The sequence below is a fragment of the Metopolophium dirhodum genome, chromosome 1 (genome assembly GCF_019925205.1).
Source record: "Metopolophium dirhodum isolate CAU chromosome 1, ASM1992520v1, whole genome shotgun sequence".
NCBI lineage: Eukaryota > Metazoa > Arthropoda > Insecta > Hemiptera > Aphididae > Metopolophium > Metopolophium dirhodum.
The window spans coordinates 9,733,435-9,877,613 of record NC_083560.1 but is presented as its reverse complement, the minus strand read 5'-3'; the positions used below and the strand labels follow the sequence as shown (position 1 = coordinate 9,877,613).

At 30.5% G+C, this 144,179-nt stretch overlaps 3 protein-coding genes across 3 annotated transcripts; 2 read left to right on the top strand and 1 right to left on the bottom strand.

Annotated features, from left to right (window-relative positions):
- The first annotated feature begins 56,794 nt into the window (after positions 1 to 56,794).
- On the top strand, positions 56,795 to 57,568 carry LOC132949307 (uncharacterized). The gene has a single exon (XM_061020166.1). It carries the CDS (start codon positions 56,795 to 56,797, stop codon positions 57,566 to 57,568), a length of 774 nt encoding a protein of 257 aa, XP_060876149.1.
- A 3,623-nt stretch (positions 57,569 to 61,191) lies between these two features.
- LOC132949233 (uncharacterized) lies at positions 61,192 to 61,947 on the top strand. Its single transcript, XM_061020049.1, has one exon. The coding sequence runs from the start codon at positions 61,192 to 61,194 to the stop codon at positions 61,945 to 61,947; it is 756 nt and encodes a 251-aa protein (XP_060876032.1).
- Positions 61,948 to 67,063: 5,116 nt separating this feature from the next.
- Positions 67,064 to 120,319, bottom strand: LOC132949155 (uncharacterized). Its single transcript, XM_061019953.1, has 3 exons — positions 120,196 to 120,319; positions 67,357 to 67,588; positions 67,064 to 67,262 (listed from the first exon to the last, which is right to left on the bottom strand). The coding sequence occupies exons 1-3, from the start codon at positions 120,317 to 120,319 to the stop codon at positions 67,064 to 67,066; spliced, it is 555 nt and encodes a 184-aa protein (XP_060875936.1).
- Between the last annotated feature and the right edge of the window lie 23,860 nt (positions 120,320 to 144,179).

The following is a 144,179-nucleotide window of genomic DNA, read 5'->3' as shown; positions in this document are numbered from 1 at the left end:
AGTCGTGTCGTGTTGTAGTGTTAGTAGGTATAGTGTTCGGCGTTCGCTAAATTAATGTATGGTATTTAAATTAAATTTATTAAAATGGAAGAGCAATATTTAAAAAATATAGAAATTGCATAAAAAAAAATTGTTAATAGTACATATTTAACTAAAATTAAATATTATGAATTAATATCTGAGGTAAAACAACTTAAACTGAAATCAAGAGGCCATAAACTTTTGAAAAAATATGACGTAATAACAGTATCTAATGTGGAAAAATTAATTGTTCCAGTGAGTGAAGGTAATGATTTTAAGTACGATGTTTTTAATGAAGAATTATTTAATATTATGATACTCATTTAACTATCGGTCATGGTGGACGAAACCGTATGGAATATGAACTTAATAAAAAAACATAATAATATTACGAGAGAATCGATTATGTTATATTTAAACGTATGTATTTCATGTCAAAAGAAAGGCATTACTGCAAAGAAAGGTCTTGTTGTAAAGCCAATAATCTCAAATGAATTGAATTCTAGATGTCAATTTGATCTTATAGATATGCAGGCACAACCTGACGGAAACTATAAATTTATTTTAGTGTATCAGGAGCATCTGACAAAATTTGTTTTGCTTCGCCCGTTAATGCATAAGCGTGCCGAAGAAGTAGCTTATGTACTTCTTGATATTTTTACAACATTTGGCGCACCAACGATTCTACAAAGCGACAATGTCCGAGAATTCGTGAATAATATAATAAATGAATTATGTAATATGTAATATGTGGGAAGATTTAAAAATTATACACGAAAAACCGAGACATTCGCAAAGTCAAAGGTCCGTCAAAAGGGCCAATCAAAATGTGGAAAATATACTTGCCACTTTGTTACAAGACAACAAAACCAAAAAATGGAGTGAAGGACTAAAATTTGTTCAATTCATAAAAAATCGATCCTTACATCATGGAATAAAATGCAGCCAATATGAAGCAATGTTTGGATGTAGTGCTAAAATTGGATTAAAGTCATCGCTACTTCCAATATCAATAATTAATAAATTGATAACCGAAGAAGATTTAGAGGCAGCTATTACGCCAATGAATACTTGAGATCATAGTGAATTTGATGAAGCATTGATTGAAGAAAGTGGTGAGTGGTAGTTGTGATTAGGTATAGGTAGGTACTATCTTATCAAAAATCCTAAAACTTATTAGATTTTGCTTTAAAATTATACACAATTTAGTACCTTTACAAAAAATACAATATTATAATATATTTGGCATAAATTAAATTTATGTTACCCACCTACCCAGCATTTTTTTTAGATTCTTTTGAATCATACATATTTCAACGAGTTAAGACTTAAGAACAATTGTGCAAAACACAATTTGCTAAAATCATTATTTTGAAAGTTATTTCCGTCAAATGTTGGTGAATTTACGTATTTTAACGAGTTAAAAATGATAGGGAAATGAGCTGTACTTACCTATATTTCTGTTTTACCGGACACCGTTTTTATTAAAATGTATATAGGTAAACATTTAAAAAAATGATGGTTTTGAAGTTTTATTTATTTAATGTCCGAGACCCAACATTCAAAGTGGAAGGATGTTATTGATTTTAATATTGTCCGAGCGAGTGACCACGCCGGGTGTGTATGAAAACACAATATACTTCAATTAACTAAAACTTTAAAAGTTCAAAACTAAGTCTGACCTCCAAATTCTGACTTCACCATCGTATTTTCACGCTTAACTATTATAGTGCCGTAGCCAGGATTTTTTTTCGTTTGGAGAAGCTCAAATATTTGCTAGGGCTATTACCGGATTTTCACAATATAGTAAGTTCGATACGACAATACCTATCTAAAACGGTTTTCTTTTTATTTTTAGTTTACTCATATAGATAAGAATTATAGGTATATACTACTATAAGTTACTTAGTATGTAATCTCGTAAAAATTTGAACATAAAATAAATATAAAATAAAACTGTCTATTATATTTTTTAGATTTTTTGGTTATAGAATAACCTACTAACGTTGTACCTTGTTTTAAATTTTCAATCCTTCGCTATAAAAATTTAATTTTTTTATAAACTTTTAACTACAAAACGCTATTTAAATGTTCAATGTGATAGGTAAATGTTGTCAAAAATCAAACTTTTAAATTTAATTGCATATAAAAAAAATTGTGCCAAAAACAAAAATTGATTTTGAGGTATTTACGTTTTTTCTTAATTTTACACCGTTCTTCCGGTGCTTTTGAAAAATACTTTGATGTTATTACTTTTGCACCACCCCCTCCACCACCCCACTCCAGAGCACTAACTAGATCACTTTCCTATCAGAAAATATGGTGTTGAAGAAAATCAGCAATCAACATTTTTACTGTCCTAAAAGGCGATGACAGACACAAATCAAAATTTAAAACACACACATCATTTTAAAAATAAAACATTAAACTCAGAATCTAAAATTAACAAATAAAAAAAAAAAAAGCAAATAATTAAACGATAATTGTCTATCATTAGGAACTAGTTGTACCTATTATATCACTGTTATTAAATTTATATAGCACTTCAGCTGTAATTTATAGAACTGAGTTTGGTAGTTAAGTACAGTGTTGTGCGTATGCATATAAACTTAGAATTGCAAACTTTGGATTGAAATAAATTCCAAAATAATGATTTCCACAAATTTATTATGCACCATTTTTCAAAACTCGTTGAAAAACGTATGTTTCAAAAAAAAAAAAATGCTTTGTAGTCATACATTTTGTTCAAAATATTAGGGGGGGAGGGATCTTCCACCCTCACGCACTCTTGTAAATATATTGGCGCACAGTCGTACAGATAATTTATGATTAATTTTTCTATTATGTAAAAAATTTAAATTCCACTGCCAAAATCCTCAAACAAAGTTTTACTGATATTAAAAAGAGGTAATGTTTGATAAAAAAAAAACTCAAAATATTTCTGTTAATAAAATGTAGGAACTAATTGATAACAACAAATAGTATTAAATACATTAAATTAAAATACATAAGAAAAAATATTTTTTGGGGAATATTTTAAATACTATTTTTTAACAGTTTATTAAACACTAGGTGGATATTCAAATAATTAGTGCTTGTATTAGTGCTCACTATAAAACACATAAAACATTTCATTTTATACATTTTATAGTTCCGCTCATAAGTGAATTTATGCCAAATATATTACAATATTGTATATTTTGTAAAGGTAATAAATTATGTAGAATTTTAAAGTAAAATCTAATAGGTTTCCGGATTTTTGATAAGTTAGTACCTACCTATATTCACAGCAACCACTCACCACGTTATAACATTTTATCAGACTATTGCCGAACAGCCCGAATAGTCCAACAAATTGTAAAAAGAAATGAAATTGAAAACATTTTAAACATTTAATTTATTACTTAAAATATATCATAATTTTTATTTTCATTCTATCTTAAAAATGTACCAAAAAATAAATTAATAATCTGTCGTAAATAATCTCACCAAATTTAAATATTTTAAAAGGATGAGAACCTTTAAAAGGATGGTATATAGTGTATAATATATAATATATATAATATAATAATATGTTAGTTTATACACCAGTCGAACAGTAAATATTACATTCTTACACTTTCTTTTATAAACCGCGTAAGTAGCTACCTTCATTATATTATGATACAAACAAAATAAATTTAATATTTTGAATAAATTCACTTTATAAGTTACATCTTATTACCCATCATTATTTTTTTTTTGAAACATATGTATTTCAACAAGTTAAGAACAATGGTGTAAAATATATTTCCGGAAATTATTATTTTGGAATTTAAATCATTTCGAAGTTGCGATATTAAGTTTACACGCAAACGCACAACACTGAACTTTACTGCCACGCTTATAGAGACATTTGATTTCTTTACGTATTTTCACAATTTAATAATGATAGCGAAATCACAATTTGCACATTCAGAGAGTCATATTATTTCTACAACAAATTAAACTAGGACATTAAAAAAAAAAATTAACACATTTTTGACTTACCAAAATATTATTTATTTGCACCTCGTAAACTGTATTATGACTATCTTGTTCTAAATCTATGATATTATATAGTTATAGTAGATTAATAACCCTTCATAATATATTTGTTATGTTAGGTTGTTAGGTTTGATCATAATATTTTTATTAAATTATTTTTGGGGAATATTTTAAATACTATTTTTTATCAGCTTATTAAATACAAGGTAGGTACTCAAATACTTTTTGATAGTATTTTTAATAAGCAAACAAATTGTATTAATGCTCACTGTAATACACATAAAACATTTCATTTTCATACATTGTGTAGTTCAATATTTTTTACAAATAATATATAGATGCTATAATTTTTTATTCCACAGATTATCGGTCGGTGTAAGAAAATATGATTACTGTTCGGCCTGTTCGACCTGTGTATAACATATTATGTAATATATTAAATACCAGCGGTTCTCATCCTTTTAATATTTGCGTACCACCTGCACTGTTTGAAAATTGTTATGTATCACTAAATTTAAGTAAATTCTATCACTAAACTTGAACAAATAACGTTTTTTTTTCGCTTACCAAAACAGTATACGTTATATTTTTACATGCGTTGAATTTTTATTTATTTGTAGTGTTGCGTGCTGCCCCTTCAGGAATTGACTATGTGGATGATTTGAAAATAATAGTAGTCAAATTAGATTCATAAATGCAGTGTTTTAACAGAATGAAATGTATAATATCGTCGTGGTAATAGGAGTAGTAGTAGTAGTAGTCGTCCTGTATATGGCTAGTGGCGTGAAGTCGCTTCTACGTTGCTGGTCTAGGTACATCTGTCTTTACTGTGTTCCCAGCCCTCCTATATATGATGTCGGTTCCTTTGATGGATCCTGCGCATGGACAGGGTGTCCTTGAGGTGGATGTAGCTGGTTCAATAAGTTGTTATTCTCGCAGCCGTCACCTCGTTATGATAACTTGTTGTTGGCCGCTCCCCTTGATTAGCTTGCTAAAATATAATGTGGTTTCTAACTATGAGGTTACGTCTAAGAGACCATAACAACTCAAGGAGAACTGTCTCTGCGAGTAGAATAATACATATACACTCATACATGAATCGATTACCTACATAATATATATTATATTAGTACGTAAAGCTATTCCTTTACAGTAGCTACGAAATTATGATATTATATTAGCATTTAATGCATACTAATAAAATTATATATGCACGATTATTATTTATACTATTAATAATATCAAATAAACCAAATAATACTTAGTCCATAATAATGCATTCAATTTAACAGGAGACTTACTTATAGTGCACCACCATATGATTAAAAATTATAGTAACGTGTATGAAAATGAAATATAATTATATACAATAACATTTTTTTCTGTCGTGTAGAATTTTATTTATTGTTGCTCGCTTTTGCGTTTATGCGTGTATATATGCGTGTGGTACATGTTTATACAACCATATACCTACATGGTAATCTCACTTGCGAAAACACTGTCTTCTCCTTAAGCCAAAATATACCTAGGTACCTACTCAACAACTACCGTTGCTTACCAAACAAATCGACCTCGTAGATATATCTATATGTATACTCAGACGGCGCAACAAATATAATGTAGTGTTCAGGGATAAATCCCACAAAAACACATGAATAAATTACTGTTCTTTTATTAGCACAAAAACATTTACAGGTTGTCGTAATTCACTTGTACAAAAACTAAAAAATAATTATAGCAACTAATACTACATCAATTCTATCTAAAATTCCGACTGCTTTTGTAGAAACACTAAAAATACTTTTCACATTTATGTGTTTATTAAACAATAAATTTAACATTGCCTGTTCGTACAGATTCCAATGAACGATTTTATTCGACATTGAAAAGTTTGACAAATTACTTACGTTAAATTGTAATAAATCTGTAGATTGTAGATAGTTTTGCTAGGTAAATTACGTAATTAGTGCGCACAGATATAATAGTAAAAAGTTGGGCATGTGGGTGTTCCTATGTATTTTTATATTTTTCAACTGCTATTATAACAATATATCAGGAGCCTTGCATTAAATTTTCACGCTTTTTTATTGATATTTATAGAAAAAAAACTAAAAAAATTGAAAACTGACAATGTCCGCAAACAGCTCAAAATAAGTCAAAATATTTGGAAATTGTTATGGTGTATAGTAAATGCTAATATAAACATTCAGTCAACATTTCATGTACCTACGGTAATTTATTCAAAACTTGCACCAATAACCAAAATTGATTTTGATCAAAAACAGATCTTGCGTAAAAGTTCCCGTTTTTCCTTGATTTTTCTTTTGTTTTTCACGGCACTTTTGAAAACTACTGGGAAAGTTTTACTTTTGACACCCCCAAAGTACCAATTAGATTCACTTTCCTATATGAAAAGTGTACTTTGCCAGGTGTGTATGAAAGTTCTCTATATTTCAATTAGTTATAACTTCAATACTAAGTCTGACCTCCGAATTCAGGCTTCACCATCGTATGTATTTTTATGGTTCACTACATAGGTACGGTAAAACAAGAATGTCATTAGTCATAACACTGATTACACTGTGTCTATAGAATATAATATTCTGATGACTATACTAAATACTAAATGAATATAATAAATACAAAATTTTAAAGTACAGTATTTAGTGGTAGCTGTGAATATACTAATATAGGTAGATATAGGTACTATTTTATCAAAAATCCTAAAACCTATTAGATTTTGCTTTAAAATTATACACAATTTAGTACCTTTACAAAATATACAATATTATAATATATTTGGCATAAATTCACTTTATGTTACCCATCTATCAAGAATTTTTTTTAGATTTTTTTGAATCATACATATTTCAACGAGTTAAGACTTAAGAACAATTGTGTAAAAAACAATTTGTTGAAATCATTATTTTGAAATTTATTTCCTTCAACAGTTGTCGAATTTGCATATTTTAACTAGTTAAGAATGATAGGGAAATGAGCAATAATTTATAACTGGATATGAGCTACCTAGTAATAAACTTTACTGTTAAAAGCAGTTATAATAGCAGTTGAAAAATATTAATAATACATTGCCAAATTTTTTTTTTATAAGCATTTAAAGTTCGAGTTTTGACAAAATATATCAAATTTAATAATGCAATAATTATTTTAGAGTTAAAAATTTATAAAATGTTCAAATTTTATAGCTAATGATTGAAAATTTAAGACAAGGTTACATTTTAAAAGGTTATATGTAAATTACTTTATTAAAGCTATTCCGCTATTAAAGCGACTCTAATTATTAATTTTTTTGTCCGCTTTTATCCGCTATTATATTTTCACTTTTATTGTGCACACGGTTTCATTATAGCACATTATTATCTGTTATTTTTGTGCTTGAAGTAGACAGATAAAGTCACCGGAACTGTAATAATTGAGTTTTTATAATGAGTACATAAAACTTTTTGAAGATTTTGAATTTAAGGTCATTTTTCCATTTAAAGATTTTTAGAATATTTTGAAGTTTTTCTAAATTTAAATTTTAAGTTGTATTTTTAAATTTACACTTGTTTTTATATGATTTTTATAATTAATATATGACCTTAACTCTAAAGCTATAGGTACAGAAATAAAATAGTTAATTTTCAGATTAAATAATTAGTCTAAATGATAATTTCTGTCTGTAAAACTTTTCTACAATCATATAAAAGTTTAAAATGTACATAAGAATTTATATCTTTGATATTTAAGATAAAAATAATTTAGTACACTAATTAGAATTGTTAGGGAAAATTTTAATTTTTAGAACATTAAAATCATCAATAATAATATATGATAATCAACCCAGAAAAATCCAATAGAGGGGCAACTGCCAAACAACTCCCCAAACAACGAAATCCATTCTCCAGTTTTGGAAATTTACTTCGTTAAATGAAAATCTAGCAAAAAAAACTTTTTTTATCTGTGAAAAATTAAATAATTTATAAAAAAAAATTTTAATTCCATGTTTAGTATCTACTTGATAATCCATTTTTAATGAGTTATCAACTAACTTTCTAGCTATCATAGTTAAGAAGAAAAGTTAAAAAATAAAAATTTTGGGACTGTTCACGCCGACGTTTTTATGGATTTAGGTAATTATACCGCTTGTGAGTGATATTTAATCTCTCTCATTAATATTTTATATTAAAACTAGCTAAATTACCCACCTACTCATCAATACTTATTTACATTTTTAGTATTTTCCTATATAACCCAAATTCTAGAAGTTTTCAAAATACAGACTTTTTTCATTTCAATTACCATACTTACTTGATAAAAAATCAGAAAAGTAAAAATATTATTTTACATTCCATTTTCATACATTTTATTATTCAATAATTTTTACAATAGTTTTATATCACAGAATAGTAGCGTAATTATGAATTTGTATAAGCTAGTGGATAGACATTTTTTTAAACACATAATACTAAAAACTAAATAAATATAATAAATACAAAATATTATAATTTAATTGGCTTTATATTACCCAGCTACCTAGCATTTTTTTTAGATTATTTTGAAACATTCATATTTCAACAAATCACGACTTAAGAACAATTTTACAAAACGCAATTTGCTAAAATCATTATTCTAAAGTTATTTCCTTAAGAAATTTGCCAATTTACGTATTTTAATGAGTTAAGAATTCATTCAAAGTGGAAGGATGTTATTGATTTTAATATTGTCCGATCGAGTAACCATGCAGGGTGTGTATGAAAACACAATATACTTCAACTAACTAAAACTTTAAAAGTTTAAAACTAAGTCTGACCTCCGAATTCTGACTTCACTGACGTATTTTCATGCTTAACTGTTATAGTGCCGTAGCCAGGATTTTTTTTCGGGGAGGGGGGCTCAAATATTTGCTAAGGCTACTACCGGAGGTTTACAATATAGTAAGTTCGATAAGAAAATACCTCTCCAAAACTTTATTCCTTTTATTTTTAGTTTAATCATATAGTTAAGAACCTATAGGTATAAACTACCATAAGTTACTTAGTATGTAATCCCGTAAAAATTTGAACATAAAATAACTATAAAATAAAACTGTCTATTATATTTTTAGATTTTTCGGTTATAAAATAACCTAATTACGTTGTAGCCTGTTTTAAATTTTCAATCTTTAGCTATAAAAATTTAACATTTTATAAACTTTTTGTTAAAAAATAATATTATTATTTTTAATCGTTACAAAAAAAAAAAAAAAGTTTAAAATGAGAAATTATTATATTATTAAATATGGTATAAAATAATTGAAATTGTGTATGTATGTACCAAGTACGAATTTATCGTAATTGGTCAAGGTTTTTGCGGTAGAAATGTATTTATATGTTTAAGGTTATAGAGTAATAGTTTATCTGCTTATTGCATATTAGCTTCAAGCTTACCTATATAACTCCCCTATTATATATAATATTAATATATTATTTTATTACCTTTAAATAGCTGGTGCCCGTGTCCCGTATTCGTATTCGTATTACCTATATTAGTTGTATCGCCCATTCATACAGTGGTTGAATACTATTATATAATCATTTTATTTTCCAATTCTCAGTTCTCAATTACTGTGCGTCTGTAACACTCTCTGTGCCGACTGCAAAGTAGGTAGGTACTATTACAGACTGTTACAGCCGCGAGCCGTTATTTTTATTTTTATGTACGTATACGTTATGCACAAATACGTTCGATTTTTATACAATTATCAAAATGTTCAGTATATTCAAATTAAAAAAATAAAGTACCTAGTGCTAAGAACGAAGATGACTTAAAAAATTATGGTGTATAATAAATTTTGGTTTTAGCGGACTTTTTGTAACAACTAAATTACAGTGAATCTTATAAGGATGATGTGGATTTATTTGGTATAAATGCGTGAAAATGTAATACAAGGCTCCTGATAAATTGTTAAAATAGGAGTTGAAAAATATTAAAAATACATAGGCACAATTTTTTTATATGTATTTATGGTTCAAATTTTAAGATAGTTTTTTCGCAAGTGTGAGTACCATGTAGGTAAATGGTTGTATAAACATATACCACACGTATATTTACACGTATAAATGCAAAAGTAGGCCACAATAAATTAAATTAAATTCGGTCAGTTCCCGACCATCCTAGTACCATAGTATCATAGTAGTATCATAGTACCACCCTTAACCAGCTGTTATCTATCATAGTTAAACGTAAGTCAATGTCAGTTTATATGTCGAGTGTTAGTTTAAAAAGTGTTAGTTGGAAACTGTACTAACAGGCAATGTTGAATTTATTGTAAGTATTTTTAGTGTTTCTACAAAAGCAGCTGGAATTTTAGATTGAATTGCTGCTACAATTATTTTTTAGTTTTTGTACAAGTAAATTACAACAACCTGTGAATGTTTTTGTACTAATAAAAGAACAATAATCTATTCGTGTGTTTTCGACGAGATCGATTTTTTTGGTAAACAACGGTAGTTATTGAGTTGGTACCTAGGTATATTTTGGCTTAAGGACAAGATAGTTTTTTCGCTAGTGTGAGTACCATGTAGGTAAATGGTTGTATAAACATATACCACACGTATATTTACGCGTATAAATGCAAAATCGAGCAACAATAAATACAATTCTACACGGCAGATAAATATATTATTATATTATATAATTATATTTCATTTTCATACATTTTTATATAATTTTTCATAATTAAGTGGTTCGCTATAAGTAAGTCTCCTTTTAAATTTAATGAATGATTATTGACATTAAATATTATTTGGTTTATTTGATATTAATAAGAATATAAATAATAATCGTGCATTTATAATATTTTATGAGTATATTTTATAATATTGCTTATTAAAAATACAATAAAAAAGTATTTGAGTACCTACCTAGTATTTAATAAACTAATAAAAAATAGTATTTAAAATATTCCCCAAAAAAAAATTTTATAAAAATATAATGAACAAACCTAAAAATTTAACCTAACCTAGCCTAACAAAATATATTATGAAGGTTAAGTAATCTACCATAACCATATAATCTCAAAAGATTTAGAACAAGATAGTCATAATACTATATAATAATATAATATAGTATTATAATATAATGAATGTAGGTACCTACACGGTTTATAAAAGAAAGTGTAATTTTCTTGTATACAAATGTTGTTGAAAAATACAATTGACATTAGCAGTCAACCTTGACACGTGTGTACAATTTAGTATCAATTTATACGAGTATACGACCCATCTTTACGGATGTAACACGACCTCGGTTGTGCATATATATAGATCCTTTGAAGTATGTAGTACTCATTTGTACAGACGCCGTCGTATAGTGCGTATACGGTGTGTGTCTACTGTCACAGTTAAATAGTCCAGTTGTACGTTATTATATATTATACTTATACATAATCATATTGTATTATTGTCGTGTTATTATTCATTTATACTAATACTGAAGTCATTAGTCTGTTCAGCGTCACTTTCAACAATAACATTGAATTCAAATTTAACTGAATTCAAATTAATAGTCACCCATTTGTTATCTATTGTAGAGCAGAGTGACATCCACATGTAATAACGTAGAAATAAGATAAATATAAATACGACTCTTGTCGAAAGTTATATTAAAATAGTAAAATTACGTTATTACCTTCCTCCAGGTGTTCGGAGTGCTCTCGAGATCGTGTATTCGAGAATTAGATCAAATACACCGTACGATATAATTGTATGGAAAGAAGCACATTATATGCCTTACCTGATTCGCAGTTGTTTGTAGATATTATTGTAGGAATTTTAGGTTTTAGATAAAACAAAGTAATACTTCAAATACACAAATTTAATTAAAGAACGCACTGATTATTGCTCGTATAAGGAGTCTAGTTGTCGCTCGTTGAAATCGGTTTTTTAGGACTTGAGAGGTTGTTACTCTGGTGGTTGGTGCTTATGCACTGGTTTAAGGGACGATGCGAGGATGCTGACCAGAGAGTGGTAGGCTGCTTTATCAAAAAGTTATCGTGACCCTAGGAACTAGATTATTCTTTGGCGTCAGCATAAAATAAAGTCACACACATCCTACGTAATACCTTTATAAGTGCGTGCCGATATCTTAATTGTCGTTGTTCATGGTTTTATTTGATGCGACCGATTTCTACAAACAACAGTCTGGTCGTTGTTTATTATTCTGTAAAACTTTAGTTTATAAATGACGAGCATTCTGAAAAAAGATTTGAATTCGTCGTCAAGTCTACTTGAAATCGATGTTCAAACAATTTTAATTTTTTGATTTTAGCTTCTCCAAAAATTGAAATACAAAAATGTTTAAATACTCTTTTTTAATATAACGTTTTCTGGAATTTAGGGGATAATATCAAAAATGTGAGAAAGTCGATTTCATGTAGACTTGACGATGAATTCAAATCATTTTACAGAATTCTTATCGATTCAATAGATCAATTGGTATGTTTGGCAAAAAACACATCTAAAATACTATGTCGCGCGTGTGTTAGACAAAAACAGAAAATCACGGTATTGCACACCCTTAAGTACTTATAATAAGTAATCCATAAAAATTTCAGGCGGGCAAGCATTTTATACATCAATGTGAGCAAAAGTCTTAGTTACCACATGCACACACAGCCAGAATAACTGTATATTTATTTAATTTTTTTTTCCATATGAGTTAGATTAAAATGATATAAATATTTAACTTTAAACAATTTACGATACATATTTTTTGACATGAAAACGAAATAGACTGAAATAGTGAAATATTATACAATTAAAAGCAAAATAAATAAACTTAACTTACTTCTTAAAATGAAAAATTAACTCGTTAAATTCACGTTAATTAAGAAAGAAATATTAGTAAGTTAACAGTTAAGTTAATGAAAAGCCAAAAGTAACTAATTAATTTAAAAAGTTAAAATAAAATAAACTTTTAACTTAACTTTAACTTTTTAACTCGTTAATGCCTTTCCTTGCTTAAACGGTCGGTGTAAGTCTCTGTGGCAGGGGTGAAATCAAGGGTGGGTGAGGGTGAATAGATCCCCCAGAACCTTTATAAAATTTGTGTACATGAAAATTAGTCTTTCTTTTATAAACCGTGTTATAAAATTAAAAGCAAAATAAATATTTTTAATAAATTCACTTTTTAACTTATTACACAGCATTACTTTTTTGAAAGTTTTTTGTTATGAAACTGTTTTTGTGCTAATAAAACAATTCTAATTTATTCTTGTGTGATTTAACCCTGAAACTATATTTATATTTGTTGTGCCGTCTGATTAAACATAGGTACAGACTTCATGCTTCAGACCAATAAAAAAAAATCAATTCTACACGGCAGAAAATAAATTATTACCAATTTATAAATATATTTAATTTTCATAAATTGTAATATAATTTTTCATCATTACATGGAAGGATCATTGGTGGAAAGAAAATACTCCTGATACTCGTATATTGTTATAATAGCAGTTAAAAAATATTAAAAATACATTGCCACAATTTTTTTATAAGCATTTAAGGTTCGAATTTTGACAAAATTTATCAAATTTAATAATGTAATAATTATTTTGTTGTTAAAAATGTGTAAAATGTTCCACTTTTATAGCTGAGGATTGGAAATTAAAGACAAGGTTCCATTTAAATAGGTTATATATAAATTACTTTATTCACAATAATATCATTAAATATACTTGGTAATATACTAATGTCATAAACTGACTCAACGGTTTCTTTTAGAATCATTTTTCTTATACAATAATATTATATCATTCAATTCAAATTTAACACCATCCATTACAGTGACCCACTTGTAACCTACTGTACAGCAGAGCGACATCCACTTACCTAAATTTTTTAATCTTGAAATTACTCATATTATTTGTATCTATTGAACTAATTATATTGTATTGTAAAGTAAACACGAATTAAAATTATTAAAACAATATTATAATCCGCATATTAATTTTTTGAGCGTTCCGGTTCGTAAGACTTTCCAGCACTGGTCGGCCTGTTGCCTCAGATAGTTTTATATTCTCGATCTTAAAACCTTATATCGTTTACTTTCGTTTAAGTTCACCAGCAACGTAGATACATACATTGTGTAAGAGGCCGCCCAGGTCTTCCGGGTCGACTTCTGCCTATAGCGTCACTACACCACATATCAAGACGTCAGAAGTGTTAAGTTAGTTTAAGTATTATCCCATATTTTTGTGAGCTCTGTGGTACTTTCACCAAACCGAGTCAACCACAGAGACCCCCTCCCCATAACTAACCTGCACCATCATCATTCCTTCGGTAGGTCTTTCCTATCCTCGCTGTTATCGTCGTCGTGCGTAGAATTTCCTACCAGTCAAGGATCTGGCTTTATGGTTGCCTATCTAGTGAAATATTAAGCGTTAGTGGTGACATAGTCAGAAACATAAATCATTCTGGGGCATCACCAAGTGTCCCTACGGGCATGGGCATAACTAGGATTGAATAGTTACAGTGGCTAGAGTCCTAAAAAATCAAAGTTTAAAATAACACGTGGGGGGGAGGGCAAAGCGTCCCACACCATCCTTATAAGATTCACGGTAATTTAGTTGTTACAAAAAATCTGCTAAAACCAACATTTATTATAAACCATAATTTTTTAGGTCATATTCGTTCTTAGCACTAGGTTTTTTATTCTTTTGATTTCAATATACTGAACATTTTGATAATTGTATAAAAATCGAATGTATTTATGTATAACGTATACGTACTCAAATATAAAAGTACTTCAAAAAGTTGTATTTCTATTATTTATCTTATTTATTTAGTATTTTGTATTATGTGTTTAAAAAATGCCTTTCTCCTCCCTTATTTAAATTCATAATTACGCCACTTTTTACCGTCCTAAAAGTTGATGACAGACACAGGTATAAATTTTTAAAAAAAACATAATTTTTAAAACAAAACATGAAACTCAGAATCTAAATTAACGAATAAATAAATAAATACTTAATAATTAAACAATAATTGTCTATCATTAATAACTATTTGTACCTGTTATATCAAAGTTATCAAATTTATATAGCGCTTGCAGCTGTAATTTATAGAACTGAGTTTGGTAGTTGAGAACAGTGTTGTGCATACGCATATAAACTTAGATTTGCAAACTTTAGATTGATATAAATTCCAAAATAATGATTTCCACTAATTTATTTTCCATCATTTTTCCAAACTCATTGAAATACGTATAGTGAATTTGTTCAAAATATTAAATTAATTTTGTTTGTAATTAAATATAATATAAACACTAGGTACTTACGTGGTTTTTTTTGTATGGTTTATAAAAAAAACTATACTTTTCTTGTATAAATTAATGTTATAAAGGCTCTGGGCGAGGGCATCTATCCACCCTAATACACTCTTAATTACGCCCCTGCTACAGATAAACGGTAGGTGAAAGAATGTAAGAGTACCTATGTAGTGAAGCATAAAAATACGATGGTGAAGTCAGACTTAGTTTTAACGTTTTAGCTCATTGAAATATATAGTATTTTCATACACACCAGGCATATAGTTTTTTTTAAATTATTGAATTATAAAATGTATGAAAATGAAATATATTCGTACAATGCCATAATTTATTTCGGTTAGTAAAATATAGTATATAGAAATTGATAAAAATAAATATTATTTAATACTTAAATTTGAAATACATTAAAAAAATTATTTTTTGAGAAATATTTTAAATACTAATTTTTAACAGTTTTTTAAATACTGGGTATACTGTATAATAATCAATACTTTTTAAAGGTATTTTTATACAATAACGTGTCACTGTTAATAAGCAAACACATTGTATTTGTTATCGGCCTATGTAGGGGATACCCGAAGGACCACTGAGCATTTGGTGATGCCCGAGAACGATTTATGTTTTTGACTATGGCCTATGTCACCACTAACGCCAAATATTGCACTGGATAAGCAACCATATGTGCCCTGGCCTGATGCTTGACTGATAGGCAATCCTACGCACGACCATGATTACAGCGAGGATGGGAAAGACATATAGAAGGAATGATGATGGTTCAGGCTAGTTATGGGGAGGGGTCTCTGTGGTCGACTCGGTTTGGTACAGTGACCACAGAGCTCACAAGAACATGGGATTATACTACACCACTGACGTCTTGAGATATAGTGGAGTGACGCTGTAGGCAAAAGTCTTCCAACCTGGGTGGCTTCTCACACAACGTATGTATGATAATAAAAGGACGTTGGCCGCAGAAAGTGACCAATATAAGGTTTTAAGAACGAGAATGTAAAACTATCTGAGGCAGCAGGCCGACAGATAATTTATATGACAAAAACTCAAAGAGAATAAAATATATGAAAAATACAATATGCATATCAGAGCTGCTACTGGAATCGACAAGTGTGACGATGGTGGGTCGTCTGGCACAAACAGGATTAGTGCTCACTGTAATACACATAGATAATATAATACATTTCATTTTAATACATTTTATAATTCAATAATTTTTACAAATAATATAGATACTATAATATTTTATTCCACAGATTAACAGTCGGTGTGGGAAAGTAATGTTACTGTTTGACTGGTGTAAAAAGGACAATGAGTATGAAATATGATGAACTTATAATAATACATAGTAAAACAGTAATAATTATAACAGATTATAATAATAATTGATAATTTAAGTAAATTGTAAATAATATTGAATGTTAATAATAATGCATTCCATTTTTTTTATATAGGTTAGTACTTGATTGCCTTAGTGTTTGAAACAACAGAAAATAGTTTAAATAGTAATTGTGAAACATGTTGAACCTCTGCAAGTACCTAAGTACTTAATCCTGTAAATATTAGTAACTACTACCTAGGTTCCTAACTTGTAATAATTTTAATTATTTTTATTGAAAACTGTCACAAATCAACCTATTTGACCATGCATTGTACAAATTATAGCAGCAAACTATCTTTCTCAGCATAACAATGCGTAAAAACTCGATTGTATACCTAAGTTTACTCAGACGGCACAACAAGCAAAAATAATGTTTTCAGGGGTAAATCACACACGAATAAATAATTGTTGTTTTATTAGTACAATAACACTCACATACAACTAAAGAAGTACAAGGCGACAACAAGTGATAAGGACATGAATAAAAATTGTCCACTCAAATATAACCCACGTCCACTTAATGATAAGAGAACCGAGACCAACCTGCGAACTCTGAAACAATTCCATTATATTCATAAAACACGTTCTCCTAGAATGCCCAATTCTAACTGAAGAAAGAATAATTATTCCATATATAACATAAAGATATTTTAAGTATAGAACAATTTAACTGTTTCATCATAGTCCTTAAAATAACCAATCTATACAATAGAATTTAAATAGTTACTTAAAATAATATGTTTTATTATAACTTAAACAGTAAAAAGAAATGAGATTGCAAACATTTTAAATGTTTAATTTATTACTTAAAATATATCATTATTTTCATTTTAATTCTGTCTCTAATCAGTCGTAAATAATCTCACCAAATTTAAATATATTAAAATAATGAGAACCACTGGTATATAGTATATATAATATAATATTATGTTAGTTTATACACCAGTCGAACAGTAAATATTACATTCTTACACAGACTGTTAATCTGTGGAAAAAAATTATATATTTTTAATAAACTATGAAAAATATTCTCAAAAAATAATTTTTCTTATGTATTTCAAATTTAAGTTTTAAATACTATTTATTTTCACGACTAGTAGTCACACTACCTAGATTTTAATAACTGTTATATTATGGGTTTTTTTTTACTATCAAAAATCCACCCCAATCCGCCTTTGAAAGCATGTATCAAATGCTATGTGTGCATTGTTTCTAAACTAAACGAACCCTAATCCTACATACTTACACCGACCGTTTATCTGTGGCACGGGTGAAATTAAGGGTGGGTGAGGGTGAATAGATCCCACCAGAACCTTTATAACATTTGTTGAGAGTAACGCTGGACGGACTAGCTAATGACTTCAGTATTAGTATAAATGAATAATAACACGACAATAATACAATATGATTATGTATAAGTATAATATATAATAACGTACAACTGGACTATTTAACTGTGACAGTAGACACACACCGTATACGCACTATACGACGGCGTCTGTACAAATGCGTACTACATACTTCAAAGGCTCTATATATATGCACAACCGAGGTCGTGTTACATCCGTAAAGATGGGTTGTATACTCGTATAAATTGATACTAAAATGTACACACGTGTCAAGGTTATGTCACATGTTATAAAATTGTCACAGACTATTGACGAATAGCCCGAATAGCCCAACAAATTGTAAAAATATATCTATGTATACTCAGACAACGCAACAAATAGAATGTAGGGTTTCATGGTTAAATCACACAATAACTCATGAATAAATTACTGTTCTTTTATTAGCACAAAATCATTGACAGGTTGTCGTAATTCACTTGTGCAAAAACTTAAAAATAATTAGAGCAACGAACACTAACATCAATTCTATCTAATGTTCCGACTGCTTTTGATCTTAATAAATCTGTAGATGGTAGATAGTTTTGCTAGGTTAATTAAAATCTAGAAGATTTTCGTTATTGTGATATATATTTCTTACAATTTAGTAATTTTAATGTAAAATGTAATTAATTTATAATGTTATTCAATATACAGTGGGATTTTTTTATTATGATTACTTTTCCTGATTCTTAGAATTTTTAATATTCAAATTTCTAATAGATAAAACTTCAAAACTCTGACCGATCGCCAAAGTCTGATACGGAGCGTCTGTTCGTGACGTCCCGTGTCGTAAATACCAAGACGTTGTGTATTGTTATGATTCGTTTATTATATAACCAATGAGTAATGTTTATAATGATTGGGGCAAGTTATCCCGGGCCGCGCGGCAGGCTTAAGGAAGCGGCCGCGGCGGGCGGGTTCGGGCCTGAAGAGGCGCGAGCAAAACAATAGTCGGGACTTGCCTATACGTTTCGTAGAAGTAATACAATAATAGGGGAGAGTAGAAACCGTCCGTGCACGGACTCGAGCAAGTCGTGTGGGTTCGGTTCTTCCTCGCGGCGAAACTCGAAATAGCTCGCCGTAGGGGGAAACGTGGTACTACTTGTCGGCTTGCTGAATAGTCGATTGGCCAAGTTACGTCGCGAAGTCGGTTCCCGGCGTGTCTTGGTATTCGTCCAACGGTGTGACTGGACTCGATTGAACGGGTGGACTGTCAGTAGTGGATCGCCGGAGTATAATTATATTATACGCTACCGTCGGTGGGTCAATCAGGTCCCGGTGTGGCGGCTATCCGTTGTCGTCGATCGCTGGATGTACACGGTAGGCTTGGCGTCGTCGGTCCGTGAAATGGCGCTTATTAGCCAGGTATGCCGGGTACTGTTGAGTCTCGGCGGTATCGGGCGATCACGTTAGATCGGTGCGTTCAGGGTGCGTCGTCGTGGACTGGTTAGGTCGGATCAGCTTCGCCGGTGTCGTTCAGGTCGGTGTTGCTGCTGCGTTGATAGTCTTCGGGTCTTCAGGTCTTCGGGTCTTCTATAGTGCTTGTTGACTTGTAGAAGATATGTTGAAGACTGGTGTGGTGGAATGATTTGACCTGCTTTGCTTGCTTTGCTTTGGGAGGGGTGGCTATGCCGTTTACTATTCCAGGCTTGTGCCTCTACTAGTGGATGGATTTTGGGGTTGATTGGTAGGTTCAGTTATGTTAGTCAGTCCAATTTAATGGGTATGGTTTGAGTAAACGTTTGGTGGTTGGAGGGGAGTGGGTTTTACCTAAGAGGCGGATATGATCGTATTCGGAAAAAGAGTTTTTGTAGAACATTGTTTTTGATTGAGAGCAAATGGAATTTTGAATAGATTTGAAGTTGGCTGATTTTAAAAGGGCCGAGTTTCTAACGATAGTGGGCATACCGGTTATCGTGCGTATGCCGATGTTTTGGACGGATTCAATACGTCTCCAATGGGATGGGCCGATAAAGGGTGCCCAGGAAGAGCCAGCATATGTAAGTATAGGGGTCACGTAGAGTTTAAGTATGTTAAGTTTTGTTTTCAGCGGAACGGGACTGGTACGGTTAAGTAAGGGGTAAAGCATACCACGGACGCGGGTAGCTTTTTTGGTTACGTCTTGAATGTGTTGGTTGAATGTAAGTTTACGTCCAATCGTGACGCCTAAGTATTTGGCCTGTTTTGACCAGTTAACGGGTTGGTTATCGATGGTTAGAGGTGGAATGTGGGTTGTATTAGAACGCCCGAAGAGGACGCCTACTGTTTTGGTCGGGTTTATTTTGATTCGCCACCTGTGGAACCAGTTGGACGCGAGGTTGAGTTGGTGTTGTAGTTGTATGGTTGCACGTTTGGGGTTTTTGTTACTAGTGAAGAACATCGTGTCGTCAGCGAAGAGTGAGAGGTTGGCTTTAGGAGTCGTTGGAATGTCGTTAATGTACGTCAAGTATAGCGTCGGTGAGAGACAGGAGCCCTGAGGGACTCCTGCGAGTACGTGTCTGGTAGTAGAGAAGGAGTGTTCGATTTTAGTGGTAAAAGTACGGTCGGTGAGAAAGGATTGGATGATTTTTACGATTTCTAACGAGATGTTGAGTTTGGAGAGTTTGTAGAGTAGGCCTTCGTGCCAGACGCGGTCGAAGGCTTTCTCCACGTCGAGGAAGACGGAAGCAGTGTTTAAGTCGTTGTTAAAGTTTTCGCTCAGTTGGTGGGTGAGTTTGGTCAGTTGTAGTGTGGTCGAGTGTTCGGGTCTGAAGGCGAACTGTTCGGGACGGATTTTGTTTTTGAGTTTGTCTTGTAGGTGGGTGAGGATGAGTCGTTCGTAAATTTTGGACAGGGAGGAGAGGAGGGCGATTGGTCTATAGTTTTCGGGTTGTTTATGGTCTTTGCCAGGTTTGGGAATGGAGATGATGACTGCTTTTTTCCAGGCAAGGGGAAAGTAGCAGATTCTGAAGGCGCTGTTGATGATCCGAGTAAGGGACAGTATAATGTTGTTTGGTAGGAATTTAAGAGCCGTGTTGGTGATGAGGTCGTCACCTGGGGCTTTCTTTTTGCGAAGGTTGCGAATTATGTCTTGTATCTGGCCGGGAGTGGTAAAGAGGTTAGATCGGGTGATGTCAAGGCCTTGTAGGTACTGGGAGTGAGCGGTTACGTCTGGTAAGTCGGGGCCGGGGTTTGTTTGAAATTGACGTTCGAGCGAGTCGGCTATCAGCTCTGCTCGTTCGTTGGCCGGAAAAACTAGGCCGTCGGGGCCGGTTAGTGGGTGAGATGCTGGACGTTTGTGTAAGAGACATTTGTTGAGTTTGTATATTGAACCGTCTTGGTGGTCTAGTGAGTTAAGAAAGATGTCCCATTGGTCAGTGTTGTGCGTTGCGAGTAAGGTACGTATGAGAGATATTTTGGCGTTTAGTTGTCGTTTAATTGTCGGGTCGCGGTTTATTTGCCATTCGCGGCGTATACGGTTTTTGTCTTGTATTTCCAGTTTAATGTAGTCTGGTACTACAGTGGACGGGTGTTTGCGTGTCGGTACGTATACGCTGGATTCAACCGCTTGTTGGACATGTTTTGTGAGGTTTTCGATTGCCAGGTCGATAGACTCACGGTCGTTGGTCGGTTGAGTGGTTGAGTTCGGTAAGTTCGCGAGAGTTGTCGTGTATTTTTTCCAGTTAATAAACCGATTCGTAACCGGTGGAGAAGAAGAGATCGGAGTGCAGAGTGTATCTAGAAGAATGGGGTTGTGGTCGGAAGATAGTTCGTTGAGGTTAGTGATTTGGGTTTGATAGGGTAGTCGTACGAGGGCGATGTCGAGTATGTCAGGTCTGTATCGTGTGCATGTCGGGAAATGTGTGGGAGAAGAGGGAGCAGTTACAGAGTAGTCCGATTGTTGTGCGTGGTCAAAGAGGACACGGCCGGCAGCGTTAGTCGTGTGGCTATACCACAGCGGATGTTTGGCGTTGAAGTCGCCTGCCGAAATTTGCCATTCGGCACTCTTTGTCAAAAGGTCGAGGTCGTTTGTCGTTAGTAGGGTTCCGGGTGGTTTGTATACGGCTGAAATAAGTACTTCGTGGCCGTTGAGTTGTACGAGGATGGAAGAGGTTTGGATAGTTGTGTTTAGGGTAACTGGTTGGTGAACGATACGTCGGTTGACGAGAACGGCCGTGCCTCCGTGGGCGGGCGAGCCCCGCACGGGCGGCAGGTCGTTCCTGTACGTAAAAAAGTTAGGAATGTGAAGTCTGGCCGAGGGTTTTAGGTGGGTTTCGTTAAGTAGGATTATGTCGGTTTTCAGTTTTAGTGCTAAAGAGCGCAGTTCGTCAAGTTTGTGGTTAATGCCGTTTGAGTTCCAAAATAGAATTTTTAAGTTATCCATTTTGGGGGGATAGTATGGTTAAGAATGATTGTATTGCTGTTTGTATCAGGGTTTTGGGGTCCTGGTTGTTAACTATGGCTGTTAAGAGGTTGGTCAGGAGGTTTAAAATGAGGGACAGGTTAATTTGTGGGGCTTCGGGACTGGTCGGTTTTGGTGGTGGTGGTGGTGGGGGCGCTTGGCCGGTGGTGGCTGCAGCGTACGAGCGGGTTTGGGGTTTTATTGTAGTTGTTGGTGGGGGCAGGGGTGGTGTAAAAGATTGAGTTGTCGGTGGCAGGGTTTGGGGTTTGGTTGTTGGTGGTGCGATTTTGGGTTTTATCGTCAAGAGATGTGGGCATCCGCGGAAATTAGCCGTATGAGGCCCGCCGCAATTGCAGCATGTCGGGGTTTGGTCGGGAGTTTTTTGGCATTCAGATGCCAAGTGATTTCCTGCGCACTTGACGCATCTGGGTGGGTGGCCACAGTTACGGGAACCGTGTCCAAAACGTTGGCACGAAAAACATTGTGCCGGGCCGGAAGGTTTAAGGGCTTCTACCGAAATCGTAAGATAAAATAGGGAGTTGAGAAGGAAGATATCCTTGGCGTTCGGGGTTGCCGCAATGTGTACGAGGCACATGGGCATCGGTTTTTCGGGAGTACCGAAACGGCGGATGTATTTTGTTTGGAAGTTTAGGGTTTCTAGTTCGGATTTTAGATCGTCAGTGGTGATGTCGATCGGTATGCCCTTTAGAACGACCTTAAGGGAACGATCTTCAGGGAGGCTGAAGGTATGGAATTCAGTTTTGCTGTCAACTAGGACTTTCTGAATTTGTCGGAAGTGGGTGGGGTCGGTAGTTTGGACGGTTATTTGTCCATTGGATGTGGTTTTGGCTGTAATTTCCGATGGAGTGAAGTTCGGAAGTTTGTAAATGGTTGGTGCGATTTTTCGCCAGGACGCAGAGTTTAAGATTAAGGGGGGTGGCCTGATTTGCTTGGGTTTGGCTGATGTCGGGGTTTGTTGTTCGGATGTTTTGGCTGGTGGAGGTTTCATAGTCGGGGCGGAGTGTTGGGCGGATTTGTTTGACTCGGTGTCGGAAGTGGAGCAGTTTGACGACATTGATATTGATGAGTCGGTCGACGGAGTTGGAGAGGGTGGGGAATCCCTCTGTGGACCTTTTAGGAAGGTGGACGGTGGGGATGGCGAGGCACGTGGACGTCCCTTCTTGGAACTCCCGGGTGTTTGCGCGGGGCCCTTCCGCTTGTTAGCTGTCTTGCCCATGGCAAGACCGTAACAAACTCAGGGTTTTAACACTGTAGCTCTGAAAAGAGCGATTTTCTGGTGGTGTGACGGGCGGTTTTAGGGGGGTTTGGTTTGGTCAGGGATGGGATTCTGCGGCAATGAGAGGGCGCGGCCCCTCGACAGATAAACGGTGGGAGGTGGATACCCGTCGCTTTCGCGACGGCTTACCTTGGGCGCTGGTGCCCTGTCGGAGTAGCGGTGAAAACGGCTGTTTTGAGTTGAAGGTTCGTGGTGTGAACCGTGGGCGCTGGAGCCCTGTTGAAGCAGTAAGAACGGCTGTTTTGTGATTTGACCGGTGAACTGTCCCGGTATATATACTATTTGTTTCCCTTTGTTGTCCTGTGATTGGTCGAGGATGGTTGCTTTGATAAGCAATAACCACACCTCGACCCGTTGGTGTTCGCTTTGTTAATGTGGTTCTTGCTTGTTATTTCCGTGAAATCTTCCTGTTGGTAAACTACTTATTCTAATATGTCGCGTCTATTACTTGTGTCGCATTATGTTGCCATACTGTTGTGTTTGGTGGTCCTGAAAGGACCATTTTAATACAGTGACGGTTTATCCCGTTACAAGTCTGACTTCACCATCGTTTTTAGAATGCTTACATATATAAGTTTTGATAAAAACGGTGTCCGGTAAAACAGAAATATAGGTAAGTACCGCTCATTTCCCTAAAATGTAATAAATAGTATTAAATACTTAAATTTAAAATACATAAGAAAAATTATTTATAATTTTCTTTATTCACAATAATATCATCGAATATACTTAGTAATATTATATGCTGATTAAGCAAGTCTTCGCTCAAAATCGTTTTACTTATACAATGATATTATAACATTGAATTCAAATTTAACAGCATTTGTTATAGTCATCCACTTGTAACCTAATGTATAGCAGAGTGACACCGACTTGTCCACCTTATGTTAGGTTAGGTTAGGATTTGTCCACAACGTTATGTGCAAGAATGTAAGATTACTACTCGAGTAGTGTGGAAACTATGCAAATAGCATTAAATGCATGCTTTCAGGGGTGGATTGGGGAATTATTTCGGCACGGTAAATATTGTTAATATTTAATAAAAACAAATAGTATTAAATACTTTAATTTAAAATACGTAAGATAAATTATGTTTTGGGAAACATTTTAAATATTATTTTTAATAAGCAATATTGTATAAGTACTCACTATAATACACATAAAACGTTTCATTTTCATACATTTTATAGTTCATTAATTTTTACAAAAAAATTTGCTATTGCTCATTTCCCTATCATTCTTAACTAGTTAAAATATGCAAATTCGTATTTGTTGAAGGAAATAAATTTCAAAATAATGATTTCAGAAAGTTGTTTTTTACACAATTGTTCTTAAGTCTTAACTCGTTGAAATATGTATGTATCAAAAAAATCTAAAAAAAATGATAGGTAGGTTAGTATTAGGGTATATTATAATACTGTATATTTTGTAAAGGTACCAAATTGTGTATAATTTTAAAGCAAAATCTAATAGTTATTAGGATTTTTGATAAAATAGTACCTACCTATATTCACAGCTACCACTAAATACTGTACTTTAAAATTTTATATTTATTATATTCATTTAGTATTTAGTATAGTTATCAAAATATTATCTATAGACACAGTGTAATCAGTATTATGACTAATAACATTCTTGTATTACCGTACCTATGTAGTGAAGCATAAAAATACATACGATGGTGAAGCCTGAATTTGGAAGTCAGACTTAGTATTGAAGTTATAACTAATTGAAATATAGAGAACTTTCATACACTCCTGGCAAAGTACACTTTTCTGATAGGAATGTGAATGTAATTGGTACTTTGGGGGTGTCAAAAGTAAAACTTTCCCAGTAGTTTTCAAAAGTGCCGTGAAAAACAAAAGAAAAATTAAGGAAAAACGGTTACTACGTTACCGATTATAAACGACGATGAACACAATAAGACGAGCAAAAGACAAGCAAAAGACGATGACGAGGACGAGCTTTAAAGCGATCCAAATTATTAATTTTGTATCCGCAAACTAAATGATTGTTTTTTTTGTATATGTATCAACTAATAAAGCGATCAAATTATATTGCCACTTTTATTATGCATACTATTGCTTTATAGCATATTATTATTTTTTATTGTTGTGCTTGAAGTACACAAATAAAGTTACTGGAATCGTAAGTCTTTACTTTATTTCTATTATTATTCTCGCCGTCAGACTTGGCGGCCGGTTAATGTCAACGTCGGTGCCATCAGTAGTTGCCGCGTAAGTCCACCAGCAACGTAGGTACCTACGTTGTGTGAGAGGCCGCCCGGGTCTTCCAGGTCGACTTCTGCCTATAGCGTGACTTCACCACATATCAAGACGTCAGTAGTGTTAAGTTAGCTTAAGTATAATCCCATGTTTTTGTGAGCTCTGTGGTCATTGCATCAAACCGATTCGACCACTGAAACCCCCTCCCCATAACTAGCCAGCACCATCAGAATTCCTTCGATATGTCTTTCCTATCCTCGCTGTTGTCTTCGTCGTGCGTATAATTGCCTGCCAGTCAAGGGGCGAGTCATCAGGCGAGGGCACATATGGTTCAGACACATAAGGTTCTGGGGAAATCTATCAAACCCTCACCCACCTTTAATTTCACCCCTGCCACAGATAAACGGTCGGAGTAAGTATGTAAAGTTACTGTTCGATTAGTGTAGAAACTAAGCACAAATAGCATTTGATGCATGCTTTCAAAGGTGGATTGGTGTGGATGTTTGATAATAAAAAAAAAACCTATAATTCAGTTATTAAAATCTATATACTTACTAATAGTGAAAATAAATAGTATTTAAAACTTAAATAGGAAAAACGTAAGAAAAATTATTTTTTGGAGAATATTGTTAATAGTTTATTAAATACTAGGCAGGTAATCAAATACTTTTTAAAAGTATGTTATACAACACTGTTAATAAGCAAACAAATTGTATAAGTGCTCTCGGTAATTCAAATAATACAGTTCATTTTCATATATTTTATAATTCAATAACTTTTACAAACAATATTATTTCATTTATTCCACAGATTAACAGTCAGTGTATGAAATGTTTACTGTTAGACTGGTGTATAAACTAACATATTATTATATTACATATAATATATATTATATACCTAACCTAACCAGTGGTTCTCATCCTTTTAATATATTTAAATTTGGTGAGATTATTAATTTATTTTTTGGTACATTTTTAAGACAGAATAAAAATAAAAATGATGATATATTTTAATTAATAAATTTAATTTTTAAAATGTTTGAAATTTCATTTATTTTTACAATTTGTTGGGCTATTCGGGCTATTCAGCAATAGTCTGAGACAATTTTATAACGCGTGGTTCATAGGTAGAGTACTAGAGTACTCTTGCCACAAATATTTTTTAGTTTTATGTGAGTGTTTTTGTATTAATAAAACAACAATAATTTATTCGTGTGTGTTTTAACACTGAAAACTATATTTTTATTTGTTGTGCCGTCTCGATGGGCATAGCTGTTTTCGACCAAAAACGAACCCTTCCCTTTTGGCCGAATCACTTTTTGACCAAAACAAAAAGTTTTGTAATATGATATGTAAAATAAATAAAATAATTGGTATATAATTTTTGTAAAATTGTGGCAATAAAAATTTTAAAAATTATTTTAAGTATAAGTTACATAAAATGTTGTAAAATAAAATATAAGAATACCTATATATTATTAACATTAGTTTTGTGTTAATATGTCACACTGTGCATAATATTTTATAAAAACAATAACATAATAATATACAATTTTTATCAATAATTATTAAGTCTAATAGTAATGTGTATAATATAATATTAAGAAAGATAGTGACTCTCTACAATACGTATAACGATCAGTCTTGCAGGTACATACTACATATTATACTGATATAACTATATATTATGGTAGTAACAATCACAGTCGACGATCACCGATCGTATATAATAAATCGTAATAATCGTAATAAAAAAAAAAATGTTAATATATGGATATTCTATTTTCCAAAAATTATATATCAATTATTTATTCTACAAATCATATTACAAAACTTTTTGTTTTGGTCGAAAAGTCAATCGGCCGAAAAGGGAAGGGTACGTTTTTGGTCGAAAACGGTCTCGCCCGTCTCGATAAACTTAGGTATACAGCCTTCAGGCTTGTAAACAAAAAAAAAAAACAAATCTACACGGCAGAAAAATATATTATTACCTATGTATAATTAATTATATTTCAATTTTCATTAATTTTAATATAATTTTTCATCATTACGCAGGAGGATCATTGGTGAAACACTAAGGAAATAACATTTATAAAAAAATTTTTACCTAGACACCTCCACATAAAATGTTAACACCCACCTATTCCTTACCATACACCAAGTATAGTTTTTATGTTGTCTATTCAACAAATTTTCATAAAATAAATATAGAATGACAAAGGTAATCCCTCACCTACTAAAATCACCTATGACAATTGTCATAGGTTAATAAATATTTTGGTGCCACTGCCGCCTGGTATATCACGGTTATCAAATTTATATAGCACTTGCAGCTGTAATTTATGGAACTGAGTTTTGTAGTTAAGTACAGTGTTGTGCGTATGCGTATAAACTTAGATTTGCAAACTTTGGATTAATATAAATTCCAAAATAATGATTTCCGCAAATTTATTTTGCACCATTTTTCTAAACTTGTTGAAATACCTATGTTTCAATAAAAAAAAAGTGGGTAGTTATAAAGTACATATGATTTATGATTAATATTTTTTAAATACTATTAAATAAATAATTTAAATTCCACTGCCAAAATCCTCAAACAATCCTTGACTGATATTAAGAAGAGGAAGTGTTTTATAAAAAAAAAAACCCATAATATGTCGGTTAATAAAATGTAGGAAATAATGGATAAAAACAAATAGTATTAAATACTTGAATTTAAAATACATAAGAAAAATTATTTTTTGGTGAATATTTTAAATATTATTTTTTAACAATTTATTAAATACTAGCATGGTACTCAAATACTTTTTGACAGTAATTTTAATAAGCAAACAAATTGTAAAAGTGCTCACAGCATTAATATTGCATATTTTGTAAAGGTACTAAATTGTGTACAATCTGAAAGCAAAATCTAATAGGTTTTGGGATTTTTGATAAGATAGTACCTACCCATATTCACAGCTACCATTATTCACTGTACTTTTAAATTTTGTATTTATTATATTTATTTAATTTATTTAGTATATAGTATTATGTGTTTAAAAAAATGTCTCTCCACTCCCTTATACAAATTCATAATTACGCCTACATTCTATGATATAAAACTATTATTCACAATATTGAATCACAAAATGTATTAAAATGAAATATATGAATAATATAAAACAAAAAAACCTAACTGACTAAAATAGGTATTAAAAAAAAAAAATATCATCAAAATATAATTTATTTACAGTGTAATCAGTATTATGACTAATGCCATTTTTGTTTTAACGTACCTATGTAGTGAAGTCAGAATTTGGAGGTCAGACTTAGTTTTAAAGTTTTAGCTAATTGCAATATATAGTATTTTCATACACACCTGGCAGTACATAGTTTTTTTTTAAATTATTTAATTATAAAATATACCATGATGAGCTAAGTCCACCCACGAGGGCCGTCCGGCAATGCTGATGCTGGTCTATGTCAGTCAACTACACTCATCTGTCGTAATATGATTAAATGCACGATCTTGTTAGGCATCGCGGGACCACTTTTTTTTTTTTTTTTGTTCCCCTCAACACGTGGTCCTGGCTGTAACGTGCCCGCACACCCAATCATCCCGGTAACCCTGTGAGGTTACACCATGAGTAATATGGTGTGTAGCCTCCAGTGGGCCGGGAAAAATGTGCCCAAAATCTGTTTAATTTTTAAAACCTATTTTGCGTAAAAATTCCCGTTTTTCCTTAATTTTTATGTTGTTTTTCCTGTCATTTTTGAAAACTATTAAGGATTTTGAATTTTGATCTCCTCAATGCACCAACAATATTCACTTTCCAATCGAACATGATACTGGAGTTAAAATAGAAGCATTATTTCAACTAATTATCGTGTATACAGACACAAAATAAAAAATAAAAAAGTTGGTAAGAGGATGTCGCTATATGCTGTACAGTAGGTTACAATTTTATTGTGACCCACTGTATAATGGACGGTGTTAAATTTAAATTACGATTTAAATTATATCATTGTTTAAGAAAAACGATCAGTCAGCCTATGATATTACCAAGTATGTTTGATGATATTATTGTGAATAAAGTAATTTAGTATAAGCCTTGCATTAAATTTTCACGCTTTTTTAACCAACAATTTTTATTAATATTTATAAAAAGAAAAACTAAAAAAATGGAAACTGAAAATTCCCGTAAATCGCTCAAAATAAGTCAAACTATTTGGAAATTATTATGGTGTATAGAAAATGCTTATATATATATTCAGTCAAAATTTAAAATTGTCAATGTCCGTAAACAGCTCTAAAAGAGTCAATTTATTTGGAAATTATTACGGTGTATAGAAAATGTATAATATTAATATTTAGTGAAATTTTCATTTAGCTACAGTCATTCGTATTACAACAAAAAAAGAAAACCGTTACTAGAGAAATCAAGTGAAAATCAAATGTTTTGAAAATATGAATTTCAAAAGGTCGTAAAAATGTAATTTGACTTTGAATTTAATTTGAATTTTTTTTGATAAGGGTATAAAAATTTGTGAGGAATATCGTAATACATTTTAAAATCTTAGATTAAACATACAAAGATGTAAATTCTGAAATAATTATTTCCGCAAATGTTTTTGTACCATTATTGTTATTAACTCATTGAAATACATATGTTTAAAAAAAATTGTTGACAATAATTTTTAAATTAAAAATTTTGAATTTTGACCTCCTCAATGCATCAACAATACTCACTTTCCAATCGAACAAGATACTGAAGTTGAATAGCAAAGCATTATTTCGACTACTTATCGTGTATGCAGACGTAATGATGAAAAATTGTATTACAATTTATGAAAATGAAATATAATTATATATAGGTAATAATACATTTTTCTGCCGTGTAGAATTGATATTTTTTTTATTGTTCTGAAGCCTGAAGCCTGTATACCTAAAATGTTAAAAATTTTATATTAATCTGAAAATGTGTATTTTATTGAATCTGAAATGTCATTCAGTGAAAATCGCATTTCAATATAAGGTCATAGAACTGAAATATTTAGTGGTACCTCTTAGCGCGAACGTACTGTATATTTGTAATTAAATATTAACAATGTGGTAATTACACTATAATTAGCTTTTAAAAACATATTTTGATCAATCAATTTCATCAGATTTTAAGGGGCGATTGTAATATCAGTCTGTGTTTTTTTTGGGTAAAAATGATTGACGGGTGCCTTAACTTAGCCCGAATATATATACATAATATGATATTTTTGAGAACCATTTGGCATTACCCAGTGGTTAGGTTAGGTTCGGTTAAAGCGATCACATTATATTGTCACTATTATACTGTGCACGGTTGCATTAAAGCAAAATATTATTATCTGTTATTATTGTGCTTGAAGTAGACAAATAAAGTCACCGGAATCGTAAGTCTTTACTTTATTTCTATTATTATTCTCGCCGTCAAACTTGGCGGCCAGTTAATGTGAACGTCAGTGCCATCAGTAGTTGCCGTGTAAGTCCGCGTAGGATACGTCGACTTATGCCTACAGCATCACTCCGCCACATCTCAAGACGTCAGTAGTGTTAAGTTACATTAAGTATTATCCCATGTTTTTGTGAGCTCTGTGGTCTTTGCATCAAACCGAGTCGACCACAGAGACCCCCTCTCCATAACTAGCCTGCACCATCTTCATTCCTTCGGTAGGTCTTTCCCTTCCTCCCTATTGTGCTTAGAATTGCCCACTTGTCAAGCATCAGGCGAGGGCACATATGGTTGCCTGTCCAGTACAATATTTGGCGTTAGTGGTGACATAGGCCATAGTCATAAACATAAATAGTTCTCGGGCTCCACCGAGTAGCCCTTCAGGTATCCCCTACTTAGGGCGATCTCAAATACAGTTTGATTGCTTATTAACAGTAACACGTTATTGTATAAAAATATTTTTAAAAAGTATATGAGTACCTTTGTTTTTATCAATTTGTTACTGTATACATTTTACTAACAAACATATATTATGGGCATTGTAAGCATATATTTCATTTTCATTTATTTTATAATTCAATAGTATTAAAATTTATATACTGCCAGATGTATATGAAAATACTATATATTTCAATTAGTTAAACTTTAAAATTAAGTCTGATTGCCAAATTCTGATTTCACCATCGTATTTTTATGCTCCACTACATAGGTACGTTAAAAGAAGAATATCTTTAGTCATAACACTGATTACACTGTAAATAAATAATATTTTGATGAAGTCAAAATTGTGTTTTTTTTTAACACCTAATATAGTTTAATGTTTCGTAGAAATAAGATGACTCGCCGAATGTGCAAATTGTGATCTCGCCATCATTATTAACTCGTTGATATACGTAAAAAAATAAAAAATAAAAATTCTCTACCAGTGTGGCAGTAAAGTACTGTGTTGAAAATATAAATTCCAAAATAATGATTTCTGAAAATGTTTTTGTACCATTCTTGTTATAAACTAATCTAAATAAAACCATAAGATCATAAAACTGAAATATTGAGTGGTACCTCTTAGCGTGAACACACTGTATATATGTAATTAAATATTAACAGTGTGCTCATAATCACACTATAATTAGCTTTTAAAAACATATTTTGATCAATCAATTTCATATGATTGTATGGGGCGATTGTAAAATCGGTCTCTGTTTTTTTTATATAAAAATTATTTAGTTGAAAACTCGGCCCGGGTTTTTTTCAAGTAAAAATGATTAAAGTGTTCCTATACTCGGCCTGAATAAAATATACATATGATATATTTGAGAACTATTCAGCATTACCCAGAGGACACCATGGGTGGGCTTTTTTCATTAACCACAAAAAATTAATTTCATTTTCGTATTATTATTCATAGTATGAAATTCGTTATATAAATGTAAAATTGTGTAAAAATATAAGTTATATGTTCAGTGTTAAAAATTTAAAGTAAAATATATTTGCAGATTAAATTATTTCGTGCTTAACTAGTATATTTTATTGGGCAACATTTTTGGGTCTAGTTTAAAACCGACCTTTTTTATTAGGTATGTTTAATTTCCGGGCCTAGTTTACGTTCTCTCGATAGTAAGCTATATTGTATTAAGGAGATCATTTTTTCTAGAATCCAAGGTTTTTTCAGAGGATTTTTATTTCGCGATTCGCCATCTGTATATTATAGTTCAGTGCATTTACTGTAAAACCATGTATAATAAATAATAATCATGCCAATATACCGACATAAATCATTTTGTTGTAATGTAGTCTGTACTCTATGGATAATGGAAAATAGAAATTAACTTTATGATTATGTGTATGGATCAAAATATACACTTTGGGGGGAGGTGGGGGAGCCCACCACGGTAACTCCCAGTTTATTTTTGAGAAATATTTTTGAATGTTATCATAATATTATTTTTCATAACAATTTTAAGTACCTACATTAAAATAATACGAATTATTCACAAATATCCTAAAAATTGCTCAAATATGCACTTTTCCTAGAATATGCAAAAATTTGCTAATTCAAACTTTGTATGAATCAAACATCGAATTAAAAAAATTCTAAGAATCATAATTTGAATAAATTAAATATAAAAGCAAAGGTGATCATTCTTAAAAAATCACACTGTATATTAAATAACTTTATAAATGAATTACATTTTATGTTAAAATTAATAAATTGTAATAAATATGTATCACAATAACGAAAATCTTCTAGATTTTAATTTACTTGCCAAAATTATCAACAATCTACAGATTTATTAAGATCTAGTACATCGGCTTCTTCTTTTTCAGTTGCAATAACCATTAAATCACATAACCAGCTGTTATTTCTCATAGTTAAACGTAAGTAATTCGTCACACTTTTCAATGTCGAAAAAAAGCGTTAATTGGAAACTATACTAACAGGCGATGTTAAATGAATTACAACAACCTGTGAATGTTTTTGTACTAATAAAAGAACAATAATTTATTTGTGTGTTTTTATATGATTTAACCCTGAACACTACATTATATTTGTTGCGCTGTCTGAGTATACATAGATACACCTATAAGATTTGTTTGGTATACAACGGTAGTTATTGAGATACCTAGGTATATTTTGGCTTAAGGATAAGAAAGTGTTTTCGCAAGTGTGTTAGTACCATGTAGGTAAATGGTTGTATAAACATATACCACACGTATATTTACAGGTATAAACGCAAAAGCGAGCAACAATAAATAAAATTCTACACGGCGGAAAAATATATTATTATATATAATTATAAATTATTTTCATTCATTTTAATATAATTGTTCATCATTTGATGGTATGCTATAAGTAAGTCTCCTTTTAAATTTAATGCATTATTATTGACATTAAATATTATTTAGATTATTTGATATTAATAAGAATATAAATAATGGTTGTTCATTTATAATGAAGTGTGATCCACCGTCGAATGACGTTAAACCGTAGGTATTGGTGTTAAATAAGTAACACGTAGATTACGTATACTAAGATTACCAATTTATTAAATTAGACACTTTTTGTAATAATGTATATAATGCTTTTATAAGCTGATATTAATACTAAATATTTCAATTAAACACAAAAGAATTAATGTATATATAATTAATGTAATGAATCTATATAAATACTGACACTGAGAGAGGTTCTGATTAAAACTATATGAGGCTCTGTAATAAACTATAAAAGATGCTCTGACCAGTAACACGGGTGTTACTCACTCTTTCGACCTTACCCGACTACCGTCCGCCGGGCGAGGCCCGCCGTAACAGTCCGTCCAGGCCTATAAGAATGTGCTGACCCAGCCCTTTCGGTCACGTAGACCATCGTGAGAACCGAATCGGTCACACACTCGTCTTACCCCGAGTCAACACATTTATTCCTATATATGTATTACATACATACATATATATACATACATACATACATACATACATACATACATACATACATATTACATACATACATACATACATACATACATACATACATACATACATACATACATACGCGTGCATGCATATACAACAATAATTTTACTAGCTGATCCCGCTGGCACTTCGTTGCCCGTTAAATGTACCAATTCTATAAGACTCAAACTTTGTTCAATTCGTTATTTAATATTCGGTGTATGGTGTATGGTATTCACGATTTATCCTAACTTTTCTGTTGCCCGGAATAAAAATTCTGATTCGCAGCAGCATTTTAACAGGTAGGCAATCTATCTGCGGTAGATCACGGACCCCGTGCTGTTTGTACGTAAGTGTATGATTTAACTCTAAAGTATAAAAATTGTACCAAGTTTGTCATTTTTACTTAATTCCACCCACGGAGGATTAATATAATCAATTAATACAAAAGCCTAACGCAACCGAACTAAAATCCGACGAATAAAATAAAAACAAATTTAACACTTTTTAAATTAGCCTATCTTCTTTCCAGAGGTCTAATCTACACACAACCATTCATTTTTATCTATACCAACAACTCTCAGCATGCCTACCCCCCCACTACTACTCCTGCTGGAAAAGCCTGAGTGCGTCGTCGATTATGGCAAGCGTTATAATAGAATCATAAATGATTCATGCCACCGTGTTATTTTAAAATCGAAATTAATAATATAATGTGTTATCGATAAAGTGTTGAGTATCCGACATCCGAGACATATCTATATATTATCTGCTCGTCGTTCGGTTTATTTTCGGTTCGGTATTAAGCAGGTCGGTGGCGCGGCGGTGACACGGAAGGGGAAATTTGGGCGGCCACGTCTAGCCACCGCGAACCTCACCCACCGATAAAATTAACTATTTTATGCTCTTTTTACCCTTTAAAACGCAAATTTTGAAAAGTCCTTTCATAGCGCGCCTATACACACGACTTCATGTTATTTTAATACATTTCAATTTTCAATATGTAGAAAAAACCGTTCATGAAGTATGTAGGTAAGTGTGCGTATACGAAGACGCGTTATTATTCAAAAATAATAAGTAAAACACCTGAAAATAAAAAAACGCTAAAGACGTATCACAACTTCACAGCATGTGCCGAATACTACAATAATAAGTAAAACAGTTCGCAAGCCGTGAGTATCATTATACAAATGAAATATAAACGCTACGCGTATGTTGGTCAGTGGTGCGAGCGTAGGACAGCATGCCATAGAGTACAGCATGCCTACCCCCACTTCTACTCCTGTTGGGAAAGCCTGTGTGCGTCGTCGATTATTACGGCAAGCGTTATAATAGAATCATAAATGACACGTAATGCCACCATGTTAATTTAAAATCGAAATTAATAATATTATAATGTGTTATCGATAAAGTTTTGAATATCCGAGACATATCTATATATCTGCTCGTCGGTCTATTGCTCTATCGTCTGCTCGTCGGCGGCGCGATGGTTGGCGGTGTCGGCGGCGGTGACATGAAAGGGGAAATTTGGGCGGCCACGTCTAGCCACCGCGCGTCGACGGCTGCCGCACCGCGAACCCCTCACCAACCGTTAAAAATTAACTATTTTATGCTCTTTTTACCCTTTAAAATGCGAATTTCGAAAAATCCTTTCTTAGTGCGCCTATACATAGTAATAAGTACATTTACTGAAAATTTCATATCCATAGCTTCAGCAGTTCCGGCTAGGCGATGATGAATCACCCAGGACAAGTCTTTTTATATATACAGATTAGTATATTTTATAATATTGCTCATTAAAAATACAATCAAAAAGTATTTGAGTACCTAGCTAGTATTTTATAAACTCATAAAAAATAGTATTTAAAATATTCCCCAAAAATAGTTTAATAAAAATATTATGATCAAAGCTAACCTAACCTAACCTAAAAAATATACTATACAGGTTGATTAATATACAATTAAATTTATTTTGTTTGTATCATACTATAATGGCGGTAGGTATTTACACGGTTTATAAAAGAAAGTCTAATTTTATTGTATACAAATGTTACAAAGGTTCTGGGGGGGATCTATTCACCCTCAACCACCCTTAATTTTACATTTTCACCCCTGCCACAGATAAACGGTCGGTTAGTATGTTAGTAAGGTTACCGTTCGATTAGTGTAGAAACTAAGCACAAATTTCATTTGATACATGCTTTCACTATGTAATATTAAGTTCATCATAAAGATAAACAGTCTTAGGTGTAAGATTATAATATTATTGTTCGGCTGGTGTAAAATCTAACATATTATATATTATATATTACACTATATACCAGCGATTTTAATCCTTTTAATATCTTTAAATTTAGTGACATTATTTACGACACATTATTTATTTATTTTTTGTTACATTTTTAAGACAAAATAAAAATAAAAATAATGATACTTTTTAAGTAATAAATTAAACGTTTAAAATGTTTGCAATCTCATTTCTTTTTACAATTTGTTGGGCTGTTCGGCCTATTCGGCAATATTCTGAAACAATTTTATAACATGTGGTTCATAGGTAGAGTATTCTTGCCACAAATATTTTTTAGTTTTTGAACAAGTGAAGTACGACAATCTGTGAGTCTTTTTGTACTTATAAATAATTATAAAATAAATAATTTATTCATGTATTTTTATTTGTTGTGCTGTCTGAGTAAACTTAGGTATACGAGTTAGATTTTTTTATTAAACAACAGTAGTTGTTTGGTACCTACCTAGTTATAATTTTGTCTTATGGACGATGCTACGAGACAGTGTTTTTGCAAGTGTGAGTACCATGTAGGTATATGGTTGTATAAACATATACCACACGCATATTTACATGAATAAATGCAAAAGCGAGCCACAATAAATTTAATTCAAATCGGTCAGTTCCCTACCGTACCAAAAACCTTATAGTACAATCCTACAGCTACAGGCCTCAGTGGCCGGGTTTAAGCCAATAAAAAAAACAATTCGACGCAGCTGAAAAATAAATATTATTACCTATATATAATTATATTTCATTTTCATAAATTTTAATATATGCTCACGTCAAGGCTCATTGATATGCAAAAAAAAACGTAATTTGTTCAAGTGGTACATGAACATTTTCAAACTGTGTAGGTGGTAAGCGAATATTAAAAGTATGAGAACCACTGGTATATTATATAGTATGTCTATTATACTTAGTATATAATATGTAAGTATTCACACCAGTCGAACAGTAACATTACATTCACACACCGAACATTAATCTGTGGAATAAAATTTTAGTATCTATATTATTTGTAAAAATTATTGAATTATAAAATGTATGCACATGAAATGTATTATATTATCTATGACGTGTATTACAGTGAGCACTAATACAATGTGTTTGCTTATCAACAGTGACACATAATTGTATAAAAATAATTTTAAAAAGTATTAGAGTACCTATTATACCTAGAATTAAATACACTGTTAAAAATTAGTATTTAAAATATTCCTCAAAAAATAATTTATTTGATGTTTTTTAAATTTAAGTATTAAATACAATTTTTTTTTTTAACAATTAGTACCTACATTTTACTAACCGCCATATATAATGGGCATTGGGAGCATGTATTTCATTTTCATACATTTTATAATTCAATGGTTTTAAAAAAATATATACTGCCAGGTGCAAAGTCGTCAACAGGAATTTGTCAAGGGTTGGGAAAAATATTTTCCTTTTTAAATTTTTTGTCTCACTATCCTATTAGTTATAAAGTATTTTTGTGACATTTTTCTTATATTCTATATGGAATGTAAAAATATTTATGAATTATACGTACATAGTTAGTTAAAACTTAATCTGACAGCATTAATTTAAATGAATTTTTATGTAATTTTACATACAATTTTTTGACGATTTTAAATTTAAGGTAATTTTTGCATTTAAAGATTTATAGAACATTTTGAATTTTTTTCTAATCATCATTATAAACTAGTTGAAATACGTAAAGAAATAAAAAATAAAAATTCTCTATAAGCGTAGCAGAATCTAAAGCTTAACTTAACAGAATTTTAAAGCAAATTCTAATAGGTTTTAGGATTTTTGATAAGATAGTACCTAAATATATTCACAGCTAACACTCATCACTGTAATTTCAAATTTTGTATTTATTATATTTATTATATTAATTTACTATTTAGTATTATCAGTTTAAAAAAATGTCTATCCTCCCCCTCATACAAATTCATAATTACGCCACTATTCTGTGATACTTAACTTTTGTAAAAGTTAGTGAATTATAAAATGTATGAAAATGGAATGTAAAATAATATTTTTTTAACAATTAATGAATAATGAAATGTATGAAATTGAAATTTATGAATAATATAATACAAGAAATTCTGACTGATTCAACCCAGCATAAGATATTATAGGTACCTATATAGCGACTCGAAATTTGGAACAAAAACATTTGCAAAAATCATTATTTGGGAATTTATATTTTACAACACAGAAATTTATTGCCACACTTGTAGAGAATTTTGATTTTTTATTTCTTTAAGTATATCAACGAGTTAATAATGATGGCGAGATCAAAATTTCCACATTCAGTGAGTCATCTTATTTCTACGAAACATTAAACTAGATTAGGTGTTAAAAAAACACAATTTTCACTTCATCAAAATATTATTTATTTACAGTGTAATCAGTATTATGACTAAAGACATTCTTGTTTTAACGTATCTTTGTAGTGGAGCATAAAAATACGATGGTGAAGTAAGAATTTGGCGATCAAACTTAATTTTAAAGTTTTAGCTAATTGAAATATATAGTATTTTCATACACACCTGGCAGTATATAATTTTTTTTAAACTATTGAATTATAAAATGTATGAAAATGAAATATATGCTTACAGTGCCCATAATATATGTCGGTTAGTAAAATGTATACAGTAATTTTTGATAAAAATAAAGGTACTCGTATATTTTTTAAGAATATTTTTATACAATAAGGTGTTAATGTTAATAAGCAATCACATTGTATTTGTTGTCGCCCTAAGTAGAGGATACCAGAAGGGCCATTCGGTGGAGCCCGAGAACGATTTATGTTTTTGAGTATGGGCTATATCACCATTAACGCCTAATATTGCTCTAGACAGGCATATATCCTTGCCTGATGCTTGACTGGTATGCGATTCTACGCACGGTGGTTGGGAAAGACCTACTGAAGGAATGATGATGGTGCACGCTCGTTATGGGGAGGCGGGGGTCTGTAAGGCCGACTCGGTTTGGTGCAAAGACCACAGAGCTCAAAAAAACATGGAATAATTCTTAAACTAACTTAACATTACTGACGTCCTGAGATGTGGCGGGTTGATGCTGTAGGCAGAAGTCGACGTAACCTACGTGGACTTACACGGCAACTACTGATGGCACCGACGTTGACATTAACCGGCCGCCCAGTTTGATGGCGAAAATAATAATAGAAATAAAGTAAAGACTTACGATTCCGGTGACTTTATTTGTCTACTTCAAGCACAATAATAACAGACAATAATATTTTGCTATAATGCAACAGTGTGCAGAGTAATAGTGACAAGGTGATCGCTTTAACCGAATCTAACCTAACCACTGAGTAATGCCAAATGATTCTCAAAAATATCATATTATGTATATTTTTATTCGGGCTAACCCGGACAGCATCTTGTTATGATAATATTAGTATAGCATTATAGTAACGTTATACTAATTTCATTCGTTATTACAATGTTATAATAATATTATTAATCATAAAATTGCTGTCTGGGAAGTTAAGGCACACGTCAATCATTTTTACCTAAAAAAAATACAGACCAATATGAAAATCGCCCCTTACAATCTCATGAAATCGATTGATTAAAATATGTTTTTAAAAGCGAAGTATAGTGTAATTACCACATTGTTAATATTTAATTACAAATATACAGTATGTTCACGGTAAGAGGTACCACTAAATATTCCAGTTCTATGACCTTATATTGAAATGGGGTTTCGCATTGAATGACAGATAGTACTTAAACACACATATTCAGATAAATTTCCAATTTTTAACTTTTTTTTTAAAATATGGTAACATACAATTTTTTTTACATATTCGAATAGAATTTTTTTTTTTTTAACAATTTATGTATAAAAAGTTTTTTTCTTGATACAAAATTGGCATATGAAATTTAATATTTACGAGTATTTTTTTCGACAAAATCTAAAATAAATTCAACTTAAGTTAACAATTGTTGAAACTTATTAATATCCAGTATTGTTAAATATCTGTTTGCTCACGGATATAATAGTAAAAAGGTGGGCAAGTGGGTATCACTTTGCTGTACAGTAGGTTACAAGTGTATAATGGATGGTATTTAATTTGAATGCAATGATTTAATATTATTGTCTAAGAAAAACGATTCTGAGAGAAAATGGTCAGTCAGCCTATGATATTACGAAGTATATTTATAGATATTATTGTCAGTAAAGTAATTTATATATTTACCTATTTACGTAGAACCTTGTTTTAAATGTTCAATCCTTAGCTATAAGAGTTGAGCAATTTATACATTTTTAATAACAAAATATTTATTAAATTTTAAAATTGATAAATTTTGTCAAAATTTGAACTTTAAATGCTTTAAAAAAAATTGTGCCTATGTATTTTTAATAATTTTCAACTGCTACTGTAACAATAAATCAGGAGCCTTGCAATACAATTTCACTTTTTTTTACACATCAAATAAAACGTTATTGATATATATATATGGAAAAAAAACTAAAAAAATTGTAAACTGACAATGTTCGTAAACAGCCCAAATTGAGTCAATATATATCCAAAATGTTATGGTGTATAGAAAATGCTGCAAAATTGTTTTTGGACAAGTGAAGTACGACAATCTGTGGTCTTTGTGTACTAATAAAAAAACATTGAAAACCACTGTGTGACGGGGAGTATAAGACCAATTCTCGGGGGTTATTACACCTTTAGCCATATGTCTCGAGAGCGGCTCCTTCACGCCTTTGTGACGCGGTCGCATCCCTCGGACGGGTTAAGTTCAGGGCGCCCTGGCGCCAGGCTGACGTTCCCCCGCCGGCTACTCTCATGCGAGGTGGAACGTTGGGTCTCGCTGATCCGCGTCGGCGAGCGCTGGATTCGACCCAGGCAAATAGCTCCCCTTCTACTAAGGCGCTACTCCCACAGTCTTCGCGAGGCCATCCACATAAGTCGCGAACGTGCGGCCGGCGAGCGCGAGCACGCGAGGTACCCGCGCGCGTCGGCCGGACGCACGCCACAAAGCTCACTGGGTACTGATACCGTTCGGGCGTAAGCTATGTCGGGTTCTCAGTAGGGCTCTCCCAGTGCCCGCGAAATGAGATTTAAGGATCCGTTATCCAGAGTACTCACAACGACTCTTTTCCCACTAGCATCAGCGTCGGGGCAGTTGTTTACGCTGCCGCGATGCGACCTTTTATGAGTGGTATGGTTTTCTTTTGCCGGGTGCCGTGTCCGTACCGAATGCTCGGGTTTAAGTGCTTGTCGAGTGGGTGTCCCCCAGCCGGACTTCCGCCTTGCACGTGTTCGTTTACGAGTTGGCTGGGCCCGTGAACTCTCGGCCGGAGTTGGGCGGGGGATGTGCCGGCATGTGGCTGGAGGTCCGCGGACAGGAAAGATTCGAGGTGCCTGCCCGCGGTTGCTTTGGTCCAGCTCTTCCGTCACATTCCCTCGCTTAATAGCCTCCGCCGGTGCGTCGCAACATTTTTCCACGCTACTTTCCGTAACGCTGATATGTCACTCGGGCGAGTGGGCCCCGTGCGGATAAGAGAGGTATCCCTCTTCCCTCTGGCCTCTGGTTACTGTGGTGCCAGAGGCCCCGCGTCGGAATCTTACTTTAACGCCGAGTCGCGTCTAACGGGCACGCCCTTCCTCAGAGCGGCTCAGTGTTGCGTGTGCAAACTGTTTCACCGCCTGGGACAGGACCTCGGATCTGGTCATGAACTCGGGCTCGCACGGCCAGTCCGCATCGGCCGCTCGCACCGCGAGCTCGAGTTTGTTTCTTTCCTGGTCAGCAAGTGGGCATTCATACAGCAGATGTTCGGCGGTCTGGTTCGGTGACCCGCATCCACAAACTGCATCGCCTCTCAGGTTAAACATGTGGAGTTTCGCATTAAAGTCCCCGTGTCCCATCATCAGTTGCGACGTGTAATAGTCCATGACGCACCAGGTGCGCTCCAACCGATGACGGATGCTTGGGAACCAGGCGTAAGTCCACCTTCCCTTGTCTATAGCGACCCATCGTTGCTGCCAGAGGTCAATGGTTTCGTTTGTATAGTATGACAGATTTCGGCTGGCCTCTACAGCCGTCATCGCGCCTTTCCTTACAAGGATCTTGTCCTTCTCAGCCCTGGCCATCTCTTTTAGCTTCAAGTCCAAGGGGGGTGTCCCCGCTAGTACTTGCAGCGTCACCGTCGACGTCGTGTTATAAGCACCTGTTATCGCCCGCAGCGGTAGTCTCTGGGTTGAGTTCGCCCTGCCCCGATGATGCGCCTGAGACATACAGTCCAAGGCCCAGATCGAGGCCGCGTAGCTCATTTGCGGTATGAAAACTGATTTGTAGATCTGAAGCGGCGCTCCAGATTTCAGTCCCAAGGTGGTCTTAGCGACTCCGTGCAGGCGACCGAACAGTGCCTTCGTGCTTTTCGATTTTTCCGTCAGGTGAGCGCTGAACTTACGGCCACTATCAAATGTTACGCCGAGGTATTTCGCCGTCTCGGTCGGCTTTATTCTTTCGTTGCCGAGACGGAGGACTAATAAAAAACAGTTATTAATTCGTTTGTTTTTATGTGATTTAACCCTGACATCTACATTTTTATTTGTTGTGCGGTCAGAGTAAACTGAGGTTAGGTTAGGTACAGACGAAAGTACGAGACAGTGCTTTCGCAAGTGTGAGTACCCTGTAGGTATATAGTTGTATAAACATAATATACAACACACATATTATTTACATGTATAAATGCAAAAGCGGCCAACAATAAATTAAATTAAATTCGGTCAGTTCCCTACCATCCTAGTACCATAGTATCATAGTTGTATCATAGTACCACCCTTCAGCTAATGGGCTCAGTTGCTGGGCTTAAGACCAATACAATTTAAAAATAAAAATATTCTACACGGCAGAAAAATATATTATTATCTATATATAATTATATTTCAGTTTCAAAAATTTAAATATAAATTTTCATCATTATACGCGGAAGGTTCATGATATGGCTCATTGAAAAGCAAAAAAAAACGTTATTTGTTCAAGTGTTACATGACAATGTTCAAACTGTGTAGGTGGTAAGCAAATATTAAAAGTATGAAAACCGCTGGTATATTATATAGTATAATATAATATGTTAGTTTTTACACCATTCGGACGGTAACATTACATTCTTGCACCGACCGTTAATCTGTGGAATAAAATTACAGTATCTATATTATTAGTAAAAATTATTGAACTATAAAATGTATTAAAATGAAATGTATTATAATATTATCTATGTGTATTACAGTGAGGACTAATACAATGTGTTTGCTTATTAACAGTGACACATTATTGTATAAAAATACTTTTAAAAAGTATTTGAGTACCTATTATACCTACAGTAAACCTAAATTTAATAAACTGTCAAAAATTAGTATTAAAAATATTCTTTAAAAAATAATTTTTTGATTTATTTTAAATTGAAGCATTAAATATTATTTATTTTTATCAATTAGTACCTACATTTTACTAACCGACATATATTATGTATTTATGTGCATTGTGAGCATATATTTCATTTTGATACATTTTATAATTCAATGGTTTTAAAAAAAATAATATGCTCTCAGGTGCAAGGGCGTCAGCAGGAATTTGTCAATGGGAGGGCAAAATATATTCCTTTTTACATTTTTTGTCTCACTATCTTACTAGTTATAAAGTATTATTGTGACATAATTTCTTTCATATAGACAAGGAATTTAAAAATATTTATGAATTATACGTACATAGTTAGTTAAAACTTAATCTTACAGCATTGATTTTAATTAAATTATCAAATACATTATTTTTAATAGATAAAATGATACCGTTGGTTTTTCAATTTTAGGTTTTTAGGTAATTTATAAAATTAAATATTTCTAGCCATTTAGTCATTGACTTAAAAAGTTGTAGCTATTGTAGGTATGTCATCTAAGAAGTCCGAAGACGCCACAATCCGCGAAGTAGTCGCCGGTCACAGGTGGGACGGGCCAGCACGGAACACTAGGAGCACAAAATCGGGAACAAACGCATACGTTTTTTCCGAAGGTCTCTTACGCGTAAACGTAGGCTCCCACACACCCGTCGTGATACCAAAAACCAAAGCACAACATGCAATTTGGAGGTGTCACGATCACGTCTTATCCAAACATCCGGGTTGGAAAGAGACGTACCGGGCGGTTCGACAACGGTACTATCGGAAAGGTCAAAAAAACGGCGTCAGGTTATATGTCGGCGCGTGCCACGTATGTGCGTGCACGAAACCACTAAACTCACGTCCAAACGACCCAATGCAACCAAGAACCCCCCGTGAACCATGGGAAGTTATCAGCGTCGATCTCATGGGCCCATACCCACGTTCTGGTAAGGGAAAATCGTACATACTGGTAGCAACCGACTGTTTTAGTAGGTGGACCGAGGCTTAACCCCTAGGAACAGCAACCTCTAAAACAAAAATCGAAACGTTAGAACGCGAGTTCTTTTCGCGTTTCGGTTACCCCCGCGTGTGTCTCAGTGATAACAGCCCACAGTTTGAGTCAAACGAAATGATGAACGCGCTAGAACGCTGGGGGGCAGAGGGATGGACGACCCCAGTCTATCACCCGAGGGCCAACCCAGTCGAACACCGTAATCAAGATTTAAAAAAAGTGTTACGCGCACAACTAGTCACGGGCAAACATAAATCTTGGGACACGAAACTACCCTCAATCCTATTTTCGATACGGAACAGGTGTAACGAACAGACATGCTACCCACCCGCGGTCCTTGTCCTCAGCAGAGAGTGCAAGAGACCCAGAGATTGGGCGCTGTCTAAAGCGGCGCCGGTACACATCGAAAAAACACAGGAAGAGAGAGTAGAGCGGGAGAAACGTATTTTAGGCAAAAAGGTAGTGATAAAACCAAGCACGAACACCGGCACACCGGTGAAGTTCGGCAATAGGCCAACGTTAAATAAACAATTGTCTGTAATAACAATCATTTACAGACAACATGACCGGCCAACAGCAGGAGAAGTGGCAGCAGGTTGCCGATCTTATCCAACGGTTGGGGCTGGTATCCGGTGGCCAGGATGAGCCGCGAACAGCCGCCCAGGTCGCGAGGATGACTACCCGCCAACTCCTGCAGGACCCAGTGCGGGCGGCCATCTACAACCGGGGCTGGGTGGACCGTACAACGGACATCCAGCGGAGGTTGCAGCCACAACGACCAACCCAACACCGATGGAGGTTGACAAACCGGCATCCAAGGACGGCAAGTCCGAGGAGCCGGGACAACCCACCAGCCATGAGTCGCCAGAATAATCGGAGGCCACGGTAGAAGTAACCAAGGCAGATTGGCTGGTGGCATTCGAGGGGATGCCGGAGTTGGACGAGAATCATTCTTTCTACACTCCGGTAGTGTCCCCAAAACACCCCCAATAACACTCACGAGCGTGGGCAAGTCTACCTCAAGCGAAAGCCAGAGGTAGTACAAGCCACCCCATCCTATAATGACACACAGACACCGGTACATGTGTAAACTCGCCAGTTGGAAAAAACCCCTGTTCGTTTCCACAGCCTTCCACACGCCGTGAGCACGTACCACGACCACAAAAACCTAACTATATTTTGTCATAGACAATTCGCCGTCCGTTGTTCTTTTTTGTTTGTTATATATATTTATGTATACGTGCATCCCGTACGGGATAGAATAAAAGCAAATCTTCACCATCTGAATTGTGTTTATTAAACGAACGAGTGCCATCCACACACACAACCAACGACCGGCTCACCGCGGATCACTCGCCACCACCGTCGTAGCCGCGTCAAATATAATTGGTTTTATATTACCTAGCTACCTATCATAATTTTTAGATTATTTTGAAACATTCATATTTCAACAAATTAAGACTTAAGAACAATTTTACAAAACGCAATTTGCTGAAATCATTATTTCGAAAGTTATTTCCTTAAAAGTTGGTAAATTTACGTATTTTATTAAGTTAAGAATTCATTCAAAGTGGAAGGATGTTATTGATTTTAATATTGTCCGAGCGAGTGACCACGCCGGGTGTGTATGAAAACACAATATACTTCAATTAAATAAAACTTTAAAACTTTAAAACTAAGTCTGACATCCAAATTCTGACATCACCGTCGTATTTTCATGCTTAACTGGTATAGTGCTGTAGCCAGGATTTTTTTTCGGGGAGGGGGGCTCAAATATTTGTTAGGGCTACTACCGGAGTTTTACAATATAGTAAGTTTGATAAGACAATACCTCTCCAAAACTTTATTCCTTTTATTTTTAGTTTACTCATATAGATAAGTACTATAGGTAGGTATAAACTACTATAAGTTACTTAGTATGTAGTCTCGTAAACATTTGAACATAAAATAACTATAAAATAAAACTGTCTATTATATTTTTAGATTTTTCGGTTATAAAATAACCTACTTACGTTGTAGCCTGTTTTAAATTTTCAATCCTTAGATATAAAAATTTAACATTTTATAAACTTTTAGTTAAAAAATAATATAGTAATAATAATAATAATAATAGTATATTATTATTATAACTAATCGTTACAAAAAAAAAAATGTTTTAAATAAGAAATTAGTATATTATTAAATATGATATTCAATAATTGAAATTGTGTATGTATGTACCAAGTACGAATTTATCGTAATTGGTCATAGTTTTCATGGATTAAATGTGTTTATGTTATAGAGTAATAGCTTAAATGCTTATTGCATATTAGCTTCAAGCCCCTATATAACAGGGCGTTATTAATATATTATTTTATTACCTTTAAATAGCTGGTGCCCGAGTACCATATTCGTATTCGTATTACCTACATAAGTTGTATCGCCCTTTTGTACAGTGGTTGAATACTATTATAATATAATCAATTTATTTTCCAATTCTCAGTTCTCAATTACTGTGCGTCTGTCACACTCTCTGTGCAGACGGCAAAGTAGGTAGGCACTATTACAGACTGTCACAGCCGCGAGCCGTTATTTTTATTTTTATGTACGTATACGTTATGCATAAATACGTTCGATTTTTATACAATTATCAAAATGTTCAGTATATTCAAATTAAAAAAATAAAGTACCAAGTGCTTAGAACGAAGATGACTTAAAAAATTATGGTGTATAATAAATTTTGGTTTTAGCGGACTTTTTGTAACAACTAAATTACAATGAATCTTATAAGGACGATGTAGGACCGCTTTCCCCCCACGAGTATTTTACACTTTGATTTTGTAGGACTTTAGCCCCTGTAACTATTCAATCCTAGTTACGCCCATACCCGTAGGGACATTCGGTGATGCCCGAGAACGATTTATGTTTTTGACTATGTCACCACTAACGCCTAATATTGCACTGGACGGCTACCATATGTGCCCTCTTCTGATGCTTGACTGGTAGGCAATTCTACGACGATAACAGCGAGAATAGGAAAGACCTACCGAAGGAATGATGATGGTGCAGGCTAGTTATGGGGAGGGGGTTTCTGTGGTTGACTCGGTTTGGTGCAAGTACCACAGAGCTCACAAAAACATAGGATAATACTTAAACTAACTTAATACTTATGACATCCTGATATGTGGTGGAGTGACGCTGTAGGCAGAAGTCGACCAGGAAGACATGGGTGGCCTCTCACACAACGTATATACCTACGTTGCTGGTGGACTTACGCAGCAACTACTGATGGCACCGACGTTGACATTAACCGGCCGCCAAGTTTGACGGCGAGAATAATAATAAAAATTAAGTAAAGACTTAATATTTCAGAGTACTTCAAGCACAATAGTAACAGATAATAATGTGCTATAATGCAAGCGGATACAAAAATTTATAATTAGGGTCGCTTTAATAACAGAACAAAAAAAAAAGTGCAAAAACAGGCAACAGATTTGTCGATGCTGGTAGACAATACACAGCCAATAATAATAAAAATAATAGTGATAATAAAAGGGTGTTGGCCGCAGAAAGTAAACAATACAAAGTTTTAAGATTGAGAATATAAAACTATCTGAGGCATCAGGCCGACCCGTGCTCGAAATGGAAAATTTTACGAACCGGAACGCTCAAAAAAATAATATGCGAATTATAATATTATTTTAATAATTTTAATTCGTGTTTACTTTACAATACAATAGAATTAGTTAAATCGATACAAATAATATGAGTAATTTCAAGATTAAAAAAATTAGGTAAGTGGATGTCGCTCTGCTGTACAGTAGGTTACAAGTGGGTCACTGTATTGGATGGTGTTAAATTTGAATTCAATGATATAATATTATTGTATAAGAAAAATGATTCTAAAAGAAACCGTTGAGTCAGTTTATGACATTAGTATATTACCAAGTATATTTAATGATATTATTGTGAATAAAGTAAATAAAATATAATACATTTCCAATCCTTAGCTATAAAAGTGGAACATTTTATACATTTTTAACAACAAAATCATTATTACATTATTAAATTTGATAAATTTTGTCAAAATTCGAACCTTAAATGCTTTTAAAAAAAAATTATGGTAATGTATTTTTAATATTTTTTAACTGCTATTATAACGATATACGAGTCTCAGGAGCCTTTTCATTCCACAAATGATGAAAAAATAAATTACAATTTATAAAAATTAAATATATTTATAAATTGGTAATAATTTATTTTTCTGCCGTGTAGAATTGATTTTTTTTTTATTGGTCTGAAGCCTGAAGTCTGTACACCTATGTTTAATCAGACAGCACAACAAATAAAAATGTAGTTTTAAGGGTTAAATCACACAAGAATAAATTATTATTGTTTTATAAGCACAAAAACACTCGCATAAAAAAAAAAAGCTATGTAATAAGTTATAAAGTGAATTTATTAAAAATATTAAATTCATTTTGTTTGTATTATAATATAATGAAGCTAGATACTTACACGGTTTATAAAGGAAAGACTAATTTTCATGTACACAAATTGTATAAAGGTTCTGGGGGATCTATTCACCCTCACCCACCCTTGATTTCACCCCTGCCACAGAGGCTTACACCGTCCGTTTAAGCAAGGGTGGGCATTAACGAGTTTAAAAGTTAAAGTTAAGTTAAAAGTTTATTTTATTTTAACTTTTTAAATTAAATAGTTACTTTTGGCTTTTCATTAACTTAACTGTTAACTTACTAATATTTCTTTCTTAATTAACGTGAATTTAACGAGTTAATTTTTCATTTTAAGAAGTAAGTTAAGTTTATTTATTTTGCTTTTAATTGTATAATATTTCACTATTTCAGTCTATTTCGTTTTCATGTCAAAAAATATGTGTCGTAAATTGTTTAAAGTTAAATATTTATATCATTTGAATCTAACTCATATGGAAATACTGTATGAAGTATTAACACTATATCCTATAATTAAGTTTTGGGTCGGAAAAATATTAGGTACGCTAGCGTTGTACAAACAAATTAACTTTTTTTAATTTTTTTGTTATTGGTGCATATTAATTTAATTTAACTGAGTTAAAATAAATCATATACTTGCCCGGCCTTGGTGTAAGTTATTGATCGATTAGTGTTGAAACTTTGCACGAATAGCATTTTATACATGCTTTCAAAGGCGGATTGGGGTAGATGTTTGATAATAAAAAAAACCCATAATATGTCGGTTATTAAAATCTAGGGACCATAAATTGTGAAAATAAATTATATTTAAAACTTAAATTAGAAATACATTAGAAAAATTATTTATGGTGAATATTTTTAATAGTTTATTGAATACTTGGCAGGTACTCAAATACTTATTAAAAGTATTTTATTCAACACTATTAATAAACATTAAATTGTATTAGTGATCACTAAATTCAAATAGTAAATTTTTTTCATACATTTTATAATTCAATAATTTTTACAAAAAAAAAAATATATATATAATTTTACTCCACAGATTAACAGTCGGTGTAAGAATTTTATATTACTGTTCGACTGGTATGAAAACTAACATATTATTATATTATATATGTACTTTTTACCATCGGTTCTCATCCTTTTAAATATAACCTAACCTAAGTTTACAATCGCCCCTTACATACACATGAAATTGATTGATCAAAATATGTTTTTTAAAAGATAATTATAGTGTAATTATTTCCACATATGTTTTTCAAATACCTATACAGTGTGTTCATGCTAAGAGGTATCACTAAATATTTGCATGATGACCATATTATATTGATGATATTAGTGTGAATAAAGTAATTTATATATTTACCTATTTACGTAGAACCATGTTTTAAATTTTCACTCCTTAGCTATAAGAGTTGAGCAATTTATACATTTGAATTACAAAATAATTATTAAATTAAAAATTTGATAAATTTTGTCAAAATTTGAACGTTGAATTTGAAATAAAATTGTGCTTATGTATTTTTAATATTTTCAAACGATATTGTAACAATATATTAGGAGCCTTGCATTAAGTTTTCGCGCTTTTTTAACCAACAAATAGAATTTGATTGATATTTATGGAAAATAAAACTAAAAAAATTTAAAACTGACAATGTCCGTAAACAGCCCAAATTGAGTCAACATAATATATTCAAAATGTTATGGTGTATAGAAAATTCTAATACAAACATTCAGTAAAATTGTCATGTATCTACAGTTATTCATTTTGAATAATAATATAATAACAAAACCGCTACATGAGATATCGAGTGATTATCCAATATTGTAAAAATGTGTAGCGGTATTGTTAAATTGTTAGGTTTGTTCATAGTATTTTTATTAAATTATTTTTCGGGGAATATTTTAAATACTATTTTTTATCAGTTTATTAAACACTAGGTAGGTACTCAAATACTTTTTTAATTGTATTATTAATAAGCAATATTATAAAATATACTCATAAAATATTATAAATGCACGATTATTATTTATACTTTTATTAATATCAAATAAACCAAATAATATTATCATTACTTACTTATAGCGTACCACCAAATGATGAAAAATTATATAAAAATGTATGAAAATGAAATATAATTATGTATAATAATATATTTATCTGCCGTGTAGAATTTTGTCTATCGTTCCTCGATTTTGCGTTTATACGTGTACATATACATTATACGTATGGTATATGTTTATACAACCATTTACCTACATGGTACTCACACTTGCAAAAAAACTATCTTATAATTTGAACATTAAAAACTTATAAAAAAAATTGTGCCTATGTATTTTAATATTTTTCAACTACTATTGTAACAATTTATTTGGAGCCTTGTATTACATTTTCACGCATTTTTACCAAACAAATAAAATTTTATTGACAATTAATGAAAACAAAACTAAAAAAAATTGGAAACTGAAAATGACCGTAAACCGCTCTTATTGTATATTTTGTATAGGTACTAAATTGTTTAGAATTTTATAGCAAAATCTAATAATTTTTAGAATTTTTGATAAGATAGTACCTATCTAAATTCACAGATACCACTCACCACTGTACTTTAAAAAGTTGTATTTCTTATATTTATCTTATTTATTTAGTATTTTGTATTATGTATTTAAAAAATGCCATTTTTCTACCTTATACAAATTGATAATTACGCCACTTTACTGTGATATAAAACTATTGAATTATAAAATGTATTAAAATGAAATATATGAATAATATAAAACAAGACGTCCTGACTGATTCAACCCAGCCTAAGCTATTATAGCTATATAACGACTAGACATTTGTAATAATGGTTCTTCTTATGCTATAAATGTACAATAACAATTTTTTTTTAAACATATGTATTTCTGTTCGAACCTGGAACGGGCTTGCCGCCAAAAGCATGGACGCTAAAAGTCGCGTTCCATATCGAAGCTCCTACGCTTTCCCCCTCCGCAGTCCCGCGCCACCGTCAACGGCCGGCGAGCTGGCTATCGGCCGTCGCGCACTGGAGTCGTGAACTTTGTCTTTTTCCAACGGCTGAACGAAGCGCAACGTCCGCGCTGTCGTTCCCGTGTGTGTTGCGAAAACCTCGTGGGAACACGAGGTGCCGTGAACCCGAACTGTGATCAGCGGCCACGATCGGTACCTAGTACCCACTTCCGAAGTACGTTTGCTCGCATTTTAATAGTCGTCGCGGTACGTACCTGTTGCTACATCGAGTGAAATAGTAAAAGTCGCGTGTGAACACGCGTGTTTTGTCCGTCGTGATCGACGTGTGACGCTAAGCTCACATCGAGTTCGTTTTTCGCGTATTTACGCCGTGCGCGTGTTCTACTCTACCCTCCGTGTGATCGCGAGTGTTTTGCCACGGAAAGACGTCAATATATTATCTAAGTCGCGTTCGCGCTATTCGTTCCGGCGAGGGACCGATATTGGTCGTCACCAAGGATCGCAGCCGCCGAGCCACGCAGTCGCCCTAGCCAGGTCCATATGTTTAGTCCCACGTGTCAGTGGGCTGATTTAAAATTATAATTATTGTTCGCCAGCTATGGTAAATTAGTTTTAAGTTATTATTATTATTTTGGGCGCCCGCTAATCTAATTATTATTGTTTACCTACAAATACATGTGTTTTCCGCCCACTAAATTTGTCTTGACCGACTTATTGAGTAACCCGATCCCGCTCCAGCTTTCAGCACATTACGCAAGTCGTTTGCCGACAACCGCCCAACTTGTAGGATCGGTAACGGTGTGTACATTTTTGGTAGCAGAGCGTGGTTATGGCCTTTGTAGGGAGGTTCAGCAGCGTTTTGTGTTGATTGCCGGGGCGCGTGGGTGGCCCACGTGTGGGCGCACAGTGCTTTGGTAGGGAAAAATAGTAGCGTTATAATTTAGTATATCGTTCATTGCGCGAAGCCGTGATTAAAACGCGTGGTGACAGGGCGGTATAAGGTACCAGTTACCAGGGTACCATATTATATTGCGTCATGGCGGGTGGAAATGAGCGTGAGCTCGAGCGTACAGAACGCGCGGTAGAGCGCGCCAAGACTAGGCGGACGAGTGTGATAAACCAGATTAGGACTGTGCATAATTTTGCACTGCGGCTTGAGGCGGAGCCTGCGCTAGGTCCGACTGTGACAAATTTAGCCGGTGATTTAGATGCGCTATGGATACAACTTAGGGCTGAGGATGATGCCGTGTTGGACGGTCTGTGTGAGCTCGATAAACTTTCCGAGTATGATGATGGGTTACTGGCCGAGGTGCGGACTTTTGTGAGTTATTGCAAAGTCGCGGCGGAGTAGTTAGCCCCACAGGGAGCTGAAATTATCGATTTGTCGTACCTTAAGGATAAGTTAGGGTCTACCGGGCAATCAGCGCCAAACCCCGTGCTCGCGTGCACAAAACCGACGACACGGTTACCTGAGATTCCGCTCCCGGAGTTCAACGGGGATTTCCGATTGTGGCCAACGTTTCGCGATAGATTTACGGAACAGGTTGATTCGCGTGATATTTCAAACAACGATAAAATGTATTATCTGTTAGGCTGTCTCAAGGGCGACGCGGCCGACGCATTACGTGGTATTCCCGTGTCCGCAGATAATTATGTGCTCGCATTGTCAGTGTTATCCGAGCGGTTTTATCGACCGCGATTAGTTGCTACGTCATTAGTAGATAAATTGTTAAACTCTCCAGTTATGTCGCAGGAATCGTTATCGGACCTTAATAATTTTATAAGTACGTTTAACGAAAATATTTCACTACTCGAAGCGCTCAATGTACCGAATACGGGGTCCTTTATTTTATTCACGCTCGCGTTCAGACGTCTGCCTGTCGCTACGCGTAAGTTATTTGAGTCGGGCAGCAAGGCGGAGTTCCCGTCAATTGGCGAGTTATTAAAATTTGTTCGCACGCGTGTGTCTATATTGGAGCTTGTCACTGACCCGCAGAAGGTTGGTACCGCGGCTGCGCCAGCGTCCAAAGCAGGCAAGCCGTCAGGTACAACGCGCAAGACGGGAGACTACGGCGGGAAGTCGAACGGTCCCCGGCCGATGTCGTTCGTAACGGCAAAGGGGGGCGCGAGTTGTCCGTGTTGTGCCGAATCACATTCGCTAGGCGTTTGTACACGTTTTAAATCTTGGTCGGCAAAAGGTCGTACCAAATGGGCCCGTGAGAATCGGGTGTGTTTTAATTGTTTAAATGTAGGTCATTGGATTCAGAAATGTAGGTCGCGACCTAATTGTAAAGAATGTTCACGTAAGCACCACACGCTTCTCCACTTGTCACCCGACGAAATGCAGGGCGGGGAGGAACCACCATCGGTCGAACCGGCGGTGTGTGCATCTGTTGTGAATCCCCCGTCCCTCCACCGGTCGTCCGCTGTTGTTTTAGGTACCGCGCTCGTGCACGTGCGAGATAACACCGGCTCGGTGAAAACAATGCGGGCGTTGGTAGACAGCGCGTCGCAGGTAAGCGCCGTTACCGCCGCGTGCGTAAAACGTTTGGGTCTAAAAATGTTGCGGTGGACTGCACCGATAAGCGGGTTGTCGGGGACAACAGTCGCTGAAGTTCAAGGTCAGGTTGAGTGCATAGTGCAGCCGCGTTTCGCGTCTGATCCGATTCTGTCGGTGCAGGCATGGGTGTTACCCTCCATTACGACCGATGTACCTCAAAAGTCATTATCAATAGATATTAAGAATCGATATTCTAATCTCGCGCTCGCGGATCCATCCTTTCATTTGACGTCGCCGATCGACTTGTTGTTAGGAGGGGACGTGTATGGTTCTATCATGGACGGGCGTAAGGTGTCGATCGACAGTACATTACCTACTACTTTTAGTTCGGTGTTCGGCTGGATCCTTATCGGCCCGGTTCCCGATCGCGCAAATTGTTATTATCAGTCGTTGCCGGTGTCAATGACCGCGTCGATAGAGGGGATAATGGAGCGCTTTTGGCACGTCGAGGAGCCCGAGGACGCGCCCGTTACGTTTACCGAGGAGGGGTGCTGCGAACAGATATTCCGCGACGAAGCTACGCGTTTGACATCAGGTCGCTTCGCGGTTCCGTTACCATTTCGCGCGCCGGCAGAAACGTTCGTTGGGTCTCGCGAGGTAGCTACACGGCGTTTTGACGCTATCGAGCGTAAACTATCCGCGAGTCCCGTATTAAAATCATTATACGTTAATTTTATGTCTGAATATATCGCATTAGGACACATGTCAGTGGCGACTTCCCCGGGGCGATATATAATCCCTCACCATGCTGTTTACCGTCCGGAAGTCGATCCTAATAAAATTCGTGTAGTATTCGACGCGTCCGCGCGGTGTTTTCGCGGACCGTCGTTAAATGAGTGTTTGTGGCCAGGCCCAAAATTACAACAGGATATTGTGGATGTTCTAACTCGTTTTCGCGTTCACAAATATACGTTTACTACGGACATCTGTAAGATGTACCGTCAGATTTTAGTTTTGCCGGAATATCGCAAATTCCAACATGTGTTGTGGCGCGCGTCGCCGCATGACGAATTACGTGAATATGAGTTGCACACCGTGACGTACGGTGTGAATTGTGCCCCGTGTTGCAAGCTGTTCCGGCCGCCGATCGCGCGTGCGCGCCAATGCCGTTTGGTGATGACGACGGATACAGCACTAAGATGTTGGGTCTGGCGTGGCATCCCGACCAAGATTATTTTTATTGCGCGTTAAGTCTCGAACCGTCGCCTGTCTTTACGAAGCGCGGTATTTTATCGCTTATTGCTCGCATTTTTGACCCGTTAGGTCTTTTTGGTCCCGTGGTGTTTCTCGCGAAATCGATCATGCAGCGGACGTGGCGACACGGTGTCGCATGGGACGACCCGCTGCCGGACGATATTCACGCAGACTGGGCCGCATTTGTCTCCGAGTTACCGTCGTTATTAGGTGTCCGTGTACCGCGACATATTAACGGCCGTCGAGGCGCTCCCTGTTATTTGTTAGGATTTTGCGATGCGTCACAGGTCGGGTACGCGGCTGTCGTGTACGTGCGGATGATAAATGTCGAAGTGGCTAAGTCTGTGTTTTTAATTGGTACTAAGACCAAGCTAGCTCCGACGAAAGCGTTAACGGTCCCGAGACTAGAGTTGAATGCTACAGTATTGTTAGCCCGTTGGTTAGGTCGCATTCAAAAAATATTATCGCCGCAACTCGATGTTGTCGGTTTACGGGCTTGGTCGGATTCCACGATCGTGCTGTCGTGGTTGACAGCCCCCCATGAATCATTCAAAGTTTATGTGTCCAATCGAGTACACCAAATTCGCTCTTTATTGCCGGATTGTTATTGGCAACACATCGTGTCGGCCGATAATCCCGCCGACTGCGCGTCGCGAGGCGTCATGCCGGCAGCTTTAGCGTGACTTGATTTGTATTGGCGTGGTCCACAGATAGCGTACGGCGAGCCATCGGAATGGGACGATTCCCGCCCGTCGCTACCTCTGTGTGACCTGCCTGAATTGCGCGTAGTGCCGTGTGCCGCGCGCGTTGACAACGAAGAGAGGGAGTGGTTTGTTCGTTTTTCTAGTTTTGATCGCATATTGCGTGTAGTCGCGTATATGCGACGTTTTGTAGAGGCTTGTCACCGAAATGTCGCGCTCCGGCGGAGTGGGGAGACGGGGTCGGTAGTAACGCCAGGTTCGGATGTGAGCGTCCCCACCTTTCTACGGAAAAACGAGTTAGGGTCGCGACACACTACAGCGGTTTTGACGCGTGTTTTTCCATCGCGCGGTTTCAACGCGTGATTTGGACGTGTTACACTAGCGCGGTTTGCGCGCGTTCACTACGTGTTCAGACTTGCCTGGTTGATGATTCGGTCTTGTGCAGCTGTCTTGCACAACTGTCTTGTAGTTATTTCAAATTTGAATATTATTTGTATATTTTTTATTGATTTTTTTTAGTGAATAGGTATATTGACATAATTATTATATATAAATAATTTATATTAATCCGTGGAACTAAATAGCAAATATAAGCAAGTACCTAGTTGAAAGTAAGTAGTAACGACTAACAAATATATATATTTATTTATTTATCCATATTAAAAAATATGAACTTCTATTTGCATATATTAAATTAAATTAAAATTATTTTTAATTTGTTTATTCAGTATGGATTACGATTATTATATGCATGCATTGAAAGTGATCGCAGTGGCAGAATCATTTGGCTATCTGAACCCACCAAGATCAGAAAGATCATTTTGGATTCATCCATTTAATGCAGTACGGGAAACTAATAATCGTTTTTTTTCTTTTTATGGAGAAATTCGAAAGTATCCGAGCAAATTTTCTGAATATTATCGAATGTCAATTTCTTCATTTGACGAACTATTAGAAAAACTACGTCCCCACATAAGCAAGAAAGTTCCGACGTCCGGTGTGTCCAGAAGAAAGATTGACTATTACAATCAGGTAATTAAATAATAATTAACTACCTAGTAAATATTATATTTGTATAGAATAAGTATAGTTAAATAAATTAAACCTCTTTAATACATAGGACAGTATTCAATATTTCAGTAGGTACCTATATGATTATCAATAAAACATAAAATAAAACGTAATTAACTTCAAAAACTTTTTATATAAATTAAAAAAAAAACAATAAAAATAACTTCTGTAACTTTAAATACCTACTTGAAGCAATACAATATACAACATATTGTTTTGTTCGTAAACAAAAAAAATATAATATAAAACGTAAATATTAAACGTAATATGTATTAACTTAACTTCAAAAACTTTTAAAAAAATAATAAAAATAACTTCTGTAACTTACTAGAATATACTAATACTTGTATAATACAATATAAAACAAAATATAATATTATTGTTCCATTCAAAATAAAAAAAAAAAATAATACTAGGTGTATTGTTCTATAATATTAAACACTATGGTTCATCCTAGGTACATCTTCCTGGCTGTAGTCTGGAGGTGAGGTTGGTGAACTATAGTTTTGTGGAACCGAGTACCTTGAAGAGGGGTGCACAGGTAGATACTGTTGTGAATAGCTGGGATAGGTGAGAGAAGTTTGCTGACCAAAATTGTTTGGATAATTATTGAATTGGTGAATGTTTGCGTTAAAATTCTGTGAGTGGTCAATAGGAGGGTTTAAAATATTTTTTACTGATTGCATGAATGCTATTTTAAAATCGAGTTTTTGGTTATCATTCATTTTTTTGAATTCTGGAAGGAATGATAACAAGAAAGCTTTATCAGGATCCATGTCTTCCGAGCGTGATTGTGTGGGTGGGTGTTGCATAAGGTGCAGTAAATTTTGCTGGAATGGGGTAATCTTTTGTTTTTTATTCTGAGGCCCTGGTGTATTCATGCTGTTGTTTGATGGTGGAGGTGAAACGTCGGAAATGTCACCAGCGTCAACAGAAATTTCTATTTCTGGATCATGGATGATGGATGATGATGACATATTACCTGTTGTCCTGCAATTTTAATAATAATGTGAATGTTAAGAGAAGAATTTTGTTCCCAAAATGTATTTTACTTACTTTCTTTTTTTTAAAACTGGGTGTAAAAATGATAGTACATCAGCATAAGCATATTTTTTGGTAGGATTTGCTCCACTACCACTTGGTGTACTATTTTTTTGTTTAATGTCTCGAGCAAAATTGTCTCTGATATTTTTCCATTTTTTTTTTAATTTCATCGACTAAAAAGTATTTTTGTATATAGATAAATAAGGTTAACTTATAAGAGTTGAAAAATTCTAAAATAAGTAAATACAATTCTGCAGTCTTGCAAAGTATTCAAATAAAAGTATTCAAATACTTTTGTCTTTCCTTTGCGTCGAACTAAATTTTTTGATGTGAGGCAATGAACAATTACTGATACCCAACTATCTCCATAGGATATTAAGTCGTGGGGCAACCCCCACCCCACCAATTTTTAATCTAAAAAATATTTACACAAGTTATAATATTTACTGCATTAATAAAATATAAGTAAGAGTCACCACGAATAATGTTTTTGAATTATAACGAAATAATGAATATCGTTAATCTTCGTTTAAACATCTAATTTCTTCCAAGTTTTAACTTAAAATTAAGACTATACAAGAAAACTGTGATCGTATATTTTTTTAGATTTTTTGGTTACAGTATTACCCACTTAAGAGAAACATCTTTTTAAATTTCCAATCCTTAGCTCTACAATTTGAAAATTGTATACATTTTTAACCAAAAAAAGATTTGCAAATGTTCGCGATATATTGACTATAATAATTATTTTGTAAAAATCTGTATTTAAAAAAAATAATCGTAGGTACATAATGTATTTTTTTTTCAAAATTTCAAATGTCTATAAATAGGTCAAAAATAGTCGAAATATTTTGAACATTTTATCATGTAGGTACCTACAGACAATTATAATATTTTATTATAATTATTTGGTGGAAATTTGAAGTATCTATTTATAGTTAATTTTTGAAGTACAACAAAATATCAAAAATCGTTAGAGGAGAAACTATTAATTAGGGGTTGAATATCCATCGTAAGAAATTAAATTTAAAATGATTATACAAAATGAATGTGACTTTCTGGTTAACTTTTCTTTGGTAGGCAGACGAAAATATTTAAATTTTCTCAATTTTAATGCATTTTGTTAAAGTTATAACTTTAGACGCGTATTAAAAAAATATATAATCCAAACATCATGAAAAACACCCCTAATGAAATATTTTTTAGAAAATATTATTAGGTACTACCTACTCTAAAAACTCTAAACATAATATTTGATTTTGAGAAAAAAACATAAAATTATATGATATTACCTATATAATATAATATAATTTAGTATATTATTTATATTATATTGTATAATATGGAAAGTCATAAATTATTTCAGATATCTGTCAGTTGGAACAAATTTTGTGGCGTTACAATATGAATTTTTGTTGGGACGAAGCACAATAGGAAATATTGTTCGATAAACCTGTCAGGTCTTATGGAACACTCTACAGCCTGAAGAAATGCCAGAACCTAATCCAGACCAATGGACAGAAATAGCCAATAAATTTTATTTAAAAACCAACTTTCCAAATTGTGTAGGGGCAGTCGATGGCAAACATATTCGTTGTATTAAACCCATTAATTCCGGATCAATGTTCTACAATTATAAAAAGTATTTTTCCATTGTATTAATGGCTGTAGTGGACGCAGAGTATAGTTTTATTTCAATCGATGTCGGTGCATACGGTAAGGAGGGTGATTCTACAATTTTCAAAAATTGTCCATTCGGAAAAAAACTATATTCTGAACTATTGAATCTACCAGCACCTGTTTTTCTCCCAAATACAGACAATTTTCCTCAGCCTTTCGTGGTAATTAGTGATGAAGCTTTCGGACTACACAAAAATCTTTTAAGACCATACCCTGGAAGAGGTCTCACACAAAAAAGAAAAAATTTTAACTATCGTCTATCAAGAGCTCGAAGGTACGTAGAATGCGCTTTTGGAATACTCGCAAATAAATGGCGTGTTCTACATAGTGCTATTCTAGTTGAACCCGATTTTGCAGACGACGTTATAAAAGCATGCTGTATTTTACATAATTATGTTAGACGAAGGGATGGTTATAATTTCGAAGACACCCTCTCAAACTCTTTGGAAGACATTCAAAATGAAAATAATTCTGGAGCTCGTCAACAAGGATTAGATGTTCGAGAATATTTTGCTGAATATTTTATGGATGCAGGAGCAGTTCCGTTTCAATATCAATTTGTTTGATTTTTTTTTTACTTCTAAGTTTTTTTTTTAATATAAGATCAAAATTATAATTTTATATAATATAATTATATATTAAATATAATATAAAATAAATTCAGGCGATCATATTTTACAAAAATAAGTAATTTTTAAACTATTGTTAATACACGTTCGACGCCGGTATCAACACGTTGTCGACATGCAGCAACCTGCTCGTACTTCACTATTTATAAATTTACATTTACATTTCATAGATCGTACAAATTTAAAATATTTGTGTCAGCCATTCAAAAATTACGTACCTATACTTATGTTTTGTTTTATTTAATTATTTTAAAAGTAAGTATTATTATTATTTTCTTTATATAATATATTATTTTATTATAAATTGCATAGAAACATAAAAATTAATTATGCTTACCGTAAGATTCTTGCTCCTTGTCAGAAAATGTATTCCAATTTTTTAATACAGCACTGGCCACATTTCTCCAGGCCTTTGTTTTGGAGTGTTTGTCCATATATTCACTACTATTAATATTCCACAGGCATTCTTCTTTGTCCACTTCGTGGATTAAAATATCAATATCAATCATATATTGATATATTTTTTGTTAAATAAATTAACTCGACAAAAAATCAATTAGTCAATTTAAAAACTAAAAAACTGGTAAGAACAGGTAAAAAAACTGGTTTTAAAACGCGTCGTAACCGCTTTGGTATGTCACATGCCATATAAAACAATGTGTTACGGTTCCAAGCGTCAACGCGTTCAAAACGCAAAACCGCGACAGGCAGCGGTGTCACGCGGCAACGCGCGTCAAAACCGCGCTAGTCTGTCGCACTTCATTTACATGTATGCATTTCCATCCCGCGTTTTCGACGCGCAGTGCTCGCGCGTTTTCACCGCGCGTCAAAACCGCTGTAGTGTGTCGCGACCCTAAAGCCGCGTCGACCGTTCGAGCAGGTAGGGGTCGACTATGCGGGCCCTTTACAATTGAAAGAGCTGCGGCTGCGCAAATCGCGTATGTTTAAAATTTACATTGCTCCAAACTGAGTCAACCACAGAGATTCCCTCCCCATAACTAGCCTGCACCATCATCATTCCTTCGGCAGGTCTTTCCTATCCTCGCTGTTATCGTCGTCGTGCGTAGAATTGCCTACCAGTCAAGCATCAGGTGAGGGCACATATGGTTGCCTGTCCAGTGCAATATTAGTGGTTAGTGGTGACATAATCAAAAACATAAATCGTTCTCGGGCATGGGCGTAACTAGGATTGAATAGTTACAGGGGCTAGAGTCCTACAAAATCAAAGTTTAAAATAACACGTGGGGGGGGGGCAAAGCGTCCCACACCATCCTTATAAGATTCACTGTAATTTAGTTGTTACAAAAAGTCCGCTAAAACAAAATTTATTTTAAACCATAATTTTTTAAGTCATCTTCGTTCTTAGCCCTAGGTACTTTATTTTTTTAATTTTAATATACTGAACATTTTGATAATTGTATAAAAATCGAACGTATTTATGCATAACGTATACGTACTCAAAAATAAAAATAACGGCTCGCGGCTGTGACAGTCTGTAATAGTACCTACCTACTTTGCCGTCTGCACAGAGAGTGTTACAGACGCACAGTAATTGAGAACTGAGAATTGGAAAATAAAATGATTATATAATAGTATTCAACCACTGTACGAAAGAGCGATACAAGTAATATAGGTAATACGAATACGAATACGGGACACAGGCACCAGCTATTTAAAGGTAATAAAATAATATATTAATATTATAATATATCATAAGGGCGTTATATTGGTAAGCTTGAAGCTAATATGCAATAAGCAGATAAACACATAAACACATTAAATACATAAACACATTTATTCCGCAAAAACCTTGACCAATTACGATAAATTCGTACTTGGTACATACATACACAATTTCAATTATTTTATATCATATTTAATAATATAATAATTTCTTATTAATTTCTCATGTTAAACATTTTTTTTTTTTTTGTAACGACTATAGATATTACTATTATTATTATTATTATTATTATTATATTATTTTTTAACTAAAAGTTTATAAAATGTTAAATTTTTATAGCTTAAGATTGAAAATTTAAAACAGGCTACAACGTAAGTAGGTTATTTTATAACCGAAAAATCTAAAAATATAATAGACAGTTTTATTTTATAGGTTATTTTATGTTCAAATGTTTACGAGATTACATACTAAGTAACTTATAGTAGTTTAAACCTATAGTTCTTATCTATATGAGTAAACTAAAAATTAAAGGAATAAAGTTTTGAGGTATTGTCTTGGTGAAGTCAGAATTTGGAGGTCAGACTTAGTTTTAAACTTTTAAAGTTTTAGTTAATTGAAGTATATTGTGTTTTCATACACACCCGGTGTGGTCACTCGCTCGGACAATATTAAAATCAATAACATCCTTCCACTTTGAATGAATTCTTAACTTAATAAAATACGTAAATTCACCAATTTTTAAGGAAATAACTTTCGAAATAATGATTTCAGCAAATTGCGTTTTGCAAAATTGTTCTTAAATCTTAAAATGTTGAAATATGAATGTTTCAAAATAATCTAAAAAAAATGCTAGGTAGCTGGGTAATATAAAGCCAATTATATTATAATATTTTGTATTTATTATATTTAATTAGTTTTTAGTATTATGTGTTTAAAAAAATATCTATCCACTCCCTTATACAAATTCATAATTACGCCACTATTCTGTGATATAAAACTATTGTATAAATTATTGAATTATAAAATGTATGAAAATGGAATGTAAAATAATAATATATAATATTTTTACTTTTCTGATTTTTTATCATGTAAGTATGGTAATTGAAATGAAAAATGTCTGTATTTTGAAAACTTCTAGAATTTGGGTTGTAAAGGAAAATACTAAAAATGTAAATCAGTATTGATGAGTAGGTGGGTAATTTAAATAGCTTTAATATAAAATATTAATGAGAGAGATTTAATATCACTCACAAGCGGTATAATTACTTAAATCCATAAAAACGTCGGCGTGAACAGTTTTATTTTTTAACTTTTCTTCTAAACTATGATAGCTAGAAAGTTAGTTGATAACTCATTAAAAATGGATTATCAAGTAGATACTAAACATGGAATTAAAATTCATTTTTAAAAATTATTTAATTTTTCACAGATAAAAAAAGTTTTTTTTTGCTAGATTTTCATTTAACGAGGTAAATTTCCAAAACTGGAGAATGGATTTCGTTGTTTGGGGAGTTATTTAGCAGTTGCCCCTCTCTTGGATTTTTTTGGGCTGATTATCATATATTATTATTGATGATTTTAATGTTCTAAAAACTAAAATTTGCCCTAACAATTCTAAATAGTGCACTAAAATATTTTTATCTTAAATATCAAAGATATAAATTCTTATGTACATTTAAAACTTTTATATGATTGTAGAAAAGTTTTACAGACAGAAATTATCATTTAGACTTATTATTTAATCTGAAAATTAACTATTTTATTTCTGTACCTATAGCTTTAGAGTTAAGGTCATATATTTATTATAAAAATCAGTTTTATGTACGCATTATAATCCCAAACTCAATTATTACAGTTGTAAAATAAAATATCGCAAAATAAACTTTTTTTTTACAGAGTGATTTTTATTACACTTGATTCAGAGTCAGGACTAAAAAGGTTGATTTTATAGATTATGAGATGTAGTGATGGGACCAAGTCAATACAGCAGTGTCAACAATGTTTTTATTTTTTTTATAAAAAAATTAATTGTTCATAGACGGCATCCCTACAATAACTACAACTTTTCAAGTCAATGACTAAATAAGCTAGAAATATTAAATTTTATAAATTACGTAAGATTATAAAACCAATGGTATCATTTTATCTATTAAAAATAATGTATTTGATTATTTAAAATAATATAATTAAAATGAATGTTGTAAGATTAAGTTTTAACTAACTATGTATGTCTAATTCATAAATATTTTTACATTCCTTGTCTATATGAAAGAAAATATGTCACAATAATACTTTATAACTAATAGGATAGTGAGACAAAAATGTAAAAGGGAATATGTTTTGCCCTCCCCTTGACAAATTCCTGCTGACGCCCTGGCACATGGAAGCATAATATTTTTTTAAAACCATTGATCTATACAATGTATAAACATGAAATATATGCTCACAATGCAAAGAATATATGTTGTTATATATGTTGGTTAGTAAAATGTAGGTACTAATTGATAAAAATAAATAATATTTAATTCTTAAATTTAAAATAAATCAAAAAATTATTTTTAAAGAATATTTTTAATACTAATTTTTAACAGATTATTAAATTTAGGTTTACTGTATAATAGGTACTCAAATACTTTTTAAAAGTATTTTTATACAATAATGTTTCACTGTTAATAAGCAAACACATTGTATTAGTCCTCACTGTAATACACATAGATAATAATATAATACATTTCATTTTAATAAATTTTATAGTTCAATAATTTTTACTAATAATATAGATGCTATAATTTTATTCCACAGATTAACGGATTAACAGATTAACGGTCGGTGCGAGAATATAATGTTACTGTTCGAATGGTGTAAAAACTAGCATATTATATTATACTAGATAATATACCAGCGGTTTTCATACTTTTAATATTTGCTTACCACCTACACAGTTTGAACATTTTCATGTAACACTTGAACAAATAACGTTTTTTTTTGCTTTTCAATGAGCCATATGATGAACCTTCCGCGTAATGATGAAAATGTATATTTAAATTTTTAAAACTGAAATATAATTATATATAGATAACTAGCTGACCCGGCAAACGTTGTTTTACCATATAAATAATTTCCTAGTAAATTCTAGTGTAGACTAAAAATAGCTTACTTATTGGAAGTATGTATCTATGTTAGAATGTGTATATTGTATGTATGTAAGAATGTGGTATATGCGTGAAATAAGCATGGACCGCTGTGAACGATGAGGGAATATAAAAATAACAAAAGGCAAACATTATTTTTAAGTTATTATAATTATTTATTCCGTAAAATTATATATCATTAATTAAACAATTACGACAGTAACACTATTAAACAATATCAATCTCTTAATGCTATAGCGTGAACAATATTTTTTGTTAGTCCATCATTAGCTAACACAAACAAACTGGATGGTTTACCTACTCGAGAGCATGCCACGTATAATTGTCCGTGTGAAAAACATGGTGTTCTCAAATCTAATCCACAAACAGACATCGTTTGTCCTTGGGATTTGTTGATAGTCATTGCAAATGCCAATCTAATCGGAAACTGAATACGTTTGAATTGAATTGGCACATTAGTAGGTATAATAGGAATCCGTGGTATGAGTATATTCAATATCGGGCTCATACTGGAATGCTATACGCGGGAATGAATCAGATATAAATGCTCGATGTACCTGTGGTCGTTGTTGATCATTTGTTCTTCGTCTTTTGACTGTGAAGCGGCGTGATTGTCGTTGTTCTAATCTTCTGACTTCATTGCGTTCAGCTCGTGTATCTTCTGGCTCTTCTTGATGCAATTGCGCCATTCTGACACGTGCATCAGTATTGTGTTGCTGGATTTGTTCTTGTTCTTTCAGATCTGTTATTTCGCAAGTTTCGAGCTTTACATGTACTGCGGCTCAAATCATCCCCTTTGCGTTTTCTTGGCATTGCTCACTGTACAAAACATCTAATATATAAAATTCTCGTGTCACAGTTTTCTATGCCATACATATTGTTTATGCATCAAGTGTAGTAACGTTGACAATTGTACATAATGTATTTTTTGTACGGTGAACAATGCCAATAAAACGCGAAGGGGCACATTAAAAGGAAAAATGATTAAATTACTAAAATGGCTATTAAATAATAAGGGTTGATCGTAGAAGGGTGAAAATTGAGGATTGTATGTATTTTTGTATGTTGTATCTATTATTATTTTTTTTTTTATATTTATAACCAATACCTTAGCAACCATTTATAAACAATTATTTCTACCGTAAATTATCAAAATCCCTGTTTGAGCACTTCTTTTATTTTTTTCTGGACAACCCTTATCACTTAGGGGTATAAAAAATAGATGTTAGCCGATTGTCATACCTACTGAATATGCACAAAAAATTTCATCAAAATCTGTCATGCCATTTCGGAGGAGTATGGCAACGAAAACTGTGACACGAGAATTTTATATATTAGATAATATATTTTTCGGCTGTGTAGAATATTTTTATTTTTAAATTGTATTGGTCTTAAGTCCAGCAACTGAGCCCATTAGCTGAAGGGTGGTACTATGATACTACTATGATAGTATGGTACTAGGATGGTAGGGAACTGACCGAATTGAATTTAATTTATTGTGGCCCGCTTTTGCATTTATACATGTTAATATGTGAGTTGTTTTTTTTTTATTACCTCAGTGGTAACTCTTAGCATAAACATACTGTATACTTGTAATTAAATATTAACAATGTGGTAATTACACTATAATTAGCTTTTAAAAACATATTTTGATCAATCAATTTCATCAGATTTTAAGGGGCGATTGTAATATCGGTCTGTGTTTTTTTTGGGTAAAAATGATTGACGTGTGCCTTGACTTAGCCCGAATAAAAATATACATAATATGATATTTTTGAGAACCATTTGGCATTACCCAGTGGTTAGGTTAGGTTCGGTTAAAGCGATCACATTATATTGTCACTATTACTCTGTGCACGGTTGCATAATAACAAAATATTATTATCTGTTATTATTGTGCTTGAAGTAGACAAATAAAGTCACCGGAATCGTAAGTCTTTACTTTATTTCTATTATTATTCTCACCGTCAAACTTGGCGGCCATTTAATGTCAACGTCGGTGCCATCAGTAGTTGCCGTGTAAGTCCACGTAGGTTACGTCGACTTCTGCCTACAGCATCACTCCGCCACATCTCAGGACGTCAGTAGTGTTAAGTTAGTTTAAGTATTATTCCATGTTTTTGTGAGCTCTGTGGTCTTTGCACCAAACCGAGTCGACCTTAGAGACCCCCTCCCCATAACGAGCGTGCACCATCATCATTCCTTCGGTAGATCTTTCCCAACCTCCGTGCGTAGAATTGCATACGGCATACCAGTCAAGCATCAGGCAAGGATATATGCCTATCTAGAGCAATATTAGGCGTTAATGGTGACATAGCCCATACTCAAAAACATAAATCGTTCTCGGGCTCCACCGAATGGCCCTTCTGGTATCCTCTACTTAGGGCGACAACAAATACAATGTGATTGCTTATTAACATTAACACGTTATTGTATAAAAATATTTTTTAAAAATATACGAGTACCTTTATTTTTATCAAATATTACTGTATACATTTTACTAACCGACATATATTATGGGCACTGTAAGCATATATTTCATTTTCATACATTTTATAATTCAATAGTTTAAAAAAAATTATATACTGCCAGGTGTGTATGAAAATACTATATATTTCAATTAGCTATAACTTTAAAATTAAGTTTGATCGCCAAATTCTTACTTCACCATCGTATTTTTATGCTCCACTACAAAGATACGTTAAAACAAGAATGTCTTTAGTCATAATACTGATTACACTGTAAATAAATAATATTTTGATGAAGTCAAAATTGTGTTTTTTTTAACACCTAATCTAGTTGAATGTTTCGTAGAAATAAGATGACTCACTGAATGTGGAAATTGTGATATCGCCATCATTATTAACTCGTTAATATACTCAAAGAAATAAAAAATCAAAATTCTCTACAAGTGTGGCAGTAAAGTACTGTGTTGTAAAATATAAATTCCCAAATGTTTTTGTTCCAAATTTCGAGTCGCTATATAGGTACCTATAATATCTTATGCTGGGTTGAATTAGTCAGAATTTCTTGTATTATATTATTCATAAATTTCAATTTCATACATTTTATTATTCATTAATTGTTAAAAAAATATTATTTTACATTCCATTTTCATACATTTTATAATTCACTAACTTTTACAAAAGTTTTGTATCACAGAATAGTGGCGTAATTATGAATTTGTATGAGGGGGAGGATAGACATTTTTTTAAACTGATAATACTAAATAGTAAATTAATATAATAAATTTAATAAATACAAAATTTGAAAGTACAGTGATGAGTGTTAGCTGTGAATATTATATTTAGGTACTATATTATCAAAAATCCTAAAACCTATTAGAATTTGCTTTAAAATTCTGTTAGGTTAGGCTTTAGATTCTGCTACGCTTATAGAGAATTTTTATTTTTTATTTCTTTACGTATTTCAACTAGTTTATAACGATGATTAGAAAAAAATTCAAAATGTTCTATAAATCTTTAAATGCAAAAATGACCTTAAATTTAAAATCATCAAAAAATTGTATGTAAAATTACATAAAAATTCATTTAAATTAATGTTGTAAGATTAAGTTTTAACTAACTATGTACGTATAATTCATAAATATTTTTACATTCCTTATAGAATATAAGAAAATATGTCACAAAAATATTTTATAACAAATAGGATAGTGAGACAAAAAATTTAAAAAGGAAAATATTTTTCCCAACCCTTGACAAATTCCTGCTGACGACTTTGCACCTGGCATTATATATTTTTTTAGAACCATTGAATTATAAAATTTATGAAAATGAAATATATGCTCCCAATGCCCATTATATATGGCGGTTAGTAAAATATAGGTACTAATTGTTAAAAAAAAAAATTGTATTGAATACTTAAATTTAAAAAACATCAAATAAATTATTTTTTGAGGAATATTTTAAATACTAATTTTTAACAGTTTATTTAATTCTAGGTATAATAGGTACTCTAATACTTTTTAAAAGTATTTTTATACAATTATGTGTCACTGTTGATAAGCAAACACATTGTATTAGTGCTCACTGTAATACACGTCATAGATAATATAATACATTTCATGTGCATACATTTTATAACTCAATAATTTTTACAAATAATATAGATACTAACATTTTACTCCAAAGATTAATGTTCGGTGTGTGAATGTAATGTTACTGTTCGACTGGTGTGAATACTTACATATTATATACTAAGTATAATAGACATACTATAAAATATATACCAGTGGTTCTCATACTTTTAATATTCGCTTACCACCTACACAGTTTTTTAAAATGTTCATGTACCACTTGAACAAATTACGTTTTTTTTTGCATATCAATGAGCCTTAACGTGAGCATATATTAAAATTTATGAAAATGAAATATAATTATATATAGATAATAATATTTATTTTTCAGCTGCGTCGAATTGTTTTTTTTATTGGCTTAAACCCGGCCACTGAGGCCTGTAGCTGTAGGATTGTACTATAAGGTTTTTGGTACGGTAGGGAACTGACCGATTTGAATTAAATTTATTGTGGCTCGCTATTGCATTTATTAATGTAAATATGCGTGTGGTATATTATGTTTATACAACTATATACCTACATGGTACTCACACATGCGAAAACACTGTCTCGTAGTATCGTCCATAAGACAAAATTATAACTAGGTAGGTACCAAACAACTACTGTTGTTTAATAAAAAAATCTAACTCGTATACCTAAGTTTACTCAGACAGCACAACAAATAAAAATACATGAATAAATTATTTATTTTATAATTATTTATAAGTACAAAAAGACTCACAGATTGTCGTACTTCACTTGTTCAAAAACTAAAAAATATTTGTGGCAAGAATACTCTACCTATGAACCACATGTTATAATATTGTTTCAGAATATTGCCGAATAGGCCGAACAGCCCAACAAATTGTAAAAAGAAATGAGATTGCAAACATTTTAAACGTTTAATTTATTACTTAAAAAGTATCATTATTTTTATTTTTATTTTGTCTTAAAAATGTAACAAAAAATAAATAAATAATGTGTCGTAAATAATGTCACTAAATTTAAATATATTAAAAGGATTAAAATCGCTGGTATATAGTGTAATATATAATATATTAATAGGTTAGATTTTACACCAGCCGAACAATAATATTATATTCTTACACCGACTGTAAATCTTTATGATGAACTTAATATTACATAGTGAAAGCATGTATCAAATGAAATTTGTGCTTAGTTTCTACACTAATCGAACGGTAACCTTACTAACATACTAACAGACTGTTTATCTGTGGCAGGGGTGAAAATGTAAAATGAAGGGTGGTTGAGGGTGAATAGATTCTCCAGAACCTTTGTAACATTTGTATACAATAAAATTGGGCGGTCTGCGTTTGGACGAATTACCTTTTTTCGCTCATAATAAAAGTAATGTGTTTGGGCGAGTTTCTTATAATGTGTTTGAGCGAGCAGTATAAAAGATAAAAATCTAAAGATGGTACCAATTCCGAACTTGGTGTTTGGCTTAAATATTTTTTTGGATTACCATATTTACCACCCAACGAAGTAGGCGATGGTTTTATTGAACTTATGTCAATTGCTCCAAAAACTCAAAATAGCATTGAATTTCAGATTATATACTTGATACATATATTACAGAGGATACTATTTTTCCTCCTTATTTATGGGCAAGAAAACCTGAAAATGATCCAAACACAACAAATGGAGCCGAATCATTTCATGCACATTATAATTCTTAATTTTATTCATCGCATCCAAATGTATATCAAGTAATTAATGTGTTACAACAAATTCAAGTAGAAACTAACACAAAATGTAATGCTATAAATAAAAATATTTACAATATTCGACGAAAAGTTATATTAGAAAAACAAGAATATTTAAAAACGAGCTGGGATAAGTATATGTCAGGTGAAATTAAGATTTTAGATTATATACAACGTATGGGCGTAAAATTCCCAGGAAAAAAAATTTAAAAAAACAAATATATTTTTTTTTTAATTTTATAACTATTTTTATAATTTTTAACTTAATATTATTATTATATATTTACATAATATTTTTACTTCAGACAGTCCCAAGTCTGTCAAAATGAGAGGGGAAATTGATTGATAAAATACAGCATCCTAATATACTAAAAAAAAGGTCGCCCAAACACATTACAATGTTTTAAAATCACTCGCCCAACCACATTATGCTAAATTGCCCAAACACATGGCAATTTTTAAAAATTCGTCCAAACGCATTACGCTCATAAAATTAGACTTTCTTTTATAAACCGTGTAAGTACCTACCGCCATTATATTATGATACAAACAAAATAAATTTAATTGTATATTAATCAACCTGTATAGTATATTTTTTAGGTTAGGTTAGGTTAGCTTTGATTCTTATATTTTTATTAAATTATTTTTGGGGAATATTTTAAATACTATTTTTTATGAGTTTATAAAATACTAGCTAGGTACTCAAATACTTTTTGATTGTATTTTTAATGAGCAATATTATAAAATATACTAATAAAATTATAAATGAACAATCATTTTTTATATTCTTATTAATATCAAATAATCCAAATAATATTTAATGTCAATAATAATGCATTCAATTTAAAAGGAGACTGACTTATAGCGTACCATCAAATGATGAAAAATTATATTAAAATGAATGAAAATAATTTATAATTATATATAATCATATATTTTTCCGCCGTGTAGAATTTTATTTATTGTTGATCGCTTTTGCGTTTATACCTGTAAATATACGTGTGGTATATGTTTATACAACCATTTACCTACATGGTACTAACACTCTTGCGAAAACACTATCTTGTCCTTAAGCCAAAATATACCTAGGTATCTACTCAATAACTACCGTTGTCTACCAAAAAAATCTTATAGGTGTATCTATGTATACTCAGACAGCGCAACAAATATAATGTAGTGTTCAGGGTTAAATCATATAAAAACACACAAATAAATTATTGTTCTTTTATTAGTACAAAAACATTCACAGGTTGTTGTAATTCATTTAACATCGCCTGTTAGTATAGTTTCCAATGAACGCTTTTTTTCGACATTGAAAAGTGTGACGAATTACTTACGTTTAACTATGAGAAATAACAGCTGGTTATGTGATTTAATGGTTATTGCAACTGAAAAAGAAGAAGCCGATGTACTAGATTTTAATAAATCTGTAGATTGTTGATAATTTTGACAAGTAAATTAAAATCTAGAAGATTTTCGTTATTGTGATACATATTTATTACAATTTATTAATTTTAACATAAAATGTAATTCATTTATAAAGTTATTTAATATACAGTGTGATTTTTTAAGAATGATCACCTTTGCTTTTATATTTAATTTATTCAAATTATGATTCTTAGAATTTTTTTAATTCAATGTTTGATTCATTCAAAGTTTGAATTAGCAAATTTTTGCATATTCTAGGAAAAGTGCATATTTGAGCAATTTTTAGGATATTTGTGAATAATTCGTATTATTTTAATGTAGGTACTTATAATTGTTATGAAAAATAATATTAAGATAACATTCAAAAATATTTCTCAAAAATAAATTTGGAGTTACCGTGGTGGGCTCCCACCCCCCCAAGTGTATTTTTTGATCCATACACATAATCATAAAGTTAATTTCTATTTTCCATTATCCATAGAGTACAGACTACATTACAACAAAATGATTTATGTCGGTATATTTGCATGATTATTATTTATTATACATGGTTTTACAGTAAATGCACTGAACCATAATATACAGATGGCGAATTGCGAAATAAAAATCCTCTGAAAAAACCTCGGATTCTAGAAAAAATGATCTCCCTAATACAATATAGCTTACTATCGAGAGAACGTAAACTAGGCCCGGAAATTAAACATACCTAATAAAAAAGGTCGGTCTTAAACTAGACCCAAAAATGTTGCCCAATAAAATATAATAGTTAAGCACGAAATAATTTAATCTGCAAATATATTTTACTTTAAATTTTTAACACCGAACATATAACTTACATTTTTACACAATTTTACATTTATATAACGAATTTCATACTATGAATAATAATACGAAAATGAAATTAATTTTTTTGTGGTTAATGAAAAAAGGCCACCCATGGTGTCCTCTGGGTAATGCTGAATAGTTCTCAAATATATCATATGTATATTTTATTCAGGCCGAGTATAGGTACACTTTAATCATTTTTCCTTGAAAAAAACCCGGGCCGAGTTTTCAACTAAATAATTTTTATATAAAAAAAACAGAGACCGATTTTACAATCGCTCCTTACAATCATATGAAATTGATTGATCAAAATATGTTTTTAAAAGCTAATTATAGTGTGATTATGAGCACACTGTTAATATTTAATTACAAATATACAGTGTGTTCACGCTAAGAGGTACCACTCAATATTTCAGTTTTATGATCTTATGGTTTTATTTCGATTAGTTTATAACAAGAATGGTACAAAAACATTTTCGGAAATCATTATTTTGGAATTTATATTTTCAACACAGTACTTTACTGCCACACTTGTAGAGAATTTTTATTTTTTATTTCTTTACGTATATCAACGAGTTAATAATGATGGCGAGATCACAATTTGCACATTCGGCGAGTCATCTTATTTCTACGAAACATTAAACTATATTAGGTGTTAAAAAAAAATACAATTTTGACTTCATCAAAATATTATTTATTTACAGTGTAATCAGTGTTATGACTAAAGATATTCTTCTTTTAACGTACCTATGTAGTAGAGCATAAAAATACGATGGTGAAGTCAGAATTTGGCGATCAGACTTAATTTTAAAGTTTTAGCTAATTGAAATATATAGTATTTTCATATACATCTGGCAGTATATAAATTTTAATACTATTGAATTATAAAATAAATGAAAATGAAATATATGCTTACAATGCCCATAATATATGTTTGTTAGTGAAATGTATACAGTATTAAATTGATAAAAACAAAGGTACTCATATACTTTTTAAAAATATTTTTATACAATAACGTGTCACTGTTAATAAGCAATCACACTGTATTTGAGATCGCCCTAAGTAGGGGATACCTGAAGGGCTACTCGGTGGAGCCCGAGAACTATTTATGTTTTTGAGTATGGGCTATGTCACCACTAACGCCAAACATTGCACTGGACAGGCAACCATATGTGCCCTCGCCTGATGCTTGACAAGTGGGCAATTCTAAGCACAATAGGGAGGAAGGGAAAGACCTACCGAAGGAATGATGATGGTGCACGCTCGTTATGGGGAGGGAGTCTCTAAGGTCGACTCGGTTTGGTGCAAAGACCACAGAGCTCACAAAAACATGGAATAATACTTAAACTAACTTAACACTACTGACGTCCTGAGATGTGGCGGAGTGATGCTGTAGGCAGAAGTCGACGTAACCTACGCGGACTTACACGGCAACTACTGATGGCACCGACGTTGACATTAAATGGCCGCCAAGTTTGACGGCGAGAATAATAATAGAAATAAAGTAAAGACTTACGATTCCGGTGACTTTATTTGTCTACTTCAAGCACAATAATAACAGATAATAATATTTTGTTATTATGCAACCGTGCACAGAGTAATAGTGACAATATAATGTGATCGCTTTAACCGAACCTAACCTAACCACTGGGTAATGCCTAATGGTTCTCAAAAATATCATATTATGTATATTTTTATTCGGGCTAAGTCAAGGCACACGTCAATCATTTTTACCCAAAAAAAACACAGACCGATATTACAATCGCCCCTTAAAATCTGATGAAATTGATTGATCAAAATATGTTTTTAAAAGCTAATTATAGTGTAATTACCACATTGTTAATATTTAATTACAAGTATACAGTATGTTCATGCTAAGAGTTACCTCTAAATATTTCAGTTCTATGACCTTATATTGAAACGGGGTTTCGCATTGAATGACAGATAGTACTTAAATACACATATTCAGATAAATTTCAAATTTTTAACATTTTCGATACGAGCATGCGCATTACAACTAACTTTTTTTTTAAATGGTAACGTACAATTTTTTTACATATTCGAATAGAGTTTTTTTTTTAAACAATTTATGTATAAAAAGTTTTTTTCTTGATACAAAATTGGCGTATGAAATTTAATATTTACGAGAATATACAGTATACGAATATACAGTATGTTCGCGCTAAGAGGTACCACTAAATATTTCAGTTCTATGACCTTATATTGAAATGCGATTTTCACTGAATGACATTTCAGATTTAATAAAATACACATTTTCAGATTAATTTCAAATTTTTAACATTTTAGGTATACAGACTTCAGGCTACAGAACAATAATAAAAAATCAATTCTACACGGCAGAAAAATATATTATTACCTATATATAATTATATTTCATTTTCATAAATTTTAATACAATTTTTCATCATTACGTAGAAGGATTGTTGGTGGAACACTAAGGAATTCACCTTTATACAAAAAAATGGAATGCATTATTATTATAACATTAAATATTATTTATAATTTATAATTTACTTAAATTATTAATTATTAATATAGTCTGTTATAATTATTACTTTTTTACTATGTATTATTAAGTTCATCATATATCATACTCATTGTCTTTTTAATAGCCTTTTGGCATTTATATGCTAAGAATAAATTACATTTTTTGCTTTATTTGATACTAGCTGATCCTGTGCACTTCGTTGCCCATTAAATGTACCAACTCTATATGACTCAAACTTTGTTCAATTCGTTATTTAATATTCGGTGTACGGTGTTCAAAATTTATCTTAACTTTTCTGATGCCTGGAATAAAAATTCTGATTCGCAGCAGTATATTATCAGGTAGGCAATCTACCTGCGGTAGATCGCGGACCTGGTGCGATTTGTACGTAAGTGTATGATTTAACTCTAAAGTATCAAATTTATAACAAGTTTATTTTGATATAATACGGCGGATTAATGTAATCAATTAATACATAGTCCTAACCTAACCTCCTAAACGTACTAAATTCCGGCGAATAAAAACCAAATTTAACTCTTTTTAAATTAGCCTATCTTCTTCACAGAGATCTGCACACAAACGTATATATTTTAATATAGGCTATAGCTGATCCTGCACACTTTGTGGCCCGTAAAAAATGACAACTCTTAAACAAATTGTGATTGTTCAACTCCTTTTTGGTGTAACTCACTGTAGTAAGTGCAACTCAGCCACCCTGGTAGGCAATGTGTGAAAATTCGATTTGATGCATGCTTGTACCTGATCTGACTGATTAACCAATAGCAACCAATAATAAATAAATACTATTTCTATTAATTATTTCTCCTATAACCAATAGCAATCATTTATAAACAAATATTTCTATCATAAATCTCCAAATCTCTGTTTGAGCACTTCTATTAATTTAATGTAGCGTGCTGTTATATAGCCTATGACCTTCCTCAATAAACTATCCAACAAAAAAATAATTTTTCAATTTGAACCAGTATAGCCCCTTACAGCCTCTTTAAGCCCATTTCAGCCCCTTACAACCCTTTTTTCGTAATAAAAAGTAGCCTATGGTTTTTCTCAGTGTCTAAACTATCTATGTACCAAATTTCATTTAAATCGCATTATATTATCGCATATAATTCATTATAGCACATTATTATCTGTTATAATTATGCTTGAAGTAGACAGATAAAGTTATTAGAATCATAAGTCTTTACTTTATTTCTATTATTATATTTGCCGTCAAACTTAGCGGCCGGTTAATGTCAACATCGGTGCCATCATTGTATATTTTGTAAAGGTATTAAATTGTGTAGAATTTTATTTATTTAGTATTAAGTATTATGAGTTTAAAATAAATTTCTATTTCCTCCCTTATACAAATTCATAATTACAACACTATTCTGTGATATAAAACAAATTAAAAATTATTTAATACAACTATTGAATAAAATGTATGAAAATGGATTGTAAAATAATCATTATCATAAATTATCGAATTATAAAATGTGTCAAAATTAAATAAATGAATAATAAAAAACAAATCCTGACTAATTCAAACTTAACAATTTTTTTTTAAACATGTATTTCAATGAGTTAGCAACAATAATGGTACAAAAACATTTGAGGATAAAATTATTTTAGAATTTATATGTTTGTATGTTTGTTTATAAGTTTGTGAATTTAGGTTTATACGCATACGCGCAAGCACAATACAGTACTTTACTGCCACATTTATAGAGAATTTTGATTTTTGATGTTTTACGTAGTTTAACGAGTTATTTAATCGAACCTAACCTAAAAAATATAAAAGATAGTTTCCTTTTTATAGTTATTTTATGTTCGTATTTGGACGAAATTAAATATTTAAATGAAGAACGATATTAGTTTTGTGTTATATTTTAATAATTTTATTTGTGTGTGTGTAGGGTAATTGCGATTGAGTAACTGAATACATCGACCGATGAACTCACGCAGTTATATAATATTATTATTTTTAGTTATAACCGCAAATTAACAATCTAAGATCCATATCATGGTACTAACTATAGCTACTAGTTTTTTTAATATTTTAGATTTTAAGTGGAACGATGAATGTATTTTTTACACTGATGTGTGTCTTTTATTTTTTATTTTTGTGTCTGCGTACACGATAAGTAGTCGAAATAATGCTTTGCTATTCAACTTCAGTATCTTGTTCGATTGGAAAGTGAGTATTGTTGATGCATTGAGGAGGTCAAAATTCAAAATTTTTAATTTAAAAATTAATTTTGTATATTTTATATTATTGTCAACAATTTTTTTGTAAACATATTATGTATTTCAATGAGTTAATAACAATAATGGTACAAAAACACTTGCGGAAATAATTATTTCAGAATTTACGAGACGGGCGAGACCGTTTTCGACCAAAAACGTACCCTTCCCTTTTCGGCCGATTCACTTTTCGACCAAAATCGTACTAGTACTATAGTAGGTTTGATCATAATATTTTTATTAAATTATTTTTGGGGAATATTTTAAATACTATTTTTTATCAGCTTATTATATACTAGGTAGGTACTAAAATACTTTTTGATAGTATTTTTAACAAGCATACAAATTGTATTAGTGCTCACTGTATTGACATATAACTTTTAATTTTCATAAAATGTGTAGTTCAATAAATTTTACAAATAATATAGATGCTATAATTTTTATTTCACAGATCGGTCGGTGAAAGAAAGTATGATTATTGATCGGCCTATTCGATCTTTGTAAAAACTAACATATTATATAATATATTATATATCATCCTTTTAATATTTGCGTACCACCTGCACTGTTTGAAAATTTTTATGTAGGTATCACTAAATTTAAGTAAATTCTATCACTAAACTTGAATTTAGAGTAAACTGGGGTTGAATTTTTATTTATTAGTAGCTACGAAATTATGATATTATATTAGCATTTAATGCATACCAATAAATTATATAAATTATATATGCACGATTATTATTTATATTATTAAAAATATCAAATAAACCAAATAATATTTAGTCAATAAAAATGCATTCAATTTAAAAGGAGACTTACTTATAGTGTACCACCATATGATTAAAAATTATATTAAAGTGTATGAAAATGAAATATAATTATATACAATAATATATTTTTCTGCTGTGTAGAATTTTATTTATTGTTGCTCGCTTTTGCGTTTATACGTGTAAATATGCGTGTGGACAATGTTTATACAACCATATACCATTTACAGTGTAAATAAATAAAATGTTGATGAAGTCAAAATTGTGGTTTTTTTTTTCAATACCTTATCTAGTTTAATGCCTTGTAGAAATAAGATGACTCGCTGATTGTGCACATTTTGATCATTATTTACTCGTTGAAATACTTATAGAAATAAAAAATCAAAACTCTCTATAAGCGTTGCAGTAAAGTAGAGTGTTATGCTTGTGCGTATACGTTAAAAATTAAAATCACAAACTTAATAATTATTTTATTAATAAATAATTATTTCCACAAATGGTTTTGTACCATAATTGTTATGAACTCATTGAAATACATGTTTAAAATAAAAATTGTAATTGCATATCTGGAGCATTAGAGGAACCCCTATTCCAAATTTCAAGTCGCTATATATACCTACTATAATAGCTTACGCTGGGTAAACAACGGTAGTTATTGAATAAAAGACAGTGTTTTCGCTGTGCAAGTACCATAATATAGGTTGAATGCATTATTATTGACATTACATTTTATTTGGTTTATTTGATATTAATAATAATATAAATAATAATCGTGCATTTATAATTTTATTAGTTTATTTCATAGTATTGCTTATTAAAAATACAAGCAAAAAGTATTTGACTAGTATTTGACTATACTAGGTAGGTACTCAAATACTTTTTGATTATGATCAAACCTACTATAACTATATAATATCATAAGATTTAGAACAAGATAGTCATAATACTGTTTATGAGGTGCAAATAAATAATATTTTGATTAAGTCAAAAATGTGTTAATTTTTTTTTTTTAATACCAAAGTCTAATTTGTTATAGAAATAATTTGACTCTCTGAATGTGCAAATTGTGATTTCGCTATCATTATTAACTTGTTAAAATACGTAAAGAAATCAAATTTCTCTATAAGTGTGGCAGTAAAGTTCAGTGTTGTGCATTTGCGTATAAACTTAATATCGCAACTTCGAAATGATTTGAATTCCAAAATAATAATTTCCGGAAATATATTTTACACCATTGTTCTTAACTAGTTGAAATACATATGTTTCAAAAAAAAAATAATGCTGGGTAATAAGTTATAACTTATAAAGTGAATTTATTCAATATATTAAATTTATTTTGTTCGTATCATAGTATAATGAAGGTAGCTACTTACACGGTTTATAAAAGAAAGCCTTATTTTCTTGTATACGATGTTATTAAGGTTCTGGGGAAATCTATCAAACACCTTTAATTTCACCGCTGCCACAGACAAACGGTCGGAGTAAGTATGTAAAGTTACTGTTCGATTAGTGTAGAAACTAAGCACAAATAGCATTTGATGCATGCTTTCAAACGTGGATTGGTGCGGATGTTTGATAATAAAAAAAAACCTATAATTCAGTTATTAAAATCTATATACTTACTAATAGTGAAAATAAATAGTATTTAAAACTTAAATAGGAAAAACGTAAGAAAAATTATTTTTTGGAGAATATTGTTAATAGTTTATTAAATACTAGGCAGGTACTCAAATACTTTTTAAAAGTATGTTATACAACACTGTTAATAAGCAAACAAATTGTATAAGTGCTCTCGGTAATTCAAATAATACAGTTCATTTTCATATATTTTATAATTCAATAACTTTTACAAACAATATTATTTCATTTATTCCACAGATTAACAGTCAGTGTATGAAATGTTTACTGTTAGACTGGTGTATAAACTAACATATTATTATATTACATATAATATATATTATATACCTAACCTAACCAGTGGTTCTCATCCTTTTAATATATTTAAATTTGGTGAGATTATTAATTTATTTTTTGGTACATTTTTAAGACAGAATAAAAATAAAAATGACGATATATTTTAATTAATAAATTTAATTTTTAAAATGTTTGAAATTTCATTTATTTTTACAATTTGTTGGGCTATTCGGGCTATTCAGCAATAGTCTGAGACAATTTTATAACGTGTGGTTCATAGGTAGAGTACTAGAGTACTCTTGCCACAAATATTTTTTAGTTTTATGTGAGTGTTTTTGTATTAATAAAACAACAATAATTTATTCGTGTGTGTTTTAACACTGAATACTATATTTTTATTTGTTGTGCCGTCTCGATGGGCATAGCTGTTTTCGACCAAAAACGTTACCTTCCCTTTTCGGCCGACTCACTTTTCGACCAAAACAAAAATTGTTGTAATATGATATGTAAAATAAATAAAATAATTGGTATATAATTTTTGTAAAATTGTGGCAATAATAATTTTAAAAATTATTTAAAGTATAAGTTACATAAAATGTTGTAAAATAAAATATTGTAAAATAAAATATAAGAATACCTATATATTATTAACATTAGTTTTGTGTTAATATGTCACACTGTGCATAATATTTTATAAAAACAATAACATAATAATATACAATTTTTATCAATAATTATTAAGTCTAATAGTAATGTGTATAATATAATATTAAGAAAGATAGTGACTCTCAACAATACGTATAACGATCAGTCTTGCAGGTACATACTACATATTATACTGATATAACTATAATTATGGTAGTAACAATCACAGTCGACGATCACCGATCGTATATAATAAATCGTAATAATCGTAATAAAAAAAAAAATGTTAATATATGGGTATTCTATTTTACAAAAATTATATATCAATTATTTATTCTACATATCATATTACAAAACTTTTTGTTTAGATCGAAAATTGAATCGGCCGAAAAGGGAAGGGTACGATTTTGGTCGAAAAGGGAATCGACGTTTTTTAAATTTGGTCGAAAAGTGAATCGGCCGAAAAGGGAAGGGCACGTTTTTGGTCGAAAACGGTGTCGCCCGTCTCGATAAAATTAGGTATACAGACTTCAGGCTTGTAAGCAAAAAAAAAAAAACAAATCTACACGGCAGAAAATTATATTATTACCTATGTATAATTAATTATATTTCAATTTTCATTAATTTTAATATAATTTTTCATCATTACGCAGAAGGTGAAACACTAAGGAAATCACCTTTATAAAAAAATTTTTACCTAGACACCTCCACATAAAATTTTAACACCCACCTATTCCTTACCATACACCAAGTATAGTTTTTATGTTGTCTATTCAACAAATTTTCATAAAATAAATATAGAATGACAAAGGTAATCCCTCACCTGCTAAAATCACCTATGACAATTTTCATAGGTTAATAAATATTTTGGTGCCACTGCCGCCTGGTATATCACGGTTATCAAATTTATATATCACTTGCAGCTGTAATTTATGGAACTGAGTTTTGTAGTTAAGTACAGTGTTGTGCGTATGCGTATAAACTTAGATTTGCAAACTTTGGATTGATATAAATTCCAAAATAATGATTTCCGCAAATTTATTTTGCACCATTTTTCTAAACTTGTTGAAATACGTATGTTTCAATAAAAAAAAAGGTTGGGTAGTTATAAAGTACATATGATTTATGATTAATATTTTTTAAATACTATTAAATAAATAATTTAAATTCCACTGCCAAAATCCTCAAACAATGCTTGACTGATATTAAGAAGAAGAAATGTTTGATAAAAAAAACCAATAATATGTCGGCCAATAAAATGTAGGAACTAATAATTGATAAAAACAAATAGTATTAAATACTTGAATTTAAAATACATAAGAAAAATTATTTTTTGGTGAATATTTTAAATATTATTTTTTAACAATTTATTAAATACTTGCATGGTACTCAAATACTTTTTGACAGTAATTTTAATAAGCAAACAAATTGTAATAGTGACTCAATAAAATACGTAAATTCGCTAACTTATAAAGGAAATAACTTTCAAAATAATGATTTAAGTCTTAAATCGTTGAAATATGTATGTTTCAAAAAAAATCTAAAAAAAATGATAGGTAGGTGAGTATTAGGGTATATTATAATATTGCATATTTTGTAAAGGTATTAAATTGTGTACACTTTAAAAGCAAAATCTAATAGGTTTTGGGATTTTTGATAAGATAGTACCTACCTATATTCACAGCTACCATTATTCACTGTACTTTTAAATTTTGTATTTATTGTATTTATTTAATTTATTTAGTATATAGTATTATGTGTTTAAAAAAATGTCTCTCCACTCCCTTATACAAATTCATAATTACGCCTACATTCTATGATATAAAACTATTGTTCACATTATTGAATCATAAAATGTATTAAAATGAAATATATGAATAATATAAAACAAAAAAACCTAACTGACTAGAATAGGTATTAAAAAAAAAATATCATAAAAATATAATTTATTTACAGTGTAATCAGTATTATGACTAATCACATTCTTGTTTTAACGTACCTATGTAGTGAAGTCAGAATTTCGAGGTCAGCCTTAGTTTTAAAGTTTTAGCTAATTGCAATGTATAGTATTTTCATACACACCTGACAGTATATAGTTTTTTTAAAATAATTGAATTATAAAATGTATGAAAATGAAATATATGCTTACAATCCCAATAATACCTATTTATGTCGGTTAGTAAAATGTATATACCAATTGATAAAAATAAATAGTATTAATACTTAAATTTAAAATACATTAGGAAAAATTATTTTTTGAGGAATATTTTAAATACAATTTTTAAACAGTTTATTATATACTAGATATACTGTATAATAATAGGTTCTCAAATACTTTTTAAAAGTATTTTTATACAATAATGTATCACTTTTAATAAGCAAACACATTGTATTTGTTATCGCCCTAAATAGATAGGGTCACGAAGGGTCACTCGGTAGTCGGTGATGCCCTAGAACGATTTATGTTTTTGACTATGGCCTATGTCACCACTAACGTCTAATAATGCACTGGACAGGCAACCATATGTGCCCTCACCTGATGCTTGACTGGTAGGCAATTCTACGCACGACGACGATAACAGCGAGGATAGGAAAGACCTGCCGAAGGAATGCTGATGGTGCTGGCTAGTTATGGGGAGGAGGTCTCTGTGGTCGAATCGGTTTGGTGCAATGACCACAGAGCTCACAAAAATATGGGATTATACTTAAGCTAACTTAACACTACTGACGTCTTTAGATGTGGTGAAGTCACGCTATAGGCAGAAGTCGACCTGGAAGACCCGGGCGGTCTCTCACACAACGTATGTACCTACGTCGCTGGCGGACTTACGTGGAAACTACTGATGGCACAGACGTTGACATTAACCAGCCGCCAAGTTTGACGGCGAGAATAATAATAGAAATAAAGTAAAGACTTACGATTCCAGTGACTTTATTTGTGTACTTCAAGCACAACGATAAAAAATAATAATATGCTATAAAGCAATAGTATGCATAATAAAAGTGGCAATATAATTTGATCGCTTTATTAGTTGATACATATACAAAAAAACGATCATTTAGTTTGCGGATACAAAAATTAATAATTTGGATCGCTTTAAAGCTCGTCCTCGTCATCGTCTTTTGCTTGTCTTTTGCTCGTCTTATTGTGTTCATCGTCGTTTATAATCGGTAACGTAGTAACCGTTTTTCCTTAATTTTTCTTTTGTTTTTCACGTCACTTTTGAAAACTACTGGGAAATTTTTACTTTTGACACCCCCAAAGTACCAATTACATTCACTTTCCTATCAGAAAAGTGTACTTTGCCAGGAGTGTATGAAAGTTCTCTATATTTCAATTAGTTATAACTTCAATACTAAGTCTGACTTCCAAATTCAGGCTTCACCATCGTATGTATTTTTATGCTTCACTACATAGGTACGGTAATACAAGAATGTCATTAGTCATAATACTGATTACACTGTGTCTATAGATAATATTTTGATAACTATACTAAATACTAAATGAATATAATAAATACAAAATTTTAAAGTACAGTATTTAGTGGTAGCTGTCAATAGGTAGGTACTATTTTATCAAAAATCCTAAAACCTATTAGATTTTGCTTTAAAATTATACACAATTTAGTACCTTTACAAAATATACAATATTATAATATACCCTAATACTAACCTACCTCTCATTTTAGATTCTGAGCGAAGCGATGAATGTATTGATTCTACAATGATGTGTGTTTTTTTTTTATTTTTTTTTATTTTTTTTTTTTCATTTTTGTGTCTGTCATCACCTTTTAGGACAGTAAAAGTGCTTGGATTTTCTTCAATAGTAACTTTTAAACTAGGTTATTGTTTCAAAGGCAGATGAAAAAAAATCCTTAGTCACAGTTTTTAATTATAAGCATTTAAAGTTCAAATTTTGACAAAATACGGAAAAATCACGAAAAATAGCAAATTATTTTGAGTTGAGAATTCATAAAAATTTTTCTTTTTAAATCTAAGATTTGAAAATGTAATATAAGATTACTCATAAGTTTGTCTACCTTTATCAAAAAAAAAAATGTCTAGAAGAAACTTAAATTAAATTTTTATGAGCGTCTGAAATTTATATTTTTACAACATTTGATATTTACTCGATTTCTCATGTAACAATTTTCTTATTTTATTGTAATTAAAAAACGAATGACTGTAGATACTTGAAAATTTCACTGAATGTTCATATTAGCATTTTCTATACACCATAAAATGTTGAAAATATTTTGACTCTTTTTGAGCTGTTTACGGACATTGTCAGTTTTCAATTTTTTTAGTTTTTTTTTCTATAAATATCAATAAATTTTTATTTGTTGGGTAAAAAAGCGTGAAAATTTAATATAAGGCTTCTGATATATCGTTCTTAAAGCAGTTGAAAAATATTAAAAATAAATAGGCACAATTTTTTTTTATAAGCATTTAAAGTTCAAATTTTGACAGCATTTATCAAATTTATAATTTATTAATTATTTTGTGGTTAAAAATGTATAAAATGTTTAACTTTTATGGCTAATGATTGAAAATTTAAAACAAGGCTCCGAGTAAATAGGTTATATTATATAAATTACTTTATTCACAATAATATCATCAAATATACTTGGTAAAATCATAGGCTGACTGACCGTTTTCGCTCAGAATCGTTTTTCTTATACAATGATATTATATCATTGAATTCAAATTTAACACCATCCATTACAGTGACCCACTTGTAACCTACTGTACAGCAGAGCGACATGCACTTATCCACCTTTTTTTTTTTAGATATTTTTGATACATACATATTTCAACGAGTTAAGACTTAAGAACAATTGTGTAAAAAACTACTTTCTGAAATCATTATTTTGAAATTTATTTCCTTCAACAAATGTCGAATTTGCATATTTTAACTAGTTAAGAATGATAGGGAAATGAGCAATAACAAATTATGATATTATTGTGAATAAAGTAAATTATAAATAATTTTTCTTATGTATTTTAAATTTAAGTATTTAATACTATTTATTACATTTTAGGGAAATGAGCGGTACTTACCTATATTTCTGTTTTACCGGACACCATTTTTATCAAAACTTATATATGTAAGCATGCTAAAAACGATGGTGAAGTCAGACTTTAGCGATCGGTCAGAGTTTTGAAGTTTTATCTATTAGAACTTTGAATATTAAAAATTCTAAGAATCAGGAAAAGTAATCATATTAAAAAAATCCCACTGTATATTGTATAACTTTATAAATTAATTACATTTTACATTAAAATTACTAAATTGTAAGAAATATATATCACAATAACGAAAATCTTCTAGATTTTAATTAACCTAGCAAAACTATCTACAATCTACAGATTTATTAAGATCAAAAGTAGTCGGAATATTAGATAGAATTGATGTTAGTGTTCGTTGCTCTAATTATTTTTAAGTTTTTGCACAAGTGAATTACGACAACCTGTCAATGATTTTGTGCTAATAAAAGAACAGTAATTTATTCATGAGTTCTTGTGTGATTTAACCCTGAAACCCTACATTCTATTTGTTGCGTTGTCTGAGTATACATAGATATACCAAGAGATCGATTTTTTGGTAAAGAATTGTAGTTATTGAGTAGGTACCTAGGTATATTTTGGCTTAAGGAGAAGATAGTTTTTTCGCAAGTGTGAGTACCATGTAGGTAAATGGTTGTATAAACATATACCACACGTATATTTACACGTATAAATGCAAAATTGAGCAACAATAAATAAAATTCTACACGGCAGATAAATATATTGTTATATATAATTATATTTCATTTTCATAAATTTCAATATAATTTTTCATTATTTGGTGGTACGCTATAAGTAAGTCTCCTTTTAAATTTAATGAATGATTATTGACATTAAATATTATTTGGTTTATTTGATATTAATAAGAATATAAAGAATAATCGTGCATTTATAATATTTTATGAGTATATTTTATAATATTGCTTATTAAAAATACAATAAAAAAGTATTTGAGTACCTACCTAGTATTTAATAAACTAATAAAAAATAGTATTTAAAATATTCCCCAAAAAATAATTTTATAAAAATACAATGAACAAACCTAAAAATTTAACCTAACCTAGCCTAACAAAATATATTATGAAGGTTAAGTAATCTACTATAACCATATAATCTCAAAAGATTTAGAACAAGATAGTCATAATACTATATAATAATATAATATAGTATTATAATATAATGAATGTAGGTACCTACACGGTTTATAAAAGAAAGCCTAATTTTCTTGTATACAAATGTTGTTGAAAAATACAATTGACATTAGCAGTCAACCTTGACACGTGTGTACAATTTAGTATCAATTTATACGAGTATACGACCCATCTTTACGGATGTTACACGACCTCGGTTGTGCATATATATAGAGCCTTTGAAGTATGTAGTACTCATTTGTACAGACGCCGTCGTGCAGTGCGTATACGATGTATGTGTACTGTTACAGTGAAATAGGACTATTAGTTGTACGTTATTATATATTATACTTATACATAATCATATTGTCGTGTTATTATTCATTTATACTAATACTGAAGTCATTAGTCCGTCCATCGTTACTCTCAACAAATGTTATAAAGGTTCTGGTGGGATCTATTCACCCTCACCCACCCTTAATTTCACCCGCGCCACAGATAAACGGTCGGTGTAAGTATGTAGGATTAGGATTCGTTTAGTTTAGAAACTATGCACACATAGCATTTGATACATGCTTTCAAAGGCGGATTGGGGTGGATTTTCGATAGTAAAAAAAACCCATAATATAACAGTTATTAAAATCTAGGTACCTACTAGTCGTGAAAATAAATAGTATTTAAAACTTAAATTTGAAATACATAAGAAAAATTATTTTTGGAGAATATTTTTCATAGTTTATTAAAAATATATAATTTTATTCCACAGATTAACAGTCTGTGTAAGAATGTAATATTTACTGTTCGACTGGTGTATAAACTAACATAATATTATATTATATATACTATATACCAGTGGTTCTCATCATTTTAATATATTTAAATGTGGTGAGATTATTTACGACTGATTAGAGACAGAATTAAAATGAAAATAATAATATATTTTAAGTAATAAATTAAACATTTAAAATGTTTGCAATCTCATTTCTTTTTACAGTTTAAGTAATAATAAAACATATTTTAAGTAACTATTTAAATTCTATTGTATAGATTGGTTATTTTAAGGAATATGATGAAACAGTTAAAATGTTCTATACTTAAAATATCTTTATGTTATATATGGAATAATTTTTCTTTCTTCAGTTAGAATTGGTCATTCTAGGAGAACGTGTATTATGAATATAATGGAATTGTTTCAGAGTTCGCAGGTTGGTCTCGGTTCTCTTATCATTAAGTGGACGTGGGTTATATTTGAGTGGACAATTTTTATTCATGTCCTTATCACTTGTTGTCGCCTTGTACTTCTTTAGTTGTATGTGAGTGTTTTTGTACTAATAAAACAACAATTATTTATTCGTGTGTGATTTACCCCTGAAAACATTATTTTTGCTTGTTGTGCCGTCTGAGTAAACTTAGGTATACAATCGAGTTTTTACGCAATGTTATGCTGAGAAAGATAGTTTGCTGCTATAATTTGTACAATGCATGGTCAAATAGGTTGATTTGTGACAGTTTTCAATAAAAATAATTAAAATTATTACAAGTTAGGAACCTAGGTAGTAGTTACTAATATTTACAGGATTAAGTACTTAGGTACTTGCAGAGGTTCAACATGTTTCACAATTACTATTTAAACTATTTTCTGTATTTTCAAACACTAAGGTAATCAAGTACTAACCTATATAAAAAAAATGGAATGCATTATTATCAACATTCAATATTATTTACAATTTACTTAAATTATCAATTATTATTATAATCTGTTATAATTATTACTGTTTTACTATGTATTATTATAAGTTTGAAGTGTGATCCACCGTCGAATGACGTTAAACCGTAGGTATTGGTGTTAAATAAGTAACACGTAGATTACGTATACTAAGATTACCAATTTATTAAATTAGACACTTGTTGTAACAATGTATATAATGCTTTTATAAGTTGATATTAATACTAAATATTTCAATTAAACACAAAAGAATTAATGTATATATAATTAATGTAATGAATCTATATAAATACTGACACTGAGAGAGGTTCTGATTAAAACTATATGAGGCTCTGTAATAAACTATAAAAGATGCTCTGACCAGTAACACGGGTGTTACTCACTCTTTCGACCTTACACGACTGCCGTCCGCCGGGCGAGGCCCGCCGCAACGGTCTGTCCAGGCCTATAAGAATGTGCTGACCCAGCCCTTTCGGTCACGTAGACCATCGTGAGAACCGAATTGGTCTCACACTCGTCTTACCCCGAGTCAACACATTTATCCCTATATATGTATTACATACATACATATATATACATAGTACATACATACATACATACGCGTGCATGCATATACAACAAGTTCATCATATTTCATACTCATTGTTCTTTTTACACCAGTCAAACAGTAACATTACTTTCCCACACCGACCGTTAATCTGTGGAATAAAATATTATAGTATCTATATTATTTGTAAAAATTATTGAATTATAAAATGTATTAAAATGAAATGTATTATATTATCTATGTGTATTACAGTGAGCACTAATCCTGTTTGTGCCAGACGACCCACCATCGTCACACATGTCGATTCCAGTAGCAGATCTGATATGCATATTGTATTTTTCATATATTTTATTCTCTTTGAGTTTTTGTCATATAAATTATCTGTCGGCCTGCTGCCTCAGATAGTTTTATATTCTCGTTCTTAAAACCTTGTATTGGTCACTTTCTGCGGCCAACGTCATTTTATTATCATACATACGTTATGTGAGAGGCCACCCAGGTTGGAAGACTTTTGCCTACAGCGTCACTCCACTATATCTCAAGACGTCAGTAGTGTAGTATAATAGTTAAGTATAATCCCATGTTCTTGTGAGCTCTGTGGTCATTGTACCAAACCGAGTCGACCACAGAGACCCCCTCCCCATAACTTGCCTGAACAATCATCATTCCTTCGTTATGTCTTTCCCATCCTCGCTGTTATCATCGTCATGCGTAGAATTGCCTACCAGTCAAGCATCAGGCGAGAGCACATAATCTAGAAAGGCAATCTTCTAGTGCAATATTAGGGGTTAGTGGTGACATAGTCAAAAACATAAATCGTTCTCGGGTATCACCAAATGCTCAGTGGTCCTTCGGGTATCCCCTACATAGGGCGATAACAAATACAATGTGTTTGCTTATTAACTAACAGTGACTCGTTATTGTATAAAAATACCTTTAAAAAGTATCTATTATTATACAGTATACCCAGTATTTAAGAAACTGTTAAAAATTAGTATTTAAAATATTTCTCAAATATAATATTCTTAATGTATTTAAAATTTAAGTTATAAATAATATTTATTTTTATCAATTTCTATATACTATATTTTACTAACCGACATAAATTATGGGCATTGTACGAATATATTTCATTTTCATACATTTTATAATTCAATAATTTAAAAAAAACTATATGCCTGGTGTGTATGAAAATACTATATAATTCAATGAGCTAAAACGTTAAAACTAAGTCTGATCTCCAAATTCTGACTTCACCATCGTATTTTTATGCTTCACCACATAGGTACGTTAAAACAAGAATGTCATTAGTCATAATACTGATTACACTGTAAATAAATAATATTTTTATGAAGTAAATATTGTTTTTTTTTTTTTTAATACATAATCTAGTCAGTCAAGATTTATTGTTTAGTTTTATATCACAGAATAGTGGCGTAATTATGAATTTGTATAAGGGAGTGGAGAGAATTTTTTTTTTAAACACATAATACTAAATACTAAATAAATTAAATAAATATAATAAATACAAATTGTAAAGTACAGTGGTGAGTGGTATTTTACTACCTTTACAAAATATACAATATTGTAATATATTTTGCATAAATTCACTTTATGTTACCCACTTACCTAGCATATTTTTAGATTTTTTTGAAACATACATATTTCAACGATTTAAGACTTAAGAAAAATTGTGCAAAAAACAATTGGCTGAAATCATTATTTTGAAAGTTATTTCCTTCAAAAGTTGGCGAATTTACGTATTTTAACGATTTAAGAATGATAGGGAAATGAGCGGTACTAATAGCACATTTTTTTGTAAAAATTATTGAACTATAAAATTTATGAAAATGAAATGTTTTATGTGTATTACAGTGAGCACTAACACAATTTTATTAAAAATACTTTCAAAAAGTATTTGAGTAGCAACTTAGTATTTAATAAACTGTTTATAAATAATATTTAAAATATTCCCCAAAATAAAATTTTTCTTATGTATTTTAAATTTAAGTATTTAATACTGTTTGTTTTTATCAATTAGTTCCTACATTTTATTAGCCGACATATTATTGGTTTTTTTTTATCAAACATTCCCTCTTTTTAATATCAATAAAGCTTTGTTTGAGGATTTTGACAGTGGAATTTATTATTTATATACATATTAGTATTTAAAAAATATTAATCATAAATCATCTGTACGACTGTGTGCCAATATATTTACAATAATTACCATGTCGAAATAATTCCCCAATCCACCCCCGAAAGCATACATTCAATGCTATTTGCATAGTTTCCACACAATCGAACAGTAATCTTACATTCTTACACCTACCGTTTATCTGTAGCAGGGGCGTAATTAAGAGTGCATTAGGGTGGATGGATCCCCTCACCCAGAGCTTTTATAACATTCATTTATTAACTTTTTATTAAGTTAAAAAATGTTAATTTGTTTATACAACGCTAGCGTACTTAATTTTTTACTAACCCAAAACTAAATTATAGGATATAGTGTTAATACTTCATACAGTATTTCCATATAAGTTAGATTCGAATGACATACATTTTAAACTTTGAACAATTAACAACATATATTTTTTGACATGAAAAAGGAATAATCTGAAATAGTGAAATATTATAAAATTAAAAACAAAATAAATTAACTTAACTTACTTCTTAAAATGAAAAATTAGCTCGTTTAATTCACGTTAATTAAGAAAGAAATTTAGTAAGTTAACAGTTAAGCTAATGAAATGCCAAAAGTAACTAGTTAAGTTAAAAAGTTTAAATAAAATTAACTTTTTAACTTAACTTTAAATTTTTAACTCGTTAATGCCCAGCCTTGTAATCTTACACCTACCGTTTATCTGTAGCAGGGGCGTAATTAAGAGTGCATTAGGGTTGATAGATGCCCTCGCCCAGAGCCTTTATAACATTCATTTATACAAGAAAAGTATAGTTTCTTTTATATATAAACCATACAAAAAAAACCACGTAAGTACCTAGTCTCTATATTATATTTTATTACAAACAAAAGTAATTTAATATTTTGAATAATTTCACTTTATAACTACCCTGAATTTATTTGTATTGAAACATACGTATTTCAATGAGTTTAGAAAAATTATGCAAAATAAATTAGTGGAAATCATTTTTTTGGAATTTATATCAATCCAAAGTTTGCAAATCTAAGTTTATATGCGTATGCACAACACTGTTCTTAACTACCATACTCAGTTCTATAAATTACAGATGCAAGCGCTATATTAATTTGATAACTTTGATATAACAGGTACAAATAGTTATTAATGATAGACAATTATTGTTTAATTATTAAGTATTTATTTATTTATTCGTTAATTTTAGATTCTGAGTTTCATATTTTGTTTTAAAAATAATGTTTTTTTTTAAAATTTATTTCTGTGTCTGTCATCACCTTTTAGGACGGTAAAAATTTAAAGATTTTCTTCAACACGATCTTTTCTGATAGGAAAGTTAATCTAGTTGGTGTTCTAGGAGTGGGAGTTGGTGGTCAAAAGTAAAAATTTCCCAGTATTCTTCAAAAGCATCGGGGAAAACGGTGTAAAATTAAAAAAAAAAACGTGAATATTGCCAAATTGATTTTTGTTTTTGGCACAATTTTTTTTATATGCAATTAAATTTAAAAGTTCGATTTTTGACAACATTTACTTATCAAATTGAACATTTAAAAATGGTTTTGTAGTGAAGAGTTTATAAAATGTTACATTTTTATAGCTAAAGATTGAAAATTTAAAACAGGCTACAACGTAAGTAGGTTATTTTATAACCAACAAATCTAAAAATATAATAGACGGTTTAATTTTATACAGTGCTGCAATTACAATTTTAAGGCCCCGGTTCAAAAATATCTTAGAGGCCATTTTAGTTTGGCTTAGCCACCAAATATACCAAAAGCCCCCCTTCAAAAAAAAATTAAATAAATATACAGTTATTCTGGCTGTGTGTGCATTTGGTAACCAAGACTTTTGCTCACATTGATGTATAAAATGCTTGCCCCCCTGAAATTTTTATGGATTTCTTATTATAAGTACTTAAGGGGGTTCGATACCGTGATTTTCGGTTTTTGTCTAACACACGTGCGACATAGTATTTTAGACGTGTTTTTTGCCAAACATACCAATTGATCTATTGAAGCGATAAGAATTCTGTAAACTGATTTGAATTCATCGTCAAGTCTACATGAAATCGACTTTCTCACATTTTTGATATTATCCCCTAAATTCCAGAAAACGTCATATTAAAAAAGAGTATTTAAACATTTTTGTATTTCAATTTTTGGAGAAGCTAAAATCAAAAAATTAAAATTGTTTGAAAATCGATTTCAAATAGACTTGACGACGAATTCAAATCTTTTTTCAGAAAGCTCGTCATTTCAATAGATCAATAATTGGTATGTTTGGCAAAAAACACGTCTAAAATACTATGTCACACGTGTGTTAGACAAAAACAGAACATCACGGTATGGAATCCCCTTAAGACTATAAACTAAAATTTTACAGAATAATAAACAACGACCAGACTGTTGTTTGTAGAAATGGGTCGCATCAAATAAAACCATTAACAACTACAATTAAGATACAGGCACGCACTTATAAAGGTATTACGTAGGATGTGTGTGACTTTATTTTATGCTGACGCCAAAGAATAATCTAGTTCCTAGGCTCACGATAACTTTTTAATAAAGCAGCTTACCACTCTCTTGTCAGCATCCTCGCATCGTCCCTTAAACCAGTGCATGAGCACCAACCACCAGAGTAACAACCTCTCAAGTCCTAAAAAACCGATTTCAACGAGCGACAACTGGACACCTTATGCGAGCAATAATTAGTGCGTTCTTTAATTCAATTTGTGTATTTGAAGTATTACTTTGTTTTATCTAAAACCTAAAATTCCTACAATATTATCTACAAACAACTGCGAATCAGGTAAGGCATATAATATAATATTTTATGTTGATTGAAGTTAATACATTCTATGTGCTTCTTTTCATACAATTATATCGTACGGTGTATTTGATCTAATTCTCGAATACACGATCTCGAGAGCCCTCCGAACACCTGGAGGAAGGTAATAACGTAATTTTACTATTTTAATATAACTTTCGACAAGAGTCGTATTTATATTTATCTTATTTCTACGTTATTACAAGTGGATGTCACTCTGCTCTACATAAGATAACAAATGGGTGACTAAAAAAGCTGCTGTTAAATTTGAATTCAATGTTATTGTTGAAAGTGACGCTGGACGGACTAATGACTTCAGTATTAGTATAAATGAATAATAACACGACAATAATACAATATGATTATGTATAAGTATAATATATAATAACGTACAACTGGACTATTTAACTGTGACAGTAGACACACACCGTATACGCACTGTACGACGGCGCCTGTGCAAGTGAGTATTACATACTTCAAAGGCTCTATATATATGCACAAACAAGGTCGTGTTACATCCGTAAGGATGGGTCGTATACTCGTATAAATTGATACTAAATTGTACACACGTGTCAAGGTTGACTACTAATGTTAATTGTATTTTTCAACAACATTTTATATATACTCATAAAATATTATAAATGCACGATTATTATTTATATTCTTATTAATATCAAATAAACCAAATAATATTTAATGTCAATAATCATTCATTAAATTTAAAAGGAGACTTACTTATAGCGTACCACCAAATAATGAAAAATTATATTAAAATGTATGAAAATGAAATATAATTATATATGTTGCTCGATTTTGCATTTATACGTGTAAATATACGTGTGGTATATGTTTATACAACCATTTACCTACATGGTACTCACACTAGCGAAAAAACTATCTTGTCCTTAAGCCAAAATATACCTAGGTACCAACTCAATAACTACCGTTGTTTACCAAAAAAATCGATCTCGTCGAAAACACACGAATAAATTATTGTTCTTTTATTAGTACAAAAACATTCACAGGTTGTTGTAATTCACTTGTACAAAAACTAAAAAATAATTGTAGCAGCAATTCAATCTAAAATTCCAGCTGCTTTTGTAGAAACACTAAAAATACTTACAATAAATTCAACATTGCCTGTTAGTACAGTTTCCAACTAACACTTTTTTTCGACATTTAAACTGACATTGACTTACGTTTAACTATGATAGATAACAGCTGGTTAAGGGTGGTATTATGATACTACTATGATACTATGGTACTAGGATGGTCGGGAACTGACCGAATTTAATTTAATTTATTTTGGCCCACTTTTTTATTTATACGTGTAAATATACGTGTGGTATATGTTTATACAACCATTTAACTACATGGTACTCACACTTGCGAAAAAACTATCTTAAAATTTGAACCATAAATACTTATAAAAAATTGTGTATTTATGTATTTTTAATATTTTTCAGCTCCTATTTTAACAATTTATCAGGAGCCTTATATTACATTTTCACGCATTTATACCAAATAAATAAAATTTTATTAACAATTAATGAAAACAATACTAAAAAAAAATTAAAACTGACAATGTCCGTAAACAGCTCAAAAAGAGTCAAAATTGTATAGTGTATACAAAATCAAAATATGAACATTCAGTGAAACTACAGAAATTCGTTTTATTACAATTAAATTACAAAACTACATGAGAAATCGAGTGAAAAAATCTTGTAAAAATATGAACTCAAAACGCTCATAAAAATTTTATTTGATTTGCTTGCAGACATTTTTTTTTTTTATAAAGTTAAAAAAAACTGATGAGTACAATACAATATTACGTTTTTAAATTTTAGATTTAAATAGAAACAATGGATTTTTAATATTTTTCATCTGTCCTTAAAACAATATTTTATGAGCCTTCTATTAAATTTTTAAACTTTTTTACCCAAAAAATTTTTTTGATATTTAAGTATAGATCAAAAAAAAAAAAACTAAAAAAATTGAAAACTGAAAATGTCCGTAAACCGCTTATATTGTATAATTTGTTTTAGCACTAAATTGTTTAGAATTTTATAGCAAAATCTAATAAGTTTTACCATTTACTAAAGTGTATGATTTTTTTTAACTCAGTTAAATTAAGTTAATTTGTTTATACAACGCTAGCGTACTTAATATTTTTCCAACCCAAAACTTAATTATAGGATATAGTGTTAATATTTCATACAGTATTTCCATATAAGTTAGATTCGAATGATATAAATATTTAACTTTAAACAATTTACGATACATATTTTTTTACATGAAAACGAAATAGACTGAAATAGTGAAATATTATAAAATTAAAAGCAAAATAAATTAACTTAACTTACTTCTTAAAAGAAAAATTAACTCGTTAAATTCACGTTGATTAAGAAAGAAATGTAGTAAGTTAACAGTTAAGTTAATAAAAAGCCAAAAGTAACTATTTAAATTATAAATTTAAAATAAAATTAACTTTTTAATTTAACTTTAACTTTTCAACCACCTTTGCTTACACCGACTGTTTCTCTGTGGCAGGGGTGAAATTAAAGGTGGGTGAGGGTGAATTTATCCCCCCAGAACGTTTATAAAATGTGTGTACAACAAAATTAGACTTTCTTTTATAAACCATGTAAGTATTTACCTTCATAATATTATAATACAAACAAAATTAATTTAATATTTTTTATAAAATCACTTTATAACTTATTACCCAGCATTATATTTTTGAAACATATGTATTTCAACTAGTTAAGAACAATGGTGTAAAATATATTTCCGGGAATAATTATTTTGGAATTTATATCATTCTAAAGTTGCGATATTAAGTTTATACGCATTCGCACAACACTGTACATAACCACAAAACTCAGTTCTATAAATTACAGCTGAAAGTGCTATATAAATTTGATAACAGTGATATAACAGGTACAACTAGTTCCTTATGATAGACAATTATTGTTTAATTATTTAGTATTTATTTATTAATTTTAGATTCTGAGTTTAATATTTTGTTTTTAAGATAATGTGTTTTTTTTCAAATGGTTATTTGTGTTTTGCATCACCTTTTAAGACAGTAAAAATGTTAAGATTTTCTTCAACATCATCATTTCTGATAGGGAAGTGAATCTAGTTGTTACTCTTAAATTGAGGTTGAGAGTCAAAAGTAAAAATTTTGCTGTAGTTTTCATAACTAATAATTAAAATTTTTAATAAATTCACTTTATAAGTTATTACCCAACATTACTTTTTTTTTTTATGTGAGTGTTTTATTGCTTATAAAACAATAATAATTTATTCTTGTGTGATTTAACCCTGAAAACTACATTTTTATTAGTTGTGCCGTATAATTAAACATAGGTGTACAGACTTCAGGCTTCAGACCAATAAAAAAAAAATCAATTCTACACGGCAGAAAAATAAATTATTACCAATTTATAAATATATTTAATTTTCATAAATTGTAATATAATTTTTCATCATTACGTGGAAGGATCATTGGTGGAATGAAAATACTCCTGATACTCGTATATTGTTATAATAGCAGTTAAAAAATATTAAAAATACATTGCCACAATTTTTTTTTATAAGCGTTTAAGGTTCGAATTTTGACAAAATTTATCAAATTTAATAACGTAATAATTATTTTGTTGTTAAAAATGTGTAAAATGTTCCACTTTTATAGCTAAGGATTGGAAATTTAAGACAAGGTTCCATTTAAATAGGTTATATATAAATTACTTTATTCACAATAATATCATTAAATATACTTGGTAATATACTAATGTCATAAACTGACTCAATGTTTTCTTTTAGAATCATTTTTCTTATACAATAATATTATATCATTGAATTCAAATTTAACACCATCCATTACAGTGACCCACTTGTAACCTACTGTACAGCAGAGCGACATCCACTTACCCACCTTTTTTTATCTTGAAATTACTCATATTATTTGTATCTATTTAACTAATTCTATTGTATTTTAAAGTAAGCACGATTTAAAATTATTAAAATAATATTATAATCCGCATATTAATTTTTTGAGCGTTCCGGTTCGTAAAATTTTCCATTTCGAGCACTGGTCGGCCGGTTGCCTCAGATAGTTTTATATTCTCGATCTTAAAACCTTGTATTGTTTACTTTCTGCGGCCAACGCACCTTTATTATAACTATTATTTTTATTATTATTGGCTGTGTATTGTCTACCAGCATCGACAAATCTGTTGCCTGTTTTTGCACTTTTTTTCGTTGGTCCGTTATTAAAGCGACCCTAATTATTAATTTTTGTATCCGCTTGCATTATAGCACATTATTATCTGTTATTATTGTGCTTAAAGTACACTGAAATCTTATGTCTTTACTTTATTTCTATTAATATTCTTGCCGTCAAACTTGGCGGTCGGTTAAACGGTCAACGTCGGTACCATTAGTAGTTGCCGCGTAAGTCCACCAGCAACGTAGGTACATACGTTGTGTGAGAAGCCGCCCAGGTCTTCCAGGTTGACTTCTGCCTACAGCGTCACTCCAACACATATCAAGACGTCAGAAGTGTTAAGATAGTTTATGTATTATCCCATGTTTTTGTGAGCTCTGTGGTACTTGCACCAAACCGAGTCAACCACAGAGACCCCCTCCCCATAACTAGCCTGCACCATCATCATGCCTTCGGTAGGTCTTTCCTATCCTCGCTGTTATCGTCGTCGTGCGTAGAATTGCCTACCAGTCAAGCATCAGGCGAGAGCACATAATATGATTGCCTTTCTAGTGCAATATTAGGGGTTAGTGGTGACATAGTCAGAAACATAAATCATTCTCGGGCATCACCGAGTGTCCCTACGGGCATGGGCGTAACTAGGATTGAATAGTTACAGGGGCTAGAGTCCTACAAAATCAAAGTGTAAAATAACACGTGGGGGGGGGGCAAAGCGTCCCAAACCATCCTTATAAGATTCACTTATAAAATTCATTATAAACCATAATTTTTTAGGTCATCTTCATTGTTAGCACTAGGTACTTGAATTTTTTAATTTGAATATACTGAACATTTTGATAATTGTATAAAAATCGAACGTATTTATGTATACCGTGTACGTACTCAAAAATAAAAATAATGATGCACTCTGCACAGAGAGTGTTACAGACGCACAGTAATTGAGAACTGAGAATTGGAAAATAAAATGATTATATAATAGTATTCAACCACTGTATGAAAGGGCGATACAACTAATATAGGTAATACGAATACGAATACGGGACACGGGCACCAGCTATTTAAAGGTAATAAAATAATATATTAATATTATATATAATAGGGGAGTTATATAGGTAAGCTTGAAGCTAATATGCAATAAGCAGATAAACTATTACTCTATAACCTTAAACATATAAATACATTTCTACCGCAAAAACATATAGCAGAAATTACAGTTCTACCATTAGACGCAGCGTAAAATTCCCTACAAAATGCACCTATAACCCGAAAAATGATAAAATCTGACTTGACCACCTTCTCACAAAAACCGTCCAGTTATTTTAAGGAATATTACTAAACAGTTATAATGTTCTATACTTAAAATATCTTTTAATGTTAAATATGGAACAATTTTTCTTTCTTCAGTTAGATTTGGGCATTCTAAGAGGAGGTGTTTTATGGATATAATTGAATTGTTTCAGAGTTCGCAGGTTGGTCTCGGTTCTCTTCTCATTAAGTGGACGTGGGTTATATTTGTGTGGACAATTTTTATTCATGTCCTTATCACTTGTTGTCGCCTTGTACTTCTTTAGTTGTATGTGAGTGTTTTTGTACTAATAAAACAACAATAATTTATTCGTGTGTGTACCCCTGAAAACTTTATTTTTGTTTGTAGTGCCGTCTGAGTAAACTTAGGTATACAGACTTCAGGCTTCAGAACAATAAAAAAAAAATCAATTCTACACGGCAGAAAAATATATTATTACCTATATGTATATAATTATATTTCATTTTCATAAATTGTAATATAATTGTTCATCATTACGCGGAAGGATCATTAGTGGAACAATAAGGAAATCGCCTTCATAAAAAAAATGGAATGCATTATTATTATAATCTGTTATAATTATTAGTATATAATAGGGGCGTTATATAGGTAAGCTTGAAACTACTATGCAATACGCAGATAAGCTCTTACTCTATTACCTCAAATATTTCTTCCATGAAAACTATGACCTATTACGATAAATTCGTACTTGGTACATACATACATAATTTCAATTATTTTATACCATATTTAATAATATAATAATTTCTCGTTTTAAACTTTTTTTTTTTCGTAACGATTAAAAATAATAATATTATTTTTTAACAAAAAGTTTATAAAATGTTAAATTTTTATAGCCAAAGATTGAAAATTTAAACCAGGCTACAACGTAAGTAGGTTATTTTATAACCGAAAAATCTAAATATATAATAGACAGTTTTATTTTATAGTTATTTTATGTTCAAATTTGTACGGGATTACATACTAAGTAACTTATAGTAGTTTATACCTATAGTTCTTATCTATATGAGTAAACTAAAAATAAAAGGAATAAAGTTTTGGAGAGGTATTGTCTTATCGAACTTACTGTATTGTAAACCTCCGGTAGTAGCCCTAGCAAATATTTGAGCCCCCCTCCCCGAAAAAAAATCCTGGCTACGGCACTATAACAGTTAAGCATGCAAATACGTCAGTGAAGTCAGAATTTCGAGGTCAGACTTAGTTTTAAACTTTTAAATTTTTAGTTAATTGAAGTATATTGTGTTTTCATACACACCCTGCGTGGTCACTCGCTCGGACAATATTAAAATCAATAATATCCTTCCACTTTGAATGAATTCTTAACTCGTTGTGATATAAAACTATTGTAAAAATTATTGAATTATAAAATGTATGAAAATGGAATGTAAAATAATATTTTTACTCTCTTGATTTTTTATCAACTAAGTATTGTAATTGAAATAAAAAAAGTCTGAATTTTGAAAACTTCTAGAATTTGTGTTAAATAGGAAAATACTAAAAATGTAAATCAGTATTGATGAGAAGGTGGGTAATTTAGGTAGCTTTAATATAAAATATTAATGAGAGAGATTTGGTATCACTCACAAGTTCACAAGTGGTATAACTACTTGAATCCATAAAAACGTCGGCGTGAGAAGTCCCAAAATTTCTATTTTTTAACTTTGCTTCTAAACTATGATAACTTAAATCAACTATTAAAGATAAAGTTCTAATAATCGTTACTGAACTTCTCCTAACTAACGTTTTTTTTTGCTTTTCAATGAGCCATATCATGAACCTTCCGCGTAAAGATGAAAATTTATATTTAAATTTATGAATCTGAAATATAATTATATATAGGTAATAATATATTTTTGTGCCGTGAAGAATATTGTTATTTTTAAATTGTATTGGTCTTAAACCAAGCAACTGACCGAATCGAGTTTAATTTATTGTGGCCCGCTTTTGCATTTATACATGTTAATATGTGTGTTGTTTTTTTTTTTTTTACCTACAGGGTACTCACACTTGCGAAAGCACTGTCTCGTACTTTCGTCTGTTAGACAAAAATATACCTAGGTAGGTACTAAATAACTACCGTTATTGTTTAACAAAAAAAATCTTACTCGTATACCTAAGTTTACTCAGACAGCACAACAAATAAAAATGTAGATGTCAGGGTTAAATCACATAAAAACACACGAATTAATTATTGTTCTTTTATTAGTACAAAAAAACCACAGATTGTCGTACTTCACTTGTTCAAAAACAATTCGCAGTATTTTCTATACACCATGAAATTTTGAATATATGTTGACTCAATTTGGGCTGTTTACGGACATTGTCAGTTTTCAATTCTTTTATTTTTTTTTCTATATATATCAATAACATTTTATTTGTTGTGTAAAAAAGCGTGAAAATTCATTGCAAGGCTCCTGATATATTGTTACAATAGCAGTTAAAAATATTAAAAATACATAGGCACAATTTTTTTTTAAAGCATTTAAAGTTCAAATTTAAAATTTTATAATTATTTTCTAGTTAAAAATGTATAAGTTGCTCAACTCTTATAGCTAAGGATTGAACATTTAAAACAAGGTTCTACGTAAATAGGTTAACATATAAATTACTTTATTCACAATAATATCTTTAAATATACTTCGAAATATCATAGGTTGTCTGACCATTTTCTCTCAGAATCGTTTTTCTTATAAAATAATTTTAAATCATTAAATTCAGATTAAATACCATCCATTATACACGTGTAACCTACTGTAGAGCAAAGCGACACCCACTTGCCCACTTTTTTACTATTATACCCGTGAGCAAACAGATATTTAACATTGCTGGATATTAATAAGTTTCAACAATTGTTAACTTAAGTTGAATTTAGTTTAGATTTTGTCGAAACAATTTCTCGTAAATATTAAATTTCATATGCCAATTTTGTATCAAGAAAAAAACTTTTTATACATAAATTGTTAGAAAAAAAAAACTCTATTCGAATATGTAAAAAAAATTGTATGTTACCATTTAAAAAAAAAGTTAGTTGTATTACGCATGCTCGTATCGAAAATGTTAAACATTTGAAATTTATCTGAATATGTGTATTTAAGTACTATCTGTCATTCAATGCAAAACCCCATTTCAATATAAGGTCATAGAACTGAAATATTTAGTGGTACCTCTTAGCATAAACATACTGTATACTTGTAATTAAATATTAACAATGTGGTAATTACACTATAATTAGCTTTTAAAAACATATTTTGATCAATCAATTTCATGAGATTGTAAGGGGCGATTGTAAAATCGGTTAGGTGGCGTAATTATGAATTTGTATGAAGGAGGGGAGTAACATTATTTTAAACACATAATACAAAATTCTAAATAAATAAGATAAATATAAGAAATACAACATTTTAAAGTACAGTGGTGAGTGTCAACTGTGAATATATTTAGGTACTATCTTCTCAAAAATCCTAAAACCTATTAGATTTTGCTTTAAAATTCTGTTAGGTTAGGCTTTAGATTCTGCCACGCTTATAGAGAATTTTGATTTTTTATTTCTTTACATATTTCAACTAGTTTATAATGATGGTTAGAAAAAACTTCAAAATGTTCTATAAATCTCAAATGCAAAAATGACCTTAAATTTAAAATCGTCAAAAAATTGTATGTAAAATTACATAAAAATTAATTTAAATTAATGCTGTAAAATTAAGATTTAACTAACTATCTACGTATAATTCATAAATATTTTTACATTCCTTATAGAATATAAGAAAATATGTCACAAAAATACTTTATAACTAATAAGATAGAGAGACAAAAAATATAAAAAGGAAAATATTATGCTTACCTCTTGACAAATTCCTGCTGACGCCCTTGCCTAACCTAACCGTTGAATTATAAAATGTAGGAAAATGAAATATATGCTCACAATTCCCATTATATATGTCGGTTAGTAAAATGTAGATACTTATTGTTAAAAAAAAAATTGTATTTTATACTTAAATTTAAAATACATCAAATCAATTATTTTTTGAGGAATATTTTAAATACTAATTTTTAACAGTTTATTTAATTCTAGGTATACTGTATAATAGGTACTCAAATACTTTTTAAAATTATGTGTCACTGTTAATAAGCAAAAACATTGTATTAGTGCTCACTGTAATACAGATAGATAGTATAATACATTTTGTGGTAGAATAAAAATCTAGTAAAAAAAGGCAAAAGGGAAATACGTAATACTGGGGATGTGTTATATGGAAAAACCAATTGAAAAGGGGGAGGGTGTATAGGTAGTATGGGGAATATGGTTGAATGGAGTTTATCGTCATGTTCGATGTTGACATGATGGTGTGTTAAATTGTATTAGTGCTCACTGTAATACACATAGATAATATAATACATTTCATGTGCATACATTTTATAATTCAATATTTTTTACAAATAATATAGATACTATAATTTTATTCCACAGATTAATGGTCGGTTTGTGAATGTAATGTTACTGTTCGACTGGTGTGAAAACTTATATATCATATAATAAGTTTAATAGATATACTATATAATATACCAGCGGTTCTCATACTTTTAATATTCGCTTACCATCTACAGTGTAGATTCTACACAGTTTGAAAATGTTCATGTACCACTTTAACAAATCGCGTTTTTTTTTGCATATCAATGAGCGTTAACGTGAGCATTCAGCTTAATTATATTAAAATTTATGAAAATGAAATATAATTATATATAGATAATAATATGTATTTTTCAGCTGCGTCGAATTGTTTTTTTTATTGGTTTTAACCCGGCCACTCGGGCCTCTAGCTGTAGGATTGTACTATCAAGTTTTTGGTACGGTAGGGAACTGACCGAATTGAATTTAATTTATTGTGGCTGGCTTTTGCATTTGTTCATGTAAATATGCGTGTGGTATATGTTTACACAACCTTGCGAAAACAGTATCTTATCCTTAAGCCAAAATATACCTTGGTCCCTACTCAACAACTACCGTTAAACTCGTTGAAATACGTATAGAAATAGAAAAATCAAAATTCACTATAAACGTGGCAGTAAAGTACAGTGTTGTGCTTGTGCGTATGCGTATAAACTTAAAATCACAACCTTATAAATAAACATACAAACAAATTCCAAAATAATGATTTCCGCAAATTTATTTTGAATAATTTTTCTAAACTCATTGAAATACGTATGTTTCAACACAAATAAATGCTGGGTAGTTATAAAGTGAATTTGTTCAAAATATTAAATTAATTTTGTTTGTAATAAAATATAATATAGACACTAGGTACGTACGTGGTTTTTTTTGTATGGTTTATAAAAGAAACTATACTTTTCTTGTATAAACGAATGTTATAAAGGCTCTGGGCGAGGGGATCTATCCACCCTAACGCACTCTTAATTACGCCCCTGCTATAGATAAACGGTAGGTGTAAGAATGTAAGATTACTGTTCGATTAGTGTGGAAACAATGCAAATAGAATTGAATGTATGCTTTCGAGGGTAGATTGGGGAATTATTTCGGCATGGTAATTATTGTAAATATATTGGCACACAGTTTTACAGTATTCCACAGATTAACGGTCGGTGTGAGAATGTAATGTTACTGTTCGACTGGTGTAAAAAGTAACATATTATATAATAAATATAATATATGTACTGTACAATATATACCAGCGGTACTCATACTTTGAATATTCGCTTACCACCTACACGCTACACAGTTTGAAGAATATCACGTACCACTTGAACAAATAACGTTCATTGTTTTGCTTATCAAAACGGTATACGTTATTTCACATGTATGAAATTTTATTTTATTAGTTTATGAGAATATTTTAAGTAGGGCTGACGACTTCAAGTTTTTTTATATTTTTTTAGAAAGATCGAAGAAAAATTCTAGTGAATAACAAATTTGTTTCATAACACCAGGAGATCAAATTAAAAAATGTATATTTGAGTATATTAGAAAAATTAAGAATATATTTGGCAATTTTCGAAATAAGTTCTTAAATAAGCTTAGACAAAAAAGAACAAAGTGGTACATTTTCCATTTCAAAATAATATTTTTAGTATCAGTTAGGTAATTTACTATCTAACCGATAAAATATAGCGATAAAATCGATAAAACCGAAACGCGTATAAGTAGTGAATTTCAGTTGTCCGTCATATTTCGTCGCGTACTCGTATTATTGTGCACACTGCGTGAAATATTTTGTCGCTTTCAAATTTTTTCAGTAATATTTATTTATTTTTGTCAAATATGTCTAATATGTCAATATGCCTAAATATTTAATGGAGAAGTTACTTCAATGGATGGCTTACCAGAAGACTTAAAAGCAAATGAATTGTTGATTTCAAATATGCACCGCTAACTTCCATAGATGTATAACCATCTCTCTCAACATACAAAACATTATTAGCAGATAACCGACATTCGTTTCAAGTTAGGTTAATCAAATAAATCAAAAAATATAATTTATTATTAGAATATAAATGCCAAACAGCTATTAATAAGACAATCAGTATGAAATATGATGAACTTAATAATACATAGTGAAACAGTAATAATCAGTGTTGAGTTGTATCTAGATATATTTATCTAGATAATTTATCTAGATGAAAATTAAGTACCTTTATCTTATCTAGATGAATAAATTATATAATATATTATATTATGAATTATAATATATTTTGCTATATTTTGTATAGGTACTAAATTGTGTATAATTTTAAATCAAAATCTAATAGGTTTTAGGATTTTTGATAAGACAGTACCTATATTCACGGCTACCACTCAATACTGTACTTTAAAATTTTGTATTTATTATATTCATTTAATATTTAGTATAGTCATCAAAATATTATCTATTGACACAGTGCTATCAGTATTATGACTAATGACATTCTTGTTTTATCGTACCTATGTAGTGAAGCATAAAAATACAATAACGAAGTCAGAATTTAGAGGTCAGACTTAATTTATTAACTAATTGAAATATATAGTATTTTCATACACGCCTGGCAGTATATAATTTTTATTAAATTATTGAATTATAAAATGTATGAAAATGAAATATATGCTTACAATACCCATAATGGCATAATATATGTCCGTTAGTAAAATGTAGGTACTAATTGATATAAATAAATAGTATTTAATACTTAAATTTCAAATACATTAGAAAAATTATTTTTTGAGGAATATTTACATACTAATTTTTAACAGTTTATTAAATACTATGTATACTGTATAATAAGTACTTAAATAATATTTAAAAGTATTTTTATACAATAACGTGTCACTCTTTTTAAGCAAACACATGGTATTTATTATCGCTCTAAGTAGGGGATACCCGAAGTCAACAGCGTAACTAGGGGGGGGGGCTTAGCACCCCTATGAGGTTTTACTTTTTAGCCCCTCCTTAGGCTTGTAGTTAAAACCAAAATCATTACAAAAAAAAATGTGTAAAATAATAAATTATTATATTATAAAATATGATATAAAATAATTGAAATTGTGTATGTATGTACCAAGCATGAATTTATCGTAATAGGTCATAGTTTTCATGGAAGAAATATTTGAGGTAATAGAGTAAGAGCTTATCTGCGTATTGCATAGTAGTTTCAAGCTTACCTATATAACGCCCCTATTATATACTAATAATTATAACAGATTATAATAATAATGCATTCCATTTTTTTTATGAAGGCGATTTCCTTATTGTTCCACTAATGATCCTTCCGCGTAATGATGAACAATTATATTACAATTTATGAAAATGAAATATAATTATATACATATAGGTAATAATATATTTTTCTGCCGTGTAGAATTGATTTTTTTTTTATTGTTCTGAAGCCTGAAGTCTGTATACCTAAGTTTACTCAGACGGCACTACAAACAAAAATAAAGTTTTCAGGGGTACACACACGAATAAATTATTGTTGTTTTATTAGTACAAAAACACTCACATACAACTAAAGAAGTACAAGGCGACAACAAGTGATAAGGACATGAATAAAAATTGTCCACACAAATATAACCCACGTCCACTTAATGAGAAGAGAACCGAGACCAACCTGCGAACTCTGAAACAATTCAATTATATCCATAAAACACCTCCTCTTAGAATGCCCAAATCTAACTGAAGAAAGAAAAATTGTTCCATATTTAACATTAAAAGATATTTTAAGTATAGAACATTATAACTGTTTAGTAATATTCCTTAAAATAACTGGACGGTTTTTGTGAGAAGGTGGTCAAGTCAGATTTTATCATTTTTCGGGTTATAGGTGCATTTTGTAGGGAATTTTACGCTGCGTCTAATGGTAGAACTGTAATTTCTGCTATATGAATAGTTTTTATGTAATAGCTATGTGCGTAAACGGACAAGTCTAAATCTAAAATAATTTTTCATGAGAAACTGGACAAGTCAATGTTTATAATATACCATGTTTTGTATTGCTTGGTTATTATTTTGATTTTATACAATAGTATCGATATGGTTAAATTCTTTTACTTACTAACTCAATCATTTTCGTTGTAAAATAAAGCAATGTACAAGAATTCGTTAGCTGAAGATTTACCATTTATGACTTTAAACACGACTCGAAGAATCCCAAACCCTACATTTACTGTACCTGCAACTTAAAGTGGTCCACTACCCATTACACAAGAAAAAAAATTTATCTCATGACTTTATTAAGTTTTATCCCAGATGTATATCATGATTTTTATAAGAGCTTAAAAACATCCAATGATGTAGGTATGTGATCCTTTGATTTCAGAAAATGAGAGTGATTAACAATATATTTTAATTAGTTTATGGTTTTCATTACAATTAACAGTTGTGCAATAAGGTTAATTATATTTTACTGTTATACTTATTAAAAAAAAAATTATTATAAGATATGTAAATAATAAAGTCATAATTTTATTAATAAAGAGGTACCTATCCCAGTTAACGTAAGTTCCTATGTTTATAATATTTTTATGTGCAATTATTATTCTTATTTTGTTACACAACACTACACACATTTTTATCTTAAATAGTTTTTTTTTTTTTTATGATATAAATACCGTAGCCAGGGACAGATATGTAGATACTCACAACTATATCAACTATGTTCTATTATACTATGTAACTGTATCGTTGTCATTCGGAGTCCGGTAATCATAGTGTGTATTGAGGTCTAAGGTGCACAGCGAACTAACTTACTAATAACATTGTGTGTGTTGGCGATAGGCCTTACACTTATGAACGTGTTTTAATATTAATAATATATCGGTCAGCAGTTAATCGTACATACGGTAGAGTTCGTATTATATACATAGGTGTCATGTAACATATTTATAATTATAATTGTTACATGTACTAACAGGCAATGTTAAATTTATTGTAAGTAACTACTTTATATTTATGTGTATGGATCAAAATATACGCTTGTTGGGGAAGAGTGGGACCACGGTAACTCCCAGTTTAATGTAAAGTATGTAGTACGAAAAAATTATATTTTAGCCTCTGCATATGCTACATATCCAAGGATCACGTTATCGCAATAACGAACATTTTCTAGATTTTAATTTACCTAGCAAAACTATCTAAAATCTACAGATTTATTAAGATCAAAAGCAGATGGAATTTTATATAGAATTGCTGTTCGTGTTAGTTGCTACAATTATTTTTTAGTTTTTGTACAAGTGAATTACGACAATCTGTGCATGTTTTTGTACTAATAAAAGAACAATAATTTATTCGTGTGTTTTTGTGTCATTTTACCCTGAACACTACATTCTATTTGTTGCACTGTTACATAGATATACCTACGAGATCGATTTTTTTGGTAAACAACGGTAGTTGTTAAGTAGATACCTAGGTATATTTTGGCTTAAGTAGAAGACAGTGTTTTCGCAAATGAGAGTACCATGTAGGTATACATATGGTTGTTTAAACATATATCACACGCATATATTTTACACGTATAAACGCAAAAGCGAGCAACAATAAATACAATTCTAGATGGCAGAATAATATAATATTATATATAATTATATTTCATTTTCATACATTTTAATATAATTTGTCATCATTTGGTGGTACGCTATAAGCAAGTCTCCTTTTATATTGAATTCATTATTATTGACATTAAATATTATTTGGTGTAATTGATATTAATAATAATATAAATAATAATCGTGCACATATAGTTTTATTAGTATAAATTAAATTCTAATATTATATCATCATTTTGTACCTACGAATAAAATAAAATTCAACGCATGTAAAATAACGTATACAATTTTAATAAGCGAAAAAAAAACGTTACATGTTCAAAATAAGTAATACATGGAAATTTTCAAACAGTACAGGTGGTACACAAATATTAAAAAGATGAGAACCGCTGTTATATAGTATATTATATAATATATTAGTTTTTACACCGGTCGAACAGGCGGCAGTAATCATATCTTCTTACACTGACCGAAAATCTGTGGAATAAAATATTATAGTAATATTATTTTGTCAAAATGATTGAACTATAAAATGTATGAAAATGAAATGTTTTATGTGTATTACAGAGAGCGCTAATACAATTTGTTTGCTTATTAAAAATACTATCAAAAATTATTTGAGTATCTACCGAGTATTTAGTAAACTGATAAAAAATAGAAGTATTTAAAATATTCACAAAAAATTTAATAAAAATACTATGAACAAACCTAACAATTTAACCTGACCTAACTTAACAAAATATATTATGAAGGTTAATTAATCTACTATTATTATATACTATCATAAGATTTAGAACAAGAGTGTCATAATACTGTTTATGAGTCCTAAATAAATAATATTTTGAATAAGTCAACATTTTTTTTTTTTAATGTCCTAATTTAATTTGTTGTAGAAATAAGATGACTCTTTGAATGTGCAAAGTGCTATTTCGCAATCATTATTAACTCGTTGAAATACGTGAAAAAATCAAAAATCAAAATACTCTATAAGCGTGGCATTAAAGTTCAGTGTTGTGCATTTGCGTATAAACTTAATATCGCAACTTCGGAATGATATAAATTCCAAAATAATGATTCCTGGAAATACTTTTTGCACCATTGTTCTTAACTCTTTGAAATATATGTTTCAAAAACATAATGCTGGGTAATAAGTTATAAAGTGAATTTATTCAAAATATTAAATTGATTTTGCTTGTATATTATAATATAATGAAGGTGCCTACACGGTTTATAAAAGAAAGTCTAATTTTCTTGTATACAAATGTTGTTGAAATATACAATTGATATTTGAAGTCAACCTTGACACTTGTGTACAATTTAGTATCTAGTTATACGAGTATACGACCCACTCTTTTTACGGATGTAACACGACCTCGGTTGTGCATAATATAACATACTCAATATCTTTTGAATAGCCTTTTGGCATTTAGTAGTATATATTTGCCAATCGTTGGACAGCTCATCGTCTTTTGCTCGTCTTTTGCTCTTCCTATTGTGTTCATCGTCGTTTCTAGTCGGTAACGTAGCCGATGTATTTTATTTACATACGCGCATGCACTCGTCGGATCACATGCTCGCCACGTAGCCGACGAGAAAGGGAGGAATACGATTCCGCACGTTTTTTTTTTTTTGAACACGATTCCGCACACTTAATTGTTCATAGGAATACAATGGGAATTGGGTACAACGTTGTCAAATGTATTACAAACGGTTTATTATATATATTTATTATATAAATATTATAATGTAAAAAATATATTATAAAAATAGTTATCCCTAGTAAATAGATATACCTAGTGAGCCGTCATTACAAAACAGAAATATAATGTAAAATAATGTTAAATAGACATTAGTATCTATACTAAATAATATCTTATTTATACTAATAAATAAAAATTCAACGCATTTAAAAATATAACGTATATAGTTTTGGTAAGCGAAAGAAAAACGGTATTTGTTCAAGTTTAGTGATAGAATTTACTTAAATTTAGTGATACATAACAATTTTCAAACAGTGCAGGTGGTACGCAAATATCAAAAGGATGAGAACCGCTGGTATTTAATATATTACATAATATGTTAGTTTTTACACAGGTCGAACAGGCCGAACAGTAATCAAACTTTCTTACACCGACCGATAATCTGTGGAATAAAAAATTATAGCATTTATATTATTTGTAAAAATTATTGAACTACACAATTTATGAAAATGAAATGTTTTATGTGTATTACAGTGAGCATTAATACAATTTGTTTGCTTATTAAAAATTCTATCAAAAAGTATTTGAGTACCTACCTTGTATTTAATAAGCTGATAAAAAATAGTATTTAAAATATTCCCCAAAAATAATTTAATAAAAATATTATGATCAAACCTAACAACCTAACCTAACATATTATGAAGGGTAATTAATCTACTATAACTATATAATATCATAAGATTTAGAACAAGATAGTCTTAATACTGTTTACGAGGTGCAAATAAATAATATATTGATTATGTCAAAATAGTGTTAATATTTTTTTTTTTTAATGTCCTAGTTTAATTTGTTGTAGAAATAATATGACTCTCTGAATGTGCAAATTATGATTTCGCTATCATTATTAACTCGTTGAAAGACGTGAAAAAATCAAAAATCAAAATACTCTATAAGCGTGGCATTAAAGTTCAGTAAAATACGTAAAATACGTAAAGAAATCAATTTTTTCAATAAACGTGGCAGTAAAGTTCAGTGTTGTGCGTTTGCGTATAAACCTAAAATCGCAACTTCGGAATGATTTTGATTCCAAAATAATCATTTCTGGAAATATAATATGCACCATTGTTCTTAACTTGTTGAAATTCATATGTTTCAAAAAAAAATAACACTGGATAATAAGTTATAACTTATAAAATGAATTTATTCAAAATATTAAATTTTTTTTGTTTGTATCGTAATATTATGAAGGTAGCTACTTACGCGGTTTATAAAAGAAAGTCTCATTTTCTTGTACACAAATGTTATTAAGGTTCTGGGGGAATCTATTAACCCTCACCCACCTTTAATTTCACCCCTGCCACAGATAAACGGTCGGAGTAAGTATGTTAGGTTACTGTTCGTAGAGTTCGTATTATATACATAGGTGTCATGTAAAATATTTATATTTATAATTGTTACATGTGCTAATAGGCAATGTTAAATTTATTGTAAGTAACTACTTTATATTTATGTGTATGGATCAAAATATACGCTTGTGGGGAGGGCGGGACCACTGTAACTTCCAGTTTAATGTAAAGTGTGTAGTACGAAAAAATTATATTTTAGCCTCTGGCATATGCTACATATCCAAGGATCACGTTATCAAAATAACTAACATTTTCTAGATTTTAATTTACCTAACAAAACTATCTAAAATCTACAGATTTATTAAGATCAAAAGCAGATGGCATTTTAGATAAAATTGCTGTTTGTGTTAGTTGTTACAATTATTTTTTAGTTTTTGTACAAGTCAATTACGACAACCTGTGCATGTCTTTGTACTAATAAAAGAACAATAATTTATTCGTTTGTTTTTGTTTGATTTAACCCTGAACACTACATTCTATTTGTTGCGCTGTTACATAGATATACCTACGAGATCGATTTTTTTGGTAAACAAGGTAGTTATTGTTGAGTAGATACCTAGGTATATTTTGGCTTAAGTAGAAGACAGTGTTTTCGAAAATGAGAGTACCATGTAGATATACATATGTTTGTTTAAACATATATCACACGCATATTTACACGTATAAACGCAAAAGCGAGCAACAATAAATAAAATTCTAGACTGCAGAATAATATAATATTATATATAATTATATTTAATTTTCATACATTTTAATATAATATTTCCTAATTTGGTGATACGCTATAAGTAAGTCTCCTTTTATATTGAATTCATTATTATCGACATTAAATATTATTTGGTTTATTTGATATTAATAATAATATAAATAATAATCGTGCATTTATAATTTTATTAGTATATTTCATAATATTGCTTATTAAAAATACAATCAAAAAGTATTTGAGTACCTACCTAGTATTTAATAAACTGATAAAAAATAGTATTTAAAATATTATTACGACCTGACTCTGAATGTCCCTAACCATCTGAAGAGCTCTTGTCCTTTGATATGTTTGATAAATTTGATAACCATGATAAGTACAACTATTTCTTAATGATGGACAATTATTGTTTAATTATTTAGTACTAATTTGTTAATTTTAGATTCTGATTTTAATGTTTTGTTTTTAAAATAATGTGTGTTTTTTTAAAAAATTTTATTTGTGTCTGTCATCATTTTTTAGGATAGTAAAAATGTTAAGATTTTCTGCCACCCCATCTTTTCTGATCGGGAAGTGAATCTAGTCGGTACTCTTAAATTTGGTTTGGTGGTCAAAAGTAAAAATTTAGCAGTATTTTTCATAAGCACCGAAAAAATTTTAAAAAAATTAAGGAAAAATGGTAATTTTTACGCAAAGTAGGTTTTCCACAAAATCGATTTTAGATTTTAGTGTAACTCTAAAACAAATGAACATATATATATATGCGATTTTCACTGATTGTTTATATTCGCATTTTTATACACGATAAAATTTTAAAAATATTTTGATTTGTTTTGAACTGTTTAGGAACATTTTCAGTTTCCAATTGTATTAGTCTTTTTTTCTAATGTCTGTAGAACTTTTTTTTTTGGGTCTATGAATTTCAAAAAACTTTATTTGTTGGGTAAAAAAGCTTGAAAATTTAATATTAGGCTCATACAATAGCATTTGAAAAATATTAAAAATCCTTAGTCACAGTTTTTAAAAATTAAGTAAAAATGGGATTATTTACAAAAAATCGATTTTTTTTATATGCAATTAAACTCTTCATTTTTAAAACAGGGTTCCACATAAATATGTTATATATAAATTACTTTATTCACAATAATATCATCAAATATACTTGGTAATATCATAGGCTGACCGACCATTTTCACTCAGAATCGTTTTTTTTTATACAATGATATTATATCATTGAATTCAAATTTAACACCATCCATTACAGTGACCCACTTGTAACCTACTGTACAGCAGAGCGACATCCTCTTACCAACTTTTTTATTTTTTTTTTTTGTGTCTGTATACACGATAAGTAGTTGAAATAATGCTTCTATTTTAATTTTAGTATCTTGTTCGATGGGAAAGTGAATATTGTTGGTGCATTGAGGAGATCAAAATTCAAAATCCTCAATAGTTTTTAAAAAATGACAGGAAAAAACAACATAAAAATTAAGGAAAAACGGGAATTTTTACTCAAAATAGATTTTAAAAATTAAACAGATTTTGGGCACATTTTTCCCGGCCCATTGGAGGCTACACACTATATTACTCATGGTGTGTCCTCACAGGGTTACCGGGAAGATTGGGTGCACGGGCTTGTTACAGCCAGGACCACTTGTTGAGGGGAACAAAAAAAATATATGTGGTCCCGCGTCTTGTGACGCCTAACAAGATCGCGCATTTAATCATATTACGACAGATAGTTGACCGACGTCGACCAGCATCAGCATTGCTCTCGTGGGTGGACTTAGCTCATCATGGTGGAGTGACGTGGGTGTCCAAAAATGTTCCTCAACCACAACGGTGAAATGTCAAAACGCCGGAACGGTGAAGCGTTGTGTTTGTGACGCACACGGAAATGTCTTGTTCTATCAAGAACGTGTTGACGGTGGAGCGTGGTTCCGTGAAGATGGTGGAAAAAAGCGTCGACTAGTTGAGCGGAGCCGTTGAAACAAAATGTCGAACAGTCGAGCGAAACGCTGCTGAAAACATATTGTGTTGAGTCTGGAAGTTGGCTGTCGTCCGGCGTCGAAACTTGGTGGTCGGTATGTAGTGGGAGTAGGTCAGTGCCGTGCTTTGTTAGGAATTATACAATAATTGGCCTTTTGGGGACAGGTTGGTCCGCCGGTGTCGTGCCGTCCGGCCCGACGGAGGCGCGGACGGTATCGGCGGCCGTGAGCAACGGCGTTCGGACATCGAGCACTGCAGGTTGTGTTGGTCGGGGGACAATGGTTACATCTTAGATCATTATACAATGGATGAAGCTACTTTAATCATTTGCTGTGTCCAACATAACCCCCCACTTATTAGTAACCTTGAAATTAAATGGGTGGTGTAGATGGAATGTAAAGCGGCATAGGCGTAACCTAACCGTAGGTTGTAACCACTAAGGTACGCTCGGGGACTGTTTCTGATAGAATAATGTGCCAAAAAATGCTGTGATGTTACATTATACTATATACCAGCGGTTCTCATCCTTTTGACATATTTAAATTTGGTGAGATTATTTACGACCGATTATTTATTTATTTTTTGGTACATTTTTAAGACAGAATAAAAATAAAAATAATGATATATTTTAAGTATTAAATTAAATGATTAAAATGTTTACAATCTCATTTCTTTTTACAATTTGTCGGGCTATTCGGGCTACTTGGCAATTGTCGGAGAAAATTTTATAACGCGTGGTTCGTAGGTAGAGTACTAGAGTACTCTTGCTACAAATATTTTTTAGTTTTAGGTGAGTGTTTTTGTACTAATAAAACAACAATAATTTATTCGTGTGCACTTTAATCCTGAAAACCAAATTTTTATTTGTTATGCCATCGGAGTAAACTTTGGTATATAGACTTCAGGCTCCAGAACAATAAAAAAAAAAATCAATTCTACACGGCAGAAAAATATATTATTACCTACATATAATTTTATTTCATTTTAATAAATTTTAATATAATTTATCATCATTATGCGAAAGAATCATTGGTGAAACACTAAGCAAATCACCTTTATAAAAAAAATAGAATGCATTATTATTAATATTATTTATAATTTACTTAAATTATTAATTTCTATTATGATCTGTTATATTTATTACTGTTTCACCATGTATTATTATGTTCATCAAAATGTACCTATCAAAGACGTAGGTATACATCGTATCATATAATAATTTCGAACAACCATAAAAACTATGGTAATAACTAGCGTATTCCTTATACTAAGCATAATATAATTGTTGTTACTCGTTAACCACGCAATAAATTGGCTATCCACTTAGACGCGTCTAAATTTAGTAGTAGGCTACTATATTGTAATATAATTTTTCATCATAACGCGGAAGGATCATTGGTGGAACACTAAGAAAATCGCCTTCATAAAAAAAATGAAATGCATTATTATTATAATCTGTTATAATTTATGACTGTTTCACTATGTATTATTAAGTTCATCATATTTCATACTCATTGTCTTTTTATTTTTTAAAAGCTGTATGGCATTTATATTCTAAATATTAAAATTTTTGGTTTAGTTGATATTAATAATAATTGTGCCTATATAATTTTATTTTTACGCATTAAATGCTTATAATATTCTCATAAGCTAATACAATAAAATTTCATACATGTAAAATATCGTAAAAAGTTTTGAAATGCAAAAAAAAAACGTTTGCCCCAGTAAAGCTTGGGCAATATGAATCAACACTTTTCATTTTACAATTATAAACCTTTCTAATCTTATCAATCTTGTTAATTACCTTTAAATTGAATATTGTTACCTTAATATTAATTTTTTAAATTACTATTACATTTTTGATCACAATTACACTGAATACACAAATATCATGACTTAAATTATTTATTTTTACAAGCATTATTAGAATGACATTTTGAATTGCATTTTTTCCCTGATGCCTTACATTTACATTTTTTGTTTAAACATTGTTGAGTACAATTACATCTATCATTGCATCTAACTTTCCTTCGGTGGTTCCTATCTTATAGTTATCGTAATGAACTATAATAATAAATATAAATAATAAAATTATATGTATTATACTTAAGTTTATAGTAAAATTCGTGTTTTACCTGATAGGATAACTCCAAGAATACAACGAAGGTCACTGTGTGCTCTGTCTACATCAGATATTTTGATTTTGACGGTTTCACCCACTTTTCCTTCACAAAATCATTTTCGGATGATTCTTTCATTCGATTCGCTTGAATTTTTAAGTTTTGACTGACTCTGTTCTTACAGTAGTTATTTTATTTATTCTATTATCTATTTTTTTCTTCATTATTTTCTTCAATCAATGGTTCATCAAATTCACTATGATCTCCAGCATTCATTGACGTAATAGCTGCCTCTAAATCTTCTTTGGTTTTCACTTTATTAATAATTGATATTGGAAGTACCGATGATTTTAATCCAATTTTAGCACTACATCCAAACATTGCTTCATATGGGCTGCATTTTATTCCATGATGTAAGGATCGATTTTTTATGAATTGAACAAGTCCTTACTTTTAGTCCTTCGCTCCATTTTTTTTGTTTTGTTTTCTTGTAACCAAGTGGCAAATATATTTTACACATCTTGATTGGCCGTTTCGACGGACCCTTGACTTTGCGAATGTCTCGGTTTTCCGTGTATAATTTTTAAATCTTCCCACATATTGCATAATTCGTTTATTATTTTATTCACGAATTCTCGGACATTGTCGTTTTGTAGAATCGTTGGTGCGCCAAATGTTGTAAAAATATCAAGAAGTACATAAGCTACTTCTTCGGCACGCTTATGCATTAACGGGCGAAGCAAAACAAATTTTGTCAGATGCTCCCGATAGACTAAAATAAATTTATAGTTTCCGTCAGGTTGTGCCTGCATATCTATATGATCAAATTGACATCTAGAATTCAATTCATTTTAGATTATTGGTTTTACAACAAGACCTTTCTTTGCAGTACTGCCTTTCTTTTGAGAAGAAATACATAAATTTAAATATAACATAATCGATTGTCTCGTAATATTCTTATATTTTTTATTAAGTTCATATTCCATACGGATTCGTCCACCAGGACCGATAGTTAAATGAGTATCATTAATAATATTTAATAATTCTTCATTAAAAACATAGTACTGAAAATCATTACCTTCACTCACTGGAACAATTAATTTTTCCACATTAGATACTGTTATTACGTCATATTTTTTCAAAAGTTTATGGCCTCTTGATTTCAGTTTAAGTTGTTTTACCTCAGATATTAATTCATAATATTTAATTTTAGTTAAATATGTACTTTTAACACTTTTTTTTTTTAATGCAATTTCTAGATTTTTTAAATATTGCTCTTCCATTTTAATAAATTTAATTTAAATACCATACATTAATTTAACGGACGCCGAACATTATACCTACTGTAACGAACCCAATAATACGCATGATATATTATTGTGATCGTTTCGCCTTCGGCTACATTTGGCAACATTAAGATTAGATAAATATCAGCACATAGAAATTCGAATAAATTAATTGAATAGACAACATAAAAACTATACTTGGTGTATGGTAAGAAATAGGTGGGTGTTAAAATTTTATGTGGAGGTGTCTAATATCATAGGTAAAAATTTGGACTTCGGCGTCACTATAATATATTATTGTTTAATTATTTAGTACTCATTTATTAATTTATTAATATTATAGATTCTGAGTTTAATGTTTTGTTTTAAAAATGATGTGTGGTGTTTTTTTTAAAATTTTTATTTGTGTCTGTCATCACCTTTTAGGACAGTAAAAATGTTGATTGATGATTTTCTTCAACACCATCTTTTCTGATAGGAAAGTGAATATAGTTTGTGCTCTGGAGTAGGGGGTTGTGGTCAAAAGTAAAAATCATAAAATTATAAAAATATTAAAATTATTCAGGAAATTCCATTATAGATAAAGATGGTAAAATTGAAATTAGATACAAATGAATGAATCCTTAAAGTACATTCAAATAGGAAAAACCACTGTACAATTAGAAACAAGTGGACAAGTGGTTGCCACTCTGCTGTTCATTAGGTTACAAATGGGTGACTATAAAAGATGCTGTTCAATTTGAATTCAATGTTATAATATCATTGTATAAGAAAAACTATTTTGAGCGAAGACGCGCTTATAGTTAGCATATAATATTACTAAGTATATTCGATGATATTATTGTGAATAAACTAATTTATATATTACAACCTATTTACGTGGAACCTTGTTTTAAATTTTCAAACTTAAAATATAAAATTTGAACATTTTATACATTTTTAAGTACAAAATAATAAATAAATTTTAAATTTGATAAATTTTGTCTTTAAATACTTATAAAAAAAATTGTGCATATGTATTTTTAATATTTTTCAACTGCTATTGTAACAATTTATCAAGAGCCTTGTATTACATTTTTCCGCATTTTTACCAAACAAATAAAATTATATTGACAATTATAGAAAACAAAACTAAAAAAATTGAAAACTGACAATGTTCTTAAACAGCTCAAAAAGAGTCAAAGTTTTATGGTGTATACAAAATCAAAAATAAACATTCAGTGGTCTTTTCATGTATATACAGAAATTTGTTTTATTACAACAAAATTACAAAACTGCATAAGAAATCGAGTGAATATCCAATCTTGTAAAAATATGAACTTCAAACGCTCATGACAATTTTATTTGATTTGCTTGCAGACATTTTTTTTTTTATAAAGTTAAAAAAATCTTTGAGTAATATTGTGTTACATTTTCAAATTTTAGATTTAAATAGAAAAAATGGATTTTTAATATTTACTTTCTGTCTTTGAAACAATATATTAGGAACCTTCTATTAAATTTCAAACTTTTTTAACCAACAAATTTTGTTGATATTTACGTATAAAACAAAATACTAAAAAAACTAAACAATTTGGAAACTGAAAATGTCCGTAAACCACCAAAATAAGTCTACATTTTTTAAATATATTAATGTAACGGTGTATAGAAAATGATAATATACATATTCAGTAAAAATTACATGCATCATGCCAACGTTTTTACTATTATATCCGTGCGCAAACAGATATTTAGCCCACCACGGTAACTCCCAGTTTGATGTAAAGTGTGTAGTAGGAAAAAAATTATATTTTAGCCTCTGGCATATTATGCACATACCCAAGAATATTTTTGAGAAATATTTTTGTTTGTTATCTAAATATTATTTTTTTTAACAATTTTAAGTACATTAAATTAATACGAAAATATGCACAAATATACTAAAAATTTCTCAAATATGCACTTTTCCGAGAATATACAAAATATGCTAATTCAAACTTTGTATGAATACAATTTTGAATTTTAAAAATTAAGTATTTGAATAAATTAAATAATAAAGAAAAAGTGATCATACTTAAAAAATCACACTGTATATTGTATAACTTTATATATTAATTAAATTTTATGAAAATCTTCTAGAATTTAATTTACCTAGCAAAACTATCTACAATCTACAGATTTATTACAATTTAACGTAAGTAATTTGTCACACTTTTCAATGTCGAATAAAAGCGTTCATTGGAAACTGTACTAACAGGCAACGTTAAATTTATTGTTTCATAAAATTTAATGTTAAAAATATTTTTATTGTTTCTACAAAATCAGTCGGAATTTTAAATAGAATTGATGTTAGTGTTAGTTGCTATAATTATTTTTTAGTTTTTGTACATGTGAATTACGACAACCTGTCAATGTTTTTGTGCTGATAAAAGAACAGTAATTTATTCATGTGGTTTTGTGTGATTTAACCCTGAACACTACATTATATTTGTTGCGCCGTCTGAGTATACATAGATATACCTACGAGATCCATTTTTTTGGTAAACAACGGTAGTTGTTGAGTATGTACCTAGGTATATGTTAGCTTAAAGAGAAGACAGTGTTTTCGCAAATGAGAGTACCATGTAGGTATATGGGTGTTTAAACATATACCACACGCATATTTACACGTATAAACGCAAAAGCGAGCAACAATAAATAAAATTCTACATGGCAGAATAATATAATATTATATATAATTAATAATTATATTTAATTTTCATACATTTTAATATAATTTTTAATCATATGGTGGTACACTATAAGTAAGTCTCTTTTTAAATTGAATTCGTAGTTACTAATAAATAACAATTCAACGCATGTAAAAATAAAACGTATACAGTTTTGGTAAGCGAAAAAAAATGTTATTTGTTCAAATATAGTGATAGAATTTACTAAAATTATTAATTATTATTATAATCTGTTTTAATTATTACTGGTTCACTATGTATTATTATAAGTTCATCATATTTCATACTCATCGTCCTTTCAAAAGCCGTTTGGCATTTATATTCTCATAATAAATTTAATTTTTTGGTTTATTTGATATCAATAATATTTATGCCTGTACAATTTTATTTTTTTGCATTAAATGCTTATAATATTCTCATAAGCTAATAAAATGAAATTTCATACATGTAAAATAACGTATACAGTTTTGATAAACAAAAAAAAAAGTTATTTGTTCAAATTTAGTAATACATGAAAATGTTCAAACAGTACAGGTGGTACGAAAATATTAAAAGGATAGGAACCGCTGGTATACAGTACCTATATACTATAATATGTTAGTTTTTACACCGGTCGAACGGGCGGAACAGTAATCATACTTTCTTAAACCGAACGATAATCTGTGGAAAAAAATTATATCACATTTTTTTGTTAAAATTATTGAACTATAAAATTTTTGAAAATTAAATATTTTTTGTGTATTACAGTGAGCACTTATACTGTTTCTTTGCTTCTTAAAAATAGTATCAAAAAGTATTTGAGTACATACCTAGTAAACAAGATTCTTAGACATTAGTCATAATACTGTTTACGAGGTGTAAATAAATAATATTTTGATTAAGTTTAAAATTTGTTAATTTTTTTTTTATGTCCTAGTTTAATTTGTTTTAGAAATAATGTGACTCTCTGAATGTGCAAATTATAATTTCGCAATCATTATTAACTCGTTAAAATACGTAAAGAAATCAAATTTTTCAATAAGCGTGCCAGTAAAGTTCAGTTTTGTGCGTTTGCGTATAAACCTGAAATCGCAACTTCGGAATGATTTAAATTCCAAAATAATAATTTCCGGAAATATATTTTGCACCATTGTTCTTAACTTGTTGAAATTCATATGTTTCAAAAAAAAATTATGCTGGATAATAAGTTATAACTTATAAAGTGAATTTATTCAAAATATTAAATTTATTTTGTTTGTATCATAATATTATGAAGGTAGCTACTAACACGGTTTATAAAAGAAAGTCTTATTTTCTTGTAAACAAATGTTATTAAGGTTCTGGGGGAATCTATTAACCCTCACCCACCTTTAATTTCACCCCTGCCGCAGATAAACGGTCGGAGTAAGTATGTAAGGTTGCTGTTCGTAGAGTTCGTATTATATACATAGGTGTCATGATGTAACATATTTATATTTATAATTGTTACATATGCTAATCAATGTTAAATTTATTGTAAGTAACTACGTTATATTTATGTGTATGGAACAATATATACGCTTGTGGTGAGGGGGGGGGGACCACTGTAACTCCCAGTTTAATGTAAAGTGTGTAGTACGAAAATAATATATTTTAGCCTCTGGCATATGCTACATATCCAAGGATCACGTTATCACAATACCTAACATTTTCTAGATTTTAATTTACCCAGCAAAACTATCTAAAATCTATAGATTTATTAAGATCAAAAGCAGATGGAATTATATATAGAATTGCTGTTCGTGTTAGTTGTGTCCAATCAGTTATGCTTTCGAATATTGCTGGACTATATACTCTATTAATATTGTATTTTAATTATATTATAAGTTTAACACTTAAGGTATTTCAAATTCTAGGTTGTTATCTTCTGAGAATGAGACGTAAATGGATAAGAAATTTGGTGTAAATAGAATATAAATAAAACGGGATGATTTGTATTTGTTTAAATAATCAAAAGTAAGGATTTCGAACCAATTAGACCGTACGTGGTTAATTTAATGCAATGTTTAAATTTGATTTTTGAATAAATAATACCCAATGATAGAATGAAAATTTGTGTGTCTTCGATGTTGAATGACGTAGGTCTTGTGTACTGCTCCTTGCAGAGAAGCATCGTGCCCGTAGAGGTACACACTGCTCTGCTTGTGGCGATGGACTGCTCTCGAGATAAACTGGGCTCTCAAGATGAACTGGGGTCTCGAGATGAACTGGGCGATTTTTTGATGTTACTTTGCTATTATATAACTGGTTTTGTCCCCTCTTAGATCATCGCAGCGCAGCATTACGCGTGCTGGCTTCCTGGCCTTGAAGTTTAGATGTTGACGCGCGTCTTAAAATCCGTACTTAAACGAATATTTATTGGTGTTTATTATTGTTAAGGTAATCACATATTACTTGTGCTTGTGATTTGCATAAGAAATGTATGTATTTGTGACTTTATGTTCTTGTAACTTGGAGTACTTTGGTCTGTATGCTTATTTTTTCTATTATTATTTGTGTATCAATATTATATTAAGTTTTGTGGGTATGCAGAATTGGATGCTGGCTAGGTGATCAGTCTGGAATGTTTAGTTGTTTTAATAATTGCCTTGTTATTGTAGACGATTGCGTCATGTGGTACATATCCGTATCGTTATGTTTATATCTGCTTTGAAACAGTGGTTTCCATATATGGGCATAATAATGCGTCGACGGCTGTGAATTATAATATATTGATACTAATGAAGAGTTCTATTTTTGAACTGCGTATCATTTCCTAATTTTCCACCAGTGATGCTTCAGCGTAATGAAGAAAATTATATTAACATTTATGAAAATGAAATATAATTATATAATTATATATAGGTAATAATATATTTTACTGCTGTGTAGAATTGATTTTATTTATTGGTCTGAATCTGAAACCTGAAGTCTGTATACCTAAGTTTACCGAGACAGCACATCAAATAAAAATGTAGTTTTCAGGGTTAAATCACACACGAATAAATTATTGTTGTTTTATCGGTACAAAAACACTCATATACAACTAAAACATATTTGTGGCAAGAGTACTCTAGTACTCTACCTATAACAGTGTAAGAATTAAAACAAGTCGAAAAACTGAACCCGCGTTATAATGGAGTTGATGTGTACATTCGTTCTATGCACATAACCAATTAAATTGTTAATTATTTTTCGCTATAAACAGCGAATTATTATCGACGTCGCCGCACCATTGCGCGTCGGCATAGGCATTATAATTTATTTTTACTCTCATTCGTTTAATATATTCCGATTATCAGCTTATAAATAATATTATTTATAATAACAATTATTTAATACAATTTATAATATATATATATAAATATAATATTTGTTATATTTTTTTTTGTATGTGAACTACTTCATTAAAAACTAGTGATGGGCACTATCGAATAGTCACTATCGAACTATTCGATAGTAGTTCACTATTCGAACTATTCGATAGTCATTTCAAAACTATTCGAATAGTTAAAACATTCGAATAGTCACGATATATTCGATAGTTTTAAAACTATTCGAATAGTTTTTATTCATTCGAATAGTTCGAATAGTTCGAATAGTCGAATAGTTCGAATAGTCGAATAGTACGAATAGTTTCTTTTTAGAGTTTTAGACCATTACATTTTTTTTCATTGTTTTTTTTCTAAGTGAATTTAGAATTATCAAATAAAAAATTCGTAATAGAGTATTTACTATTTATTTACTTATTTTTTGCAAATATTTAATATTTATCCATTTTTTTCTATTTTGAAGGCTTTATTTTACGATTTTAATTGTATATTTGCCATTTGGATGTTTTTTTTTAATAAATCATATTTTTTTATGGATATTTTTTATTTTTGCATATTTCAACGTTTTACTGTTTTAGCGCATATTTAAAATATTGAAGGGCATATTTGGTTGGTTTTTATTTTTTAATGCATATAATTCTATGCTCTAGTAATAATTTACGAATTGAAATATTCGAATAGTCCATCTCCATAATAAAACTATTTGAAATTGAAACTTATTCGAACTATTCGATAGTGCTATTCGAATATTATTCCGAATTATTCGATAGTGCTATTCGAATATTATTCCGAACTATTCGATAGTGCTATTCGAATAGTCTTCCGAACTATTCGATAGTTTATCAACCTATTCGATAGTTTTTATTTAAAAACTATTATTCGGTTATGTAAAAAACATTCGAATAGATATTCGATAGTTTATTCAAACTATCGAATACTATTCGATAGTGTAAACTATTCGGTAGTGCCCATCACTATTAAAAACCCACGAGCCGCCACTGTATTTTGTATAATATACAATAGGTACCTACTAAGTTACTTATTGTGTCGATGTCAACTTACTCGTCTAATCATTTTTCGATTTGTCAAACATGTATTCTGATTAAAACATGCTTTGCAAGACTCAATGATGATATCATCACCACATTTTACATTTTTCAACTGACAAGGAGTGCATCTTTTTTCTTACAAAACGCCAATCAGTTTTTGAAGATTTACTTTTGTAATTTTAATGATTAAACGCAAGGGTACAAAAAAATCAGTATATAGAAAAAAAGATACTATGCAAAAATTATATAATCTTACATAATTGCCTGTAGTGTATTACCAATCCCCGTAGTAATTACCTGTAAAATATTTAAATATATTTTAAAAAGTAAAAAGGATTGTTATGTTCGATACAAGTATTCGTGGGTGATTCGAAAATCGAAATTAATGAATCGGTGTTATATTACGATATTACGATAGTAATATATTATGTTCGGCTGTATGAGACACTATAGAGTACGTGTTTGTTTGTTGACCGCCAACGATCAACGCACCGAATTTATAGAAAAGCACAATTCACAATGACCCTCCTCCCGCCACAACCCGAAAACACACAACTACGTGCATGCAGTGGCGCAACTACCAGATGTCGATCTCTGGGGCCCCGGCACGGGGAATTATTGATTCCGCCGAAACTATACCTGCTTAAGAAAAAGGTTTATATTGATTCCGCCGGCTATTAATTCCGCACGCTACTGTTTATAAAATCTACATATCGATTCCGCCGGCTACCGTTTACAATATTTTTACATCGATTCCGCCGGACACTATTCACAATATTTGATAATTTAATAAATAAAAATGTGTGATAATAACTTAAGGTAGGTCTCGAACTTTAATTTAAGTATTAATTTTTATTTTCTTAAGCCAAAGTCTTGTTTATGAATGTTATTTGGCCCTAAATTGTATACAATTATACAATAAATTCTATGTAGGTATAAAATAAAAATGCATAAATGTAAATATTTTTGATCATAATATTTGGTCACATGTCTAAATTGAATAAAATGATAATAATAGTATATCAGTATAAAATAAAAATGTATAAATGTAAATCGTTTTTTTCTAATTAATATTATGTATATGATATTTTAAAATGTATAATGTAAATTGAATAAAATTATGATAATAATATATAAGTATAAAATAAAAATATAGGTATAAATCAAACTACTTTTGATAATATTTGGACACATGCTTTAAATAAGTAAACCTAGAAATTTTATTATCGTTCAAATCATTTGATACATTTTTAATACTTTGTTTTTTTTTGTTAAAAGCACTATTTTTGCTATTTTTCTCGATGTTCATTCCGTTTATATGTATGTAAGTGTCAGTTTGTATTTTTTTATTTAAAACATGGGTGAATATGAAAATGTTGGGGTGAGCTTTTGTGAATTGTGAATTTAATTTTGAGTGGAAAGACTCACAGCTATTTGTAGTACGTTCTGATGTTATTTCTCTCGATGCCCAAATACGTGGATTGAATTTTGCACCTTCATCAATATAATATTCAACTAAATAATCGCAGAACTTAATTATCCTTTAATCATCTGGAGAAACTGACATCAAATCTGTCGTAAAGCAATCGCTTACTTCTTCTGGATTTAGTAATGGTAAACCAAATACCCATTTTAGCCAATTACCTATTTCAGTTGATGCGTCTTTATATTCTTTTGATAAGCCTAAAAAATAAAAATTATAAATTAATTAACATTAATAATACATAATATGACAATAATAGTATTGTATGCAGTGGCGTATTTTCAAATTGTTTGTGGGGGGGTCTAAATATTAAGTACCTATAAGTTTATAATATAAAAAAAACACATAGGTACGAGTTATGATGTAATAACTATATTATTTATATTATATTATGTATATTTCACTACTATTATGATTTATCAAATTAATAGTTTTTTATAATAAAAAAGGTAAACGTCTTTTTTTTCTGGCCAGTTCTTCAATAACTTCTTCCGGTTCTATTGAGTAGTTTCGATGAACATTGAACCTTTCTTCTAACTCTGTAATAAATTTGTCAAGATAAGGAATAAAAATTGATGCTCGATAATATTGTTCCGGAGTATTTAATGGTATATTGTATCTATTAGTTTGTTTTTTTGTTAATCTCGGAATTTTAATTCCAATATCAAATTTTTCGGCTACTACTTTTAATGAATCCAAATTGCATTTAGTATATCATGTATTTCATTTTGAGTCAATACTCTTTTGACGTAATTGAAAATATCGTGTCTATTTATATGGGACGTGGACGACGTAGGGATATCAGTGTCTGATGCTGAAACTACTGAATCTGTGTTATTTTGTATATTGTCAACTTTTTGAGGTTTGAAAAAAGACTGAATATTGGGTTTCTTTTTAGAAGTCATTATTGTGATCTATTTAGAATAATATATAAAATACATTAATATTATGTATAGGTACCTAGTGTATACATAATAATATTATCATTTTAATATTTTTATTTTACACGTTACATCAAACAATAATATTTGTAAATTATATTTGAAATTATAAATTAGCAATTACCTTACGTCTTTACTGTCTTGTTAAGTGTTTCGGTGTTCATGTAGCGAATTAAGTAGAATGCCTACTATAATCACGGTTATCTTCTATACCGTGCTATAATGTCAATAACAGTCTGCGTACCTACTCATATAATCATATATTATTATGTTACGTCGTTATCGTCGTCGGACTCGTTTTCGTCGTAATTGTCGTCGTCGGACGGCGACGACGCGACAAAAATAACCAAAAGTTAAACCAAAGTAAAACCCATAATATAAAATTAATATTCTCTTTCTCGGTACCTACGTACCAAGTTATTAATGACTTTTTAAATTTTTTCTGGGGGTGGTCGAGACCCGGGACCCCCCCCCCCCCCCCGTAAATACGCCACTGATTGTATGTGTATTTGAATTTATATGTTTACCAAGACTTTGAATGTGTTTCTACCAATTTTGTGTTAAATGAAATCTGCAAGACTGCAACCAACCATCCGTATTTCTGGCCATATTGTTTTTGCACCAATATGTATAGCTTCTTCAAAATCGGAAACTATTTTCGATGGAATGAATAATAAATTAATTTCCGAACATTTTTCAACCACATATCCGAACGATAGTGCATATGTGTCTTTACATTTGTCTGGTAGTAAGAAGTACACGAGTGGTATATAATGTCCATTCTTGAAGATGTGTATAATAAAAAGCTGAAGAAAATATTTTGGACAGTAGGTAAAAGTACCATCCACAAATATTTTGTCTACTGAACATAGAAGTTTTAAATTCGTTTCTGTTGAAAAACATATAATTTTGTTTACTGAATCGACAACAAGAATAAAGTTTTCGTCCTGGACAGTTTTAATTTGACGCTCGCTCATTACGTTGATTACTTCTATAATATTTGTTGGGAGTTTCGGATATGACGATCTACGAGAACGGTATAAACATTGATAAATATTATTGATATCTGTACCTGTAAACGTTTGTGTTAGTTCTGGATTAGTTAAAATGCCTCTATTTATGACTTTTGAAGGCCTTTCCATTTCGTTTTCCGATTTTCGTTTGAGTCCATTAGAAAATGATTTTTTTGTTATACTTGATTCAGTTTCTTGGTGATGGTTGACATTATGTGTACTTTCATCTTTTAAAATGTTCTTAACTGCTTGATCTACATATATTTTCGCAGTACATTTTTTATGTATGCACTGCCATTTAAAAGCATCCAAATATTTCACGTAATCTTTTTTATAATATTTACTATTATTATACAAAATCAAATCATTTTTTCGTTCACTTGATATAATAGTAAAGTTCATTGTAATTAAAAATGTAACAAATTGTAATTAAGATCCTAATACAAATGTGCGAGTGTGTGACACTTTATACTTGTGGAGCAATTTCGTTAACTAGATCGATACTGTCGATACTGATCAGCAACTATGCGAGAAGTAACAAGGGAAGTCCATATTTTAACAAGCGGAACCGAGCCAACATAAATATACTATTATTATAGACTTATATTTTATCTTAAAGATAAGATTTCAGTTAGAGTCATAGGTAGGTAATCAGTATAATAAATACGTAGCTTAATACGTTATAGCAATAGGTACGGTTTGAAATAAAATGTATTTACTCGTGCGCTACACGCATAATATTATAAGAAACCTGATGGTTGTAAAAACATTAATATGGCACAATATCAAAAATAGATTTATAGATTTATAAAATTTATAAATTCACTTATTAACTGTTTCCAAATATTACCAAAAGTAGTTATACACTTTAATTTTGAACTAAACAATTTAGACTATATACAATTAACAATATATGTATATTCACATACACATATTAATTAAATACTAATATTTTAATTTATAGTTGTATATATTGTCCAAATTATACTAAATAGACTATACATTTTAAAATACATATACAAAGGGGGGTGGGATGAATAGTGTTCGGCGGAATCGATGTGTAAATATTGTAAACGGTAGCCGGCGGAATCGATATGTAGATATTATAAACAGTAGCCGGCGGAATTGATACAAAATCGGCGGAATCGATATACGCCCCCCGGCACAACTAATAATAGCATATTTCCGTATTTGAAGACAAATAACAAATAATAATAAGTAGGTACTTCTTCGATCTATGAAAACAAATTCATTAAATACGATCCAACAAGTTAATAAAATTGTAATAAAATAAAAATACAACTTAAAAATCCGAGAAGGTGTGTACCTATATCATACATTGTATTGCTAGTAGGAATTTGTTCGATAATTTTGTGGTACACAGCAAAAGCTCCACCGAAAATGTACTTTTATAGTTTTATAGTACCCTAACTAATTGGAGCATGTTTAAGCAAAGTTAGGTTACGTTTGTTTTGTAATACCTATTTATATATCATGGGTAAGTTAAAGTCCAATACCCGGGTGATTTACGAAATAAACGTATTTTTACTTTATCTGAGAGGTACCCCTATGGGCTATATTGCAGGCATTCTAAGTTTAAATTTTAAAAAAATTGGACATTATGAAAAATATCGATTTTATTTATTTTGTTGTAATTTAAACATGATTTTCACACGTGACATTTGTTGTCGTTAAGTAATTATTATTGACTATACACAATCACATTTTTTATTAAAGTATTAAACGTATATTAATTTTAATACGTCGACATGAGTAGAGATGTGCACGGGCCAGGTCATAATGAAAATATTTCCGGTTGGTTAAGACCGGATAATTGACTTTTGACTGGATTAGTCAAAAATAAAACCTATACTGTAAATTTTACATATACGTTTTAAAGAAAATTATATATACCTAGTACAAGTACAATATCTAAACTATTTTTTTTCCAGCAAACAGTTATCGTCGACCACAATCATGAATTCAAGAATTAAAAAAAAAAATTACGAAACATGGCCTGGGTGGATACATGTTTTTAATTTAAGTTTCGGTCTTTCGGGCCAGTTTGGCCAAACAAAAATGGACCGTGCAGAACTGTAATGGCTATTGACATTTGACTTACAAGTTATAAATATCAATAATATATCAAATATTATATGAATATTAGCAGTGGTGGATCCAAGGCTTAATTTTGGGAGGGGAATGGGGGGGGGGCAAATGCCCCTTTGCCCTCCCCCTGGATCCGCCATTGAATACTAGAATACCATGTCCTGTACTATAAATTATAATAGTACCTATAAATGTATAATGTAGCATTAGATTATAGTATAATATTAAGAAAATAGTTATTACTTAATTAGTAATGAACAAAATATATTCAAATAGAATTAGATAATATCGATATTTACTAATTTACTATTATACAATAATAATATAATGTGGTCATTTTCCTCAACTGGTACATATTAAAATATTTTTTGTATTAACTAGTACAATATATAATATTATATTGGTCGGCTGAAATTTTTTTGGCCTACCTACCTAGCTCTAATAGCTTTCAAAAAGTTGAAATGACGCCCCTGAATTAAATAATTGTTGTACACAATGTATTTAATTTGTTTTTACGTTTCCTTGTAATGCGCTAACACTCGGAGACATACTACACTAGACTACACTCTACATACTATAGTTTTATAAAACTTAAACTAATTGTCTAGGGGGGAGGAAGGATCTGATTCCCACATCACCCATCTTGTATACGCTCCTGTCGACTACATTATCTCGTTGAAATTAATAAATAAATTGTAAAACTAATTATTATTGTACAAGATATTTTATAATATTTTATTTATAACATTATATTGTAAATCATAATCCCAATGGACTTTGCTGCCTGGATTAAATTAAATACAAAATAAACTATATTATTTAGTTCTATACATTGTTGTGTTGTCGACTAATATGTTATCGTAATATAGGTGTCCGTCGCGACTCGCGATCGTCGTCTTTTCAGCTATATGCCAGCTATTGTAATTATTTGTTATACAGAAATAAGCCGACGTCGCGACGATAACGACGATCACCAAGGAAATACCTACGATATACTGGCGCGCATAGCTGCACTCACCCACAATACACAATAACATACACAATAATAATATTATCTAATCGTATACTTGCAAATTTGTTATAGTTAGTATAGCATACAAATGTATTATAAGTTAACAACTACTACATTTGTTTATGCGATGTTGCGAGTTGGTATAAATTCTGGATATTGAAATGTACAATAACATAATATTTAGCAGCTGCACGACCGTAGTTACAATCATCACAATAATATTAATTATTATTTATTATATTATAATTATAGGTATTATAATATCTTACAACAACGTCACTATTATTATTTCCACAAAAGTATAAAAATGAATAACTTCACGTTTCTATATAATATTCTAGGAACTTGAATAAGTACTAGATACTATGTAAAGTAGTTGAAAAAAAATCGTTAAAAGTATAAAAATTAAAGCAATTATACGATGGGCACGTTAAGTTTAATGAAATATAAATAATTTATAATAATTATTTTACAAATTATATAATAATACTATCATAAACAGTAACCGGGAAAAATAGTCCCGGGAAAAAATTTTACTCTACTCTACCCTACTGTAGTGTGTAATGTATAAATGCTTGTACATAATTATTTGTATTTTGTTATGTACCTACCATGATATTTTAAACATTTTAGATTAAAATACTTTTTTTAACTATTAATTATATAGGTAGGTACTATTGTATTTATTATTCTAAATTGTATTATTTTAGACTTTTTAAATTAATTACCATTTCATAGTGTGGGGCATTTTTTGTCTGGACTTTTTTTCCGCGATGTACCATAAACACATGAATTTAATATAAAAATACTATAAATTAAATTAACTGTAAAAACTGTATCTAACGCAATTGCACTCATTGCACGTTAATTTTAAAGTTTAATTATTTAAGTATTTTAAGGTAAGAATTAAGAAAATAATATAAGTAATGGTTATATTAGCCATTACCAGGGCTCGGGACTTTTGCTTATTTTTATGGATTGATTTAAAATGTAGCAGAGTGCCATGGAAGTGTACGTCGTGTTACAACACGTTCAATTATAAAATTTGAAAGTGCTTTTTTATTTTTTTCAACGATTTTTCAAAAAATTCTTATTTCTAGTTTTTCTGATTAATACAAAATGGATACTTTCGAATTTTGAAAATCAAAAATAAAGATTTTAAGCATTTTATTTTTCAAATAATTCTAACTAATAGTTAATACTATGTTTATGAGATTGGACTATAGTTATAATAAGTTATGATATTGTACCTACCCAGAAAATAAATTTACCTTGGTAAAAGGTTTTTTTTTTAAAGAGGCCCATACAAAATTATTGTGCCGGGGGCCAATTCATTTGCCAGACTGACATTGTGTAGTATTCAGTATAATATAGACGTATTATCCTTATTACACAAAGTTATATAAGTCAAAAACTACTAGTTCGAATTTAGTTTCAGATAGGAAGATAACAGTTTTCAAATAAAAAATTATCTCATGTTGTTTTTACCACCGTTAAAAATATTGAAAATCCACATATTTTTTTCTACACATTTGAAACTGACAAGAGGACATCCGAGAGGAGTCCTATATTACCACGAATATGTTAATATCAAATGATATGTAGCACAAGGGTGTCCGACTCCAAATTATATAAATAGGAGGCGGAGGAGACTTTTGAAATCTTATATATTTCATACAGAAAGAAACGATTCCAAAAAAGTGGGTAAGTGGATGTCGCTCTGCTAGTAACCTACTTTAGTGGGCCACTGTAATGGATGGTGTTAAATTTGAATTCAATGACATAATATCATTATTGTATAAGAAAAACGATTCTGAACGAAAACGGTCAGTCAGCCTATGATATTACCGAGTATATTTGATGATATTATTGTGAATAAAGTAATTCATTTTAGTATTAGGCATAAAGTAGGTTAAATTCATTTTTCCCAAAAAAATTATATTTGAAAATGTCATTGTGTGTATAAAACATAACAATATTCTCTAAAAGTTTCATATACCCACTAATAATATTTTTTAAATTACAACAAAATACCCAAAATCATTATTATTGGATTTAATACGTAATTTCGTCCAAATTTGAATTTAAAATATCTGTAAAAAATAACTGTGTTTACTGTTTATAATGTTTATATATTTTTTAGATTTTTTGGTTACAGTATGAACTATTTATGAGAATCTTTAAAAATTAAAGATTAAATTTTAAACCTTAGTTATAAAAACTGAACATTTTATAATTTCTTAGTTACTATGAATGGTAATTTTCGAGATTTTGATAAATGTTATCAAAATTTGAACTTTAAAATACGTTCATTAAAAAAAAATTGTGCCTACGTATTTTTAATATTTTTTAACTGCTATTGTAACAATAATATATCAGGAGCTTTGTATTAAATTTTCACTCTTTTTGGCTCAACAAAGAAAATGTTATTAATATTGATAGAAAAAAAAATATTGAAATTTGAATTTGTACCTAAACAGCTCAAAATGAGTCAAAATATTATTTTGTGTAGAAAATGCTAATATAAACATTCAGTCAAAATTTCATGTATCTACGGTAATTTGTTTTACAGTTACGCCAAAAACCAAAATCGATTTTGCGTAAAAATTCCCGTTTTTCCTTAATTTTTCTTTTGTTTTTCACGGCGCTTTTGAAAACTACTGAGAAATTTTTACTTTTTATTCCCAAAGTAAGAACTAGATTCACTTTCTTATCAGAAAAAAAAAATCAAACACACATCATTGTAAAATCAATACATTCATCGCTCCGCTCAGAATGTAAAATTAAGCATTGACATTTTTGGAGTAAAATACAATGAATAAGAGACGTACATGTCCCCAGCCCAACTCAATAAAAATTTTAACATTTTTTTCATTTCAACATTTAGCAGTCAATTAGCAACAATTAGCAAGACTATTTTCACAATTTGCAAGCCTTTAGTTGAATCATAAAATAAAAAAAACTAAGGGTGGGGCTGGGGATATGCATCTAAAGTTGGCCTCTTTAGGACATACAGTGCACCCGGTGGTTACGTTTATCTGTAGTAAAATTTTCAATCAAGTTTTCAAACAAGTGACGACACCTTATCAATACACCTTGAGGTTACTCAACAAAACTTATTTTTTGGTGCACGAAAAGTTATCAATTTTGTCATAGCAAGAATTACAGTTAGCGCTTTTGCATTAAAGTGATTTCTTTTGGTACTACGAAATATATCAGTACCTATACACAGTCATAACTAAGAAACAAAATTTTCACTACATATAAAGCAGAACTATGGCTGTGCAATATCATTTTTATTTTTTTGAAATCACTTATACGAAAAAAGTACTTATTGTTAAAATCCATTATTATTTGTGTTTTTCAAACTTAAAAAACTATGGACGCATGTACAAGCTCGGAAAGTATTCTCACGGACTGTAGATTTCCGGAATGTAAATTGGCGAACCATATTGTCACGGACCGTATAAATCTGGAAAGTATACTCCCGGACCGTAGGTATTTCCCAGGAAAAAAAAATACACACATACAAATCCTGATTTGATCGCACTCAACGCACATTATTGCGGCAAACGCATGCATGTCCAACGTGAATTTGCGTCCGATGCGTCCGATGATTACGATATCAAGAGTATTCTCGATGTACTAGAACGTGGTTGAACGCGTAAGAGTGCACTTGTGTTTTTTTCATAATGTCTACACATAAGATGCAAAAAAATGTATGCTCGCAGAGAGTATAGGTGTAAAATATTATTTATACAAAAAATACATAAAAAAAAAAAAAAAATATAAATTCTATTTTGAAAAATCGCAAAATGTTTGGTGAATTTCATCATTTGTATAGAAAATTACGTGACAATGAAAATTTGTTTTACGCATACACGAGAATGTCTACAACAACTTTTGATTATATTGTTGAAAGTATAAAACCTGAGTTAAATCTCAAATCGACCAATTTCCGAGATCCAATTAGTGTGGAAGAAAGACTGCCAGTAAGCGACAAAAGTACAAATATTACGACCAACTTTTATGGCTAAGGATTGAAAATTTAAAACAAGGCTCCACGTAAATAGGTTATATATAAATTACTTTATTCACAATAATATCATCAAATATACTTGGTAATATCATAGGCTGACTGACCGTTTTCGCTCAGAATCGTTTTTCTTATACAATAATATTATATCATTGAATTCAAATTTAACACTTGTAACCTACTGTACAGCAGAGGGACATCCATTTATCCACCTTTTTTTTTTACTAAGTTTTTTTTATTAATTTTTCGACCAACTTCTATTTGGGAATAAATTAGGAAGGAATGACTTACAAAATTTAAATTCATGTTTACAAATACTTACAAATTTCGCATAACGATTTGGAGTAGTCAAAAACTTTGAAATGCCAAAACGGCCAAGTTTCGTGGAAGTTAGCCGTGATTTAAACTTTTGAGTACAATTGAAAACGGCTGATGTATACATAAACTATTTTGACTTGTTTGAGTTGTTTACGTGGACATTTTCAGTTTATATTTTTTTAAGTTTTTTTCTACTTATGTCAATAAATTGTTATTCTAAGTGGTTTATGATAGATCAATTTATAATAATAAAATTAACAATACAAAATTGATTCTGCTGAATGCAAATGGTATATTCAATTGTATTAAATATATTACGCGTGAGTCAGCGAAAAAACAAATAGTAGTGACAAATAAAAATAAGACAATGATTAACTAATGCAATTATAGTTTTATCGATAATCAAATAATAATTGTTTGATTATTGAATTCGTGTAATTACCAACCATCGATAATTTTATCACGATTATATCGTTTGATATAATATTATGAAGTTGTTTGATGATTTGATATAGGTACAGAAGAATTATAGTACTCGACTTAATTACTCTGAATATAATACGTCTATACATTCTATAATAAATCGGGGCTTACAAAGGGGGTGAGTGGGCGATTGGAACTGAAGTATACAGGGGACAAGCTATTTTAAAGTCACATAATATATTTTTACAAAGAGATTTGGAAAATACTCACAATTTTTTTTATGAGCATTTAAAGTTTGAAGTTTGAATGCTGACAAAATACGTAATAGTCACGAAAATGTGCAAATTATTTCATGTTAAAAATTCATAAAATGTTTTCATTTTAAATCTGAGATTTAAAATATTGTGACTTGTTTCCAATTTTTTTAGTTTTTTTTTCCATAAATGTCAATACAATTTTATTCATTGAGTTAAATAGTGTGTAAATTATAATATATTATAATATCATAAAATATACTTATTTTGTAATAATATACGCTGATAGATTTCAGAATCTTTTTCTTTTTCTAAAATTGTAATTGCATATAGAGTTGGTACATATTTTAACGAGCCACGAAGTGAACGGGGTCAGCTATAATATTATATATATACAATTAAACCATTTTTGAGTTATTGAACTTATACTTATAAGTTATAATATTGCCAATGTATTTCACCTGAGGTAACATTTGCCCGGGCAACGACGGGTGGGACAGCTAGTATTATATTAAATTACAACTTTACAAAAAAATTACGTTTACACGTTAATAACAATGTATAATTTTAATAATCATAGTTCGATTCGATCGGTTATCCTAATCGGTCGTGTGTTTCGATTAGTGTTCAGTGCGCTCTCTTATCTAATCTTTAGGCAATATTACTTCGATAATAATGTCTTGTGGCAAGTGCAATACTGTTATTTCCCCAGCTAAATCGGCTGTGTGTATTACATGTGATAAAAATTATCATCCGGTATGCACTAAACTCAAAACACTGACAAATTACAAAATCAATAAAGATTTCTGGAATTGTGATCTTTGCTTGAGTAAGTTGAAAAATATTTCTACTCGTAATAAAAAAACTGATATTTCATATGTGGATGAATCCGATTTAAATTATGATCTTGACTCAGTAAAAACTGACTTTAGAAATGTGTTACAAAAGATTGAAGCACTTTCAAAAAATATGGTTACTATTGAAACATCAATTAAATTTTGTTCTGATTCTATTGATGATTTTAGTTCAAAACTAGAATCGGCTGTTAAAAAAATATCGGTCATGGAAAATAAAATTGAATTTTATGAACAAAAATGTAATAAACTTGAGAAAGAAGTAAATTTTCTCAAAGGCAATATTTGTAATGCTGAACAAGCTTCTATGATCAATAATATTGAAATTTCTGGAGTTCCAAAAACTGCAAATGAAAATGTGTCAGAAATTGTAAAAAAAATAGCTAACGTTTTAAACTATGAAATTATACCTAGCGATATTTTACATTCATTTAGAGGAAAATCATATAAAAACAAAGATGGAAATATTTTTGTGCAGTTTTGCTCAAAAACCGTTAAAGATTCATTATTAAATAATATTAAACTTCGTCATAAAAATAAAAACCCAGTAACCGCAAAGCACCTCCATTCAAGTTTTGATGATTCGAATATTTACATAAATGATCAATTAACTCATTACAACAAAAAGCTATTATGGACTGCTAAGGAAGTAGCAAAAAACTACAACTTCAAATACACTTGGGCGAACTCGGGAGGAATATTCATCAGAAAACAAATTGATGGACAAGCGTTCAAAATTTCAAATTTAGAGATTCTACGAAAAATGGATGAAGAACAAAAGGTAAAAGTTCTTTGGGAAAATATTGATTAATAAGTACCTATATTTTTATAACATGTATTAGTATTTTTTTGTTTATCCATGGTTAATAATTTAGATTTTAATTTTTTAGACACTAAGTCCAATTTAGAATATTATAGTACATACAATATAAATAATTTAAATGATATTCATAATAAAACTAATGAATTTTCTTTACTGTGCATGAACATACGTAGTATTTGTAAACATTTTGATGAATTTATTATATTCTTGAATGATTGTGAAGTTATCTTCGATGTTATTTGTTTGGTTGAAACTTGGCTAGAAGATAATTCTTTAGAGTTTGAAATAGAAGGGTACATAAATTATAACTACTATAGGAAATTAAATAAATCTGATGGTATCTCTATTTATATTAGAAAAACAATAAATGTAAATACTATTAATTACGGTGTAATTGATCATTGTAGCTCTATAAACTTTAACTTATTAAAAAATAATTCTATATTCAATATAATATGTGTATATCGTTCACCAAGTCTGTCACAAAATCTTTTTATCGATAGTTTAGAAAATTACTTAAACAATTTTACTGCAAAAGACACAGTTATATTTTGTGGAGACGTAAATATTAATTTACAGCTAGATACCGTTGATACTGTTAGTTATCTTAATGTCTTATCTACTTTTGGTTTTAAATCATGCATTAATAATACTACTAGATACAACTTATTAAATAGCTCGTCATCTTGCATTGACCATATTTTTTATAAAGATTGTCTTGGTCTTGATAATGTTAAGGGATATGTATGTAAAAATACTATTACTGACCATTATACTGTAATTTTCACTTTAAAAAAAACTAAAAATGGAAACATAAACGTTAGTGAAATTGCTGTAAATAAAAAAATCGAACGTATAAATTTTGATCTACTTAAAAAATTATGTAAAGAAGAAACTTGGTATGATGTTGTTAATACAAATGATATCAATAATGCAATAAATTCGTTCTTTTATAAAATAAATAATGCAATTAATTTGTCCATTACTACTAAACAATTTCGCCAACCTAAATTTAAATATAAAATTAAAAAATGGGTCACTACAGGCATAATTGTATCGATGCGGCACAGAGATAAAATGTTTAATAAAATTAAACAACAACCTTTCAATACTAAACTCAAATCTAGCTACAAAATATATAGAAACTTACTAACAAAAATTATTAAATCTGCTAAAGATTTATTTTTTTCTAAGGAAATAATTATAGCACAAGGAAATACACAAAAGGTATGGAATTTAATTAAGGAATCAATAAATAATAAAGATAATAAAAAAACTATAACTAATGTTGCATCGTTAATTGATGAACATAATCATAATAATATTATTCATGAAAGCAAAGATATTGCCAATAAATTCAATAATTTTTTTACAAATATAGGTGAAAATATTGCCAAAAAAATTAATTTACTTTCGACATCAAATATCACTATAAACAATTCTAATTACAAAACTAATATAAACTCTGTTTTCCTTAGGCCTATCTCTAAAGATGAAATTAAAAATTATATCCTCAATAGTAAAGAACACAACTCTTTTTATATATATGGTCTAACAAACTTTGTTTTGAAGCATATTATCGATGACATTATTACACCTTTAGAATATATTTTTAATTTGTCATTAACTTCTGGAATTTTCCCAAATGCACTTAAGGAAACTATTATAATTCCACTCTTTAAACAGGGAAATAAAAATATGTGTACAAACTATCGCCCAATATCTCTTACTTACACTTTAGCTAAAGTGCTTGAAAAATGTATAAAATCAAGGTTATATGAGTTTCTTGAAGCGTCACAAATTTTCACTGAAAACCAATTTGGCTTCAGAAAAAATAAAGGTACATCTAAAGCGTTACAACATATTATTAGCAAAATCCATAAAAAGCTTGATGAGGGTGATTTTGTAATTGGAATCTTTCTTGATGTAAAAAAAGCTTTTGATTCTGTAGATCATAATTTATTATTAAAAAAACTAGAAAATTATGGAATTCGTGGTGTTGCAAACAATCTCATCAAAAGCTTTTTAACAAATCGTAACCAAAGGGTTAAAATAAATAATACATTTAGCAATTATAACATTTTAAATTACGGAGTTCCACAAGGAACCGTGCTGGGACCTCTACTATTCATTGTTTATATTAATGATCTTCTAGATTTAAATTGTGATGGATTGATTACGTGTTTTGCTGATGATACCACTATATTAATCAATGATAAAAATAAAGACGCTCTAGTTTCTAAAGCGACACAAATTATGTCCGATGTTAATAAATGGTTTAGTTTAAATTCTCTTGAAATAAACTATGAAAAAACGTGTTGCATTTCTTTCGCGATTTCAAAAAAAAGCTCTCAAATGTTAGACGGTATAAAAATACACCTTTTAAATTGTTTTAAAGTGAAATCTCCAAATAATGATAACTTTAGTTGTAATTGTACTAATATTAAATCTGTTGACTCAATTAAATACCTAGGTGTAACTCTTGATAAGTACTTAAAATGGGATACTCATATTGGTATTACTGTAAAAAAAATTAGAAGTCTTTTCTATAAATTCAAGTCTCTAAAGAATATCTTATTGCCAGTTACCATGCGAATGGTTTT

What these genes read in the sequence shown, in the direction of transcription:
- LOC132949307 (XM_061020166.1), top strand. Translation starts at nt 56,795, where the DNA reads ATGCCGTTTGGTGATGACGACGGATACAGCACTAAGATGTTGGGTCTG.
- LOC132949233 (XM_061020049.1), top strand. Translation starts at nt 61,192, where the DNA reads ATGCCAGAACCTAATCCAGACCAATGGACAGAAATAGCCAATAAATTT.
- LOC132949155 (XM_061019953.1), bottom strand. Translation starts at nt 120,319, where the DNA reads ATGTTTGGATGTAGTGCTAAAATTGGATTAAAATCATCGGTACTTCCA. An exon ending in AATGAATGCTGGAGATCATA is followed by an intron (nt 67,589 to 120,195) that starts GTGAATTTGATG and finishes GCGAAATAACAG; the next exon opens with ATCTGAAAGAACAAGAACAA. An exon ending in TTCCCGCGTATAGCATTCCA is followed by an intron (nt 67,263 to 67,356) that starts GTATGAGCCCGA and finishes GTTTCCGATTAG; the next exon opens with ATTGGCATTTGCAATGACTA.